The following is a 114,857-nucleotide window of genomic DNA, read 5'->3' as shown; positions in this document are numbered from 1 at the left end:
TAAGACATATAATGTCAATTGTTAGATTCGTAGAAATTGGAAACGTGTTGTTTTGAAACTTTTTAGATATATTCTACGTAATGGTGATTTTTCATTTTTTTTATTTTTTTTTATTTTTTTGATTAGCATTCTAATTATTGGTAAGAAAGATATGAAACCTCAACAGCACAGTTCAGCACAAACGTAGCACAGCTGACTAAACGTAATTTGAAATTAGTGTGGAAATATTTTGATTGGTGGCGATTTTCACTTGACTACCACCGCTGCTTTATTTCGTTTAATGTGTGCTCCGGTTGATAACACAAAAATTTTAATTGTGCAGTCCAGCGCAAACGTAGCACAATCCTTTTGAAACAATTTTGGAACGGCTTAGATATAATTTACGTAATGGCGATTTTCACTTGACGCCAACACACCATCGGCATCTATCTTTTGATTAGAGAATCGCAATAGCGCAATCCAGGACAAACGTATCACAATGGATTAATCGTAATTTGAAGTTAGTTTGGAAATATTTTAATTGGTGGTGATTTTCACTTGGCTATTAAGGTTAGCATCGCCACTTTTTTCTTTATTTATTCCAGTTGATAGCAGAAACGAAAATTTGGACAGCACAATCGAGTTCAAACGATTAAGACTACTTTCGATCATAATTGTTAGAGTGGCTATTTCCTCTGGACATACATGTATTTTGGTAGCATGTTGCTGGCGAAATAGGATGGCGCCAGAAATTTTGAAAGGAGATAGATGATATTGATTTTTTTTCATAACGTACTATTTTATTACTTCCGTTCTACAGCTTGTTACAAACCTCTGTATAATTCAATTTGAAGTTGCTGGATTTTATTATATTTATTTATTTTTTTAAAGATATGTATTTCTGGGAAAGTTTATGTTTATTTTGATGACGGGGCGCATCATCACAAAAACCGTATTGAACAATTCTTATATTTTTTCAGTAAGTTAGAACTTCGGGCTCAAAAGGTTTATATTTCTTTATTCTGGCACAAAAGGATGGAAGCTTCGGAGGGGCGCAATATATTACCCGCTGTAACACTTGGGAATACTTATTTTTATTTATTTAACAATCACCAAATACAGCTCAGAGGCCATTTTATACTGGATATCTAACAACAATAACAATGGAAAGGATTTGGAAAGGTATCGGCCAGGGCCTGTTTAGTAGGTACCATTCCGGCATTTGGCTGGAAGGACTGAGGAAAACCCCAGTCAGAATGGTTGGCAGCGGGAATCGAACCCGCGACCTCCAGAATACGAAGGCAACGCTCTACCAGTTGAGCTAGAACAGATTGACAGAAAAAAAATACTCCTGTCATCTTATGTTGTTAAAAAACAGAAAAAAATATTATTTTGCCTTGAAAGAGAGGAGGGGGCAACCAATTCTGGGTCTATTGCTGAGGCACGGAGTTAATATTTCATCATTTATGAGCAAAAGGGTAGAAGTTTCGGAGGGTTGCAAAATATTATCCACAATATATTGAGAACAGATTATTAGTCTGATATATTGACACAAAAGTACTTTTGTCGACTATGGAAAGAATTATATTTTCCCTTGAAGATGGCGCGCACCAATTTCTAGGTGGGATGTTTTATCAGGCATACATTAATTATTAGTTGCGTCATGGAATATAAATAAATTGGTTTCCTTATGATGTGTAATAATTGCATGAATAAAATCCCGAATATTGTTATAATAGCGTACAGGGATCGTTACAATCTTCCAAAGGTACCTAATTACTACTTGATGGTTTGTAATGTATTTTATTGTTTTCACTGTGAATGTTCAGTAAAGAATGAGTAATGATTTCTACAATTGTCACATTCCATTTCTGGCGAAACTCTACACACCATTGTAGTTTCGTAATATATGAAGAATGTATTTGCTGGAAAATAATCCATAGAACTATTACTGGGAGGTGTGACGTAAAGATCTTGATCAAATTCCATTCTTCTTCTTCTTCTTCAATGAAGCTGCAGGGATCCACAAATTGAATGAGGTAGTATCCTTTCCACTGGACAAGATACTCCTTTCTGCGACTTTGTTCTTGCACGCAATATTTTATTAAGGACATGGAAGGGGGAGGTACTGGTTGTAATTCTTCTCTGTAGAAAACACCACTGATGAGTTGATGATTTAATCCCCACCCCACCCCTTAGTCGATACACTGGTGGATTTCTCGCTATAATTGCTTTTACTTTAAATAATTCCAATGTCCAGTTCTCGACGTAGCCCTTGTCAAGGATACGTTTTATTTTACTAATACGTATAGTATCACCAATAGATAAATCCGTATCTTGCTTTGAAGTTTCTTGTCGTATAAGTTGTACTACACCTCCAGTAAATTGTTTTGAGAAACGTTTGCAGGTGCCATGTTAATACTGGAATGTCGACTTTCATTGTATGCTTTTACAAGCAAAGGTAATATTTTAATGTAGTTTTAAGTTTGAAATTGGGTAAAATATTTCCATATACGATGTTTCAACGTCTGATTAAATCTTTCTGCGATGCTGGCTTTAATATATGGATTATTTGTTGTAACATGTTGTACGTGGTATTTCCTGAGAAACTTTTGTACTGTCTTGTTGGTAAATTCAGTTTCTTGATCACTACGCAGACAACTGGTTTTTGTCCTGGAAAATAATTTCAAATGCATTTCCTACATCCTCGGCACTTTTTGATTTTAGTGGTACAGCCCATCCGTACCAACAAAACACATCAATCACTGTAAGTATCAGCGGTAGTTGTCATTGTAGTTTTGAATCATATTCCCATGATCATCAATATTGTTGTCAAAATAAAAATCTACGAAAATGACGACGTACAGGACGATGTAGCGTATAGGAAGTAGTTCATTTAACCGGAGTTTTATTTTTGCTAGAGCTATAGATTTTCCTGAGGCTTGCCATAATTTGTATGCAGTAGAAAATGATGCAGGATGTGCTGGATTATAAAAATTAATTTCAACTTTTTGTTCATGGTTTACCATTATGCAACGATACATTTTCTTTTTGTTGCACTCCTAAAACATCATCATCTCCGGAAGAAAACAATTCTGGTGCTAGTTTCGGTGTGATACTTCAGGTGGTGTTACGATTTACAATATAGTACCAATCAATTCTTGAGACGTGTTTGACGATGCAACGTGGTAGATAACAATTTCCAGCCTTGAGGATTTGTATGTTTCGGTCGAGTCACATCACAAAAATAAAATGTACAATATTGGATCCATGTAGTTTATTATCGCTGATGTACACTCATGTCCAAAATGATTGTCGCATATCTATTACAACCGTCACCAGGTTATAGAAATATTTTTTAGTGGACGCTCTGTATATTTCGTAAAGACAGTGATCATTTTTTCGATTTATACTTTATTCTGCGACGGAAATAAGTTCTTTCTTCGGTGGGAATTGCTTCTTTCCCACACAACTGGACAAAAAAAGTCTTTCATTGCTTTTTCATATATATATTTAAAATATTGCTTTTTGGTAAGAACATTTCAGTGAGTGACGAACCTTTTCAGTGTTTGTCCCTGACTTCTTATTATGCACAGTATATATTCTACTGTTATTTGGAACTGAATTAAGTGCTTTCTTTAATCGCTTATGGAAATGGAAATATTGCAGTAGTTTAGAGCAGATTAGACTAGAACAGGTATTCAAGTGACCAGAGTGACGCCAGTCACATTACTTTTGCAGTTCCTTATCTGTCTTTCTCACGCTCGAGTTATCGCATTGTCTCGTGCATCGTAGCCAGTGGACTAAAATTATTATAAATTCTTTTCCTTATTCTGTTTGCATGTGCATACAGGTGAGATAACAGTGATTTTTAGAATGAACTGCCAACACTTTTCAGTCGACCACTGCAGCTCGTATCTAGAACTTTTGAGCTCGAGGAATTTGACTCCAGGTTTAGAAGCCGTAAGCACGCACGTTGCGTCGGGAATCAAGTATGATTTTGTGTTAAGAGCCTGCCTTACTAAAAATAATACAAAATTTACCCTTTTTCTTTTGCTTGATTATTTATCAGTGAAAGGAGATTAATGAAATGCAAGTTACCACAATCATAGATAATGCTATTCCACAACAAAAAATATGAACCTGAAGAATGTTCAGTGTTGCCATCCATAGAAATTACAGTGTTGCCAGAAAAACATTTTCCCTAAAATCTAAGTTATGACAGCGAGTAGAGGAAATAACTCAATTGCATTTGATTACGTATCATTTTGTTTTGGTTTCTTGTGAACTACTTTTTAATTAGCATTATTATTTAGTTTTAATAACTGTATGTTAAAACTATTTTGTTTATTACAAACTAAATACAACTATTATTTAAAAAGTAGTTCACAGGAAACCAAAACAATATGATACATAACCAAATGCAATTGAGTTTGTTCCTCTACTCGCTGCCTTAACTTAGATTTTAGGGAAATTGTTTTTCTGGCAACACTGTAATTTGTATGGATGGCAACACTGAACATTCTCCAGGTTTATATTTTCTGTTGTAGAATAGCATTATCTATTATTGTGGTAACTTGCATTTCATTAATCTCCTTTCACTGATGAATAAACAAGCAAAAGAAAATTGTAAATTTGTATTATTTTTAGTAAGGCAGGCTCTTAAGGGGCATAAGGTATTAGCCAGTGAAGGACGTTTTCTTACGGCTAGCCCCAACCAGTGAAGTCCCAGGTTCATAAACCTTGTGCGCCAAAAAATTATAAACGCGCCCTCCAACATCAGCATTCCACTTCGGAAATTATTTCGCTGAAGATTCACGTCGACTCTTCAGAACTGTTTGGAGTAGCAACCAGAATACTACGTGGGATTACCCCGGCGATCTTTTCCCCCCAGTGCTAATCCCCCAAGTGCGTCAATGGTGTAAGAGAAGCATTTGCAGTGAAATCCGAATTATAATCTCATATATATCTATCTATCTATCTATCTATCTATCTATCTATCTATCTATCTATATATATATATATATATATATATATATATATATATATATATATATATATATATATATATATATATATAAAGGGCTACAGTGCATTAAAAAGACAAAGTGTTATTTTAGTGATGAAGATTATTATACATATTCTGTGTTAAGTGTTGTGTTCATTCCTATTCGCTTTTTTTTTATTTTATATATACCGTAATAGTATTCTAATAAATAAGTATAGTGTTATTTAATCCAGTGTGTTTTCGTTGTTTATGTGAGTGATGTTTGTGTGCGTTATGGTCTGGATGACCGTCTGATCGCCCGTGAGGTTTTCGGGACGAGACATCCGAACCTCTCGGCGCCTAATGCTCATCTCATCATTAGACCGACGAGCGATTTGGAAACAATTTATAACCCCTTCTTGGAGAGGTCCTTCATCGTCCTATCCAGGTAAGTTCTGGTCTAAGGAGAATAAATATTGGTAGGACAACGAACACTGAGTGGTTATAAATAAATGTGAACCCGAACAGCGACCCGACACCCGGTCGGTTACAAATAAATATCCGCCCGAACAGAGACCTCGAACACGAATTGGTTATATACTATAACTGTCTTCTTGTAAGAATATAATTTGATAATGATTTTGCAGGGTACTTTTAAAACTGATACTATGTGTATAATCAGGAAATGTATATTTGTGTTAAATTTCATAGGAAAAGAATTATAAATACGAAAATTAGAGTGAGTAAAACAAAATGTTGCTAAATGGACAAGAAAGTTTTATTTTCGTTTTATTGTTCTTATTTACTGCTCTTTTGACATGAAATTTTCCACACACACATGTCTTTGCCGATTATACACATACTAAAATTGTAAGAAATACCGGGCGAATTCGTTATTAAATAATATTCCTACAACAACATATTTATAGACATGCGACAATAATTTTGGACATGAGTGTACATTGCTCCTTTATGATCAGACGTAATTGAGTCATATTATTTTAAACGATGAAATATGTAGTAATTCTGCTTTCTTACAATACGTTTGTGGCATGGCGGCTGAGATTTCTTGCTTCATACTATCGCCAGGATTCAGAACCAGCATCAGTTTTTATCAATGTAATTGTAAGTGGTATTGGTTCTTCTTGTTTACGTATGACAAAGATATTTCTGTAATATTCCATTGTACTGATTGCATTTTTCTTCATTACTTGGGTACGACGTATTCAATATAGATTGCATATCATGCTCGAGATTGGATTCACGTTTTTCATTCATATTTGATGGGGCATGCGTTCGTTGAAATACTTTTGGTGGTACTGAAACCATTTTCTTGCTGTGTTCCATTATGTTCATCGTTTAAACAAAATACTGGATAACACACTACTACAGTAGGTGCAAGTACGTGTAAGAATCATCCTTGTTGTGCGGCTAAATGTTTCTTTTTCTTATCCAATGACTTTGTATTGTTCACGAGGTAGCAGAATCCGCGTGTTCTTCGGCGTTGTTCCTCTCAATGTAAGTGAAATAAATAAATACCGAAGATCAGTGAATTTGGCGTAGCCACTGTCAGAGCCTAGACCAGCTGCCATGTCCTTTCTTACTGAAACGTGAGCTCAAATGTCATCTCATCTGGACTGTCAGCAATCCGCTTAGAGAGATGTGACAATAATATTGGTCATTGTGGACATGTTATTTTTCATGTTCCTCCTCCGAAATCCACATGGCGACGAGGGCCAAAGTTGGATTTGACAATCGCCAGGAGTGTTACAATTGATCTTAGCGACCTCGAAAACTGAATTTGACACTAATATATGTCATTTTGGACGTATTTTTCACGACTCTACAGGCCACGTGACGATGGGACTATGGTTGAACTTGAACAGTGTCAGGAGTGTTATATTCATCTCAGCGACCCCGAAAATCATGAATTTAACACTAATAATATGGATTAATTTGGACATTTTTTCGCCTCTTAAATATCCATGATAATGAGGAACGACGTCCAGTATGTGGCCTGTTACTGTTCACCTCTTCGACCTGGAAACCTATGAAGTTGACAATAGTATCCGGCGTCCAGGGTATTTATAGGTATAATATCGCTTTATACATACGTTTCGACTCTACGTAATTTTGTCCTAATGCCGAAATTTAAAAAAAAAAAAGTCTTGTAGGCGATTAGATCTTGTGAAAACCTTTACGAAATTTGATGGTTCTAAATCACTCCTTTTAGGCCCGTATCCACAGAGTTTAGGAGGGCTGGGCCCCCGTACATTTTTGGGATGGCTATTTGCCTGACTCCTTTCTATGCGAAAAGCTGGTGACAAACAAATATATTAATGAGTTGAAATAACCGTTCTTTGCACAGGAGGTATAAGATTTATGCAATTGAAGATGCAGAAATCAGTGTCAAATGACATCTGGACTATCACTAATCAGCTTAGCGATCTCGAAAACTATGTATTCGCTACCAATATCAGTCATTTTGAACATGTTATATTTTACGCCCCTCCAACCTCTTATGGCGGAAAGGGCTAAAATTGGACTTGAATCAGGGTTTGCCCAAGTCAGCCCAGCCCGAGAAAACCAATTGTTTTTTTCGGGCTGGGTCCACCTGTGAAAACCTACTTTAAAATCCACCTGGGTTTTTGAGCTTTTTGTTAGTATATTATTGGTACAACTAAGGTGATCACATTGAAAGTGATTTTTATCAGATTTTGGACTGTAATGTAACTTCCAACATATCGATGTATATTTAAAAAATATATATAGTAAGGAGAGAGCAAAGTAGTAACCAATGACTTTTAAAAAGCACTTGGTGTTTATTTTTTTCCTTCCCAGAAGAGGAAATATAATGTAATTTTCAACGCATCGATGTATATTAAAAACTCTTTACATTAAAAATAAAAAGAAACAGGCTGAGGTTCCAAAAAAAAAAAAAAATCTCTTTCAAGGAAGTGAGATCTAAAAATGAAAGTGAAAATGACAAAATACAAAATACAAAAATAAAATAAGGAACTTATACAGGTGAAAAGTCAAGACAGGAATATTTAAACTAAACAAATAGTAAACAAGGTCCAGTCTTTTGACAGTAAGTCGGTCAGTCTTTTGACAGTCGATCCGTCAGTCAGAACAGCATAGTTAGTCGACCACTAGAATTGGAACCTGGTCAGGATGGATCTCAGCCTATGCAATCAAATTATCCTGTAAGTGCTTTCATTAATTATGCTAAAGAGGCGACACATAAGAAGTTCCGTGCATGAAGGTCTTCCTCTATGACAGGCTTAATTTGTTATCAATTATAATTCCTATAATTGTGTAACCTTCTTCAAATTCTATGTAACTTGTTCCAATAATAATTAAGATGCATCTGAAATAGTATTTGTTTATTTCTACCGAGGACACTAAAACCATTCAATAGAAAAAAATGAAATGAAATCTTACGTTCCACGATTATGCTGGTTAGGCTAAATGAGAAGGTGATTATGAGTAATGAATGAAATGATGGAATGAAGAAAGCGGGAGGAAACGGGAGAACCCCGAGGAAACCCACGCACACGGTGTTTGTCCACCACAAAGTTCACTTGGCGGGGGCCATTCAATAGAACTATGCACATCTAATATAACGAATAATAAGCAATATCCTATAATCATTATTCAAATTAGTAACAAATCTCTCTATTTTTAAAGTTACGAAACAAAGCTTTATTTAGTTACTCAATATTAGCACAAGTTATAAAGAGGGAAAATTAGATGCAGATACCTAATATGAAATCTAGTGTTCACAACCTGTGATTTTTTTTTTTCTTTGAATGTCTGTATAAGCAAGTAAATATTAAATATGTGCCACATCGTAATTTAAAACACGATGAAGATCTGCTGAAAATTTCTGTCTTGTAGTGGTAGGATTAACAGGATTTTCCTTGGGCGAATTAGATGCTTTCACGTTAAGGTATACAACAACATTCCACACATTACCTTTATAAAATTCTCAATGCAATGAATGAATGAACAAAACTTAGCTTGAGATAATTATAGAACAGATTAATGCATGGATTATGCTTATAGTATGGATTATTTGAAATAAATTATTCAAGGTTATATTTTAGAAAATACTTTCCATGAGTAGTGTGCTCGCCGACGCCGAGGGACATTATCCATCATACATTTGACGTGTTTAAGGCCATAGGTGCCGGTACTACCAGTAAATATATAAATACATTAGTAAAACTATTAATATTATTTCGTACCTTTCATGGTAACACTACTATTCTTCAGTAAAATTTGGCTTTCCAACAACAACAGTTCTGTCATTTGTTGCTACTCTTCAAATAAGCATTTTGTAGAATTAATACCGGCAATAGCATAAAAATTCTTGCCAAATTTAGGAAGCTTAATGCTCGGAGTTCAGAAGACCACGTAACACTTACTATTTCAAGTGCTGAATTCAAACTTCCGTACTGGTGGAAGTTTCGATGCACAGTAAAGAAAGTTGCATTTTCGAAAAAATAAATAAATAAATAAATAAAAATAAATAAATAAATAAATAAATAAACGTCATGAAGGAGGTGTTCATGAAATTCTCGCAATTGAACGCACAAAGTATCGGAAGTGAATACTTCAACAATAAAACTATTTACTTTACGCTGGAAGATATTTAAGACATTTTGAAACATTATAAAATATGAATTATATCTTGGTTAATTGTTTTAAATTAATTTTTGGAAAGAACCGTCTTGCAACAAGTGCACGGGAAGTTACCGCAATTGAACGCACAAAGTATTGGAAGTGAACTTCAATAATAAAACCATTTATTTTAAGCTGGACAATATTTCATAAGACATTTTGAAACATTTATTTTATAAAATATGAATTTTTTCTTTGTTTTAAATTAGTATATTTGGTACTCAAATTTGGCGAACGTCACTGACGGTCCTGGAATGACTCGATCTACATCTGTTCGTCTGCCTGTACCACACACACTACATGGTACAACTTTCGCTCTTTTAAGTTTAAATTTTCAGAGTACAACCACGAGACATTCTAAATTTCCTGCTGGGATTTTGGCGGCATACCAACATAAAATTTCAAAATGGCGGCCATAATTTTTTTTCAAAATAGCGGGTATCCAAGCTACAAGGTGCAATTTTCGGACTTTTAAGTTGAAATTTTGAGGGTAGAAGCACGAGACATTCTAAATTTGCTATATAATTTTCCTCGGTAATCCAATGTAAAATTTCAAAATGGCGGCCATTTTTTCAAAACAGCAATGAATAGAAAATTGTTGCAAGTTCTGAGAATGGCAATCTTGAAATATAAATCACATTTTAACACTTTTACCCCTAAAGACATTGAAATATTAAAAAAAAAATTAAACCCGAAAAAATCCATATGGGCCCAGGTGTTTTTCGCATCGGCAATGTTACTGTTCATCTCAACGACCCTGAAATCTATGAGTTTGATACTACGTAATACCGGTCATTGTGGATAAGTAATTTTTAACATCCTCTCAACTTCCCAGACGATGAGGGCTAAAGTTAGATTTGAACGGCATCGAGAATGTTATTATTTATCTCCTCGACCCTGAAAACTACAAAGTTGACACAAATATCCGGCGTCCCGGCTATTTATAATCTCCCTTTGTGCATACATTTTGACCTCCAGAATTTTCGCTTTGTGCCGCAAGTCGAAAGAAGGGCTTCGTACAGAATTAGATCTGGTGAAGATCTATTCGTGTACCAAATTTGGTAGCTTTAGGTCGCTCATCCTTAGGCGAAAGATTGATGGCAGACAGGCAGATACAAACACATTATTTTATTATACGTACTAATATGTATACAGTACAGTATATACTTGTATATATATATATGTTTGCAGAAATTTATCGGCGCGTATATGAGAGAGGTACCATACTAGTTGCTCATATGGATGCTGGTCGACCCTGCCGTGTACGAACAACTGTTATGGATGAACGTGTGTTAGAAGCTGTGGACAATGATCCAGATACGAATAAGAGGAAATTTAGCGGTGAAATGCATGTTAGTCACACAACTGTGTGGCATGTGTTATATGAAAATATAATCTGCATATTTAGAAAGTTGTCTGTTTGATAGAACAATGTTTAATTCAAAGTAAATCTACATGTTGAAAACGTCTACAATTTTGTAGAACAATGTTAAGATAAATTTACATATGCACACATTTAGAAAGTAGTTTATTTTATAGAACAACGTTTAGTTACATCTGAATGTTTTGCAACTTTACGTTTTGCACATATTTATACCATGTAATATAATTAAAATAGTGCACAGTCTTCTCCAGTTGTGGTTTTCCTTAAATCCTTCTCATTTAATTTCCGTCCGATATTGAGACCCCTTACTATCCGATATTGGGCAACCTTTTTCAGAACTGAGAAAAATGCGACTTTGTACCAAAGTGTATACGTATATATCTTTCTTTTAATATTTCGTTATTGCTTCGAAACTTTCAAATTATAATCTACAAAGATAACAGAACATTTAGAAGAGGCTATATCAATTAAATATCTGATGGTAAAGATTTTATTGCTTTTTTCAAACAGTATCCGATATTCGGCACCTTTCCTATACAGTACTGTACGTGCATTGTACTGTCTGGGTAAAGTTAAGTAAAATAATTCTGTATATAAGACTTACTAGACCTATATGGTTATAGACAGAATTTTTCTTGCAATATTTTTATGTAATAGAATTTGAAGAATGTCTTCAAAGTAAAACATCACTGGATAACTATGTAGACTACACATTGTTGATATGTAGGCTATATATAAATATAGGAAGAACTTAAGTTAGCTCCTTCCAAAAAAATGGTGACGCCCCCTGTCTTACTGTCCTGACTATAGCCAGGCTCCAAACCCAAGGGATGATTTTGAGATGGGGTAAGTGAATTTAAAGCCAGTTTCAACGCAATTTCTGATGTGACTTCCCTATATCTCTAGAGCCGCCACTGGTCCTTTTACTATTTGGCTAATTTGACATTCATTTCCTTTCTAGAAGTTGAAATTTTGTATTTTCCTTTTCTTTCTTCTTATAAAATTTATTAGACGTTTACTCTGTAATTAGTTTAGATGATTCGACAACTCCAACGTTTTACAAGTTGTTTAATATTCGGGGAACCATTGCGTTGAAATTAGTTGATATAAAGAAAGAGAATGAGTAATTTTTACGTTCAAAGAGTCTTTCATTAGTAAGTGATAATGAAAGTACTGACAACCTACAGAAGTAGATCAATACTATCATAATAAATTCATGTTTATTGCCCAGTGGAACTCTGGGTTTATTATTACTTTCCTTAAGTAGAACTGCATTTTCTAGAAGGTAAGTTGCAAATAAGTTTACGTTTCTCGTACAGTGTGCTGTCATTACGGATAGAGTGTGCCTTTTTTCTCCTTCATCAAGCTTATCGTCTATACATATCCATAAGTTAGGATCGAAATTATAAGGTATGGTGACCAGACATCACGTTTTTAGTGGGATTGTTCCCTATTTCAGAAAGTTGTCAGGTGTCCCGAGAGAAATACACACGAGATTCAAAATATGCCTTGTTTTAAAAAAATAAGCTTCTTGTTTTTGGTTCTTAGTTACATAGAATAATCACAAAGTGCCATTTTAAACATTTCTTGTGTGGACCTCCACAGTTTTTATTATTATTACTATAGGAAATGCTAATAGGTAATGTTAAAATTGACAGAGACGGATCTACCCTGAGGCCTGGGAGCCTACGCCTCCAAGTTTTTTGAATGACAGAAGTAATTGACACTATTATTTAATTATTTTTGAAAGCTTATAGTAAACTCATTATATACCTCATAGTCTGGGTTCTAGTTGACCCCCCTATTTTACCTTCTGGATCCGCCTCTGAAAATTGAACTTGAAATAAGAATAAATAAATAAAAATCTGGTTATTTTGTAAAGCTAGACTGTTTCCTCACTGGCATGTATTAAATATAAGGATATCCCTAGGCGGACTGTCAAAGCACACTGATCAATAATATTCAACTTTGCTTATTATTATTATTATTATTATTATTATTATTATTATTATTATTATTATTATTATTATTATTATTATTATTATTATTATTATTATTATTATTTTGTTGACATGAAACTGTGTTCTTTATAGTTTCCGAGCTATTGAAACGAATCTAAGCTTAATTTCCGTCCTGCATGCACCAATTCAAAAATAATTCCAATAACAGTATTAAACATTTGAAAAAAAAGTTTTCATTAAAAGAAAATTTCAGTCCTTCACTTAAGGAGCTTGTGTTACTATCCTAATTGCCTTAGATTCATGGTTAGTCCATCATTGTCTTTGTAATAATTTATATTTTCTAATGATACAACACTATGATATTTCAAGATCCATACATTTGAGGAAATCCGGGAAAATTCGAGAAATTTTCCAGAAAAGTATGTTGCTGAGCAATTTTCTCGCCCTTGGCGGGAGACCCCAATATAAGATACCTACATGAAATGTACCCAAAAATTATTACATGGTCAGGCCTATATTTTAAAAATCTTTCATTGAAATACAGTTAATATGCTTGTATATATGAAAATTTTCGAAATATGTTGTGAAATTTTGAAATACAAACAATGTACTTATGGCCCTCCCGTTGTGTCTACGATGTCCGAAAGTATTCCCAGTAAACAATATTCTATATACATCCTTGGCTTTCATCGATCTTAGTAACGTTCCTCCATTGCTAATACACAGAAAAATCCGTTCTCCGGACAGCGGTATATTGTACAGCGGGGGACACTTCTAAATGGTACAGCCATATGGAGATTTACGGCTAAGGTGTACCATTTAGAAGTGTCCCCCGCTGTACAAATATACGGATCCTCTTGCTTACTACAGAAATCAGTACGGAACATACGTTATCCATATGCTACATACGCACTGCACTGCCCTTAGATGTTACATTATGCCATTGCAGGATGTCTGATGTCTAATAGTCTTCCGTAGATCACATGCATATACTTATATTACATTCGTCAGCTATATATTTTATATACGTCCATGTGAGATCTTGACTGCCTATATTATTTCATACGGAAAGTAGGCCCTACGTACAGATGAAACACTAATACGGAAACAATTATAAAACATGAGTTTTCAGTTATACGTCTACTGTACGTTAAGTCCAAAAACTACAGGAATTACACATGTAACAAGTGGTGGATCTAGAAGGTAAAAACTGGGGGGGGGGGGAGGCAGCCAGAACCCAAACTGTGATAGGTATATATAAAGTTTCAAAAATATATAAATAAAAGCTAAAATTATTTTGTTACTGAAAAAACTGGGGGGCCTAGGTCCCCGGCCCTGACCTAGATCCGCCACTGTATATAACCTACCTTTTTAAGTACGCCACTTACAATTTTTTTCTCAGTGTATTATTTTATGAAACTGTTCACCATACTCATCTCCTAGAATTCCATGATTCACTGGAAAAAAAAGTCCAGATAGCTATGTAGGAAATGCAGTTTCAGAAACATGTTGTAATTTTATCTATACTTTTAATAACTATTCAGTAAAATTATCTTCCAATTTTTTGTAATTTTCAACCTATGTGTTGCCTTAAAAAAAAAAAAAAAAAGGCATGAACCCTTGAAACGCACTCAAGATTAAAGTCCAAGAAGACTAAGCGACGTATCGAAGTCCAGGTCTTGCACTTTGGACCTGAGATCAAATTGATCACATTTTAGTATGTAGAAGAAGACGGTCTAGCATAATTGATGTTCGGTCGTTCAGAGAACCTGTCTGTGACAGTGATCACTAGCTGGTAGCAGCGATAATTAAAGAGAGCCAGGCGAGAAAGGAAATATTCGACATCTTAAAACGGAGAGGTTTAATTTAAAGGAATTAGAAGAGAGCCAGGCGAGAAGGGAATACCAGATAGAACTATCGAATAGACTCGGTTTTAGAAGATTCGGAGTGCACTAGTGTTGAGGTTACTTGGATTGAAATTACTGATAGCATTAAAATTTCAGCAAAATGAAAATTGGAGCATGCGGAAATACATAGGAACAAACCATTTTCGACCAGGAATACACTAAGCTGGCAGAGAAAAGAAAATAGACAAAACTGCGTTGGCTACAAAATGTGAACGATATTACTACACAAAATTTCGTTGACATCAGAGGGAAACTTCCAAATCGTTTAGAAAAAAGAAACGCGGTTTTTTGAAACCTACGTAAAATTAATGAAGTTGAAGATAATGCTAAAAAACAAAAAGATTCGAGACATGTATAGTGGTATTAACGAATTTAAGAAAGATTATCAACCCCGTGCTTATACATTGAAGATAGCCGACGAAACAATTCTCACTGACACAAATATCATCTTGAATAGATGTAAACATTTCTCTGACTTTTGCTTAACAAACAACCAAAAACAATATTTGTGGCGAAAGGGAAATGTACACAGCAGAACCGTATATTCCAGAGCCTAGGCGGACGTAAGTAGAAATCGCTATAAAGAAATTAAAGAAACATAAATTTTCGGGTCTAGACAAAATTTCGATTGAGTTAATTTTACCAGCAGGGGAAAATTGTAGTACTAAATACGCAAACTCATTCTCCTTATCTGGAACAAGGAGGAATTGCCAGAAGAGTGGAAAGAATCAATCATTGTTCCAATTCATAAGAAAGGTGACAAAAGTAATTGTAATAATTATCGAGGCATTTCTTTTCTGTCAGTATCCTATAAAATCCTCTCTAACATTCTATTAGCAAGATTGATTCCATACGCAGATGTAATTATTGGATATTATTAGTGCGGATTTAAGGAAATTGACCAACTATTTACTAGGTATTTACCATTCGACAAATACTCAAAAAGAAGTGGGGATACAATACCCGGTATCGCAAATTATTTATTGATTTTAGAAAAGCCTACGACTCGGTTAGGAGGGAAATATTGTATGTACAACATTCTTACAGAATTTAGAATGCCGAGATAACTAGTTAGGTAAATTAAGATGTTTTTAAATGAATCCCAAAGTAACGTTCGAGTAGGAAAGTTCTTGTCTACAAGCCTTGACTTTGTGAATGGCCTGAAATAAGGAGATGCGTTGTCGTCATTATTAAATTTTATTCTGGAGTACGCTATAAAGAAAATCAAGGATAGCAATCAGAGACTAGAGCTGAATGGTATGCTGATGACGTAAATCTGATAGCGGATGATAGGAGAACATTAGAAAAAATGCATCAGAGGTCTTATTAAACGCTTACAGGGACATGGGTTTAGAAGTAAATGCAGAGAAAACAAAATACATCGAAATTCGCAGGGATCGTAACACTACAAATTATGGATGCGTCAAAATATCAAATACTACATTCCACAAAGTGAATAGGATCAATATTAACACAACAAAATCGTATCCACGAAAGAACTAATGTCGACTGAAAGTAAGGAATTCGTGTTATTATTCAATTCAAAATATTTTGTCGTTTAAAATCTGAAGCTTAAAATATATAAAACGATAATCATACCTGTTGTGCTGTATAGTTGCGAAACATTGTCGCTTACTCTGTGGGAAGAACACAGACTGAAAGTATTTGGGAATAAGACCCTGAGACACAAGAGGAACTGGTTTGGGGAACGACGGAAACTTCATAACGAGGAACTGCATAATTTATACCGCTTACCAAACATTGTTAGGGTCATCAAGTCTAAGAGGCTCAGGTAGGCAGCTTATATAGTCAGAATGGAAGAAAGTAGGAACGTTTTCAGTTTTTACTGGAAATGCAATCAAAAAATGTTCATGAGACAGACCTAGGTTTTATGGAGGATAATAGTAACCCAGTAAGATGGATCTTGCAGAAATATTCTACTTCCCAAGCTTACTATTCTTTTGCTCAATTTCATTATTCTCATTCCCGACTTTACCATCTTCCTCTCCAAATTTACCATTCTTCTCCCCAAATTTACCATTCTCCTCCCCAAGTTATTTACCATTCTTCTCCCCAAATTTACCATTCTTGTTCCCAAAGGAGCTGTTCCAAAAGTGCCCAATTTTTCTGTTTGCGTTGCGCGCAAGCAATTTGGTGTGGGAAGTTGTCGTGGCATAAGACCTTCACATATAAAAAAAAGTGGCCATAGTTCAGCAGGAACACGGCCAAAATTGGTCAACAATGCCCATAAGGCGCGCATGTTTTTGACATATTTTGTGTATATCTCCCAAAAGAGGGAGCGTGCTCCGTGAAGTTTCATGGAGGCGAGACTACACATTGAGCTCTACCAGCACTATGAGTTTCATCGCACTCGAACCTGCGGAATAGGGAAACAAATCGGGTCACACTCAAGGAACGTACTATCTCCGATGCTCAGACTGGCTTGATATGAAGCAAATCTCTCTGAAGACAATGCCGTAATTGTGTGTCGTATTTCCGCTGAGTGGCATTGGTATAGATGAAATAAGTAGAATTGAATGGTAGTTAGGATTTCGCACATTGTGCACCATATCTAAAAAAGGATGTCGCAGAAAAAATATCATTGTACTGGGTAATACGTGGTATTGAAACGAACAAAATGATTGATGTGTTACCTGAGCTGAAGTACAAGATTTCCCTTACTTCCAGTATCGCTCAGGCAGTTGAGGTGATTATTATGTATGATGCATTGTGTTATACGTAAGTATGCAGAGGGATTCAATTATAGATTTCCTCATCCTCTTACAGAAATGGTTCACATCGTCATCGCCCAAGAGCCTAGATTCGTCTTCTTGTGAATAAAATAAATCTTCCAAGAATGCAAATGTCTTTGGACGTGTTGCAATTGTTTTGCCCATTCCTAAGCGCCAAATAATGAGCATGACATGGGTAGAACATCCAGCTATCCGTGCTTCATTTGAACATTGACAATCCTATAATGCAATCGTTCCTTTTCCGAGCAAGATTGTATAAAACGAAAATGCAGTACTTTAACCCATTATTGTGCCTTGAGTGGATATATATGCACGAACAAGGTAAGGTGTTTGCCTTATATCAAGCCAGTCTGAGCATCGGAGATTGTACGTCCCCTGACTGTGATCAGCGGCGCAAATCTGTCTTCAACATTGGGGGGGGGGCGGGAGGACGGGTAAGACCGTTCCTATATTTTTTTAAAAAGAGATGTTCAAAATATTTGCAAAGTTCAGAAACAATGCTGTGGAGCATCAGGAGAGCAGAGTTGTCTTCAACATTGGGAGGCAGGCAGATTTGAGGCTTATTTCGGACATCAATTTCATCTCACTTGCCTGTATGGCAATCGGACACAAATCATTACATTTCTTCCCAAAAACCACATTTCAAACCGGATTATGGGGGGACAGTCCCCCAGTTCCAAGATTGGAGGGGACATGTCCCCCTCATCCCCCCAGGATTTGCGCCAGTGACTGTGACCCGATTTGTTTCCCTGTTCCGCAGGCTCGAGTGCGATGAAACTCATAGTGCTGGTAGAGCTCAATGTGTAGTCTCACCTTCATGAAACCTCCAGGGAGCGCGCTCCCTCTTTTGGGAGATATACCCAAAATATGTCAAAAACATGCGCGCCTTATGGGCATTTCCATTGTATTGTTGACCCATTTTTGGTCATGTACCCGCTGAACTATGGTCACCATTTTTTATATGTGAAGGTCTTATGCCACGACCACTTCCCACATCAAATTATGTGCGCACAACGCTAACGAGAAAATTCAGCAGGTTTGGAACATTAATTTCACCATTCTTCTCCCCAAATTTATCATTCTTCTCCCCAAATTTATTATTTTTATCCCAAAATTTTCCATTTAATTCCCCAAACTTCCATTCTCCACCAAACTTACCATTCTTCTCCCCAAATTTACTATTCTTATCCCCAAATTTACCATTCTATCCCCAAAACCACCATTCTCCTCCACCAAATTTACCATTCTCCTCCCCAAATTTACCATTTTTCTCTCCAAATTTACAATTTTTATCAAATTTACTATTTTCATCCCAAAATTTACCATTCTGCTCAAAATACCATTCTCCACCAAATTTAACATCCTGTTGTTCCCAAATTCACCTTTCACTTGTCTAAATTTACCATTCTCCAGTTTGATTGTACAATTTTCAATGAAAAATTATGTTATCCCCAAAATGTTATCATGGGTGCAACCTACGTCCTAAAACCCACTTGTTGGCACCCTCTGTATCTTTGACATAAATGTCTCATTTTTACAATTAATATCTTGATGTAGGGGAATACACCTAACGTTAGATGCAAAATTTAGTTTTCATTTTCAGAACGATATTAGATCATATTTATATGGTCTAGATCAGGGGTTCTCAACCTTTTTCACAATCGTACCACCAAAACATATTCATTATTGATACCACTCAAAGTCATATGTACCACCAAGCCTGGTCTAGATCATACTGATGGTTTAAATAGAATCTAAGGGCCTTATGCAGAGTCGTTTTGACGTATGATTAGCGTCGTGCTAAAGGACTGACTATTGCAATAAACATATGTTAGTCGAATTCTTTAGTATGGCACTAATCACGCTTCAGAACGACTCTGCATAAGGCCCTAAATGTTGATAATAATTAGTATAGAGTCCTGCACAATGAATGATCTTAGACAACGACAGATAAGTAGGTATTGTGAATTGTTTGAAGTAATATCACATTGCTGTTTACTACATAATATCAAGAACATGCGATACAAACGAAATATTGAATAATTACAAAAAATTGTTGCATCTGTAATCGTAGTTTATTACCGAAGTGAGCTATTTTTGCAGCACAAAATTATAATCCTTCATGGCAGAATCGGTATATTTTGATGTCCGATATAGTTAAAGTTCAGTGATATATTAACCATTGACAGCCTGACGTCTTTTTTTTTTCTAGGTTCACAATAACACAAATCAATCCATTATGGACAATACACTATATTACTGGAGAGTTTGTATCGCTGCATTATAATGTGTGTAAAACGCACTGAAAGCAAATAAGTGCTGAAAATTTAGACCAAAATAACAAGGGCATATAATAATAATTATTATTATTATATAAAGTAAATATTTCTATAATATTGGTTGGGTTTGAAGGACACGAGTGTGAAATGTAAGATTTTTTCAAGTCGTATAGATCAGCCTCCTGTATTAATATGTTGTTTTCCTTTTTTCTGCTGCCTACACATAAGGAAATAATGAATTTAGTGCCAGCAGTGGAATTACACACAGGCCGGAGAATGCCAATTCTTGGCCTTGGAACATTTCTCGTAAGTATTTTAAATATATAGGATGAATATTCAAGTTTTAAAATAAGTAAGCCCTACTCTTTATATATTGTATTGAAAAAAATTGAATATTGGTATATGAAATGAACAAATATCAGCCTATACCTTACACTAGTAGTGCAGTATATTTTTTTAACTTACACTGCTCCACAACGATTTTGCTGTTTGGAAACTATTAACGTTTTCTTAATGTTTTTGACCTGAGAAATCCAAAAATGTAGTTAGTTTTGCTCTATCACGTATAGTTTTCTTAAAATAGAGGGAAAGGGAAACAGCCGTACATTTCGGAAGAAGTACTGATTATAATTACAAATATGATATGAAATCTTTTGAGTTTTACGTCCCACGGTTATGCCGGAGTAGAATTGGGATCCGATAGAAGACTGACTAAGCAAAAAATTTCCTAGAATTCGTTATCATTTCCTGGAATTGGGAGGCAAGTTTCGACAAGCCTTTAGTTGCTATGTTCATATCCTTTTACGGCTAGTACAGAAGTTCGTGGGAAAATGTTGTTGTGAGAACAGTCTGTTGTTATGGTGATAGTCTTGGATGCCTTTATCGTCTTGGATGCTCATACTGTTGGACGGATCAGAGTCCTATCAGTTATCATGATCGAAGCTTCCCAATTGATTGATTGATTGTTTTTTGTCTTTTCGTTATGAATTTGAATCCCCCAAACCCCTCCACTCCCTCCTGCGAAGAACGTAAGGGAACGTTGTTACTATGCTCATACTCTTGGACGGCGAAGCTCCCCAATTGATTGATTGATTTTTGTTTTTCGTTATGTATTGAATAGCTAGATGCTCTTGGCCTTCATAGTCTTGGATGCTCATACTGTTGGACGGATCAGAGTCCTATCAGTTATCATGATCGAAGCTTCCCAATTGATTGATTGATTTTTGCTTTTCGTTATGTATTGAATAGCTAAATGCTCTTGGACGGATGAGAGTTCTATTAGTTATCATGATCGAAGCTTCCCAATTGATTGATTGATTTTTGTCTTTTCGTTATGGATTTGAACCCCCCAAACCCCTCCACTCCACTCCCTCCTGCGAAGAACGCAAGCGAACGTTGTTACTATGCTCATACTCTTGGACGGCTACCGGATCTTGATGAGAGTTTTTTCAGTTATCACGTTCGAAGCTTCCCAATTGATTGAATATCAAGTTCGAAGCTTCCCAATTGATTGATTGATTTTCGTCTTTTCGTTATACAGCTACTGCTAAATATTTTGATTTAATACATTTTAATAAAAGTAAAAGAAACGAAAAATCATCTCAGACGTTCCTTAGGTAGAATCACTTCGAGCAGGAAATCTTAATTTGTGAAAAGTTATGTACCAAATTCACCGTTTGATTATTATTATTATTATTATTATTATTATTATTATTATTATTATTATTATTATTATTATTATTATTATTATTATTATTATTAACATTATTATTATTATTATTATTATTATTATTATTATTATTATTATTATTATTATTATTATTATTATTATTATTATTATTATTATTAATTTGGGGGAGTAGATTCATTTGATATAAAGATTGTGTACACAAAAATCTACTTGGTTTAGGGAGCTGAGACCGCAGGAAATCTTAATTTTGTGAAAAGTTATGTACCAAATTCACCGTTTGAATATTATTATTATTATTATTATTATTATTATTATTATTATTATTATTATTATTATTATTATTATTATTATTATTAATTTGGGGAGTAGATTCGTTTGATATAAATCGACAAGTACATTTTTTTCAAATTCGAAATGAAACAGAAACATCCGAGTCTCATAGACAATACTAGTTCACTCAAGTTTTAGTCCTCAGACACTGTTTTAATGTTACATGTGGCATATATCAGTTGATTTTGAGTTTAACGTCCCGTTTGGCAGTGAGGCTATATGAGACGTGGCCCTACTGATTAACGTGGAATCCGAACCACATAAGCTCCCGACGGGAATCGAACCCGTGCCTCCCACGCGAAAGGACTGAGAATTGCTCATTCCTTAATGTCAGTTCAGAAAGAAGCAGAATACAGGGAGAGCTAATCTTTGATAAGTCTGATATCGCGGAATCTTTCTTTGAATTCATTTTTCCAATGCTGAAGCTTCTTGGTATGCATCCTGTACAAAGCAAGTGCCTTGTACTTGTTCCATACTTAACACAAATTGGTAAATGTATGAAGCCTTCGTTTTGTAACAGTTTCTCCCAGAGCTGCAACTTGTGTTCTAACGTTTTATTTACGTAATGTTTGCAGTAATTATGTTTTTTCCGTAAAGTTTCAAATTAAAATGTGACAAATATTTCTTAATATCATCTGCCATGAAAGAAACCTATTGTAACCACAAAGAATCTGTCAGTAAGTTTGTGCTTTGTTCTTTGATTTGAAGAAAATTGCTAATTCCATCTCTCAAGTTCTAGGAACTTTTCAGACCCGTGGAGCACAGGATACCCAGCACACTTCTCTGCGATAGGGAAACCTAGAATATTTATGCAAAATCTTCCAAGAAAACAGCAAATTGTCGCTGGTTTAAGCCATATGAAGTTGATTTAAGAACATTGTCTATGTGAACTATCTTTAAACGTATCACAAAGTGACCCAAAGTAGGTATACATACCTGCATTGATCAAGTATGACATTTTAATTTATTAAGATAATGAATTTATATGCTTCGGTCTATTCCGAGTTTAGGCATAAGTGAAAAGGAATTAAGAGCAAATAATGAAGAAACTAAGTCAATATATTGTATGTATGGGTTGCAATAAGTAAATGAAAATTCCATGAGCTGATCAGTACGGGGCTGTATATCTACTTTTGGGCCGTTATATATATATATATATATATATATATATATATATATATATATATATATATATATATATATATATATATACGAGTACTTCTTTCTTGTTTTTTGAAGGTGAACCGAGGGTCACAAACAAATGATTCAACGGCCACATGCAACTCACAAGTTTGAAATACTTGTTCTACAGTTACAGGTTAATTCTGTTACCGGAAAAATGGCAGATCATTTGTATTTGAAGTTTCATTGCGTTATTTTCAAATCACAAGTGTATTCTCAATTTTGAACTTCAAAGGACAATGCTTTTCAGACAACTGATGTAGATCTACCAAAATTTAGTTTTTATTAAGTAAGGAATATTTTAAGAAGATATTAGTAGAATAAATTATTAACATTCCAGTTCATTTCAAAGAAGAAAGAAAAATAAATCCTCTATAAGTCAATGGACAAAAAAGAAGATGACACACAACACGCAACATTATCCATCATTTCTCAAAATGGATTCAATTTCCATTATATGGACTGAAGTTGAGGATTTTGAAAGACTTTGAGGCTCAATATGAATCAATTATATACAGACTTGATGCCACAAAGAATAAAAACTATGTAGCGTACGTAAAATCGTAGGTTACATGCGTAAATCTTAGGGATAGGCGTGAGTCGAGTCAAATGTAATTTTCTCGAGTTGAGTTTCGAGTCGAGTTACTGTTTTCAGGTCGAGTTTCGAGTCGAGTTGAGTTTCATAAATGGCTCGCTCCTTCAGCTCATTTTAAGTCGTTTTGGAATCGTGGCCTTATTAGACTGGAAAAGGAAAGCCATGAAAAATATAAGCAATAATGTGAAATACTTTTAGTGTTTCTCACGACTTTTTTTTTTTTTATTATTAAATCCTATAACGACTCTATAGAAAAGCGTCGTCAACCTGGTCCGTCTGGTAAAATATAAGTTACGAAGCGATAATAACTTTTCTTTATGCAAGAATCAACTCAGATATTCAAAGATCATTAGCCTCACCTTTATTGCTTGATATGTCTTAAATATTCCTTTTTAAAACCGTGAAATACATAAATTCACTTGACTAGGTCAACACATAACATGTACATAGTCACAACTATCCCATAATAATCTCTTACATATATTAAAAACATTCTTCTTTTCTGTTAATTTAAAATGAACATTCTACTAAGTATATTACATATTTATGAGCACTTTTTGCCCACGGTACAGGTAAATATTATACAAACTAAAGTATTTCGTTATAGAAAATGTCGCCCGCCAAAGGGACTGAATATAAAAGTCATGAGTAGGCTTGGCTTTTATATTCAAGAACCACTGGTCTGATTAGATTAATGTTCGTACATTACATATGTTCTTTATATTTTGATCACACCTCGTATATATCTTCATTATTTTTTTGGTTAACCCTCATATATATATAAAATATTAGTTATTATCATTCACATAAATACATTTACAATAAATCTTTGATTTCATTAATATTTCTCTTTTATTACATTATTATTTATTCTTTATCATTAAAAACATCGTCGCTTAGAAATATAATTAACGAGGGTGAAACACAAATTATCAAGATTACTAGTTTCGATCATTATTACAAACGATGATGTGACAAATAATATTTATTCTTTTCGGGCGCATTGTATAACAAATAAGTTAGATGTTGCAATTGTAATGTATACATAGTAGCACTAAGATGTCCAAAATAAAGAAGAATTTCACTCAAGGTAGTCATTGAATAATTGATTTTATAGAATGGATCTTATTCTTAACATAATCTTTGACAATTAAACACAAATCAATCTGATATAAAGTAATTTTTTGCCTTTAACTAATTATAAATTGAATTATGATTCTTCACATTAATAAGAAAGAATAAAAATTAAACATAACCTACGTTTGAATAATCAAATGGAAGTAAATAAATTTATTTTACAGAAACAAAAGACACCTTTTTGTTATTAAATAAACACATTTTTCATTATTATTGTTATTTTTCATACTTATCTATTTGATCAAGAATGTTGGGTGCTACTAACTCTTTAACTAGATGCATTTCAAATATTTATAACCATCGTTTTCATTATTAATATTAACACAAACTTTAAAACGAAAATTCACAAGAATCTATAACCAACATGGGTTTAACCTAATTTCGTTAACGGTAATCATGTTACATTCGCACTGGCATATGAATCTAATAAAGTGCATTGTACCGCACAATCGTGGTTAGGTTCTACATTAGGTTGTACATGTCTTTCATCGTGATTTGAATTTGGATACGAAGTACCATCTCGTGAACAATGATTATGTCTATACATAGGATTGATAGCATCTCTAGGATTTCGACATGTATTTCTATTACTTTTGTGTCTACTTCGGTTGATTAGGTTAGGCGGATTCCTTACATAGCCTTGTCTATTTTGTTCATTTTGATTGCTAGAGTATACTCGTCTTAGGTTCGGTTCATTATTATTCACACTTCGGATATTCAAATTCCGAACAGGGACCAAATGATCTGTATTATTCTTATTTTTACCCATTCCTGATTGTGTTAGATTCATAGCATGGTATTGAGTTTCGTAGCATTGTACAAGCATTAATAAATGACTGAAACTCATACACTGTGTGGAAAATAAGATCTGCTGTAATTTAAATGGAAGCAAATTGCGAATCGATGCAATTATTCTTGATTCCGATTGCAAGGGATTAACAACCTTTAATTCATTATAGACATTTATAACAAACTCTACAATAGATTTGTGCAATCGAGGATTGAAATGTTGATTTCTAAGAGTGGCATCTCTGTTTGCCAGCAAAAAGTCATTTTCGTAATTCGCGATCAATGCCGCTTTAAATTCCTCATATGTACTAATGTGATCACGTATTGCCTTAAACCATAAGGAACAAGGTGGGAGTAATACATGGGGTATTAATTTCATGTATTGTGATCGGTCGATAGACATTATACTGCATTCGTCTTGGAACTTCTCTAAGAAAGAACTAGCATTTTCATTGCACTTACCACTAAATTTACTCATGGCTTTGATTTCGCTCATCTTGACACTTAGCTTTACCTTTCTTTTCTCACTCCTTGTTCTTGTGGTGTGATTGTTCCGGTCCGTAGCGTGCTGTGTCATTATACCATTTATATTTTGTTCATCAGTGATCTTCGGACAATTTTCCTCTAATATAATATCCTCCTCAGATTCCGGCGAAGGCGTATTTATATCCGGTGATTGGGGAAACTCGAAGCGATCACTGCCCAGATTATTGCGATAAATGGTGTCTCTAGCCTGTAACGTTTTAATTTCTTCCTGCATAGTAGCCAACTGGATCTTTTGATGTTTAACGGAAGATTCTATTAACGTTAAATCCTTTTTTACAGCACAGATTTCATGATTTTGATGATCGTGCTTTTCTTGACACTCATCGGCTAACCTTTTTAACTTCTCTTCAAACTGCGAGGATATGTCGTTCATCACCTGGACGATTGTTTGTTTCGTATCGTCTGATTTCAGTTCTATCCGTTCTATTCGTTTACTTAATTCTTCATACTGCTTGCTAGCTTCATGAAATTTCAGTTCTATCTTCTTTTCCATGGTCTGGTTAGCTTCATAGAACTTCTGTTCCATGTTTGTGTTAGATTCATTGAGCTTCTGTTCCATGGTTTGTTTTATCTCAGTCGTCATTTGCATAATTTGTCGCTGCACGGCTAACAAAAGTCGATCCTCAGATGACAAACTTGGTGTTGCACTAATTTCACCTGGATTACTGGTATTAGATTCCTGTTGCACTATTTCACTATCCATTTTTCGTTTGATGACCTTACCGCTTCGTAATACGGTTAAGTTCGTATTCATAAATGGTAATATCCAAGTAAATTCAGCCCTACTTTCCTTCTTCGGGAACTGAATTTTCAAAAATCCCGGGTTTGGTAAACCAAATTTTTATAACGACTCTATAGAAAAGCGTCGTCAACCTGGTCCGTCTGGTAAAATATAAGTTACGAAGCGATAATAACTTTTCTTTATGCAAGAATCAACTCAGATATTCAAAGATCATTAGCCTCACCTTTATTGCTTGATATGTCTTAAATATTCCTTTCTAAAACCGTGAAATACATAAATTCACTTGACTAGGTCAACACATAACATGTACATAGTCACAACTATCCCATAATAATCTCTTACATATATTAAAAACATTCTTCTTTTCTGTTAATTTAAAATGAACATTCTACTAAGTATATTACATATTTATGAGCACTTTTTGCCCACGGTACAGGTAAATATTATACAAACTAAAGTATTTCGTTATAATCCGTGCTGATAGAGAGAAAGGCAGAAGGACGACAGTAGTATGGGCGTGACTTGAGGACACTTTTTTGGCCCCTGGGTCCCTGCCTCAGGACCCATGGTCCCTGGCCCGGGATCAATGACCTAGGGGTACCTAGGACCACCCCCTCTAAATTTTGGCAGGGGTACCATGGCCCACCCTCTAAATTTTGGCAGGGGTACGTAGGACCACCCCCCTTAAATTTTGGAAATTGCCAAATCTAAAAATTTTGTATGGTAGCCTAGGACCATAATATGTACCTCTATCAGTATTGGGTGTCTATGTCGTTCTCTTTCATGGGTAAAAAATTGCCAAAAAGTCAAATTTCGGGGGTTTTTGACCTAATTTATCCCCTTTGATGAGGTATTATTACCCTATATGGTTATATGGACGTATACAGGGGTTCATTACCTATCATAAGACATGGGTATATTAATGTACCCCTTGAAAAATTTGGGAGGGGTACCTTGGCCCACCCCTTAAATTTTGGAAATTGCCCAATTTCAACATTGGGTATTATAGTATAGGACCCTAATATGTATTATGATAAATTTGGGTGGTCCACCTCGTTCCCTTTTAGGTGGAAATTGCCCAATTTAAACATTTGGTATAATAGTATAGGGCTCTAATATATATTATTATAAATTTGGGTGGTCCACCTCGTTCCTTTTAGGGGAACAAAATTACCAAATTTTACTGCAACCACGTGTTTGGTATTTTGGCTCATTTTATCACCTTGGATGAGGTCCTATTAACTTATATAGTTATATGGACGTATACAGATGTACATTTCCTATTATAAGACATAGGTACATTTGTGCACCCCTTTAAAATTTGGGAGGAGTACCATAGCCCACCCCTTAAAATTTGGAAATTTTTCAGTTTAAGCATTTGGTATTATACTACTGGACTCTAATATGTATCATGATAAATTTGGGTGGTTCACTTCGTTCCGTTTTAGGGGTACAAAATTGCCAAAATATAAACATAAGCAATATGATGTACCACGTGTTTGGTTTTTGATCCAATTTATCCTCTTGGGTGAGGACCTATTACCTTATATGGTTATATGATCATGTATAGAGGTCTATTCCCTATTATAAGACATAGGTACATTTGTGCATCCCTTGAAATTTTTGGGAATGGTACCTTGGCCCACCCCTTAAATTTTAGAAATTGCCCAACCACGTGTTTGGTCTTTTTGGCCTAATTTATTCTCTTGGATGATGTCCTATTACATTATATGGTTATATGGTTATATATAGGGGTCTATGCCCTATCATAAGACATTGGTACATTTGTGCACCCCTTTAAAATTTTGGGAGGGGCACCCTGGCCCACCCCTTAAATTTTGGAAATCGCCCAATTTAAACATTTGGTATAATAGTATAGAACCCTAATATAGATCACTATAATACCCCTATGCACTCCTCTTAAGCTTTTTGGTCTTGGTATTAGTTCGTGTAATTTATATCTTAAATAACACTGACGGTTTAGTTAAAATCATCTCAAAATATTTTAGCCAAAATTTTTCAGTGAGTGCAAAGAGGAAATTGTTTCACGGTTAACCGCCAAACGTTATCCGGTTTTTAACTATTCGATTAAAAAATTATCGGTTTTTAACTATTCGATTAACAAATAAATGGTTTTTAACTATTCGATTAAATTTTGAGTCCACTAATTTCTAGTTATTACAAAAGTTCAAGTGAAAATTTGAAACTAAATTTTGTCGAACTCAAATTTTTCGAATCAAAACTATTCAAACTGAAATTTTCGAATTAAAAACATCAAACTAAACTTTTCGAACAAAAAAGTTGAAATCAATATTTTCGAATTCAAATTTTCAAACAAAAGAAATCAAACTGAAATTTTCGAATTATAAACATCGAACCAAAATTTGAAATAAAACTTTTCGAATTCAACTTTTTAAACCAAACAATTTCACACTGAAATATTTAAAACTAGAAATTCTAAACTAAAATTTTCGAATCAAAACATTTCAAACCAGTTTTAGAACTAGAAAGTTGAAACTAAAATTTTCGAACAAAAAAATTGAAATAAAACTTTTCGAATTCAATTTTTTTCAAACCACACAATTTCACACTGAAATTTTTGAACTAGAAATTTTAAATTAAAATTTTCGAAAAATGAAATCAAAATTTTCGAAGCAAAACATTTCAGTCCAAATTTTTGAACTAGAAAGTTGAAACTAAAATTTTCGAATTCAATTTTTTTCAAACCACACAATTTCACACTGAAATTTTTGAACTAGAAATTTTAAATTAAAATTTTCGAAAAATGAAATCAAAATTTTCGAAGCAAAACATTTCAGTCCAAATTTTTGAACTATAAAGTTGAAACTAAAATTTTCGAATTCAAATTTTTTGAAACCAATCAGTTTCACACTGAAATTTTGAACTAGAAATTTTAAGCTAAAATTTTTCGAAAAATGGAATCAAAATTTTCGAACCAAAACATTTCAATCCAAATGTTAGAACTAGAAAGTGGAAACTAAAATTTTCGAATTAAAAGTTTCAACCTGTTTTCGAACTAAAAAATTTTTATAACGAAATTTTCAAATCAAATTTTTGGACCTAAAATTTTCAAACAAAAATTGTCGAACTGAAAGTTAAAGTTTCGAAGAAAAGAAATAATTCGAAATTTTCAAACAAACTTCTTGAAAATATTTAACCATAGCCGTTTACTGAATTTAAAATTTTAATTGTCTTGAAGAAATATTTGGGACTAAGTTTTGAGAGATGAACCGTTTGGTAAGCCATAGCCAGACCGAGACATTGATATTGCTTGAAATGAAGTTTAATCAAGCTTTATTTCATCAGACAGTATTAACTTACGATCCGTTTTAGTGCATTTTTGTTCCAGATCAACGGCCAGCCATAATCGGACTTTTTTTTTCCGTAACATCATGAAAGCACGCAAAGCTTCTTCTGGTCATAGCCGCTACGCTACATAAAAACCCGAATCTGTACCACAGAACAACCATAAACGCATATTTTTCAAGACCTTGAATCGAACCTGGGACCATTTTAAGAGAAGATTACTTACCACAGCGATTCTCCTCTGATGAGATCAAGAAACCTTAAAATCAATCATGCTTGGTACTCCTTAGAACAAAACAAAACAAAATGCTAAGATGTTCAACAGGTTGACATTAAACATCTACCGCTCTCTCTCTCCCTCTCCCTCTCCCTCTCTCCCTCTCTCCCTCTCCTGTAATGACAAAGTACAACTCAAGATAGGTTGAATGGTTGGATTTCGTAATGAAAACAAATGCGACTTCCTGTGGCAAGGTCGGTTAAGATGATTTCTGCAAGTGTCAGCATCAGCTGTACGATAACGTTTCATGGAAAGACTGACGAATGAAGTTTACGCACTGTTGTGAAACAGCGATCCTTAATAGTAGAACGGCACAACACTGGTATCGTATGTCAGGGAAGAAATCAAACTAAGAATATCTACATGCTTCATCACTAGCTATTGAAAACACGTTTTCAAGAAATCCTATTGCAGAATACGAAGCAAACTGAGCTTTGAATGATGTCGCAAAACAAATCTGCAAATGCTGCATTCTTTACCGGTGACAAAACTGAGTGATTACAAATGCAAAATCAAGATTTTTTAAAATTGAAAGTTGATTAGTTTACAGTATAATATTGTTTCAAGAGATTGGCTGGGTCGATTGATCTCATCAGAGGAGAATCGCTGTGGTAAGTAATCTTCTCTTAAAATGGTCCCAGGTTCGATTCAAGGTCTTGAAAAATATGCGTTTATGGTTGTTCTGTGGTACAGATTCGGGTTTTTACGTAGCGTAGCGGCTATGACCAGAAGAAGCTTTGCGTGCTTTCATGATGTTACGGAAAAAAAGTCCGATTATGGCTGGCCGTTGATCTGAAACAAAAATGCACTAAAACGGATCGTAAGTTAATACTGTCTGATGAAATAAAGCTTGATTAAACTTCATTTCAAGCAATATCAATGTCTCGGTCTGGCTATGGCTTACCAAACGGTTCATCTCTCAAAACTTAGTCCCAAATATTTCTTCAAGACAATTAAAATTTTAAATTCAGTAAACGGCTATGGTTAAATATTTTCAGGAAGTTTGTTTGAAAATTTCGAATTATTTCTTTTCTTCGAAACTTTAACTTTCAGTTCGACAATTTTTGTTTGAAAATTTTAGGTCCAAAAATTTGATTTGAAAATTTCGTTATAAAAATTTTTTAGTTCGAAAACAGGTTGAAACTTTTAATTCGAAAATTTTAGTTTCCACTTTCTAGTTCTAACATTTGGATTGAAATGTTTTGGTTCGAAAATTTTGATTCCATTTTTCGAAAAATTTTAGCTTAAAATTTCTAGTTCAAAATTTCAGTGTGAAACTGATTAGTTTCAAAAAATTTGAATTCGAAAATTTTAGTTTCAACTTTATAGTTCAAAAATTTGGACTGAAATGTTTTGCTTCGAAAATTTTGATTTCATTTTTCGAAAATTTTAATTTAAAATTTCTAGTTCAAAAATTTCAGTGTGAAATTGTGTGGTTTGAAAAAAATTGAATTCGAAAATTTTAGTTTCAACTTTCTAGTTCAAAAATTTGGACTGAAATGTTTTGCTTCGAAAATTTTGATTTCATTTTTCGAAAATTTTAATTTAAAATTTCTAGTTCAAAAATTTCAGTGTGAAATTGTGTGGTTTGAAAAAATTGAATTCGAAAAGTTTTATTTCAATTTTTTTGTTCGAAAATTTTAGTTTCAACTTTCTAGTTCTAAAACTGGTTTGAAATGTTTTGATTCGAAAATTTTAGTTTAGAATTTCTAGTTTAAAATATTTCAGTGTGAAATTGTTTGGTTTAAAAAGTTGAATTCGAAAAGTTTTATTTCAAATTTTGGTTCGATGTTTATAATTCGAAAATTTCAGTTTGATTTCTTTTGTTTGAAAATTTGAATTCGAAAATATTGATTTCAACTTTTTTGTTCGAAAAGTTTAGTTTGATGTTTTTAATTCGAAAATTTCAGTTTGAATATTTTTGATTTGAAAAATTTGAGTTCGACAAAATTTAGTTTCAAATTTTCACTTGAACTTTTGTAATAACTAGAAATTAGTGGACTCAAAATTTAATCGAATAGTTAAAAACCATTTATTTGTTAATCGAATAGTTAAAAACCGATAATTTTTTAATCGAATAGTTAAAAACCGGATAACGTTTGGCGGTTAACCGTGAAACAATTTCCTCTTTGCACTCACTGAAAAATTTTGGCTAAAATATTTTGAGATGATTTTAACTAAACCGTCAGTGTTATTTAAGATATAAATTACACGAACTAATACCAAGACCAAAAAGCTTAAGAGGAGTGCATAGGGGTATTATAGTGATCTATATTAGGGTTCTATACTATTATACCAAATGTTTAAATTGGGCGATTTCCAAAATTTAAGGGGTGGGCCAGGGTGCCCCTCCCAAAATTTTAAAGGGGTGCACAAATGTACCAATGTCTTATGATAGGGCATAGACCCCTATATATAACCATATAACCATATAATGTAATAGGACATCATCCAAGAGAATAAATTAGGCCAAAAGACCAAACACGTGGTTGGGCAATTTCTAAAATTTAAGGGGTGGGCCAAGGTACCATTCCCAAAAATTTCAAGGGATGCACAAATGTACCTATGTCTTATAATAGGGAATAGACCTCTATACATGATCATATAACCATATAAGGTAATAGGTCCTCATCCAAGAGGATAAATTGGATCAAAAACCAAACACGTGGTACATCATATTGCTTATGTTTATATTTTGGCAATTTTGTACCCCTAAAACGGAACGAAGTGAACCACCCAAATTTATCATGATACATATTAGAGTCCAGTAGTATAATACCAAATGCTTAAACTGAAAAATTTCCAAATTTTAAGGGGTGGGCTATGGTACTCCTCCCAAATTTTAAAGGGGTGCACAAATGTACCTATGTCTTATAATAGGAAATGTACATCTGTATACGTCCATATAACTATATAAGTTAATAGGACCTCATCCAAGGTGATAAAATGAGCCAAAATACCAAACACGTGGTTGCAGTAAAATTTGGTAATTTTGTTCCCCTAAAAGGAACGAGGTGGACCACCCAAATTTATAATAATATATATTAGAACCCTATACTATTATACCAAATGTTTAAATTGGGCAATTTCCAAAATTGAAGGGTGTGGGCCAAAGTACTCCACCCAAATTTTAAAGGGGTGCACAAATATACCCATATCTTATGAAAGATAATGAACCCCTGTATACGCCCATATAACTATATAAGGTAATAGGACCTCATCCAAGAGGATAAATTGGTCCAAAAGACCAAACACGTGGTACAACGTATTGCTTACGTTTATATTTTGGCAATTTTGTACTCCTAAAAGGGAACATGTTTTCCCCTGTTTCGTCCTATCATTTCTCATCCTTTCGCGGGGACGTTAAATTCAAAATTTCCAAGAATCAAACTCGGGACAATTACAAGGTATCCATGTTCACACCTGAAGCGGAACAAAATGGATCACAAAGTGCTTATCAAATTTAAGGAAATCATTTTAAATATGCCTCCATATAACGTAATAAGGCTCCAAAGGGAACGATAACTCCCAAAAAATAAATCATTGTACTCTATTATACAACGAAAATGTCTCGTGAAAGATAATAGGATAAGTTAAAAAACGTCCCCCCTCCCCCCAACTCCTGATGTAAATCAATGTGATCTTATGTGTCCTGAGTGATCCCTGCCCCTGAGTAAACATAAGTAAAAATTTCAATAGGTAATGCAATCCCGGGCCAAAACATCTCTAACTCATTCGTTATGGTCCATGTGGGTCCCAAAAGTGAAATAGGGTCACCCCGACGTCAAACAATCACATTAGCTCAAACCAAATACCTCTACTTCATTCGCACCAGTAAGGGACGTGGTGGCTCAGTGGTAGAGCGTTCACCTCTGCTGTATGGGGTCCTGGTTCAAAGTAATTTTGTGGTGGACAACATTATGCTCCATTTTTCTCCCACACTTTCATTCCTTTCTCATCGTCACCGTCTCCTTTAGCCTAATCGTGGGACGTAAACTAAAGATTTCATTTGCACCAGTGTTAGTCCATCTCATCAAAGGGATAACAATCCGAACCGCATGAGCTCCTGCCGGGAATCGAACCCTGGTCTCCCACGTTAAAGGCGCATACGCTAACCGGTTAGCCACAAAGGAACTCCAAAGTTTTCGAGTTTCATATTAATACTAATTTATACTATTACTGGGGTCTACTAATTCATAATGTAATAGGTCATCAAGAAAGAAATCAAACCTTGTTTTGGTAATTTTATACCCATAAAAGGAAACGAAACAAGCCATCATAAGCTCCAAGCTAAAAATCACAGTTCAGTGACGTCAAACGAACATATTAGCTCGAACCAACTACCTCTAATTCATTCATACCAGTAGAGGTGCGGTGGCTCAGTGGTAGAGCGTTCACTTCTGCTGTATGGACCTTTAGCCTAACCGGCATAAGCGTGGGACGTAAAACTAAAGATTTCATTTGCACCCGTGTTAGTCCATCTCATCAAAGATATAACAATCTCCAAATTTTATGCCATAAAAGGGAACGAAAGCATTCGTAAACCTGTATTATTTCATAACGTAATGAATCATCAAGACCATATTTTTAGTAATTTTAAAGAATCATCATGACCTCTGATCCAATACTCCCAATTCAATGACGTCATAGCAGGGCCAAGGTACCTCTGATTCATTTACACCAACGTGCGGCTCCTGAATAAGCATAAGCAAAATTTCAATAGGTGACGCAATGCCGGTGCCAAAGCATCCCTGATTCATTCGTTATGGTCCATGGAGACCCAAAATTGGATAATCGAGAGTTAGGCCAAGTCAGGCCCTTACTACTACGACCAAGCATAGAATATCTAGATCTTTGATAACGTCACAGGATGTAATTCCTCTCTGTAAAATAATCCATCCAGTGATTCCTTTGTTCCTATCTTCACTGACTGACAAAATATGACACGAATCGAGAAACTTTTCGGTACGAAAAAGAGATAAGTCGCAAATCGACAAGTACATTTTTTCAAATTCGAAATGAAACATAAACATCCGAGACTCATAGACAATACTAGTTCACTGAAGTTTTAGTCCTCAGACACTGTTTTAATGTCACATGTGGCATATATAAAAGCTTTAAATTGATATAGCAATTGCACGAACACGATGTATTTTCAAACTCAAGACAATACAGAAACATCCGAGATTTATGAGCATTACTAATTCACACACATCCGAGACTTATGAGCAATACTAGTTCGCCCAAGTTTTTGATGAGCAAGATGTCCACATTAGACAAAATTTACAGAAAATTCGGAATATTAAGGAATGTTGGTGATCTGACCTAGAACATACCTTTTCATTACAGTAAACAAAGAACAGGAATGAACATGAATTGTACCTCAAATGATGTGCACGGGTTCGATTTTAATCACAGTTCCCATGAAGTGAACTTTGTGGTGTACAAACATCGTGTGTGCGTGAGTAGAGTTTATGTTTCTAACTTCTTATTCAAAGATTCACAAGATAGGTTATTTCTTATTTAAATGCTTCTTTCACCATTCCTACTCTATCTTTGTTTTTAAATCACGTTCACATTTTATGTTTTATCTAATAACTACAGAGATATAAAAGTAGAAACAAAATGTACAAATGAAGGGGGATTGAAAGATTTATTATGAAGATCTAAAGCTGAAACCTCAAAATACTATTACTAGGGTAACTAGTATTGCCAACAAAACGAGAGAAACTTCTCGATACAAAAAGAGGCAAGTCTCAATTCGATAAGTACATTTTCAAATTCGAGATGATACAAAAACATAGGTACGTTCAAAAAAGTTTGTGATAACTTGATCCAAGATCCAATATATTTTAGAAAAAACGATATCGAAATTAGAAATTTGTACACGCAAGCCCATTATCAGCGATGATTTTTGATTTATATTACCCCTGTTAGCAGTGACTTTGGGGAATTGCTAGAGTTAGGAGGATATAGATATTTTTTTATCCGTAGTGTCACCACTTATCAAAACTTGTTGACCATTACGTGATGCAACTTTTTTTTTTCGCATTAAAGGTTCATCTGAAAATTTCAGATTTGTGCAATTTTTCGAAGTGTAAGTGGTCAGTTACAGTTACAGATTCGATTAACCGAATATAAGTCTAGGTACATCTTTAATAGTGTAATTCAAATTGTGGACCTGATGTCAACATGTGCAGAGCTATGTAAAAATGCATCATGTATTATATCACAGAATACTACATTACTAGATCTAACCACTTTCTCAGATTTGTTCAAAAAACGTAACACAAGACTATTGTAATTCGTCATCTGAATTACCTTTTCTTATTTGTCTTAAAAAGCAATACATCTTCGCGGATAATCATTTAGCGCCCATACAGCCAGTTGAGAAAATTCTTTAGTTGAGAAAATTTCTTTTCCTATTACAGTACCGACTTGACAAGTTATCAAATTATAACTATTCCAAAGATAACGTGAAAACAGATTAATTCATTTGTTCACGAATTAATGCGAAAAAGAAAATTTGTCAACTGAAGAATTCTTTTTCGTGTGTACAGGAAGATTATATGGCTATACGTAATAATGATGCTACTGTATCTCCAACAAATATAGATCAAAACTTATTGGCCATTACGTGATGCAACCTTTTTTCACTAGTGTAATTCAAATTGCGGACCTGATGTCGACATGTGCAGAGTTATATAAAAATGCATCATGTATTATATCGCAGAATATTACATTGCTACTCCTTCTGTATATAGGATAGGTCATTGTTTCTTTCTTTAGATATATGCTATCTTTTGTTGTTCAGCATTACGTCAGAACATCACGTTAACACTTCTCATTTTTGTTGATGAACGTCTTGGTTTAATATTTATCTTCACACGTATGTAGTTCATTCTTTTTTTTTTAAAGTAAACTTGCGATGTTTAAAGATGTTGATGATCAACATGTACAATAGATTTCAATCTTTTAACGAAGTCATTCGATTCATTTTAATGTTAGACATTCGTTTTGAAAGTAATTAATTTTCTAAGAAACGATTACATGTTACTCTTGTGCACATCACATCTTTGCAAATACTATCTAATGTAACCCACTAACATTTTGAATCAGGTCCAGTTGGAACAAAATTTTCTAAAAGGGAGCATGGACATGCCAATTTTTTGGTTGCTAATCATGGCTCACATGTTCGCCAAATATTAGTAATTTTAAGCATTACCAAATTAGCCTCCTGTCTCCTTGGTATTATCACAATGGAAAGTTCGCTGACAGTATTCGTAACTTTTTGTAAAAGAGTGATGAGTAATCACAATTTAATTTTTAACGGTCATGATGGATCAATGGTTGAGTCCCAATGGTAGATTGACAACAGTCAGCCCCAAATGTAGGGAGATGGGCAGTAGAAGTTAGGAAAGACCGAATTCAATCATATTTTAGTTCATTTGCAAGACTACCGTGATAATTTCAGGGGCGCTCGTCATCCCTGTGGATAAGGGCATGGGTAGAGTGATTACTTCTGATGCGAGTTCATGTTAATAGGGAATTGTGGTAAACAAAAAACTGTGAGCATTAGCTCTCCTGTTTACTTCTACTTTGCTCATTCCTGTATTTTTTATTTTTATGTTTGTTATTTTTCTAAAGCAATTATGCCAGGTTAGAACAACATGTATCTTTTCTTTCTAGTACGTGTATTGTTCTTCTACTCATAAATTCAATGGATTTCAGGATGCATGATGACTTAGTGATATAACGTTTATTCACATTGTCATTCTATCAACTATTATTTTTTCGTCATTCATTTGTCTTAATCATATGTCCTTTTACCGAGAAAGGGCATATTTGTGGGGGCGTATCTTTATTTCTCCGGGAGTCTTTACATGATGTACAAACCTATTACATTTTAGGTTTGAGGAGTATGGTGGCTCAGTGGTAAAGGATTTACAATCAGTACTTCGTTTTTCAAATGCTGAAGCTTCTTGGTATGTATCCTGCTGGAACTTAATGGCGATCCGTGCCTCAAATTTGTCATCATCACACCGTCAGTTAATTACTCTAAAAAAAAGAAAGATAACGAGTTCGGAATTTGCTAGATTCATGTTTCTCCAAGGCTGATGATGATGATGATGATGGTAATGTTAGGTGTTCAGTATAATTATAATAAGGGCATAAACACATCTCTTTTTGTTTCAGACAATTCTCATAGTTCGTGAAGAAAAAATTATTACTTTTAGATTTATTTGCCAACGAATGGAGAAACTTTTCGGTACGAAAAGACAAAAGTCGCAAATCGACAAGTACATTTTTTCAAATTCGAAATGAAACAGAAACAGACGCGTAGTATTGTCACTAATGTACCTTCAAAAAAACCATGTTATGCTAAAAGAAAATGGCAACGTTGATTTTCACTGAAGAGTGGAAATACGAAGAAATTCTGTTAGGTGGAACGTTAAACTAAAAATATTTCATCTCTCTCTCTCTCTCTCTCTCTCTTACGAAGGGCATGATGTCTCAATGATTGCGAAAACGATTACTTAACACAATATGATGTTCTTATTCCGTAGCAAATACGAAAACTCAATTTAGAGGTGCGTTCAAATCAGTTTAACGTACCACGACTATGCCCATTATGCTGAGGGAGATGGATGATTAAGACAAATGAATGAATGAATACTTAGTAGAATGAGAATGTATGAGTAGATCATGAAAACTCACGGACACGATGTTCGGAGATGAAACTAGGGGGCTGCATGCACTTTGTCACAGTGCACGACAATTAGTAATAAAAAATTATAAGCTTATTTGATCGGAGATCGAAGTAGGGACCGCATGCACTGGGTTGCGGAACAATGCTCTACTATACTAAGTATTCATCTGAAAGAATAAGTCATTGCTTTATCACTGAACCACACACAAACTTTCACATATTTCTTACGTTCGAAACGTAAGAAAATATTTCAGTTTAACGTACCACGATTATGCTCATTATGTTGAGGAAGACGAATGATTAAGACAAATGAATGAATGAATGAATACTTAGTAGAATGAGAATATATGAGTAGACCATGAAAACTCACGGACACTATGTTCGGAAGTCGACCACAGTGGGCGGCAATTAGTAATAAAAAATTATAAGCTTACTTGATCGGAGATCGAACTAGGGACCGCATGCACTGGGGTTTGCGGAACAATGCTCTACTATACTAAGTATTCATCTGAAAGAATACGTCGTTGCTTTATCACTGAGCCACACACACAAACTTTCACATATTTCTTACGTTCGAAACGTAAGAAAATATTTCAGTTTAACGTACCACGTTTATGCTCATCATACAGATAGACAGAGAGAAAGATATACACTTAGATATACTTACATTTATATTTCACAAGTATAGGGACAAATGTTTATGGGATGTCAAACAATCATTGCATGAGTAATATAGTTTAATCTTTCATTCCAGTGGGTAAAACTTAAAGATTTCCCATTAACCTTGTTGACTTTATTGTGGGACGTAAAACTCAAAGATTTCATTTCATTGTTCAAAGATTTCATTTCATTGTTCAAAGATTTCATTTCATTGTTCAAAGATTTCATTTACAGACAGAAAGACAGACAGACCTTGTTGGCTTTACTGTGAGACGTAAAACTCTTTATTGTTCAAAGATTTCATTTACAGACAGAACGACAGACAGGTATGCATCATATTATCAAACGGGTCCCAGGTTCAATATTCTGTTCCCGCCAGATGAACTTTATAATGAACAAACACCGTGTACGTGGATTTCCTCTGGGTTCTCCCGGAGCGTTCATCTGTAATGCATGAAGCACCGTGTTCAAATTCTACTCCAGACAAAGTGAACTTTGTAGTGGACAAACACCGTATGAATGGATTTCCTTGGGAGTTCTCCCGTTTCCACCCACTTTCTTCACTTCATCATTTCTCATCATCACTTTCCCCCTCCACTAGTCTAGTAGTCATAACTATAGGACTAAAACTCATAGATTTCATTTCTTTTTTTCTCTCGTTCCACAATTTTTTATTCTATCATCATTACTTAAAGGTGAAGTGAATCGATGTTCCAGGTGGGCTCACCCAAGCACATACTACACACACATATATATCATTTTAAGACATAATATGATTTAACATACAATTAAATGTACTGTACCTTTTATCAATCGTTTACCAGGGCTGTAGTTCAGTCTGTTACGAATCATCAAAACATTTGATAATGTTATCTTATCTGTTGCTCTTGAAACTAAACCATTTTAAGATGGAGTTCAATGTGCTAGCAAACAGAGAAAGAAAGAGACTAGCAAAACATTCACATATGTGTATGTTTTTTTTTTTTTTGGTTTGACGAGTATGATGGCTCAGTGATAGAGGATTTACATCCAGTATTTTGGGGGTCCCTGATTCGATCGCGGTTCACACCGTATGGACTTTCTGATAAATTCAAAAATCTACAAACACAACGTTCTTCATCGTAAACGTACGTTGTACTGTGATCGAAAAAAAGACGTCCGTACGGTTTCTTTTCAGATCAACCATTCTAAATGAAGTTTCTTAACTCCTAAAAGAGAAGTATCGGAATAACAACAACATTAGTATACTAATTTAAAAATCCTACCGTATTGGTCGATCACAAAATACAAATTTTATGTGAAAATAATAAAAGATTTCAATTTCACTATATTATTATTATTATTATTAAATGCACTAGAATTAGTACTACATTGATCAGTATAAATGAAAAGCATTTTCTGCTTCTTTATGAACAGAAGTCCACTTCATTGACACTCATCAACTTTAAAGTTCGTTTTCCGTCAAACTTGACTGTGTTTGTACACTATCCAATAAATCAGTCATAATTGAATCTATGAGTTTTTTGTTTATAGTCTGAAAACAAGCGGAATCAAATGTACAAGTTTTCTTTCCCATTCTGTTAAAATTTCACTTAAATCCAAATACAAGGTCTTTAGCAGCACGTTTCACTTATTCAAATGTTCCACTTTTCAGTACAATACACATTAATTTGGCTTTCATTAAATTAAGACCTTATGCACCATTTAATATGACAAGGAGGAGAAACAACCATGTTTCGTCTTGTTTATATATGTTCTATACACTTACGAATATGATATCAGTTCAGTAAATTCAAGATAGTGCATGTTACGTCCAAATAAATTAATCTTCATTCCTTTATATATTAAACATATATTTCCATTTTTCGAAATACGATGCTAATGCATATGGAAGTTATACATAATAGCACATACGTAAATTATTTGTATAAATACATATTGTTTTGATAACTTTAGAATATGTACATGTACTTTTTACAGTTATATACAAAGAAAAAGTATGTAATGGAACTTTATTCAAGTTTCACTTCAAATTGTAACATATTGAAAATTAAGTTCCTTATTGCAACTTTTACTGGCATTTTTATGTATATCATCATTCGGAGCACTACGTAATACTTGTATAACAGGGCACTTTTCCTGTATTTGTTTAATAAAAGCATATCCCTTCTTAAGGTAAAGAAATGGACAATTAGGAAACCATTTCGCATGTTCTATCCATGGAACATCGTTATCAGTCCAATCTTTTAATCCTCCAGCACAATAGAAGCATATAGTTTGGTCTCTTGTCTTCGTGTAAAAAAATCCAGCATCACTTAATTGATCCGGGCATTGTTTTGATGAAATAGGCCAGTGTTCGAATGTTCTTAAACGTAATTCCTTTGTACAATACTGATTATATTGAGGGGCAAAACATTTATATGCACCACTATATGGTAATTCTGGCATTTGTTGGAATGGTATCCTTTCAGTTACAGAATTTGGTCGCAGTTCCATTCTTAATCTTCCACTATTCGTATTTTTCTAATCGTCTACTTCAATGAAATCTTGCTTACGTTTCTATGTTCAATTATGTTGGAAATCTATGGAAGTCAATATTATAAAGTAACTTATGATTTACACAGCCATGTTATTTCAGCAGATGATCAACAGAGACTAATGACACTATGCATACAAATATCTGTGCACACATGCATGATGGAGGAAGGGATGACGAAGAGGAAATAATGTTTCATCTTGTTTATTCATGTACCATACACTTACGAAAGACCACGATCGTTTGGGATCCGGGTTCGATTCTCGATGAGAAAGCATTCTTTTTTTTTCTTCGCAGAAAATCTGGGAACTTCTATTCTTAGCATTACAAGATGGGTCTGGGGGGGCTGAGGTGGGGAATCTAGCTACCCAATACAAGACGACTAGAAAAAAATAAGACGAAAAGTTTTTTTAAAAAATAAAATCTAATCTATATGCGAGGCACTGACGTTCAGTGATAGAGTGCTCAACTCAAGTTGGATTCCTCCGTGCGAGGATTAATTCAACTCTAAATCGTGAAGTACTGGTCTCACGTTCGATTCCGTTAGTTAGTGTCTGATGAAGACAACGTTACGTTGTTGAAACTGTTACACTGGAATTTAGTTTTTAATAAACAAGTGTATATACTCTGGTCAGAAGTGTTTATTATTTCTTTAGTGAGTTCCAGAGTCGTGATGGATAGAGTCGATGAGAGAACTTTCAAAATAAAAGCATATTTAGTGTTCTAGTTCGATTCTTAGTGAAAGAGCATTAAATATTTCAAGACAATAAATTAATTATTTCGTTCCTTTCTGTCGTGAAACGATGTGCTATATACGTGAAATTCTTTTTTTTTATGCAAGGACTAATTCAACTCAATGGTCGTGAAGTACAGGTCTTGCGTTTGATTCTCAGGTCTTGCGTTTGATTCCCGTGTCCTGCTGGTTCGATCCTCCATGAGAAAACATTACACATTTTAAGACATGAAATTAATTCGATCCTTTCTGTCGTGAAAAACGAAGTGAAATTCTTTTTTTTTCATGCAAGGACTAGTTCAACTTTAAAATCATGAAGTACCAAATTCGATCCCAGCTCCCTACCAAAGTAGAATTTTGTGTAAAGTCTTTATTTCATAAGTTAGCGAAGCTACAATCAAGGTTAGTTGTCTGCTTCACTTTCACTCCCAAAATAATAATAATAATGTGATGCTGTATTTTTTAAATTTATTTTTATGGTTGTTATTTATGTTTTAATACCACTTTGGTCCGGGTTCGATTCTCGATGATAGAGAGAGAGAGAAAGAGAGAGAAAGGGAGCATTGAACACTTGAAAGCATTATAGTGCTTCGAAATGAAGAGCTTCGAACAATGTACATATCATATGCTACGCTAAAACCAATACATGAAATTCTTTTTTTTTTTTATGCAAGAATTAATTCAACTCTAAATCGTGAAGTACTGGTCTTGCGTTCAATTTCAATGAGAGAGCTTTCAAAATGAAAACATATTTAGTGTACAGGTTCGATTCTCGATGAGAAAGCACTGAATATTTTAAGACATTGAGTATGCTCTTCGCTATGCAAAATAGCTATTCAATACATAACGAAAAGACGAAAATCAATCAATCAATTGGGAAGCTTCGAACTTGATATTCAATCAATTGGGAAGCTTCGAACGTGATAACTGAAAGGACTCTCATCAAGATCCGGTAGCCGTCCAAGAGTATGAGCATAGTAACAACGTTCGCTTGCGTTCTTCGCAGGAGGGAGTGGAGTGGAGGGGTTTGGGGGTTCAAATCCATAACGAAAAGACAAAAATCAATCAATCAATTGGGAAGCTTCGATCATGATAACTAATAGAACTCTCATCCGTCCAAGAGCATTTAGCTATTCAATACATAACGAAAAGCAAAAATCAATCAATCAATTGGGAAGCTTCGATCATGATAACTGATAGGACTCTGATCCGTCCAACAGTATGAGCATCCAAGACTATGAAGGCCAAGAGCATCTAGCTATTCAATACATAACGAAAAACAAAAATAAATCAATCCAATTGGGGAGCTTCGCCGTCCAAGAGTATGAGCATAGTAACAACGTTCCCTTACGTTCTTCGCAGGAGGGAGTGGAGGGGTTTGGGGGATTCAAATTCATAACGAAAAGACAAAAAACAATCAATCAATCAATTGGGAAGCTTCGATCATGATAACTGATAGGACTCTGATCCGTCCAACAGTATGAGCATCCAAGACGATAAAGGCATCCAAGACTATCACCATAACAACAGACTGTTCTCACAACAACATTTTCCCACGAACTTCTGTACTAGCCGTAAAAGGATATGAACATAGCAACTAAAGGCTTGTCGAAACTTGCCTCCCAATTCCAGGAAATGATAACGAATTCTAGGAAATTTTTTGCTTAGTCAGTCTTCTATCGGATCCCAATTCTACTGCCGGTTAGGGTAAAGGAGACGGAGACGGTGATGATGAGTAATGAATGAAATGGTGGAATGAAGAAAGTGGGAGGAAACGGGAGAACCCCGAGGAAACCCACGCACACGGTGTTTATTCACCACAAAGTTTACTTGGCGGGGGCTGGGATCGAACCCGGGACCCCAAGCACCAGAGGTGAACGCTCTACCACTGAGCCAACGCGGCCCCAATTACAAATATAAAAAGATGCTTTCGATGCCATTTCCTTCTGATTATCTTTGAATTTGTATCTGTACTTATTCTGCTAACATTGAAAAAAATAGGCACAGCATCTGGTAGCACTGAATGATAGCACAACACGTTAATGTTGCGAACGGAATAAGTGCTGTGCAGGGGAGCTCCACACGCAATGCGCAAATCCATTTTAAATTTTTGCTTTGCACATGACGTCACGATAGGAGCAAGTGAGTACGTACTGATAAGAGCGCTTTTAAATACAGTAAAAGCTCTTTATTCGCGGGGTATATGTTCCATAAATACGCCGCAATACAGAAACCGTGAATACGGAATGGTAATTTATATAAGATTATAGGGGATACGTTCCTAGGTGACAAAATAAATTTAAAAAAATACATATATAAAAAATCAATTTACTGTAATTGAAGTTTTTGAACATATTGATTAATTATTATCTTCAGGCTTAGGCAATGGTTTGATGAATTTTGTAATTTTTTTCTTGCTTGGCAGTTTTAAAAAGCTCCTTCAATTCAGACTGATATTCAGCAGTGGCATTAGCAATTTGCCTCTTAAAAATAAGACTTCGTTCCATAGACGGATCAATTTTCATAAAGAAATCACAAAGCTCATTTGTCATTCTTAAACCTTCACTAAGATTTTTCAAATTAAATGTCACGTTTCCAGTGCTTGTTGAAGTCTCTTCTTCAATGGGCTGTGAATTTAACATTTCCTCCAAGTCGGTTTCAGTCAAATCTGCATCTCGCGATTCAAGCAATTCCTGAATGTCACTTGATTCTATCTGTTCGAACCCATCTCGTCCTATTCCATTCGCAATTTCGGCTATGTTTGCAGTCAAAGTTTGAATTTGCACACATTCTTCGTCATTTTCCGCAGTCAGAGCAGGCCACAGTTTTTTTTCCAGCATGACCTCAATGTGTGTGGCTTCAGTTCTTCCAATGATTCTTTTATGTTTACGATGTATTTTGCTATGTCAAATTTCTTTCAGCACTCCATAACATTCATATCAGGATTACATTCCATATTATCCAATACGATTTTGAAGGTTCGTCTAATGTAATAGAGCTTAAATGCCTGGATTATTCCTTGGTCCATAGGTTGAAGCAAAGCCGTCGTGTTGGGAGGTAAAAATGTCACTTTTATATTTGGATGCATAGTTTCAAGTCCGCGAGGATGACCTGGTGCATTGTCCAAAACTAGAACTGCTTTAAAGTCTAAATTCTGTTTTTTTTAAAAGTAAGTTTCAACTTCAGAAACAAAACAATTTCGGAACCAGTCACAAAAAATAGCGCTTGTAACCCACGCTTTCTTATTAGCACGCCAAAACACTGGCAGGTCGTCCTTGTTTTGATTTTTTAAAACCCGAGGATTTAACGATCTGTAAAGCATCAGTGGTTTAATGACACAATCTCCAGATGCATTAGAACATAGCAGCAGTGTAACTCTATCCTTTGCTGCCTTAAATCCAGGAGCAGATTTTTCGCTTTTAGAAATGAATGTTTTGTTTGGCATTCTCTTCCAAAACAGTGCAGTTTCGTCTGCATTAAATACTTGCTCAGGTTTGTATCCTCCATCAGCCACTAAGTTTGCAAATTCTTCTGGATATCGTTCTGCTGCAGCAGTGTCTGCAGACGCAGCTTCTCCAACGATTTTAATGTTATGCAATGATTGTCTCACCTTAAATTTATTGAACCAACCTTCCGATGCTTGAAATCCTCCATCTGTACATTCACCACTACAACTACCATCAGGTTCTTTAAAATGAGCGTAAAGACGCTTTGCCTTCTCTCGGACCATTGGACCACTCAGGGGCACCCTTTTTTGGTTGCGGTCTTCGATCCATAATGACAACGCCACTTCCATTTTTTCTATTGCTGGATCACGAACAATTTTCTCTGACAGTGAAGTTGAAGCTACAGACGACCTTATTTTATCTTCGGATTTTTTTTATTCATCGTACAGTTGATTTGTTGACATTGAGTGAGCGTGATATGGATGCAAACGACTCTCCAAGGCGTAAACGATCAAGCATTTCTATTTTCACTTTAACCCTTTAACGCATGACATGAATTGTACCTTAGTTTCCATAAAACATGTGTCTTTCTTGACCAATATTCAATTTCAATTGTATAGGTATATTTGGTATGTTTAAGACATTCCTATTCATATTTTCTCATTAATTTAATGTTTCTTTGATTGAGTTCTTTATTTATAATTTATTTTTTTTATTTCAAGGCGTTATTATTATAATATATACTACAACATGAAAATGTATTGTTTTGACTATCCCTAGCAAGTATTGTGTCAAGTTACAGAGAAAAAAATAAATATTTTTGTCTAATGTAATTATCAGGACGAAGTTCTTATGTCCAGCAACTTACAATTCCTAAAATATATTTTTAAACAGTTTCAAAGTATTTACATTGATGGCAATTCTTTTTAATATTTGTAGTCTTCACAAACAACTAATGCTACTGAATGTTCACTACACACACATTTTTTATACTTTATGCAAACTTTGGAAGACTTTGTCTTTGTTTGTTTGACATTTCTGACACCTCTTCCTCTTCTTACTTGCCGTTGTTGGTTGAAAACCATTTTGCCATCGAAGATGACTCCAATCCTTTTCATAGCAACCAAAACATGTTTTTCAAATGTAGGTGTATTCTATCTGATCATGACGCATAGTATGACAAGTTCGTCACAAAAGTCTGTAAGAAATCTTCTCTTATACGTCAAGTTCTTGTAGTAATTTGGGTGTAGTGCAGCAAATAAAATGTAGGCGTTCAGAGCTCCAAAATCTAACATATTGAACCAAATAACCATAGGCAGTCTACTAGTTTATTGTTTGACAGTGTAGGTATTGACCATTTTGTCCATATTATCGACCCCTGATATTTTTCGGGTTTATAGCAGAGAATTATCATTGGAAGAGTCAATCGGAGAATCATGGGGCATTGTGCTTAGTACAGTAACGCACCTGTTCTTCTTAGGTACGTAGCCTGTGAGTGTAATGTTATTGTTGAATGTGAAAATAGATGACCGCACTTTTCGATCCTTGTTAGGTTTCAAAATTGGTGATATATTAGGTTTGTTTTGGCGAAGTATTCAAACAACTTAAATCCCTTATTCAACAATTCCTGTGCTAATTCAATATCTGTAAAGAAATTGTCCATTGTTATGTTTAATCCAGAATTGGCAAACTGATTACACAAGTTGTTCACTACTGATGTTCCCACTTTCTTTTTTCTCCAGGGTTGCGTGCTGTGCATATCTATAGCATAAGACGTTGCGGAATCACAAGCCCACAATATCTTGATACTATATTTCCCTGGTTAGTTTGGCATGTATTGTAAGAACTTACAGCGGCCACGAAAAGAGACTAATTTAACTGTTCGTCCACAGTAACGTACTCATTAGAATTGAAAAGTTATCGGCAGTTTGGAATGAACTTTTCCAACACAAATCTGATAGCAGCTACTTTGTCATTCTACTCATGAGTAATTCGTGTTTGTCATCACACTTTAACATTCTGCCAATGTCTTCAAGTTTTTTGACAACCATTGGAGCTCAATACATAGGATTTGACAGAGAATCCAGAAACAGCTCAAGGACTGCCACATCACAGCTATGTTCTTTACCTGATAAAAAGTAACATTCCAAAAAATGCAAACAATTCTTCCTTCGTTACTCCTTTCCATTGCCGCTTCTTTTCTTTTGCAACGCGGCGACTATCAATGTTGGTACTCATTCTTATTTCTTGGACGATTTCGGGCGAAAAAGCAATTCGAAAGCTTCTCTTTGTGTGTTGATTTTGGCACGCGATGTTGAACCCGGCTTTTTTTTTCTAAAAATGTTGTGGGTTCTTGTTTATGAAGGACTGGGTAGCGCATTACTCCATGCAGTTCCTGTGTTGTCTGCAATCTTTACGGTTGTGAACAATACCAGAATCTTCATCTCCTGAGGTTTCTTTAGATATTACACTACTATCACAGATTTCAACACTTTCATCACTGTGGTATTCCATATCTTCTCCCGCATCATCTAACACATAACTCTCCACTGTCTAACGCACAGTAACTTTCATCAAGAATAGCTTGAATATCTTTCTCCTCTAAATATGCCATTGCCTTACACTTCAATTTGATTCGCCGACCTTGTTACTTTCACCGTTACGACACAAGTTACAGATTTATCCACCAGATACCGGCAAAAACAACTACACAATATATCAGTACAAATTATTCTGTGTTGAGAGATGTTTATAGTTGCCAAGGAAAGAGTTAAAAAAAAGGAAATACTTCATAAAACATATGTAGAATGTATTGCAGATTGTAAATATTGCGTAAAATAGCTGAAAGTTTATTTTGCAATGAACAAAGGGTGATGAAACCTTTAAAATACATTGTTATAGTAAAGAACTAATCTAATACTACTATAAAGATTAGTATTAGTATTATATACTAATACTAATATATAATAGTAATCTAATACTAAAATCTACCGCGGGTCAGAAATGACCCATGTTATGTATACTACGTATATAAATATATATAATAAAATGTAAAAAATAAATACAAAACCAAAAACTTAAATACATTATTTTTACGTAGTAAACAAACCAATAGAAGATATCACGGAGAAAAACTACTGTGCAACAAATATTGCAGACAAAAATCTATACATAAATTACTGCTGGGTCATTTTTGACCCATGTTCTGCGTTCTAGGGTTAAGCGGTAACACAGATTTTTTTTCGTGTCGAAACTCGTTTCTCATTTTTTAAAGTTGACATTACTGTATAAATTAGGAAAACAGCGGTAGAGACGTGTTACTCGATCACAATTTTTGTAACGAATGGAAAGACGAAACAATAAAACACGCAAAGCGGCTCTTACCAGAGGACGGAACGTCTAATAATGTGGCGGCATTTAAAAATATATTTTATACATTGAATAATAAGGTTGCTTTCATTCTGTATGTTTACATTCTCAAAAACACCGATCGCGGCGAAGGCGGCTTATGTCAAAGTCCGAACCAATACAGCGGCGATATCATTTAACAACATACTTTAGGCAAAGTTGTAATAAGGTCTATTTTACATTTTATTAGTCCATTTGACGGTGTTTACAAAGGATACTGGGTTGGATACCTATTGGAATCCTTTTTATTATTACGTATGTATGTACGTACTGATTAGATCCGCGAATAAAGAAATCTTTAGCCGCGAATATAGGAATTGGGTCGCATTTTTTTAATCCGCGAATAGTGAAAACGCGAATGAAGGAAGCGCGAATAAGGAGCTTTTACTGTACAAGCGGAAAGATTCGGTTTCGCAATTCATGGCTTATCAAAATGTTGATTCTTTGCATTCATTGCTGAATTTTAATTTCTGCTTGTTTGGATATTAGGTGTTTAGTGTCTTAATATTTTAGTTTTCTGATTTTTTCAATTGTTGTACATGCGTGTGTGTGCTACGTACAGTGTTTAAGATAAATTTAAATAAAAGTTTTATTATTATTATTATTATTATTATTATTATTATTATTATTATTATTATTGTTATTATTATTATTATTATTTTGTTTTGTATTATTTCGCATTGTGTTGTGAGTATTCACTACACACAAAGTAAACATAATATCTGCCTACGAAGTCACCGGGTGTCATACGTAGCCTACAGTAGAAAAACTAAGGGTATAAACGTAGTGCATCATGCCTAAGGGTAATAACATAGTGTATCATTCCTTTCCAAAAGGTCATCTTTTACAGAAACTAACTAAATAAACAAATATAAATAAAAATAAAAAAATTCTCAAGTATTGAAGGAAAGACCTCTTCATTGTTTCAACTTTAACTGTATGTTCCCAACATTTGAAAGTAGATGATTACGAACGTGATTTGCGAGCAGTACTGCTTACCTCTGGTGCACGGGGTCTCTGGTTCGATCCCCGACCGAGTAAGTGTGGTAGACAACATTGTGCCAGTGAATTTTCTTGGGGTACCCCAATTTATTTACACTTTCGCATTCCACCAATTCTTCCATCATCATTCACTTGCTTTAATCATCGCCTCCTTTAGCCTAAAGGGCATAAAACTCTTGGGGTCGTAGGACGTTAAACTATTTCATTCATTCATTTTTTTCTGAATGATCCATTTGACACATTAAATGCCAGATGTAGAAATGGTAAAAAGAACTGCCATATGCCTATGACACACATCAAGTTCAAGAGAGAATTTTACGAGATCTTTATATTTGCTGTGAAGGAATGCGAGTAGGAATTTCACATCTCTTGCGTTTTCACAAAGGTTTCCTAACAACAATTCGCTCTTTGGTCTTTGAGCGCACTAAGTAAGGCAAGGTAGTTTGGGGAACTTTTTCTCACAAATACGAGGACTTTGTCGTTTTTATGACCATCCAACGCCAACTAAGTTCAAACATTGTTTGCGGCTCCTACCTATGGGGAAAAATATAAATGAAATACTTCTTTCAAATGAAGTTGTTGTAGCACAAGAAGATGGTGCAGATTTTTTGACATCAAAATTACTAGAAGGTGTTCTACCCGATATAACTCAACCCTTAGCAATGATTGAAGGCAAAACTGAAATTGACTATATCGTTTATTTCAGATGAAAGAATAACTATCAGTTATTGAACAAGAGACAGATTGTTCAGTAGAAGAGTTTCGAATTCTTCCTGGATACATAACTTATCGGGGAAGACAATATGATACTGATCGTGTAAATAAGTGAAAAATATCCAGATGTAAATGATCAAGTAATCACGCTATTTGTGAGTTATTCGCATGGAATACATGAATAAGAGTAATAAAATTCAGAAATCAACGCGTGCCCAAAGTAGAAAATCTTGACAGTTACAAATGAAGCATAGTTAAAAATGAAGCCCACAGCAGTCAACTAAGTAAGAAAAAATATGTAGAAATTATTATTTATTAATTCTTTTGCAAACGCCATGCATTGTCTTACCTGTGGTTGCGCGCCAGCGTTGCTAGACTCACAGCTCGGAATTATTCCAAAACCTGATCGAAATTATGCTAGATTCGGTCAAATTATGCTAGATCCTCATAATTACTAATTCAGAAGTTTTTAAAGAAAAGAAATCTTAAGTTTAGATGCGATGATGTACCTTAAAATACGCAGAGCGCAAAAATACGAGGATAGAACTCAATACTTTACGCACCAAATCTTTGTAACGCAACTAAACTAGTGCAATTATTGCCAGACTCACAGCTTTTGGCTTCTAAGAAGAATAAAGAAAGAAAAATATGTCGTATAAATGAATGCAAAGTGTTTGTTTATATATTTTGAAAAAAAAAATGACATCACAGTCAAAGGATGAGAAAATCCTGGGTGGAGCTACCAAAAAATGCATCTCTGGGGTGGACTGGGTCAAAAACATGCCGAAAGGCCTTTGAGTCACCTGCATTTGTGTGCTATACATATGTTTCACCAAGAAGCTACCATTTGCAATAAAACTCATTTTCAGAAACACAAAATAGTTTTTATTCCCACACCCTTTCTCTAAAGGTATCGGTAAAGGGATAACTTCACGCCGTTTCGAACCTGCTTCGAACAATACGGCTAGGATTGTATGATTAGCGATTGTATGAATCAATGGGACAGGATAGGCCTACCTTTCTGCCGTTCTTTTTCTTCCCATTACTAACTTCTTTCTCATCTCCAGGTTTTGCGACTTTTTGATAAACTTGCTGACATTATGCTAGATTTGGGCAGGATGCTAAAAGCAAGATGCTAAATGCTAAAGACATACCTTATGTTCCAGTGTGCTACAACTAGTATAACGCGGCACACTGCTGTGCACACAAAGTGATGACGCAAATTTTACCATTTATTTACAATATTTGTCGATTTTCTTTCTTTTATTATTATTATTAACGATTCTTCCACTGATCAGCTGTCTGTGTACAATTAAGCAGACACAAATATCACATTGAGGAAATGAGTATAATTATCTACTTTAATAGTAATAGAAAGGCTTATTTTCTTGTATTTTCTACCGGAAACAACTGCATCCGGTCTAGAAAACTAGGACTAACAACAAAGGGACCCGATGTGCTGACCACACACCACCCCAAAGTCGTAAGTGCCACAAGTCCTCTTCTACGCCTTAGCACCCTAAGGGCTGTTGCGTTCAGAGAGAGAGAGAGAGAGAGATAACTTAAATCCCTTGCACTCCATGCTTTAATAAGTGTTAACATATGTTTTTAAATTACATAAATGGTCATTTCGTTTTCTGTTTATTATTATTATTATTATTATTATTATTATTATTATTATTATTATTATTATTATTATTATTATTATTATTTCTTCGTATTATACATTTCTTAACACGTTGACTACCATTTGTATGGAATTCCATATACACGGCTCTCCTGTGCAGCGCGGCGTGTATGATTTTTCATATACAAACAATATATTCCAAGTCTGTTGTGTTCGTTCTATGGGTGTGTATGTAATTAGATACATATGGCGTAGAAGTCAAAATTTAATGTCCACGCCACGTATATGCAAAATCGTACACAAAGACATTTATGAACAAATACATTTATGGGGCTAAAACAAAAGCGAATACAAAGAATTATTGACGGATTGTTGTCTGTGGTGCACAGGTGATAACGGTGACAGTTCTAATTTTAAACAGAGTTTTAATTAAGCGCGAATTTAACTTACAGTGTACAGTGGGGAAGGCTCACGAGTTCGCTAGGATTGTTACAATATCGAACCCCGTGAAATGCACTCCAAACCTGTCCGCAAGCCCCCAGCAATGTTCAACAGATATTGTGTTCTAATGTTCATTTCAATGCAGAGCTATGTACCCTATACGCCCGTCAATACTCGCCCTCAAACGAAGATGCTGACTATTCATGATTTGCAGTATGAAATTCTCTCTCACCCTGTGTACTGTCCTGACATGTCTCTCAGCGATTACATTTTTTGGTATCTCAATTACTTCTTAGTAGGATAGCTTTACCTAGAGACCACTGATTAATCTGGTATTGCATTTTTCACTTTTTTACCTTTGGAATTGACAATAGTCGGTTGGAACATTTTAATCGCATCTGCCTAATATTAACAACGTTTCTTCGGTAATTTCGTAACTTTGTATTATTTCTTTGTTATTGATTAGCTTGGTTAGGTTATTTAAACACTTTTTTCTTTGCACCGACGTGTCACCTATACCTTAACGTTGGATGAAAATACACTAGCTCTCACCGGGAATCAAATCCAGAACCAATGCATTTGAACAAGGCACATTTAAAAGGATGTTTCGATCTTGTTAGGAAAATTGAGATTAGGTGTATAATTTAAAAATATATTTAAGAAAAAGCACAGAACAAACCCACTGAACTTTCTCGCTCGAATTTCTTAAACTGACTCGTCTCAGTCTGCAGCTATTACTGAAACTTTTATTTGGAAAATGCGAATAAAATAATGTGTTTTGGAAAACTTTGTTAGAAGAAACTTTATGCTGAAAATTAAAGTACCCATTGGTCATGTTTCCGTTAGAAATAACTTATGCCATATATTAGAATTATTAAGGAAATAATTGTATGTGAACTATGAGCAAAAGCGTCTGAATAATTCTAAGAAAATCGTCAAAAAAGTCACCCCCAAGAATAAACTATTCCTTGTGTGGATCTTTTCAGGACAAACGAGCTATGCTATGTTGTTAGTTTTCATAAAACATTTATTTATGAAATATGAACAAAATCGCCTGAGTCGTTCCTGAGAAAATCGCAGGATAAAACCTACTTTCAAAAGTAATATACCACTTCTAGATTTTCAGGATGATGCAATTATACCATATCGTTCGATTATTTATTTAGCATTTATTTATGAAATATGAACAACAATCATCTGAGTTATTTTGGCGAAGATCATCGGATAAAACTTATTCCCAACGGTAAGCTATTCTATCTGTAATATGGAAGATAAACCACTTATGCTACATTGTAATTTGTAAATTATTAGGAAGTCTGGACCAAGTAACTCGAGTGATTTTTAAGCAAATCGTCAGAAAAAAATTTCACCGTCAAAGAAAACTACCTCTTTTGTATTTTTCTTTTCGGGACAAGGAAGTTATACCATATTCTAAGGTTACTACTGAAATATCTATTACTGAAATTACAACAAATTCGTCTATGTTATTACTGAGAAAATTGTCATAAAAAATCACTCTTTGAGAAAACCACTCCTTTTGGACGTTTTCGGGACAAACAAGTTATACAATATGTTAGCTTATTAATGAAACATTTCTTTACGAAATATGAATAAAATTGCCTGTGGCGCTAATGGAAAAATTGTCGGGGAAAAGCTCACCCTGAGAGTAAACTATTCCTTCTGAATGTTTATATGACGAACGAGTTATGCCATATTGTTAGGTTATTAATGATACGTGATCTTTTAATGATATGAAATGTGATTGAGAAAATTGTGCGAAAAGAAAAAAATGAAATGAAATTTTTGAGTTTTACGTCCCACGGTTATGCTAAAGGAGACGGTGATAATGAGTAATGAATGAAATGGTGGAATGAAGAAAGTGGGAGAAAACGGGAGAACCCCGAGAAAACCCACGCACACGGTGTTTGTCCACCACAAAGTTCACTTGGCGGGAGCAGGGTTTGAACCCGAGACCTCTAGCACCAGAGGTGAACGCTCTACCACTGAGCCACCGCGGCCCGTGCGAAAAGAATACATCCCATACAGTGAATTACATCTTATGTGTTTTTTCAGAGTAATGGTTCATGCTACGATGGAAGGATGTTAATAAAATATATATTTATAAAAAATAAACAAAATCGTTACAGCTATTTTCTTTAGAAAATTTCGTTATTTTAAATTTTCATCCTTCAGTAAATTACCCTTATTTTAGGTGTCGGAGGAAAATTCGAAACGATAGAATGTTATAAAAACCTCATGTCTAGAATTCGGTCCAGATATGTTGAACATTATGGCTTCTATTTGAGTGCATCTAAAAGCGTGACAAACCGACAGACGAACAGATGGACACACATCGAAAATTCATTTTTTCGATATGTAGTTCCTATGAAACTTGAATTCATTGAAATCTCGAATTCAATTTTTATCACTATCACCACACTTTCTTTTTTCGTCACTCGAATATAAAAACGAATAGACCTACACCGGCACGTGATAATCTGTAATCCCCAAAATTTAATGAGTTACGTTTAATGTGTTGTCATCCTAGGAAAAAAGCTTATGCTTGTTTATTATATCATTTTAATATCATTTTTTACGCTACTGTAAAATTTAGAAGCATGGTATAACTACCGTTCATATACATTTATCTTTTGGAAGCATTCGTGTTCCTCGCATCTAGACCTGTATAGTTTAGTTTTGTTCAAAGAAAGCATTCTTTATTCCTTACACAGACATACGATTGCATTTCTTGCACTTGTGGATATAAAGAACGAAGAAAGTGAATACTCTAAAAATAAAAAAAGACACGAATATAAGAACAATAATTTGACATCAGCTTTTTCTTTTTTTTTCATGACAACAAGCTTTTCTACTTATTTTGCTCTAACATGCGAAGACTGAAAAGGATGCAGGTCGTGCATGTTTTTATGTTCCTGACTTACACAAACGCGAAGTGAGTTGAAGTTCGTCTGCTCTGCAAAAACGCCGAGGGGAGGAGTAAGCATACAAGACAATAAACTGAAAATCGCTGTTACCGATAGTACTCTAATCATGAATAAATACTTCATTAAAGAAATATATCAATGGTGTTTCCTTATTGTGTTGTTTCGGTTCTTATTAACATGAAAATTATACACTTCCTATAATGTTTTGTAAAATAAGATAGAATGGGATGGGATGGGATTCGATCTGGCGTCAAAACAGTATAAAAACTACTAGTCCACCACTTTACCCACCTAACCACTGAAACTACTTTTTGGTTGCTTTCTTTTTCTTAACAAATAAATGCTCATAGCCATGGTGTGTGTCACTTCCAACCTCAAGACAAGAGTTTTCTTTTTGTTTCTATATTTTCATTCGATATCTTGGTTACAGAGGCTAATTTATATTTAGCAGACAATCGAGACACTAGGTTTAAACCAATAAATGCAATATTTTACTCCACTTTCCAGTACCTTGATCGAACTTTCCTACGAAATTCTGAAGTTCCCTCAGCAATCCTGCTCTGCTACTGCAAAAAGTCCCTCGAATCCATGATTGCCAGTACACACAAAACCGAGCATAATTTTGTTTTTTGCTTATATTTTTATTATTTTATTATACTTCTCGGGAATTTTTCCTTAGATGGATTGCTTTCTATTATCTCCAGTTACTAATAACTTAATTGTATCCATAAACGTAAGGAAAATGGAATAAATGCGAAAAATCGTGAGTTACAATATACACGCATTTTTGAGCATGTGTGTACATAATAGGTTTTAGTTTACTAAATGATCATTTCAGGTTCTGCCATCGTTAGAAGGCAAAGTAAGCCTGTAAAATGTACACAAATCCAGAACACTACAAGCAATGACAGAGCAATGTCGATATCTTTTTATGGAGTTTTATTCTCATTGTTACCCAGCAAGAAAATAAAGTTTAAGAGGGAGAAGGAGTGCGCCACAGCGGCCGGAAGATTGGTGTTCAATTTAACATAGGATCTCAACCATTTTTTAGGCAAATCATGGTTTCATTTCGTTCTTTCGCAAAAATGTCTCAATAGCTCACTCAATATGATGCATCTCATTTTAAAGGTGCAATTTGAACGCTGTGCGTGATATTTTCTTCTTATAAATACAGATAATTATAATCCAAATTCCCATAAGAAAATGATCAAAATTAGAGGGAAAAGTCTTCTGTTTTTTTACAGTAAGGAAAAGAGCTAAAAACTTCGGACTTTTTTGAGAATGGAGTACTACCTTTGTATTTGTGCGCTACTGTACTATTTTTTCGCTGTTTCCAATGACATTCATTACACAATCGATGAGAAATTATATCCTTCATTATTGAATCTACAGAAATCAGAAATCAGATTTTTTCGTGTTCACGTACTTGGCCGTCTAACTGCTAGATGGCACTATAGTCATTCCTCATCCCACTTTCCTTCTCAGCGGGAGCCAGTCCTTTTGAAAACCTATTTTGAACTTCTTAACAGGGGCGGGAGAAAGGAAGTCGTTGTGAAGAACGGGAACTTCAAACACGAGGAATAGCAAAATTTATGACCTCTTTAGTTGATGGTTTCTATTTCAGCAGTACAGTGTATTTGTAGATGGTTTCTATGAGAAGTAATTTGTGTTGGTAGCGATAAAGTCAACCTTTCGACAGAGATTTGTGAAGGAGAAGCCGAACCAAATTCTTCGTTTATCTATTCCAAGAAAGAAATGAAAACTTCCTGCAGGACTGAGAATATACATACAAGAGAAAAAATAAAATACATTATTATAATCTTATTATAATAATCGAGTAGATTAATCCCCGAAATATTCTTTGTTTACCTGTCAAAAATCAAGAATAATATAAAGCTCTTTCATCAGCTTCCATCGTACAACATACTAAACACAAACATTATATATATATATATATATATATATATATATATATATATATATATAGTGGCGGATCCAGGATATGATCAAGGGAGGAGCTAAAACCATAGTTTGTCTCTTTATCCAGAGTAAACAGGATTGAAGCCCATTTTATCCAGTGTATACCTGAACGTCAAGGGGGGTTTAGCCTCTATAGCCACCTTTGGGTCCGCGCCTGTATGTGTATACTGTTTACAGTGCCGGATTTACGTATAAGCTAAACAAGCTATAGCTTAGGGCCCTGCTCTCTTGGGGCCGAAAAATCTAAAGAAAAACTGGATATACATTTCTAAAATATAAGAAAATTAAAAAATAAAATAAAATGTATATATACGTAGCAACAATGCTTCCTGCTGTGTAGCCTACGTTCATGTTATTAATGGGGCTCCTTCTGCTAGTCTGCTTCCTAAATTATCTCTAGTTTGTTCATTTCTGTATGTAGGGTGCCTATGTTCATCTGGACACATAAAGGACCCCATTACCTTAAACAGCTTGGGGCCCCACGAAACCTAAATCCGACTCTGACTATCTATTTATGCATGTTTGCTCCCTCTCTTTTCGAAGCAGTGTTTCTTTGATATTGCTTCAGATTCCGGCAGGTTTTACCAAGGAGGGAAGAGTCCTTATTCATTCCAGGCATTCAAACTAGGGACTGGACTACTTGCTTCCAACATTCTGTCCCCCATGTTTCCCGGTCTGAATCAATTGCCTAAAGCCCATAAAACATTCAAATTCAAATGTAAATGTTGTTCATCAGTGTCGACACGAAAATATTTCTCAATCAATGGTAGGGGTGTTTGGTATCCTCAATCTGTCTCCCTCTTATTAGCGGAGAAATACTCTATATTCGGTAGTAATTTTTATTTTTTTTTTTAAAAAAAAAAGTGCTGTTTAATGTATCGCATAGGAAACTAAATTTTTATATACCCTAGTAGTATAGAAACGCATCATACGGTACCTTACAAAATAAACATCCTATGCTAAGGATGCAAACATTAACAATAATAATAGAAAAACATACTAATAAACATTTTAAAGACATTCTTTCATTAATCAAGTCGCACTTAAAAGTAGAAAACAATTTTGGTTATGCATGACTAAAAAACAAAAAAAAAAAAAAAAAAAAAAAAAGGATGCGCTCTAATATAGGCTTACATACAGTTACTTTATAAATTCTTAAAATGACGCGCCCCATTCTTTTTATTTAGGCTTGCATAAATAAGATTATTTTTACATTTTTAGTGCGAATTGATTAACAAAAGAATGTCTTTAAAAGGTGTTTTATCATTTTTTTTATTCGTTGGACACATTTTCCAAATCCTAAAGTGATATGCAACCAGGGAAATAAGGGCTGGTTAAAGGCTAGTATTTATTTTAGGATAAAATAGTTGAAAATAAAAACATAATAAAATTTGCTTTTAAAATAAATAGATATATTGCAAAGTATGAAAGTAAAAATGAAATATTGTATTGTCGCCGGACTTACGTCGCTCTGTGACAGTTCTTAGTTCTATGACGTCAGGAAATAAGTTCAATGTATACGAACACTTATTCAATGTTTGAAACAAACACCTGTTACGTCCTTGTACACTCATCTCCAAAATGATTGTCGCATATCTATAACTGTCTTCATGTAAGAATATAATGTAATACTGAATTTGCTGGGTACTTTTAATACTGATACTATGTGTATAATCGGGAAATGTATATATGGTAAATTTCATAGGAAAATATTTATAAATACGAAAAATAGAATGAGTAAATCATAATGTTCCTAAATGGACACGAAAGTTTTATTTTCGTTTTATTGTTCTTATTTACTCCTCTTTTGACATGAAACTTGCATACATGTCTCTGCCGATTGTACACGTACTAACATTATAAGAAATACCGGGTGAATTCGTTATCAAATTATATTGCTACAACAACATATTTATAGACATGCGACAATAATTTTGGACATGAGTGTACCTTCCTGAAGAAGGTGACACATCTTTTAATTCTATTGTTAATGAAGTGGTCTATTTCCCCAAATAAAAACCAATACCAAGCAGAGCATATGCTCCCTCCTGTCCTTCTAAGCCGATACCCAAGGCTAAATGTAACATTGCGTACCTTTCCTGTTGTAATAGGAAAAATTCAGGATGGTCAGATACTGGTATCGATCCCAGGACCATTCGAATGTGAAGGCGAGACAGAGGGTAAATCTGGTGATCATATTTTGAAAAGAAAATAAAGAAATGGATTCCACTAAAAAAGAGTCACATTGCCAATACATTTCAGATCTTTGTCTGGGTTTTCTGCCTTTCAATTCCAAGTTTTTTTTTTTTAACCACGAAGGCCCAAAATAAATTAGAATATCGACTCTCCTGTTTTTTTTTTTTTTTTAAATATTTGCATGGTTCTTCATTTTATATCAGACTCTTCCTGCACTATTCCCGCGTTATTTACCATAGGTAGAATCCTTTGAGAAAGAGACAGGCGACAAGTACTTTAGTTCTCTATGGGATGTTTGTGACCGTTGTAGATATTTGAAAATGAAATCTTTGAGTTTTACGTCCCACGGTTATGCCGGTTAGGCTAAAGGAGACGGTGATAATGAGAGATGAGTGAAAAGGTGGAATGAAGAAAGTGGGAGGAAACGGGAGAACCCCGAGAAAACCCACGAGCACGGTGTTTGTCCACCACAAAGTTCACTTGGCGGGGGCTGGGATCGAACCCGGGACCCCAAGCACCAGAGGTGAACGCTCTACCACTGAGCCACCGCGCCCCCCGTTGTAGATATTTGAGTGGCTGACGGCTGATATCATGTTGGTCCCTCTTACAATATCTCTGTATTTATTTTTTCTTCAGTTCTGTTTCTCTTTTAGCCAAAAGAAAGGAATTTCACTCTTCTGTCTCATTTACAGCCGTGATCATCCCCTCCTGCGCTGTCCAACTTTGACCACATGCAGGGGGAAACGAAGGAAAAGGAGGGGTGTCATTTGCTTTGACGGCATTTCAGCAACAACCCCATCTGTTGCCAAAATAAGGAAACACTTTGCACTGCGATATCTTCGATTTGTCAAGGTCACTTGACTCCTTCCGACTCTTAATTCATTACCAGCTGAAAATTATTAAATATTAACACATCCTTTCTCTTTATTGTTCCATACTCTATACAGAATGTTCACGCTAAATTAAATATCTTCTTAAATACTAACCTGAAAATGTTGGAAGACTACAGAACAACGTTAGGGAAAAAGTATGAAATAATATGAAACATGAAAAGTGGATTCTGATTTCATATATCATAAAGTCAATCTTGGAAACGTAAATGAGCCTCCTTTTGCCGTAGACTTTCCCGCATTGCAGGCCTGTTAGTTACGCGACGCCACTAGTCGTGCGCAGTTGGAACTGTACCCAAGCGCGGAAACTATTTTATTAGTGGCATTAGCGTTAGTTTTTCTCAATGATATGTTGATAAGCGTTCAGATAGCCTCCTTCAGCCGCACAGGACACAAGTTTATGGTCCAACTGTTTTCGTACCTTACATAGCACGTCTACCGTCACAAGATTGACTGCTGACGGGAGGCATTTTTGCCGATCCTAAATGTTTCAGTATTCGCGCGCTACCCTAACCAGCTGTTTTAAGAGCTTTATGTAAAGAATACAGAAAAATTTGGCCAAGTCTTTAATTTGTGCATGTGATGTCGAGAACAGAACCCAACCAACCCTTGCGGGGCTTCTAACCCATTCCTACTACTACTACTACTACTATCACTATATTGTTACTACTACTATTACAACTACTTCTACTACTTCTACCACTATGATTACTACTACTACTACTTTTACTACTACTATTACAACAACAACTACTACTATTACTACTTTTACTACTACTACTACTTTTAGTATGGATCAGTTTAATAAAACTGCACGCTCATTTTAATGAAAATAGTGTTATGAAAGTTAAAAAAATCGGTAAATCACTTTTTTGAGTATTATTTTCAATCTTATTTTAATGAAAAACTATTACGAAAATTTTAAAAAAATAAAAAAATCCTTGGGCTAGGTTTGAACCCACGCGAAAAACGTGCGATTTGCATTACTAGCCTGCTCATTAGCATGCTCGGCTACGAGGACCGAAAGCATTTAGCTTTTACTTTCTGCTATATGTATGTCATGACTCTTGATGTCCTATCTGTATCTGCCAATAAGATAAGAGAATACCTGAAACGTTTGGAATCCGCAAATATGCTGACAAGAGTTGGCGAATCGACTGGTGGCTGGCACTGACATCTTCCGGCAAATAAATGAAGCTTTATCAAACCCTCTTTCGAATTGTAGGTGTATCATTCAAATAAGGTTAGCAGGTTTCAAGCTATACTTTTAATTCTGGAAAGACTTTAGAAATACCCTGTATTTAAATATATTATTAATATTATCTTATTTCTTGATTGTAAATTGTGATAACCATAAATGTCAGTAGCATTGTCTTCGCATGTTGTTGTAGACCCTAGCTCTTAAACGAGTGATTTCTTTTTAAATGTTTAACAGCATAAGATATTTAGGTTGATGTGGTCTCAAGAGTTTTAAATTCTCTTTAATGTTCAGAAAGGCAACCCAGCTGCTGCATTAATTACCGGAATAGTCAATATTAACTGACACAGTTTCTAAGTTTCTGGGAAAGCTCTCTCTGGATTTAATAATCTTCGTGATATAACAACCTACATATTAATATATACACGGTGAATTATTTATCTTCAAACACCTTTGTAACTTTTAAACTAATACATAGAAAACGTTTAACTTTTGCAGAATACAAATACCAGCAGGGAGGCATTGTTTGACATACCATGCAATACAACGAGATCAACAATGTTGTCAACCGAACATAAAGTTGTACTTTATTTTCAAAATAACATTACGTCACATTATTACATGCTTCAGATTTACATATTAAACGAAACCTTATAATAGTGCACTAATTATTCAGCGACATAAACTACGAAGACTACAGTATCACATGCATCAAAACTTTGGAGATTTCTAGAAAAGTAATAACGCAAGTGAGATGGACGGGGCAATGCACACCCGAAGTACCTTAAACCTATTATACATAATTAAATATTCCACCAAATATTGTATCAAATGTTTCAGCAAGGCGGAATTTAAACGCGTACAATACAAAGTCGTATGTAACTTTTGGAGGTGGTTACAACATTTGGTACAATTGTTCTAAAATAAAACATGTTCTATTCCTATCTAACATTGCGTCAAAGAAAAAAAGGAAAAATCACTGTGTAGTGGCACTAAACGTGGACACGGGGATTAATGGAAATGCTTATTGATGCCTACAAGCAGCATCCTGTTTTGTATAACTGTAGGAAAAAAATTGTGGCTGAAGTTCGGGTGGCAAGACCAGACTACAGGTTGGTGAGCGTTCTCATTTCACATATATGGTTCATACTTCCAATTGCTCATTTATTTTAAGATTTACAATTTAAAGAGCTTACTTATAAATTACTAACTCAAGCGATTACCACGTTGCATTCGATGCCTAACAATAAATATAACAATTGAAAACTTATTTGACCAATTGACTATCAAAGATAAGTTTGATACCTTTGATGGAAAACTATGACCATGTACAACTGGCTTTAGTGTCGAATACCATGGTCATGATATAATGTATTTTATTTTGAATAAATAGGAAGAAAGTTACGGATTGAAAATTTGAAATTATTTTCAAAGGGCTTTATTTTATGAAAAGCACTGGAATAAATATTACATCCAATCATAGATGGATTTCAAGAGAAGAAAAGATCACAACGCAGTACGGTTGGCATGAGCAGAACATTGCTATGGTGCTTAAAATGGCGTATTTGTGGGAACTTCTAAAATGATTATTTTCCTTTGATTATGTAACATCATAGGAATAGTTGTAATTACAGTTTATCCTAATTACATAATTTTAAGCAGTGTTGAAACTTTTACAATATTTATCATATCTCAGGGACAGTTTGACATATCGAATTGCTGTAAGTTAAGCGCAAAATAGAACTGACTGGTTGTTTTTTGTTTCTGTATCGATGATATTTTGAGTATTTTAAACCAATTCGTATTTTAATTCGTATTTTGTGTCATCAACATCGAGGTTATGAATAACAGAACCTACTATTAATTTTTCCAATCAGGACCACGGATTGAATTTTGTGAAGTTGGCGAATGCACAGATCATCGTCACGCATGATCAACCTTCACACCACCACACTAGCTCGCCTTTAAAAGAATTCAATTAAAGGATTCAGTACAGTTTATAAATATTTTATAGAAAAGTAATACGAGGGCTGTCCAGAAAGTACCAGACGTTTTGGTCTATCGCGGCAGTGGGCGGGGCTAGAGTCGCCATCTTGGCGTCAGAACGTTGATGCACTCAGTACACAGCAAAAAATGAGCTGTTGAAATAGCACAAAATGACTACCACTTTAGCGTGTTACTTGTGTGTTAATTCAGCACCAAGACATTGCCTGCCGAGCATATCAGAAATAACTAGTTACTACCTGAGAGAATTTGCATTGGTATTTATCGTTTAATATAAGCAAAGTTTTACGAAATATCTTTGGCACTTCTGCTAAGTAACGAATAATATTCTATGTTTTCAGTAATCGGTCACAATAATATTGTTGTAAGCCTGTGAATCGTCTGACAACAATTACACAGACAACAGTCCTGCTATCTTCTGTCCATACGTGCTAAGACACAAGAATAACAAATAAAGAAAACAGATGAAAGCACAGCTATCTGTGTAACTGTTGTCAGATGATTCATAAGTTTATAACAATATTATTGTGACCGATCACAGAAAACATAGAACATTATTCGTTACTTGGCGTAAGTGCCAAAGATATTTTGCAAAGCTTTGCTCATGTTAAACGATAAATACCAATGCAAATTCTCTCAGGTAGTAACTAGATATTAATGATATGCTCGGAAAGCGATGTCTTGCTGCTGAGTTAACACACAAATAACACGCTAAAGTGGTAGTCATTTTGCGTTGTTTCAACACATCATTTTTTACAGTTTACGCATGCAGCTGTGGAAGCATGAGGACTGTGACAGTCTTACTGTGCTTAGGTGACGTGTTACAATGTGCGCTGCAATAGAAAATTCCTCTTGTTGTGAGGTGCGTTTTGTGATTAGAGTTTTGTTGCCAAGAAACCACAAGCCAATTGAGATCCATAGCCAACTGTGTGAAGTGTACGGACATGGAATAATGAGAGAAGGTCGAGTGAGGCAATGGTGCATTGATTTTAAAAGTTACCATTAAAATGTTCACGATGAGGACTGCAGTGGAAGGCCCAGCCTTGTGTCTGATGAACTGGTGAGGCAAATAGATGACAAAATTCGTGCAAATCGTCGTTTCATGATTGTGGAACTTGCTAAACATTTCCCTGAAATTTCACAGAGTTTGGTGCAACGCTTTGGTATTGACGCCAAACTGCATGCCGGTGTAAGCCAGTGGTTGAAATCGCAGGCGGCAGATGTTCACCGCAACGGTATTGATAAACTTGACGGTATGATAAGTGCTTTAATTTGCATGGTGATTATGTGGGAAAATAGCTTAAGGGTGTACCTTTCAAATGCATATAATACAATTTGATTTATTCTGTTACTTTTTTTTTTATTATTTCAATACGTCTTTTACACTCTGAACAATGCTCGTAGATGCCCCATATACATATTACATAAAATTAGTTACTCCGTTCTCAATACATTTATTTGCTAAAGTATTTACTTTGGCAATATATTGAGTTACGTTGGTCTAATTTATTTATTCTGTACTTATGTTGAAAATTTTGACTACGTCAAGGATATCCGGTAGCTATTTTGTGAATACAACCATTAACAATAGGAAGTGGGAACAAGGAATTATCGGATGTTATCTTGGGCTTACAATAGACGAAAATTGGGTAGCATTGGAATATACTTCTTATATATTTTTCTTTTAGTTATAAAAAAAAATCGAATGAATCATAAATCAAAAATAAATCGAGTAACCTGTGACGGGCTCGAACCTAGGAGTGAGCTCCCTCCAGGGCCGCTTTTCCGCTTAAGCACGCTAGGCACGTGCCCAGGGTGCAAGAGATTTGGGGGCACAAAACATTGCAGGGCGAAAAAAAGAAAAAAAATATTAAAATACTCTGGTGCAGAAAACATAATTTCCGTTCCGGTTGAGCTACCTGGTTACAAATTAGGTCTCGGCGGCTAATGTAAATGTGGTACGTATAATGTTACTTTTGTTAATTGAAAATTGATACTTGATTTATATTACTTGATAAATAAGAATACTTATGAGAGTTGTCTGAGGATAACTGGGGGGCGAAAACAAACTATTAACCGTACTAATATTAGGAAAATACGTATTTTCTGCTATTAGGAGACAAAAGCCGAGACTGGAAATGATTCTCTGTGCACTCTGTAATTATAATAATTTACAAGAAACCTATAAATGCAACCTTCGTCCATTTGAATATATATATATACAGGGTGTTTTAAAAAAGAACAACTCCCCAGTTTTAGGGTATAAATTTAATTGGGAAATGAATGAAAACTTACATCAATGAGTACATATCATGAAAGAGAATTCCTTCAAGATTTGTTTAATGATGGTAGACTTCAACGTGGGATCCATTGTGGTCCTGCACACGTCGAAACGATATTCCACTTCTCGCCACTTCTCGCCACAAAGACTTTAGCCAATGACGGATAGTTTTTGCTGTAGGTGGTTCACCACCATACTGACGTCTAAAATTACGCTGCACTTTTATAACTGACTCAGTTTTCACAAGCCAAATAACACACTGCGCTTTCTGTTGCGGAGTACACATTGTTGCTGAGTTGCTCTGCACTGCACGCCTGCCTGCACTGAACAGAGGAAAAAAACAGCACTGGTGCCGTCTCAAGATCAAGCAGACCTGCCAACTGCAGGGGAGCCAAAATTGGAGAGTTGATGAATCAAACACCACAAACTAGAATAGTGTATGCCACTTTGTACAGGTTCTAGGACACATTAAAACTAAAGAGTTCTTTACAAACGCACTGTATATATATATATATATATATATATATATATATATATATATATATATATATATATATATATATATATATATATATATATATATATATATATATAGGGTGTTTCAGATAAAACGTCCAGTGCTTATAAATTCGAAACGGCTGAGAATAAAAAGATGAAACAAAAACTGAGATAGGAAAATGTCATAGGGCGCATCACATAGTGTTGTTGTGGTAACCCTCAGGGCCCTCCTTCAAGGGGGCTCAGGGGCCAACTTCAAATTTTCAAATAGGAACATGTATTGAATTATACCTCATTCAATAGTACTTGAAAAACGAAACAACTTTTGTAGGAAACAATTTTCGATTTGGGCCACCGTTTTTAAATGGCCGCAAAAAGTGGGTCCTATATCAGATAAAACGTCCAGTGCTTATAAATCCGAAACGGCTGAGAATAAAAAGATGAAACAAAAACTGAGATAGGAAAATGTCATAGGGAACATCACATGGTGTTGTTGTGGACACCCCCAGGGCCCTCCTTCAAGGGGGCCCAGGGGCCAACTTCAAATTTTCAAATGGGAACACCTATTGAATCATACCTCATTCAATAGTACTTGAAAAACGAAACAACTTTTGTAGGAAACTATTTTCGATTTGGGCTACCGTTTTCAAAATGGCCGCAAAAAGTGGGTCTATATCAGATAAAACGTCCAGTACTTATAGGCCTAAATCAGAAACGGCTGAGAATAGAGAGATGAAACAAAAACTGAGATAGAAACGATGATAAAGCATATCAAGTGGTGTTGTTGTGGTGACCCTCACGAAACTCCGTGAAGGGGGCCCAGGTGCCAACTTCAAACTGATACAGGACTTTTTGCGGCCATTTTGAAAACGGTGCCCCAAATCGAAAATAGTTTCCTACAAAAGTTGTTTCGTATTTCAAGGACTATTGAATGAGGTATGACTCAATACATGTTCCCATTTGAAAATTTGAAGTTGGCCCCTGGGCCCCCTTGAAGGAGGGCCCTGGGGTCACCACAACAACACTATGTGATGCGTCCTATGACATTTTCCTATCTCAGTTTTTGTTTCGTCTTTTTATTCTCAGCCGTTTCGGATTTATAAGCACTGGACGTTTTATCTGAAACACCCTATATATATATATATATATATATATATATATATATATATATATATATATATATATATATATATATATATATATATATATATATATATATATATATATATATATATATATATATATATACTTTTGATGAATTCAGTGTATTATTATTAAAAGCGCACACCCAATAAATTTCAATCTCCTGTACATGCATGTGATTATCCTGTCATTTGCTTATTTAGCAGCAATTATCAGCGTGGTTGATAATGGAAAGACTCTCCAAAGTGCAAAAACATAGAAAGGGAAAATAATAAGAGAGTTAAGGAAAAGTCCCTCCCGAACCAAAACTGAAGGAGGGGAGGTGCTCAGGAAATAGTAGGGGAGCGAAACAATTTGAAGTGCATAGGGCACCGGGGATTTTAAAAACGGCTCTGGGTCCCTCGTGGTTATATGCTTAACGTCTTGGGTTTGATTCCAGGCGGGAGCTCATTTGGTTTAAATCCTACGTTAAGCTGTAGATCCAAGTTTCATATATCCTCGCTGCTGAAAGGAACGCTAAACTTCAATCCCTCATCATCCATGCTGAGCCCGGGAACTTTCGATAGCTGTTACCGCGTTCTCTTAATCTCTCTTGGTTTGTCAAAGATAAACAATGTGTTAAACATGTATTGTATGTAATGTAAAACGAGAAAGTGAAATAATTTCTGTGCAATTTCTTCCGCAGGCAACTGACGAGGTGCTGGAGAACGCCATTGACGTTGCTTTGGAGATTGGATATCGCCATTTCGACACAGCTTACTTCTATCAGAATGAGGAGATCATTGGACGAGTGTTACGACGTTGGCTGGATGAAGGCAAAGTTCAAAGAGAGGAACTGTTTATTGTTACAAAAGTAAGCAGGTACTAATTTAATAAACCTTTGCGTGTCAAAGGTAAATCTCCCGCTAGAGATATGGAGCCTTATGCAGAGTCGTTTTGGCATATGATTAGCGTCATACTAAAAGCCTGACTACTGCAGGCAACATGTTAGTCGAACGCTTTAGTATTGCACTAATCACGCGTCAGAACGACTCTGCATAAGGCGCAATATGACCAGATTCTCTTAAAAGTTCACGATCACTACGCGCATTGATTCATTTAAAATGCGTTCTGTAACTTCACTAGTTGTTAGTATTTTTAACGTGTTTCTACCTATGCATAAATATTACAAAACTCAAGAAATAAGTTATTATTAACTACCCTAAAATATTCTACGAAGCCTATGTTGCATTCAACTTTTGGTATAGTCTTTTGTCTCCCCTTTTTATGCGGATATATTTCCACTTCAAGAGCAAAACGTTAAAAACATTAATACCCATTTCTTTGGAAGTTATTAGATAAAGTGATTACACGAATAAAATTTCAATTCTTCTATAATTATAATTTTAGGGTTTAAATAGCTACCTATGTTGCATACAAACGGGACTTGGCGACTCACCTCTGTTGCGACTGGTCCCTGGTTTGATCCTGGGTGATGTGAGTTTTTGTAGCATGTCCATAAATGTTTTCGAAATTTTTGTTCTAGTATCCGGTTCGGTTCTTCATGGCACTGATCATAATTGCGAGGGCTGATCAATAAAGACTGAGACTGATTATTGTACTGCAGTTTCCTTTGTTGCCGAATGCCGGCACGTTTGATGTTTAAAGAATTTTGTTTCTTGTATACTCTTACTAGCTGGCAGTATTGTCGTATCGATAGGTTGGAAGTAATCCATTATGTTTTAAACGCTGTTTCTATTTCGCATCACAACGTGCTGTGTATATGTATATAATGGAGGTTACACGAGAACAATATGGAACAATAACATTTTTTTTTCGCTCGAATCACACGAAAAGCTCAAGCAAGCTTACGGTGAAAGTCCATTACCTCTAGCAACAGTATTTTGATGGTTCAAAGAATTTAAAGAAGGACGAGTTTCATGCGTTCAGCAAGATGGACCTGGTGTTTCGGCCTCTGCTGTGATAGAAAGAAACATCAATACTACTGCTGTGATTGTCCGTGAGGATCGAAGTATAACATTACGTAAAGTAAGTAAAATGTTAAGAAATTTATATGGTAGTGTTTTTTCAATAATGCACGATCACCTCCATGTGTCCCGTGTTTGTTCCCGTTGGATACCACGACTTTTGACTCCAGAACAAGTTTGCTTGAGCTTTTCGTATGTTTTAGAAGCTGTATGGTTCAAGCGAAAACAAAATGTTATTGCTCCATACTGTTCTTCTCGTGTAACCTCCATTTTATGCATATACACAGCAAGTTGTGAGGCGAAATGGAAGCAGTGTCTAAAACGCAGCGGATTACTCCCAACCTAGCAATACGACAATGATGCCACCTAGTGAGAGTATACATGAAACACAACTCTTTCAACTATCAAACGTGCCGGCATCCGGCAACAAAAGAACCGAGGTACAATAATCAGTCTGTCTTTATTGATCAGCCCTCGTAGTAAGGGTAACAAACGTGTGGCTTTAATGATTTAATTTCATTTTGTTTTGCATATTAAATTTGTTTTGCTTCGCATCTTGCGGTTGAAATTCGTATTATGTCAAAAATTTCTTGAAAGTTACACATTAAAATCTAATGTGCAACCTATACGAAACTCTTCACTCTGATTCACCACACTTGCATACCTTTTTTCGATTAGAAAAATAATGGGAAAAACAGACATTGGTATTTTGTCCAATATGTTTTATATTTATTCACGTTCTCCTCCATTTCTATCTTAACAACACCGATTGGTGGCCTAAAACAGAATGAACTTAATAGGCACTACATTTTTGTAGGTTGTGTTAATTTCAAACTCCTAGGTTTATAAAATATTATATACTTACAAGGAGACTTACGGAAGTGTCACTCACTGATCTGAATGAAACTTTTCATACTTGAACATCGAAAAATAATAGACACGTACTTTTTTGTTTCAGTAATGGTGAAGAGTTAAGGGTAGAAACCTCCCTTTGAACTTTAGGGGTGGCCTCGAAGCATAGATAGAAAACAATAATTTAATACAGATAAAACAATACTGCCAGGGGGTTTTAGGACACAGCCGATTCAGAATCTGACAGCAATATTACAAAATTCAAAATGGCGGATCCAATATGGTGATTACAATTACAAAATGTCTTCTAGTTTGAAATTCTCTGCAGTTAGGCAACAACAATTTTAGTTGGCTGGGGTTATTACGAGAAACTTGCAGACCGATTTGAAACCCATTTCTGTTGATTTGAAAGTGAAACCCCTTTATTTTAACGGGATGCTTGATTAAAGTGAGTGCCCAACCCTCCCTATTCGGAACAAAGCTATGCCAGAACTTCATACATCCTCAATTGTTATAGTTATGAATTTATTGAGAAAAATCTTCACAGTAATGATATTTCGTAAAAAAAAAAAATAAATAAATAAATAAATAAATAAATAAATAAAATAAAATAAAAAATAAAGTTTCTAATGCATAAATATTGTTTACACCAAACAGAAGCGTCATTTAGGGGGGCAGGAGGGTGCAATTACTCCCCCTAAGATTTGAGGAATGCATATACTTTAATCGATTGTTTACTAATATACTAGTACAAAACGTGAAAGTCTTACGTCGGTGGTGCTCTTGCCCCCCTCAAGCGAAGCCTGAATTGACGCCCCTGACACCAAACTCACCTGTTTACAGCAATAACTGTGACAAATTGGAAAATTCAGCACAATCTTCTTTGAAATAACTGTTTTTGTATCACGTATATCTAATAAGATTTGCAAATATGGGAGAAGAAAACTGGTTATAAATCAGTGATTTGGATCTAAATTATATTACGGAGATGTAAATGTACGTTATAATTGTAGAGGACAATAACTAACTAACTCTATGGCCTATGGAACCCGGAGGTTCAGTGCCGCGTTCACAAAAGCTCTCCACTCACTTCTATCCTTAGCTAATTGGATCCAGTTTCTACTTTGTATTCCTATCTCTGCGAGATCCATCTTAATATTATCCTCCCATCTGCGCCTAGGTCTTCCTAATGGTCGTTTTCCTATGGGTCTACCAGTCAAGACTTTGAAAGCGTTTCTACTTTCTTCCATTCTAGCTACATGACCTGCCCACCTAAGCCTCCTAGACTTGACGACCCTAACAATGTTGGGTAAACCGTATAAACTATGTAGTTCCTCGTTATGAAGCTTCCGCCATTCCCCATTCTCGTTCCTCTTGGGTCCGAATATTCTTCTCAGGATCCTGTTCTCAAATACTTTCAGTCTATGTTCTTCCCTCAGAGTAAGCGACCATGTTTCGCAACCATACAGAACAACAGGCATGATTATCGTTTTATATATTTTAAGCTTCAAATTCCTCGACAGAATTCGCGACGACAAGAGATTTTGAACCGAATAGTAACACGAATTCCCTGCTTTTAGTCGACATTTAATTTCTTCGTGGATATGATTTTCGTCTGTTAATATTGATCCTAAATATTTGAAAGTATCCACTTTATCAAAAGTATTATTTAATATTTTAACGCCTCCACAATTTGCCGTATTACGGTCCCGACGCACTTCCATGTATTTAGTTTTCTCTGCATTTACTTCTAAACCCATGTCCCTGCAAGCGTTTAATAATATCTCTGCATTTATTTCTACTGTTCTCCTATCATCCCCTATTAAATTTACATCATCAGCATATGCCATAACCTGGTGAATGCCGTTCAACTCTAGGCCCTGGTTGCTATCTTTGATTTTCCTTATGGCGTATTCCAGCACAAAGTTAAATAATAATGGCGACAACGCATCTCCTTGTTTCAGGCCATTTTCGACGTGAAAGCTCGTGGACAAAAATTTTCCTACCCGGACTTTACTTTGGGATTCACTTAAACATATCTTAATTAATCTAATTAGCTTTCTCGGTATTCCAAGCTCTGTAAGAACGTTGTATAATGTTTCTCTCCTAACCGAGTCGTACGCCTTTCTAAAATCAATAAATAGTTGATGTACCGGGGTATTGTATTCCCACTTCTTTTCGAGTATTTGGCGAATGGTAAATATTTGGTCGATAGTTGATCGATTTCGTCTAAATCCACACTGATAATCTCCAATAATTTCATCTGCGTATGGGGTCAATCTTGCTAACAGAATATTTGAAAGGATTTTATAGGATGTTGACAGAAGAGAAATGCCTCGATAATTATTACAGTCAGTTTTGTCGCCTTTCTTGTGAATTGGAACAATGATTGACTCTTTCCACTCTTGTGGCAATTCTTCGTTGTTCCAGATAAGGAGAATATCAGTAGAGGACAATATCAGTAAAATATCTCAAGAAGTTTTCCCATGTCCTAAAGACGAACACACCAACAGGCTGAAACTGAACCCTATTATATCGGTTGTTCCTGCAGGAATGGTTTCTAAATTGAAGTACTCTTTATTCTTAAAATATATTGAGGAGTTGATGAATTGTAGCCACTCCACGAATCTAATAAGCAAATGGACTTTGCATTAGACGCTGGGAGAAAAATCTCTTGAAACCATGATCTCACAAGACTTGGTGTTAGTTTCCCGAATTAGAAGGTTTCACAAGGATAGTTTCAGATTTAAAGAGGTTGTTTTAGAGTATAGGGCCAAATGTTCCATTCTTTCCCTGCAAAATAATTAACAATGGTGGTAACAAACTACCAATTTCAAAAACTAAAGGCTGTATGGTGCAGCTATGAATCATAGATTTATTGACTGTGCCAAACTTTCTACTGTTTGTACCCCTGTAAACGCTACAGTGAGAGGTGCAGAGACGAACTTTAATCAAGCATCCCATTAAAATAAATATAGAAAGGGATTACAAATCGATCAGCAACCTTCTCGTAGTAACTCCTGCAAACTATAGTTGTTCTTGGCTAACTGCAGAGAATTTCAAACCAGAAGACATTTTGTAATTGTAATTACTATATTGGATCTGGCTGTAATTTTGAATTTTTTTTAAATTTTGACGTCAGATTCTGCATCAGTTGTCCTAAAACCCCCTGGCAGTACGAGGTTGTTGTCTTCTAAATTAAATGATTGTTTTCGGTCTATGCTTAGAGACCCCTAACGTTCAACGAGTAGATTCCACCCTTAAATCTTCACCATTGTCGAAAAAAAAAAGTGTCGATTATTTTTCGATGTTCTACAAGTATGCAAAGTTTCATTCAAATCGGTGAGTGACACTTCCGTAAGTCTCCTTGGTAGCCGTTTTCTTTCAATACAGTTTAAGAAATCTTGCTTTGTAGAGACATATTCTAAAGAACTTAAAGCCTGATAAACAGTGTTTTCAATAAACAACTGAAGAGTTCTATTGTGACTATACAGTTAGCATACACGCCTTTGATCTGGAAGATCCGCGTTTGATTCCCGGTGGTAGCTTGTGTGTTCTCACGTTAATCTGCAGGTCTACGTCACATTGGATCGCTGATGAAAGGGATGTTAATTTCCAATCCAAATAGTAAACAATTGAAGTAATGCTTTGCCGTCCTTGATGAACATGCACAACGCGTTCGAGCCTTTACTTGCCACGTTGCTGACGAAGTGTGACACAACCTTCTGTTTTCTGTGCCTCCAGATCTAAGCGTTTAAAAGTCGGACACATTTTTACTTGTTTCGCAGCGAACAACACGCTTTTTAAATCTTCAGTGCATTGAAACTAGTAACACCCTACAGGTAACCACGTTAGAACGTAGAGATAGTTGACATTTACGCGAGAAACACTATAGATCCTTTGCGATTATGAATTTTTTCTCGTAATTTCTTTTGTTACACATACGTACATCTATTTTGAATTAAAGTTTCACCAGATATTTGGTACCGTAAGATGTTGCTTTGCACATCAGGGGTAACTTTGCACAAAATATGACAGAGAGTAAATTTGCACAGTCCTCTGTCGACAAAACCATGAACAGTAAAGAGGAAGGTTCAGCTGCCACCGTAGGATAGTACATCTAACTGTATTTGGGCTATAATGTTGGTGGTTAACATCAGTTCTAATTACCAGGAGGGTTCATTGTTGTAAAGGTATGAAAAGCAGTCACTGCAAAGGCCGCCAAAATTTGAAATATATCTGACACACAATCATAGTCATACGTCTTGCAAGGAAAATCAGAAAAATAAACACACTGCTGAACAAGACTGCACTTATTTAATATATATATATATATATATATATATATATATATATATATATATATATATATATATAACACATTTACACGTGACGTTTCGATCTTCTAGCCAAGGTCATGAGTGTACGTCTGATGAGGATCTTGGCTAGAAGATCGAAGCGTCAAGTGTAAATGTGTTTTTTCATATTAAATAAGAGCAGTTTTGTCCCGCAGTGTGTTTATTTAAAATATATATATATATATATATATATATATATATATATATATATATATATATATATATATATATATATATATATATATATATATATATATATATATATATATATATATATATATATATATATATATATATATATATATATATATATATATATATATATATATTTTACGTACAAGATTTTCCGTCAAAGTTGTCAGTTTTGTAGAATACTACTGTGTATAATGGGACTTTGATGCAATAGTTGAAATTAAAATGTGAAACGTTTTAAAGTCATAAAAATGGTAAAACTGGGAGAAGGCGGTTTCAGCCTCTACTCGGGGTTACTTTGCATAGGTCCAAAATACTGCTTAGATAGGAAATTATTACTACTGGAACCTCCTGCATTCTAAATTTAGGTAAATTTCCTATTTAGGAAGATTTCGGGATGAATTTCCTGCTAGAAAATAAATTATGGACAGTGGCTGATCCAGAAAAGTAGTTAGAGAGAGGCTTCACTCACAAAGACTTAATTTTTTCTTAGAAATCACTAGACTTTTCGGGGCGCTTGCAGCTTATACGCATAGGAATGACTAACATTAGATTTTTTTAATAAAAAGAAATCATGCAATTTGGGTGGGCTTCAGCCTGAAAGTCCCAAACCCCGTAAATCTTTCACTGATTACGTTTGGGATGATATCCCTGGACATAAGGAATAACCAAGGCAAATCAGTTCACGGGGATTTTTTTTCTGTTCCTAAGTTAGCATTTTTGTGGGACATATCCTAACTATTAGAATGCGGTTCCTGTGCTAGTACCGGAAAATATATAATTTTCTTTACAAATATCGATAATTAAAACTAAGTACTGATACCGATACCATCATTCTAATATCAATATAGACTGCATGCGTGAAGACTGCATGCAGTTTTGTGTAGAAAGTGAAATGTATAAATACTGAAGGGAAAACATTGCACAGAAACATGTTCGTATGTTGAACACTTTTTGTATGTTGTGCAAAGTAGGTCTATATATTTCAATAGTTATGGTCATATTGAATGAATGTTTACTAATGAGCTTGCACTAATGGTTCCCTTATATATATATATCTTGCTATTATACAGTATGTTTAAAACACAGTTCTAAATCATTACATTAGTAAGTTACATGCGATTTTCTTTAAAATTGTTTAAATCTTGTGCAAAGTAGATCTTACGGTACTTCCCCACTCCCTAAGTCGGAAGTGATGCGTACCTTCATTTGTGTTTACTTGATTTTTGTACTGTATTTAGTAGTATAAATATGTAAAATAGATTTCTGAATTATTTAACCCATTAAATTTCTAACGTTATGTTTCAGTTTTCTTTTGTTACAGAGATTTTAATAACTACAGCAACCCAAAAGCATAAAAAGCATAATAGCAATTTAGACATATGGTTGGTTGTGGTTGTCTAACGGTCCGAAATAAACCAATTTTAAAAGCATAATAAAGCATAATTTTAGAAAATAAAACATAATTTAAAATATATAGCATAATTGTTGGAAACTTTGATTTAACTGCAAGGTTAACATATAGGCTACTATATTAATAGTTTTAAAACCAATATTTTACAATGCAAAATCATTGACAACATAACAATGCAACAATGAAAAGCTTATTTTTATTTCTGTAAATTTTTGTGTAATCCTTTGATGTGGAGAAAAGACAAAAATGAATAGTACTCAAGAACTCCACACTATATTGTTATGTGTACCTCTTGAACTTGAGCACTTTCTGTACTTTTGGTGACATCTTTTACTTTCCTTTTCTGTATGTATGCAACTCTAAAAGTGATAGAAAAAACTGAATCGAGTAAAGCATATCTCTTTACAGTGCATTAAGTAGAAAGTTCATTAAATATGAAACAAATTGCTTGCATAAAGTATTAATAAATAGATCAAGATATTTAGATTATTTAATGTATAGTAAATGTTATACATTATATGCGATTAATGTAAAACAGTGATTAAAATTAACAATAAAGCATAAAAAAGCATAATTTAGAAAAAGCTAAAGCATAATTAAACAAAAAATAAAGCATAATGTGGGTTGCTCTATTAATAACGTTTCTCCCCTTTTGATGACTCGTTCCAGCTACCAATGATAGCGAACCGACCAAGCTGTGTTGAAAAGTACCTTCGTCGTTCACTGGAGGCTCTTCAGCTTGATTACGTGGACTTGTATCTATGTCATCATCCTATTGCTTATCACGAGAGTGAAAAACTTGTTCCATTTGATGAGGATGGCAAACCTATGATAGACTACGATAGTGATATAATTGCGACATGGAAGGTGAGTTTGGGTTTCAAGATATTTTCCAAGAAACTCTCTATGTTTAAACATTAAAATAACAACCATCATAGAAGTTTTAGAAAGAATTCTTTTATAAAATGCATTAAAAAGAGGAATGAATATATTCGGTGAAATAAAATAAAAAAAATAGGACTAACGTATGATTAAAAAGATTGGATGCTCTTTATAAGATTGGTAGTTTAGAAACGTTGCTTAAGAGGCCACATCACGGCGAAATTAAAATACCGCTAATTTTACAGTAATTATGTGATATCTTCAAAATAGATAAAAAATAATCGAAATGTGGAACAAGAGCACTCTAGACAATATCATTTTAAATGAGCTACGACTCACTTATCTGCTTTCGTTTTCCAGTCATTTAGAAAATCGGCATTTATTTTCGCATTTCTACATATCTGCAAACGGAAAGCTATTAGGTGACTCGTGATAACGGTACTTCATGCAAAATAATATTGTCTAGGGTGCTCTTGTTCCACATTTCGATTATCTTTTATCTATTTGAAGATATCACATAATTACTGTAAAATTATTTGTATTTTAAGTTCGCAGTGATTAGGCCTCTTAAACATTAAATTGCACCCACACCTTTTGGTATTACTCCTTTTTCTTCATTTTGCTCCTTCAAAACATTATCCTGTTTAGTGCATCTTATAAAATCTTCGTTTTTAAAAGAACTTTTATAGTTGTTTATATAATTTTTAAAGTCTTTATTCAATATCATGAAAATAGTTTCTAAATTTTCCGTTACAGGTACCACATAAAGGTCTCGAACTAACACTGATCCACCCTACCATATTATTATTATTATGTATTCTGCCTTTTCGGCAGGTCCTGGGACTAATGAGGATTTTTTTTTTCAATTTTAGATTTGAGCCTGGAAATGTTTCTTCCACTTTTCTCGATCTTCAGCTTCCTCTTTTAACTCCCAATATTTTCTCCTATCTTTCAAATCATCGATCAACTGTGTTCTTCTTCCTTCTATTCATCGCTTTCCTTTCATCTTTCCTTCTATGGCGGTGTGAAGAAGACAATTTCTTCGCAAGATGTGTTCAATCCAATTGGCCTTTCTACGAAGGATGGTGGCTAGAAGTGTCCTCCTCTCTCCTATCCGTTTTAAAACGTCTTCGTTTGTTGCTCTCTCTGTCGATTTTATCTTCTACATTTTCCTCCAACTCCACATTTCGAAGCTCTCTAAACATTTCTTCTCTAACTTCCGTAATGGCCAAGTCTCTTAACCATACACTCCAATGCTCCATATACAGCACTTGACCAGCTTCTTCTTAAGTCCAATATTGAGCCTGCTAGTTAAGAGTGACCTTTTCTTGTTGAATGCTTCTTTAGCTATGGCAATTGTTGCCCTGATCTCTTTGGTGCAGTAAGCGCCTCTCGTCAAAACACTTCCCAGACACTTGAAATTATCGACCTCTTCAAGTTGTCTTTGTTCTACTCTGATCTGTAAGGGCGTGATTCCACGGGATATTCTCATGCCTTTCGACTTTTTGATGTTAATTTCCATTCCATACAGTTTTCCAGTGTCAACTATATTGTCAATCATCTCCTGTAGTCCTCCTTCGGTTTTAGCTATTGTAATCGTATCATCTGCATACCTGATCTTGCTAATGATCTGCCCTCCAATCTTGAATCTCAAATTCCCATTAATGCTTCTTTCATTAAACATTCACTGTAAATGGGGGCGCGGTGGCTCAGGGGTCCCGGGTTCGATCCCAGCCCCCGCCAAGTGAACTTTGTGGTGGACAAACACCGTGCTCGTGGGTTTTCTCGGGGTTCTCCCGTTTCCTCCCACTTTCTTCATTCCACCATTTCACTCATCTCTCATAATCACCGTCTCCTTTAGCCTAACCGGCATAACTGTGGGACGTAAAACTCAAAGATTTCATTTCATTTCATTCACTGTAAATGTTGAATAATTAGGGCGTCAAACTACATTCTCGTCTGACTCCTCTCCCAATCTGCACACTATTGGTTTCTCCTTCATTCAAGCGCAACTTCACTCGTTGTCCTATGTACAGCTTTTGAATGAGTCGTCGATCTATCCAACTGACTCTGATTTTTTTAAGTATTTTCTGAAGTTTCGTCCAATTGACTCGGTCAGAAGCTATTCACCAGTCGATGAAGCACAAACACAACTCTTCCTCTACATCAAGAATTCTTTCTGACTTAGTTCTCATCAATCTAAAAACATCTCTGGTGCCTTCTCCTTTCCAGAATCCAAATTGATCTTCTTCTAACCTCTCATCTATCTTACATTCAGTCACCTGTTCAGTATGCGTGCAATGATCTTTCCAGTATGGGAAATCAGGCTAATGGTTCTGTGATCGCTGCTCTTCTTTGCTTGCTTTTCCTTAGGCAATGCAATCATTGTATTATCAAGAAAATCCTTTGGCCATTCTCCACTCAGGCAGATCTTGTTAATAAGTGAAGTCAGTACTTTCATTGCGTTGTCCCCTAATCCCTTGAGCAAATCTACTGGTATGTTATCGTATCCAGTGGTCTTTCTCCTTCGCATGCCTTTGATTGTTTGTAGTACTTCACTTTTCAAAATACTGGGTCTTTTTTCATCATCATCCACCTCTTCTTCTTCTTCGATCGCAATACCTTTGGGGCGGTTCTTCTGGTCATACAGATCTTTTATGTATTCCTCCCAAATTCTAAGGATTCTTTGATAGTCAGTGCTTACATTACCTTGTTGGTCTTCGATGCCGAACGATTGTATACTTTTGTTAGCTTTCCGTCCTAATTCTTGTGCTTTCAGGCACATCACATCATATCTGCCGTGCCGCTGAAGTTCCATTATTTGTTCACATATTTGCTCAATGTACTTTTCTTCGGCTTTGTCCGTTTCTCTTCTCAATTCATTATTCAGACTTCTGTATTCCTTGATGTCCGTGTTTTTCACCCTTCTGCGTTCCTCTATCTTCTTAAGCATTGCTTCAGTTATCAATGGTTTTCTCGGTGCTCTTTCCGTCCTGCCAATGTTATTGTGGGGTGTGTCATGTAGATCCTGTTTAACTTTTCCCCAACTATTCTCTATATTGTCAACCATATCTCCCATTGCACAGAATTTTTCATCAATCTCTTCTTTCACATCATCGTCGTAATTTCTTAGTCGCTCCAAGTTCCATTTCCGATTTCTCCTCCCATTTTTCTTGATGGACTTTAACCAGGTTTGCACTTCCGCCCACAGGAGATTGTGATCTGAATCAATGTCCGCCCCTGGCAGTGTCTTCACGTCTCGTACACTATTTCTGAAACGTTGCTTCACAAGAATGTAATCGATTTGGTATCGTTTCTTATCTCCTGGACTTTTCCACGTGTACAGCTTGGTTTTTCTTTTCTTAAACCACGTTTCATCACCACCATATCATGTTCCTATAGCAATTGATAACCATTTGACCTTGTTCGTTTCTTCTACCTAGTCCAAATGATCCCTTTACCTTATTCTAAGTTCCTTCTTCTACCACGCTGTTGAAGTCTCTCATTACTATGGCGTTGACCTTATCTCTTCCTTCCTGATGCAATATGTCACTAATATGATCATATATTACTTCTACTTCATTGTCATCATGGTCGGTTGTTGGCATATATACTTGTATTATCACAATATTCACTGGTTTTGCATGTAGTTTTACAAACATCAAGCGGTCACTGCAGCATTCCACTTTGGTTACACTTCATGCTACTTCGTTCTTCATTGCTATCGCGACACCATTCTCGGCCTTGTCACTGCCCGAATAGTATATTCTGTAATTTCCCAGTACTATCTCATATTTCCCTGGCCATTTCACTTCACTCAAGTGCACTATGTCCACTTTACATTTGTCCATTTTCACTTTCAAATTTTCAAGTTTTCCCTCACGTCGTAGACTTCGTATATTCTAGGTTCCCATACTGAAATGAAAGTTATTATTTTCTTCTCTGATGATTCTTTCCTAAGTAGTCCCCACTCGGAGATCCGAACGGGGGACTATTTTACCTCCGGAATTTTTCACCTCAGAAAGAACCATCATATTTATTTATGAGAACAATATTAAATTAACTGACGTTAACTACACACATATAAGCAAGCTACACACACTTAAAATATTTTAAGTAATTTTACTGTAAAACGATATGCTATTACGAAAATTATGTAAGTATATTGTATTGTCATCGGTTTACGTTATGTGTCAAAATTTCATTGCACTAGCTAGTACTTTTACATGAAATTTTAGCTGCAAGATTTGACTCTTGGATCTATCCGTATGATAAATTTTCCACGAAAGTATTGAAAAATGCTGCGGAAGCGTTTTGTAGTTTAATACTACTCTATTGTAATGTCATCATTCTAACCTTTGGCCTTTTCTTGTTTAACACAATACTTCTTCCTTAATGGTTAATGATATATTAGTATGAGCAAACTACATACGAACACCAAAGAAGAACTATAAACATGGCAACCTCTTGGTCAGTATAGAAAGTTGTGTTTATTCAAATAGGTGTTTCGCAATTATATATTTCATGTGAACGGAGTATGTGAAAATTTGTAACTGTTTTAAGCATCCAACGTACTGTTATTTTAGAAAGTATTTTCTCTGCTTGCCTCTTAGTTGCATGTGATGAGTGAAAAGAGTATTTTTCGTCAGTACCCGGTCAGACGTAAAACCCCGGAGAAGTTGAAGCTATATATTACGTCCTATTAGTTGTTAACAACAACGTCTCTTTCGCTTAAAAAATTATATGAATCAACGACTATTTATACCCTAGTAGCAGAGACAAATTGCAAACAACTTGCTGTAAGCTTGAATTGCAAGTCGACCAAGCTTGCATCAAGCTTGATTGGAAAACGTACAAGCATGCCGCAAACTGGATTGCATAACGAAGTTACATGGGCAACCTTGCATTCAGTGTTCCAATTTAAGCTTAACGCAAGCGTTTTACAAGGCAAGTCAAGTCAATAGCCAATGAACGGGCAGTGATGCTATGACGCTCTGCGAAGGGTCTAAAGCATCGCTTGCAAGTACAATAAAAGGCAGATTGAATGAAAGCATGCGTTTGAAGCGCAAGCCTAGAAAGCCAAAAGCCAAGCACGCGGCAACTGGCCCAAAGCTTTCTTGCTACTAATGTAAAGAACGAGAATATTTTCAGAGGGTTTCCTAGTTTCCATGTGTAGGCCTATATTTCCATTAACTACTAGATCACAAATTATACGCGAACCCAACATTTTATTTGACTAAACATCGTGCGACGGATGACATGGTATATATATTTCTTGAGATTATCATTGAGACTGATATCATTAAATTTCAGGCGATGGAGATGCAAGTGTATGCTGGTCGAGCTCTTCACATTGGTGTTTCTAACTATAACGCCACTCAACTGGAGAGGATCGTAAAGGCTTCACGCATCCGTCCAGCTGTCAATCAAATAGAAGCTCACCTGTACTTTCAAAACAAGGAACTCATGGCTTTCTGTAGGGGAATGGGTATTCCAGTTACAGGATATTCCCCATTCGCATCACCATCTCTAAATGTGTACAAGGCCAGCATTGGGGAGGAGATCAAGTAGGTATTTCTATAGATTTGATTGTTTCTTGGTTTGTTTGAAAGAGGCGATATTAGCTCTGGTGGGGCCTAGGGCAAAAGAGTCCCGTGGAGCCATTCGACAGTTGCATGATATAATATCAAAAGTAAAAGAAAGTGTTGAAGAGAGAATATTACCCGTCAAGTATCGACAAACAAATATAGCATTAATCTCTGTTTTTGCTTAGAGAACTGCTCAACACAAGCGATATCTCGTGTATAATCAAAACTAATGGAATAGTACTTGCTTTTTAAACAACGTTTGTTAAGATATTGCTTTCGCTTGCCAAGAGTTTTATAAATTCATTTTGAATTATATTTTAAAAATAGTTATCATTATCTCCTTTGTTCGTCACTTGACGTAAAGATGCAACAAATCTATAGCTATTTATTTGACTAAAATATCTGTTAAAATCGTCGTTCACATTTTCTCTCTGATTCCTGAATGCCAACTTGTGTGGAACTAAAAGTAGCTAATAGTCTCTAAAATACATCAAGTGTCCATAAATTATCTTTACAAGTTTAGACTTTAATAACTTTAAAACTGTTCTAGATAATAACAAATGGTTTTCAACATGTGGCAGATAATTCATAGAATTCTTTTATTTTCCAGGTGATGTAGATTTGGCGAAATTTGTGTATACCACAGGAGAAAGCTAAGTATAGCCTGGTTCATAGAGACGAAGTTCAATACCCAAGTGCAGTTGAAACTTTAGGGCACAGTATGCAAGGGAACCGCCGTCCCGACCAATTCGGACTTGGTATATGCCATTTATGGAAACATGTAGTATTTGCCATAGACAGGGGCGGGACCTCTATCTGTTTCAGACATCAACGTGGACAAAGTACGGCACGCGTTTGCAAGGAGTGCGACAAAATCAGTGCATACGGCGCCAAAGAGTTTGAAATGCTGCGATCAACAGTGCAGAATTTTTTTATGCTTACAAGGTACAGCTGCTTCAGGCACTAAAGTCTACGCATAAACCTTAGCGTGAACAGTTTGCAGTGAATATGCTAACCGAGACTGACGCAAACAATGGCATTTTGGAAAAGATTTGTTTCTCCGATGAATCACATTTTCACGTATTCGCCAAACTGAATCGTCATAATGATAGTATATGGGTATCAGAGCATCCTCATGTTACATGTGAAATGGAAAGAGACAGTCCCAAGGTCAATGTGTGGTTCGGACTTATGCACAATTGTATAATTTCATTGGTCCATTCTTTTTCACCGAGTCTTACCTTCAGCAGTGATGTTTACCTGGATGTGTTAAAAGAATTTGCTGTGCCACCATCGGAACATCTGCAACCTGGCGTCATATTCCAGCAGTATGGTTCACTACCCCACTAGTTCCTAAATGTCCGTCAATTTCCGGACGAAAAGTTTCAGGATAGGTGGATTGGATGAGGAGGCCCGATTCCGTGGCCGCCACGATCACCTGACTTCACACACTGGTCTTCTTGTTATGGAGTTTTGTAAAGGATCAGACCAAGATTACAGACCTACAGGACTTGAATACACGCAGTCATAAATCTTTTGAACATGTCACCGTAGAGTTCCTCGATCGTACATAGAAGAAATTGAATATCGACTGGACTTCGTCCGTGCCACTAAAGGTGTACGCATTAATGTGTATGAGGAGATAAATTTGTATGAATTATCTTGTTAAATGTTGAAAACCGTTTGTTATTATCTAGAATAATTTCAAATTTATTAAAATATAATGTTGTAAAGATAATTTTGGACATATGGTACACGTTGTTCTGCTCAAACTTGGATCTGGAATAGACATTTGCTACTTGATCACACTTCAGTCGTTTTCGAAATCAAACCATTTCAACATACTCTTTGTGAGAGTTGCTGTTTCTATGTAACTTTACATATTTACTCGCATGTTTGACTTATGTATTCCTTGAACTGAAATTATTTTTTTAATCAAAACAGCAAATGACTCGCAGTATACCTAATTATAGAATTTCTAAATTGGTAATTAACTAGTTTCTATCACGTATTTCGCTATTAGTCAAAATTCTCATATAGTAAAATTTACTAAAATGCCGTCCACCTTCATTTACGGGAAAATCTACTGCGTTTACACCAAGGACATGATGCGCGGGATGGAATACTTTTATTATCAATGTATCGGGACGTGTAACTGTCATCAGGACGTTGCATATTATAGATGTCAAGTCTGTACCCGTAAATAGCATCCTGTGTGGACGCTCGTACCTAGATGACACAACACTTGAGAACTTTAACATATTTCTCCTAGCGCAGACTCGGGATATGTGACAACGAAACCCCACTACTAAGACGAGGAGGCAACAAGTATATCTGTACCATCAAAAACTTATTACTAATACGAAGATTACCTGAAAGAAAAGAAAACAGTTCAAAGGAACAAGCTAAAGTAAAGATAAAGTAACCATCTTTCTATCAGCATAGAAAGAGGATATCTGTTGCGAAGTCGTACGAATGGTCTAGTATTGCCAATACAGCGTGCACAGAACAAACGATACAGTCAACATTGACGAGTTAGGTGGTTATCTGATGTCATTATCTTTCATTGCATACACACAAATACATCGTACTATCTTCGGACCAATGGAAATTATATCAAAGAATGCTAGATTTAATTCAGTAATAGTACCATAGATTCCATGGTGCTGATGTAGTTTTGGGGCTTCCCATTTTGGAAGGTTCACATATTTATATCAAATCTATTCCCCCCAAAGAACCTTTTTAAAATTCAGTTGCCAGTCAATTCGTCGCTTTCGAATAACAGATCATTCATTTGAAGTCCTGTTTACACAGTCGACTGAGTCAAGTGAATCGACCACAAGTGAAAAAGCTCTTTTACAGAACGACCATGCCTGTTCATCCCTCTGTCGGCAGATATCAGAGCAGAAATGATCAGATATGTCGACATATTTTTTTTTTGTTTTGTTTTGGAAAGATTCAGCGTCCCAAGAATAGTCTTACTATCCTCCATTATCTCTCTATTCAAACCGGAAGAGGTAGAGATCAATCGTTCCCAATTTCAACGTTGGTAGGCATAGAACAAAAACTATAATGTGGCAGCTACAAGTACTTTTATTTTTGAAGCTATTCAACGGCTCATGAAAAAAAAAAAAAAAAACACATATCCAATCGCATTACTCTACAAAAATCGAAAGTGCGTTCCTCGCTGGTTCAACGGTTAGCTCCTATGCCTTTGGTGCATGTTATCCCTTGTTCGATTCTGCATAGAAGAGTACAACAGAATTTCACAATCATTCACTTTGATTAACTATCCGTCTCTTTAAGCCTAAAGGGCGTAACGGTGGGACGTCAAAACAAAGAAAAACTTCTCTAATCTTTAGAATATGCGTCATTCGTTTCCCAAATATGTTACATTGAAAGTAGCCATAATTTGATGTTAGAATCTAATAATCATATACCATAAACTTAGAAAGAGCTGTTGGTATTAAAATTGTAACCTCACCACAGGTTTCACTTCACCCAGGTTTGCTAACTAAGTACGCGGGAACTATTGTGCTCGATGATTAATATGATCGTATTTTGTAGGGTATTATGGTGCACTCCAAAAGTAGAGCGTTAGAGAGTAATTATTATCCTCCTTCCTTTATATTTGTTAGTTGAAGAACTACTCATTCTTCAGCGCTATTAGTTTTTCTTTTTGTGACAATAAAATGGAATTGCTATAATAATATCTGAACTAAATAAATTTTCATTCGTATTTTTAGTCTTTTAACACTATAATAGATTAAAAGAATCACGTTTCAGGAACAATACAAAACAATGGTATCTTTTTATCATTCTTCCCCTTCTTAATTTCTGTTACAACGCAGAGACAAGTAGTAAAGATCAGAGAGAATTCTCATCTGACAATCAGTGGATATTTCTGTATGTTGCCGCGATTATTGCTGATGAACATATAATCAAAACATAACTTAAGAAAATTCAACGGATTCAAAATATGACTTGGAAATATCCCTCTTGATTACAGCACCAGCACCGTCTAACATTTAGTTGGTGCATTTTTGGAATCAGTGTAATTTTGTTTCATCCATGTGTCATACGGAATATAAAATTTTCTCATATTTTTTCGTTTGGTTTGCTGTTAATTAGTTATATTTTATGCGTACGACAAGAACCCGAAGAAAATATTAATTTCAATTGATGTCAACTGCGTTCCAAGCCAGTTTCAAGTTTCATTTTTCATGTTTTAAAAATAAATAAGATATTTCCTTTCGGAATTTATTATCTGAGTTCGGCCTTGATATCTTCAGATGAAATCTTTACTTAGTTTTTAAGGTAGATACATGATTATTGCAAAAATAGTATTTATGCATATATTATAAAATATCAAAGTATAATATGTAGGCTATCGAGAAATGCAATAGTATTTTAAGCATTTTATCCTATATAAAATGCGGTAAACACGTTAAGATTTTCAATGTACATCAGTGCTGACAATAATGGTTCTCCGGAAAGAAACGCCACAAACACCTGCTTGTGAAGCATATCAAAGTTTTTTTCTTTAAAGGATAGTATATGTTTGTGGTACAGTACTTCGGAAACTGGAGACAAGCAATGCGAGGAAAGTGAAACCACTATCATATTTATAGTTTATATTTTATGTTAAAAAGAAAATTACAAAAATAACCGAATCTGTCTAATTTTGCCATATTTAAAATAAGGATAAAATGCATCAAATCACCTGGATTATAGCACTTTTGCCTATCACAGTAAAAATATTACGGTACAGCCACCAGCAAAAGTATCTCCCCCTAAGTGCTCTACTTCCATTACTTATGGTCCAGATCATTTGCAGTTGTGAGAAGGCCTGGACAGATACAATCCGTCTTATACGAAACTTTTCTCGCCACTGACAGCAGTTGGTAGCTCTGATCCAGATGTTCATGCAGGTAAAATTGTAAAGTAGGTTACCAACGAAAGTTCAGTTCTGTTCTTCATTGTAAGATGAATCTCTATGTGGACCTTTCTTATTGGGAGGGGTACACCGACTCACCCCTTAATATTTGGGAATTGTAAAAAGCAAAAATTTGGTAAATATTGTCTAGGATGCATTGTGAATTTGGGTGGTCCATCTCATTCCCTTTCATGCGTAATTTATTGCCAAATATTAGTACGGTTACGTGTTCGGTTATTAACCTATTGTTCTTTTCTTGATGAGACCTTATTACCTTATGTGGTTATATGGATGGGTATAGCGGTCCTGGACATGGGTAAATTGATACTATCATCTTAAATTTTTGGGAGTAGTACTTAGTACCATCCCTTTAATTTAGGAATTTTCAAAAAATGAAATTATGTAAATGTTCTTTAGGACCCATATATACATGTCTGTACATTCATTTCATTGGACTCCTTTCATCCTCGCCTATGGTCAAAAAATACCAAAATATAAACGTATGGAACACGTTGTACCACGTAGAAAGTGTTCGATACGTGTTATTGACCAAATTTATCTTCTTTGATGAGGTTTAACATGTTATGTGGATATATGGTTGTGCACAAGGGTGTATTTCCTTTTATAAGACAAGCATACTTCTATGATATTTTCTTAAAGTTTAGGTGGTGTACATAGGACCACTCCTAATATTCGATAAACCTTCTCTAGACTCCATTGTAAATTTAGTGGTTCTGTTTATTCCTTTCTATGGTTAAACAATTGCAAAAAATTCAAAATTTTTAGGTTATTGATCTAATTTATCTTATGAAACCTAACTACAGCATATGATTATATGGTTAAGTACATCGTCTATTCTATTTTTCATAGGACTTAGGTCTCTTAAATTTTGGTGGGGGAGCATCTTTTAAATTTAAGAATGGTGATAAAACAAAATTTGGTTAATGTTCTAGTATGAAGTGCGAAGTTTGAATGTTGTGCTTAACGTTCAGTAAGATAAATGGTAACATAATCCAAATTTGTGTATGATGACAGATCATCTTAAACTTAGTAACTACTCATAGTCTAAGGCAGGGATGCAAATAAGCAACACAATTTTACTAGCCCAAGAAAAAAAGCTACTAGCATTTACATCCCACAATAGAAATCATTTACTCACCTTTGGAATAAATAATAGTGCTATTTAAAACTCGCCTGCACCGATGAACCACTCGCCCCGAGCGAGTGGGCGAGTGGTTATTTGCATCCTTGGTCTAAGGTTATTGATGCAACACTTTAGAACTTTCATCTTGATTGATATGAAGCAATAATTTGAACTTTAGTCACAACTCATAGTCTGAGATCATTGGTGTAATATTATCTTACCTGAAATTTGGTTGGTTGATTTTACCTGTAGCTTTAAATTTTGGACTTGAAATCTGATAAGTAACCTATTGATTAATTCCACACTTTGAATCTTAGAATTGTAGTTATGGCTTTTAGAGTAAGGTGAAAGTTTTAACACACGATACCTGATAAATCGATTGATATGCAACAACACTTTTAACTTTAGTTACAACTCGCTGTCTAAGGTCATTTCTCTTGGTGCAATCTGATTGGTTCATCGCTGAAAAGTTATTCTTGATGCAATCTGATTGGCTGATTACTGTTTTAGATGCAATCTGATTGGTTGATCACGGTAAAGTTATTCTTATTGCAATCTGATTGGATGATCACTTTCTAACCTTCCCTGCATACCTTTTTAGAAGTTTCGCTTAACATTTTCCGATCAGTCTAAATATTTATTTGAAAATCTGTAATTTTAGAAAATCTTGGTTTGAAAAGTTTTAGTTCAAAAATTTTGGTTTAAATTTTTAGTTTAAAAGTTTTTTGTTTATAAATTTAGTTAGAAAAAATGGTTTTAAATTTTTTTGCCTGAAAATGTTGGTTTTATAACCTTTAGTTTAAACATATTCGTTCAATGTCTTTGTGCACTCACTGATAAATGTGTTCAAGGCACCGAAAATCATTTATTTGTTTTCTCAATCGAATAGTTAAAAACCGGATAAAATTTGATGGTTAATCGTGAAACTTGAAGTTATTCTTGGTGCATTTTAGTTTGAAAATTTTTAGTTTCAAAATTGTTTGTTTGAGTTTATTACGTTTCTTCTTTAGCAACCTTGATGATCGAATTCTGAATTCCTAGGATTCAATGCTGTGTTAGCACGACCGAGGTGTCACCTTGAATCACAATTTATCGTTGTCGACTGTACAATGATGTCATGTATTGTGTGTAGAAATTTCCTTTTTGGTATATTGTAGAAAAGATTAAACTTGGTTGTATTTTTTTTCCTTTTAGGGAGAGTCCTGATTTTCGGGAGGACCCGGTTGTTTTGGAAATAGCTAATGAGCATGAAAAAACACCACCGCAAATCGTCCTTCGGTTCTTTATTCAAAAAGGAATTATTGTTATTCCAAAGAGTGCTTACGAAGAAAGGATAAGGGAAAATTTTCAGGTATGATGTTTACATACAATAGATTACTTTTGTTAACATTAAAAATTTATAACGAAAGCATACTAGGCAGTTTAGTTGTATATGAGGTTGGATCAGTAAGTAATGATAACAATTTAGTAGAAGAAAGTGCAATGGGTAACACATCAAGGATATACACAAAGTAATGGCTCACATTAAAGCTGCTTTCCAACATAGCCACCAAGTCTTTCAACACATTTCTTCCATCGTGGCACAAGTTTGAAAATGCTTGTTCATAGGAATCCGTCTTTTGGAAGTATTGGGAGTAAATGCGAAATTTCAGTTTCTCATATACCACATCATATACCGTATCATACAAAATGTTGAACTTGTTCAAAAAAACTTCAAGGATGAATTCCTTCTTCAATGGATATGACACTGTATTTGTTTAATGTTGTTACTGGGTGCCAAGTATATGACGACCAAGATTCACTGGGGCCTCTTTAAATAATTTAGATCACCCGGAAAGGTGGGTATGATCCATGCACCCCTTTCCATGCACACTCCATTCTCCTGTGTATTTCACTCGAGGTTTTCCTTTAGCGTACAATGAACAAAATACATCTATCTTCCCTTCACTTGTCTGTAACACAAATGTCATATTTACTTAGTAGTTCACGCTTTTGACACTATAGGTACATCTGATCATATAACTGCCGACTTCAATCGTGTCTTTCAACTTTTATCTCCAAGGTCAGTATAATATTTTGTAGATTTTTTTTTTGCATTAGCCCTACTTATTGATTCGTCCTTGTGTTATATTGAAATATACTTTATTTAGTCTATATCCAAGTCACATTCAATTATTTTTCGATCACCTTACATAAAGAAATAAGTTTCATTTCTGAGTGTACTAATAAGTGAACCCAGAACTTAACATTTCCACCAATGGATAAGACAATGAATTTTAGTGGAAGTGTGTGAGTGTAAAAAGTGTAATGTTAACACTTTCAACTCTTGTCATACACTCAAAGGTTAATAATTTACGAAAGCTGGTTGCGCTTTCATGGAAAAACCGCTAATTCAAGTTAATTCAAGTACTGTAACAGACTAGCAAGAGAAGACTAGTGGATTGATAGGACTATAGATCAAGAATTAGAATTATTTCGAATGAGATTCAACTTACTAGCAGGATAACGGGTTACGGGCAGGATAACGGGTTGTTCCATCTTTTAAATATAGAAAGTATACATACGTATCGGATAGTATGGTTAATGTCTTATGATGTTGGTATTTTCGTCTCATAAATGAAAAAGTTAATTTCTAATAAAAATTTCAAAACTATTTTATTGTAGATAAATAACATGATGTAATGTGACTATCCGAAAATAAATGTATAATGAGCTCATTTAATAATTTGGAACACATCAAAATAACAACTAAATCCCTTACATAAATTCTGCACCCAATTTTCTGTATTCAAGCGAAAAAATAATGAAGTATAAAGAATTATATACGTACCAGAGTCCGTACAGTGACGTAACTAGGGTGGGGTAAACGAGACTTGTACCCTGGGTGTCAGATTGCGAGGGTTCAAAATTTGGGAAATATTTGGGGGAGCGTTTTGGTTTGATTGGTCAGGGAGGCGCTAAGGCGAGTTCTTGCCCCGGGCGGCAATTAGCCTAGTTACTTCACTGAGTCCGTAGGCAAATGTTAGTTCCAGTTCTTTTCTTTCCATATACAGTAGAACAATATGTCCTCCAATAGTTTGTTCCAATTATTTAGTTTCCACATAAATTAGTTGCTTTAGAATTCACTGTAATGTATTGTACTTGCATTCCACATATTTAGATTATCCAAACACGTTTTCTTTACACACATACGTATAACGTTTAAGAATAACATGAGAATATACCCCTGTAATATTATAACTGCAAAATTATAATAGTAATAACAAAAATTAGGTGTAACACGCCTTACCTTTGGAACGTAACTGAAGAGCAAGTGCGTTGCAAAATTCCTAGAGAGCAGCACCTTCTGCATAAAGAGTCAAATGCAAAGATGGCGTATTTTTTTATAATAAATAAATCACATAATCTAGTCTAAATCTTTATGTTGCCCTCTAGAATCTATGTAAGTAGATTCAATTCAATTCACTTGAACTGAACAATTGAGTGAAATACTCATCATTTCCTGGTTGTGGTTAGCCATTTTACTGTAATAGTTAATTTTAATCCTGGCTGTACAATGTTTACATTGACAGAAAAGATTTGATGAAAAAGTAAATTGCAAACCGAAAATGGCGTCGACGCATGAAGATGTTATCAGGTACCCATCAATCCTCTGCAATACAACAACAAATAACAATTCGATGTAATTATAACTACATTAAAATTTTGTCATAGGCTCAGTTATACCATGAAAATGCACTTACCATGTATTTCTCTGAACTAAGCCAAGACTTTGGCCCGGCACATCGTAATCGCCTCCCAAACATATAATGGTTCGGGAAATCAACCAGAAGAAAACCAAGATTCAAGAAGTAATGTGAGGGGTAACATCAGGATAAGTTTTGTGTGATCAAAATGCTACGTAATAAAATAGAACCATTGACATAATATTATACCGCATACCTGAACATTAGTTTTTAAAGAATAATCTTAATAACCTTAAAATTTAAACAGTTTCACTTATAACTTTATTTCGTTATTATTATATTTCGATGGTTGGGCGCCAGAAGGGCGTAACTGTCGAATTTTAAAATTTGGAAGTAATGCTATGAGGACATGTATAATGGATTCAATTTTCTTGTGCCAAGACGCCTTAATGAAAATCTCTATCCTTGGAACGTTATTCGAAAATGATATAAAGGTATAACTGAGTTATTAGCATTTGGTTCTGTGCCAGAGAGGCACATATCACTTAAGCCTCTAAACTAATAAAATTGCAGTTACGCCTTTTCGGCGCTCTTTTATAACTTATGTAATGAGACTTTATGTTTTAATAGCAATAATATAGAAGTAGTATATCAAATCACAAATCCACATCTAGCATTGTAAACAACATTAATATTTCTTTCCTTTTTAGTTTTGACTTTAAATACATTTACATCGCGTCCTGCCGAAGTACGTACGTGGCGAATACCATCATTAATACATATATCTGACATATTCTCCATTATTTTAAAATTTATTCATTATTAACTCTCTTCTTTATATATATATGCCCTATTCAAATATCCATGTTTCAGAATCCTGTGGTACTTCCGCAACATTTTTGTAGAGGCAGTTGGAGAGTACTTCAAACTATATAACCGTAGCCAAACTCTCTCTATAAAAATTGCTTTGTGAGTACCTTAGGATTCTGAAACGTGTATTTTTGGATAGCGCACATATTAGTTCCTCAGTGAAGTCTTGACCCGACTACAGTAGCTTCCATAGTTTTGGAGCTATAGACCTTTAAATTTCATTTTTTCATATTTTCGGCAGCCTATAACTTCGAAAGGAAGCATTTGTGCACCTTGGTTGGTCTATACTTTTTGTCTTATCTTGGTGCAGGAATCACCTCTCAAACGTTGCCGGTGTTGTTTTGAAACACCCTGTATATGTACAAGATGGATAATTTATTTGGAACGGGGGCGCGGTGGCTCAGTGGTAGGGCGCTCACCTCCGATGATTGGGGTCCCTGGTTCGATCCAGCTCGCCCCGTGTGGACTTTGTGGTGGACAAACACCGTGCTCGTGAGTTTTCTCGGGATTCCCCCGTTTCCTCCCACTTTCTTCATTCCACCATTTCACTCATCTCTCATCATCACCGTCTCCTTTAGCCTAACCGGCATAATAGTGGGACGTAAAACTTAAAGATTTCATTTGATTTCATTTATTTGGAACATCCGTAATAACGGAGAAACCAGAACAGTGTTGCCATGTCATCCCAGTATAGTTATATTTTTTCTAATGGAACTACTTCAGATTATTACATATTTCAAATCAACTTGTTGAACGAAAACTTAAAACACCACATTTACTATTCAGTGTTGCAAACTAAGGATGTTATAATATCACAAAAATCCAAAGTTTGGAAGCCTCTATCACATATATAGCACAACGGAGAGGACAAGACAATGCACATCAGAAGTATGTTAGCATTGGATACTATGGTCATGATATGACTTACTTTGAATGAATAATATGACTTGTTTTGTAATGACTTTTGTTTTGTTTTGTTCTGTTCTGTTAAATGTGTTGGGGTTTCACAATCCAACTCTCGTCCTGATCTTTGTACTTGTCCCAGCTCCAAAAATGAAAATGAATAATGAAATAAAGAAGGAAGAGAAGATTGCATTGATGATTGCCCGCTTCGGTTCAAAATTTCAGGTGTCGAAACCGAAGAGGCGCGTCTGAGCAATCATTATCAATAAATTTCATCGCAGCTACCCAATATTTATTTATTTTTTTAATGTAAACATTCTATTATTTTAAAAATAAAATGAGCTAACACTAAAAATACCTTTAACAGGTGTTTGATTTTGAATTAACGAAGGACCAGATGAGAGCCCTCAGCTCATTGGACAGGGGAGCAGTATGTAGAGTTTTTGATCATTCAGTGTTACCAGGGTAAGAAATATATGTATGTTTCTGCATGCTTTTAATGACGATTTACTATTTGTTCGTATGGAATGATTTAGCAATTTTCGATTTTGATGTAAATTTTCACTTTGTTTACCAAAAGTCTTCTTTGTCTATGATAGAAATTTCCATTTCTGCTAGATACAGCAACCTACAGTCTTTTGTACTTGATCTAGAGTTTGTGTCACTGATGTGTGATTGTTTTAATAATATGTCTAGTCTAAGTGTTTTTGGTTTCCTTAGTGTACAAATATTCATAGATTACATTCTTAAGATTCTTTGTACAGAGGTTAATTTATTTATATTGAGCCGAGGTCAATATACAATTGTACCGTATATGCGCAACCCATCACAATGAGATTGCCACGAGGCGTCTTCGAAAGGTGGAGGGAAACGTCAAAATCACTATTGCATACTATAGACTCAAGTTCTGATCGAAATATACCAACGTGAAATCCCAGCATTGTACGAACAAACCATAAACCTCGTTGAATTGTACGAAGACAAGATATCGAGCCACAAATTAAAACATAGTTGAAATTCGATTGCCGTATGGAACAGGAAACTGGAATTCTGGTAATTTCCCTCTGTGATATTCCTGTCAAGAGTCCAGATGCCAGCCCAAAGACAAGATATCGAGCCACATAGGAAAACATAGTTGGAATTCGATCGCCGTATGGAACAGGAAACTGGAATTCTGGTAATTTCCCTCTGTGATATTCCTGTCAAGAGTCCAGATGCCAGCCCAAAGACAAGATATCGAGCCACATAGGAAAACATAGTTGGAATTCGATCGCCGTATGGAACAGGAAACTGGAATTCTGGTAATTTCCCTCTGTGATATTCCTGTCAAGAGTCCAGATGCCAGCCCAAAGACAAGATATCGAGCCACATAGGAAAACATAGTTGGAATTCGATCGCCGTATGGAACAGGAAACTGGAATTCTGGTAATTTCCCTCTGTGATATTCCTGTCAAGAGTCCAGATGCCAGCCCAAAGACAAGATATCGAGCCACATAGGAAAACATAGTTGGAATTCGATCGCCGTATGGAACAGGAAACTGGAATTCTGGTAATTTCCCTCTGTGATATTCCTGTCAAGAGTCCAGATGCCAGCCCAAAGACAAGATATCGAGCCACATAGGAAAACATAGTTGGAATTCGATCGCCGTATGGAACAGGAAACTGGAATTCTGGTAATTTCCCTCTGTGATATTCCTGTCAAGAGTCCAGATGCCAGCCCAAAGACAAGATATCGAGCCACATAGGAAAACATAGTTGGAATTCGATCGCCGTATGGAACAGGAAACTGGAATTCTGGTAATTTCCCTCTGTGATATTCCTGTCAAGAGTCCAGATGCCAGCCCAAAGACAAGATATCGAGCCACATAGGAAAACATAGTTGGAATTCGATCGCCGTATGGAACAGGAAACTGGAATTCTGGTAATTTCCCTCTGTGATATTCCTGTCAAGAGTCCAGATGCCAGCCCAAAGAACTATTATGCTTTCGGACTCCTCAAGCGTTCCCTGTTCCGTCGTTCAGCCTGCACTATCTCCGGCCAATGGAAATCCTCTAAAGGGAAATGCGATGCAATACACATAAAGCTATTTAAATGTTAGTATGCTGCGGGTCGTTTTACATACAAAGAATAGCTTCTACAACTGATTCGTTTTCTTCCAGTATTTTTGTAGGAACGGAGTTAGTCTCTTTCTAGGATGAAATTTACATTTCAAGCATTCTTTCAGTAGCTTCAAGCATTTCTTTCATGTACTAGAATGAATGACATAGTGCAATTATAAGAATATTTTTGGATATAATCAGCCCTGGTTCCGAATCAAACTTGTAATTTTATCTTTAAATTACAGCAAACGTGAGAAAGATCCAACTTTTCTGAAGTACTTGTTCATCTTGAATCAATCTCTGCCAGTGAGGTAAACTAATCCATGAAATGGGAATGTGAGATAAATTAACGCCTGAAAAACAGGATCTGTTACTATACCACTTGGCAATTACTTAGGAACAGGCAAACATTAACCCATAAATTTTGTTCACCCGATTTCGTGTTTGTGTATTTCTATAAATATACCAGTGCAAGGAACTAGGGAACTATTGCATAATCAGTGGAGACAATCGTGCTCTTGAAACGTTGTCATCAGGAAAAGGTTGTGACACTGACTGAGTATGTGGTAATCACGAGATAGAGTCAAATATGTCAGTGTCAGTGCAGTGCAAAGTGAATAGTCTGTCATATGAAGAGAATAGTTTGTTGGAAGATGATAGGAAGGGTTTATTTAAGTGATTATGATTGTGGAAGAGCCGTTGATCAGCTTAAGTGGGTCAACAGTTGCACGCTTGATGGGCTATCTGAGGGTGTCATTCCTCGACTTCGGAAAGCTGCTGTTACAAGATGAACAACTTGCCGTATGAATGATGGTGGTCGTGGAAGGTAGAGAACAGTACGACAGGATCGGTACACGTGACTATTGGCAAAAAGGAATCTATTTGCCACCTTAGCAGAAATTGTTCACATATTCCTCTATGTATCTGGTGTCCATATGCTTCTCAGAATCCTTTCACGACTACTGCATAATGTTAAGTTGTATATCCGGAAACTAGTTTAATTTATTCTATTTTTTATCGTCTACCGTAGTGCCATATTACAGTGGCATAGGAAATATCTTAATTTGTACTAAGGGAGATGATCCATTGTGATGCTCTGAGGCGCATCGCGGTTCTGTGCTATAAATAGTTCTGAATATCGTACGGTGCAGAGAGGGCGGGGAGTGTAATACTATCAACAGCACATATGTGAATGTGGGACTTCCTGCCGTTATGGTATGGAACCATAATGAAAAATGGATGCACATCTATTCCACATGTTCGACGTAGGATTCATTACTGGAGAACAATATTCTATCAAGAATTGGGAGGATATGTTCCTCTTTTTCGTGGTTCTCTAGGTTCTGAGCTTTCTTATATTAATGACATCGCTCTCGCATGTTGAGCTGCCAAAGTTACAGAGATATTTATGAGTGAGGACATGAATTGTATGGATTACCCTGCACATTCCGCAAATCTTAATCCCATCGAACATACATGAAGTTCTATTTTAGAACATATTGTGCACAAACATTCACCACCAGCATCTTTCAGGTCTCGAAACTCCAATGGGTTAATGGGTGAATATATCTAAAGCTCTCCTGAACTGATGTGGTCATAACTCTTTGAAGTCACAGAGAGTTTCACTTCCTATCATATTACTCTTTGTGAAGTAATACTAGTTATACTAAAAATATTTATGCTTCACGCAGGTTCCTATTAATGGCTACAACAGGAAATTTCAACTCTACACGGTTGTTTCCCCAGAACACCAGATATCTTGTATAGCTAACACTAGTCCAAATGATAAGTCATGATACTAATTATTGATACAAGTTATTACTTCTTCTTAAAGAGCATGCTACATTTTCAACAGCGTTTTGTGCTCACTCACTATTTTCAATTCCCACCACTTTGCATCTTGCTTTTTTGGTGTGTCACGTCCCGAATCTACATGACGCGGAATCCAGGCATCTTTTGACAATATCTGTACCAATATACTGATATTGATACACATCTCTTGATATACATGTATGTTTATTGAAAAAATACGACTCCTTTTAGTACAATGATATTCTTCTAAATTCGAACTAGTGATCAATATTAGTTTCAGAAAGAATATTCGCATAAGAGAAAACATAATCTGGTAACTTTATTGTTTAGACAATATCTCTTTATATACTTATAATAAGTTCACAAAATCCTCCAATAAGACGATAGCTATGGGAGGGTCAGGGACTAAGATCCTTCGAAAATTTACAGTTTTTGTCAAAATTGTTTGAACAAATTCAAAGCTATATTGCCATTAACCAATTATATCCAAATTTATAATTTATAATTTGGGCAGTTCAGACAAAAGATATGGTTTAGAAGGACCTTCAATTTTCTTATTTCCTCGTGTCTACCAGTATCATGCTGACTGATACCTGCTATTAATGAATCTGGTTTCTTTATACACGTTTAATCGAAAGAGTTAATTTTCAGTGGCATGAGGAAGAACGAACAAGAAGGTCGGATATTGGCTAAAACAATGCCTTGTTTTTCAAATTTTGGAGTCGCTTAACTTAGTGTATAGTATAATAACATAAGACTTAAAATATCGTAGCTACAATTTAAAACATAATCGAATATAAATAAAATAAAGAGTTTGTTTGTGTACGTATCTGTCTGTCTGTCTGTGTGTCTGTGTGCGGAACGGGGACCAGACGAGTGGACCGAGAGTTACCAAATTTGGGTCACGGGTACCTTAGGCTAGGCCTCAGACCAAGACGAAGCGTTATTTTTTTTTCAAAATTTCAAACCAGATTGGTCTCAGGAAGGGGGGCGTTTACCGGGAGCAGCTTGGGGACCAGTCAAGTTGACCGAGAGTTACCAAATGTTGGTTATGGATACCTTAATCCAGGCTCCAGACCAAGGCAAAGTTTTTTTTTTTTAATTCGAAACATAGGGGTCTCAGGGCTTTTACCTGGGCATGTGAAAATAGTAGAAAATGACCGCTATTAGTGTCGAATTTATAGTTTTCGCGGTCGCTGAGATCAATGGTGAAACTCTGATCGCATTAACTTCCAAATTCACCGTATTCCGTTGCGGGCCGGGGGTCACCGGCGGGGATACCGAGACATGTAAAAGTAATCCAAAATGACCGATATTAGTGTCAAATCCATAGTTTAAGCGGTCGCTGAGATCAATGGTGACACTTCTATTAGCGATGATTTGCAAATTCAGCTACCATTGTATGCGAGCCGGGGGTCAGTGGGGGATACCGAGAATGTAAAAATAGCTCAAAATGACCAATATTAGTGTCAAACCCATAGTTTTCGCTGTCGCTGAAATCAATAGTGATACTCCCACAGGTGTTAACTTCCAAATACAACCCCCATGCAAAAAATGGATATATTCAGCTAGCTATAAATAAAATATAAATTTTAAATTTAATGGTAAATATTACATCGCGATTATTATGAATAACTAATAATCTAATAATTATAAATGGGTAATAATAATCTCGGGCAAGTATTCAAGCATTGCATTTTCTCCACAAAGTAATTTACACAAGCTATGAAGAAAATTTGAAAAAAAGTATAAAATTATCTTGAAACCAATACTAAATGTGACAGAATCTACAAAAACAATCGATAAAATGCAAAACAAAGGTACTATTTGTAGTAAAAATGTAACGAAGGATCTAATCTTAGCTGGTGATCAATCCAGACCATTACAATCTTCCTGAGAAGCAAAATTGATATTCTTTTGTAAAATGGAAAATATATGTTCTCCATTTTATCAGAAAATATTTATTTTCTGGGCAACTAATCAAAGAGTAAAAATAAAGTTTAGTACGCAACTAATATAATCTCTTTTTTAACTACAGGACACGATATTATGAATATTAATTTAAGCAGTCGTGTAAATTGAAATCCTTCATACTTAAGTTTAGTTTTTTCTCTGGAAAATTGTTTAACTTTGTAATATAGAGAAATTCTCCGTAATAATACGAATTAATTTTAGTCTATTAAGCAATACGATCTTTAAAGGTACTATAATTACCACGAATGGATAAACATAATACATATTTATTGAAAGGGGAGAAGTAATGAGTACGAATCATTATCTAATGTAATTGCTGAATAGCAAATGCTCGTCCTGCTTTTTTATTGTTCCTGTCACTTCTGTCAGAAATTACTTATTAACTTAGGAATTATTTGTTTCTTCTTAGTCATACTAGTAATATTTTAAAGCCTATGAAGCGAAAGCAAAGTACCATTTAATCTCTCCGTTGAAGAAAAAGAAAAAAATATCTTGGATGGTGTATGGTCAATGCTTCTATACGAGGAATTATTTATTAAGTCTTACATTGGTTTGATATTACTTGATCCATATTGCGTTATTGAACACTTGAACCCTCTTCCACCCTTAGGATATGCATTTCAATGAAGCGCAATGATAAAAATTCTTAATGGCTCCTCTTTGCACCTCCATCCCTACCTACCTTTTCTCATCCTCCTGAACTCGGACTTAAACGGCACTAGAATTGTCACTATTGATCTCAGCTATCACGAGAACTACGGATTGGATACTAATATTAGTTGTTCTTGATTATTTTTACATACCAACCAGTTTTACCTTCACCCCTCACTCGATGCAGGAAAAAGATGAATTTGGACTGGAAGGTATCACGACTATATGCATACAAACTTTCTGATGAGATGACTCAGCCATGGGACTGAAGCTTCCCTAGCGATCATATGCGACTACTATGTCATTGCATGTTCTGAAAGTCCTTACAAAGTTTAACCAAGTCAGCACGCATTACTTGGCGTGTTCAGTCAGAAGTCGGTGAATGTAAACCTTTCTTTATATCAAATTGCTGTTTGATTTACTTTTGCATATAACTTCGGAACTTCTTGGAATTCCAACAATCCATCGAACTGATGTGAATTATTCAAATAGAAGATTCCATCCACCGAAAATGAGTAATATTAGGATTCTCATTGAATATTTATGGAATACATTAAGGATTTCTCATTGGCTTTCTTAACTCTTTCTTCCACCACGAAAGGAACACCTTCCTGCAAAATAATGTTGATATTAAAATTTTCAAAAGTCGCTTAAATAACTCCTAAGAGAATAGATATTTAGAATATCAGCCGATGTATTCAGAGAACAAGACATGTGCTCGAATGTTAAATCTATCTCTGTAACCTTTATATAATCCAATTAATCCTAGGATGAAGAGTTTTTGCAGTTGGATTCATATTTCACTTAATTATTTTCACAATATCGAAGAAAGTTTTCAGATATAAATACAATAGAAAAAATAATTACACCTATAAAAACTATAATTTCTAGTGGAAATATAGTGTTATTACATAAGAATCATCGTACAGCTTCCGTAAATAATGATGACAGGATATTCCTTAATAGGGATACGGACAAAATCTCGCGGCCGAAACATCGCCGCCCAAAATCTCGCCGGCCAAAACCTCGCGGGACAAAATCTCGCCGGGCCAAAACCTCGCCGCCCAAAACCTCGCGGGACAAAATCTCGCCGGGCCGAAAAATCGCGTGGCCAAAACCTCGCCGCCCAAATCTTGCGTGGCCAAAACCTCGCGTTGCCAAAACTTCGCCACCCAAAATCTCGCCGGGCCAAAACCTCGCCACCCAAAGCATCGCGTGGCCAAAACCTTGCCGCGAATCAAACTTTTCTTTAAAATTTACCCAATGAGTTTCTTAATATGCAATTCCACATTACAAATAATAATAATAATAATAATAATAAATAGAAGAAAAAAAGATGAAGAAGAAGAAGAAGAAAAAGAAGAAGATACAAAACATCGTGTGCGTGGGCTTTCTCGGGTTATTCCCGTTTCCTCCCACTTTCTTTATTCTATCATTTCCTTCATCCTGGTCATCTACGTCTCCTTTAACCTACAGGACATAATCAAGGGACGTCGTAAAAACTCATATATTATTTCATACTTTCATAAATATTATTAGATTTTTGTTAAAATTTTAAGTTTTTGGATGTTCCAAAGTTCACGAAACTAACCCCGTTAGTTGTCATTCATTGCCTTATGCAGACTTTCTTTCCCTATAACTAGTTTAAAAACATCCTGTCGCCCTACCTTCACATTGAAATCCTCTAATACAGAAATAGAATTTTCATATGGTATCGCGGAACTTGGTCAAATACCCGGTGATACTACTTCTGAAACAGCGTCTTTTATACCGTCATCCTTATCATATGTTGGAACATTTACATTTTCGTCAGGCGAGATTTTGGGTATGGCGATATTTTGGGGCGCGAGGTTTTGGAAGACGAGGTTTTGGCAAGGCGAGGATTTGGGTGGCGAGGTTTTGGCCAGGCGAAGTTTTGGCCCCGCGACGTTTTTGGCGGCGAGGTTTTGGCCAGGCGAGATTTTGTCCCGCGATGTTTTGGCCAGGCGAGGTTTCGGCCCGGCGAGATTTTGGGCCGCGAGGTTTTGGGAGGCGAGGTTTTGGGAGGCGAGGTTTTGGCCAGGCGAGGTTTTGGTCCGCGAGGTTGTCGCCGCGAGGTTTTGTACCCAAACCTCCTTAATAGCTTACGAAGTTCTTATAGCAAGGATTAACTAATACGTACCAGTGGTATGAAAAATTGAATTGGCTAATAGCAGGTAGTAAACTTATTAAACTATTATAGAAATCTTCCGTAGAATACGGACTAAGTAATTTCCTACACTTTTTACAAGTTTATAGAATGACACGTCAATAAAGAAAACTCCTTTATTAAATACATTCTCTAACTGACTAATTTTAAAAGGGAATGTAATTGATTTTTAGTGTACTTGATTTATTCGAATCGTAATTCGTTTATTTAAAATCCAGAGCCGGTTTAAAAACGAATTAAACAGGATAACCTAAAATAAAATCTGTTTTGAGATTTTTTAATAATATAAAGTTGCATCTCAAACGAACGACTGTATACATATTTAACTTTAAAATCTGAAAATCCTTAGCTGTGTGAATGTCACTTGCAGTAAAAGTAGTCAATGCTATAACAATAAATGGCCTTAGCTTTGCAGATGAAAAATTACCGTTTAAAATTTCATACAATCCAACTCATCAAGTTCAGATCCTAATCTTGTCTGTTTCAAATTTCGGAAGTACTCCATATACATCACCTTGAACAATCGGAGAAGGACGTGTCGAAAATATCAGGTATACTTAACATTTTCTTCATCTTCGTCGATAAATAATGACACTTTAAATTTAGGAAGATTAGATGTAATACAGATTAAACACGGATTTAAGATGAATATATTCAAAACCGATTAAAATTTTCTAAGTTTTCATTTAGATCATGAGATCTTTCACTGTTATTCATGTTATCGCGACTGGAGTCATTGATATTAGCGGAATAAGAGAACAATGTATGCAGTCGATGCCTTGCTTAGTTATCGATTTTCATACCAGTTTAGCTTAAGAATTACTGTAGCAAGACCACTTAGGACCTTTGTCAATTGTAGATAGATAGTCCTTTAATAGGTATTATCAATTTGAATAGAGAGGTTATGGTTCAGATTTGACCAATGTGATTTTAGAATGATCACATTGGACAAAATTACTTCTATTATCGTTCCTGTGACTTTTATTATATTAATGTTAAAAAGATCTCTACTTCGATTATAATTGTCTCGATCACGGTTGTTCCCTCTGTTTCGAAAAGTTGATATATCATTACTGTAATTGGTACGGGTATGTAACGTCCCTCTTTGGTCGTTACATAATTCCCCAAAGAGAAATATTCTCTGGTTCTTGTCCACTTTGAAGGACTAAAAATGGACAACAATCGGGCGAGCCTCGCTCAGACGTCTGCATAAGCATTTCTTTCTTCTGCTGTGCGATGGCGTGGATGCTATTTATACGTAATGGTTTTTATAGTAATATATTTGTTTTCTTTGCTATATAAGGAATAGTATATTATTATTATTTTCAATTATAATAGTCACTTTACAATATTGTATTGTCTATAAATTAATACCATTTAGTTAATTTTCCTTTATTTATACCTAGTTGTTTCGAATCGGCCAATCAGAGGCATAGAAAGATTAACCGGCGCGGAAACGTACTTCCGGAGTGTACTGAAAAGTATGGCGAGCAACCTGTTGGGTCTTATTAGTAGTTGTTGGTATTAATATAACCCATCACACTGAGATTAATAGTGTTTACTATGATTTTTCACAGTTTATCATATAATGGGACGCTTCATTTTATGTAAGCGTAAGTTCAATGTACTGAACGTAAAAAAATCAGAACTATCGTAATGCTTATTAACCTACTAATGCGTCATATGAAAAAATGTGGATTCTTTCTTGTTCAAACCTTGGAACTAAAGGGACTTTGCCAGGTAAAATCGTTTACTTTAATTGTTAAGGAATGGAATCTTCTTCATTGGTAGGATTTATCTAAACCTATACTGAATTATAAACATTTTGGTAACTAGTTAATCTATGGAAAGTAAGTCACATGTCTACGCATTCTGCGCTAGTAAAATAGAAGTCATTTTATTTATGTGTTAGGAGTTATTAAGTACAAGCATGGACGTACGCAGGAGGTGGGTCCTGGGAATCCGGACCCCTTCCAAAAATTTCGACTTTTGTATAAATTTAGCCTAATTTTAGGGGCAATTTTAAGAATTTTAATATAAAATATCCTCATATTGAGTCTGGATCCCCCGAAATAAATTCCTGCGTACGCTACTGAGTACAAGTGATTATTTATCGTGAATAGTTAACGATAGGGCGTAGGCCAACTGAGTGTCGTAACTAGTAATTCGTATATCAGCAATGAAAACTATGTCTTCTAATAATTGTCTTTTCTGTGGGTACTTCGAAGGTGCCATGTCGTTCTAAAGTAAATAAGCTCTGTTCCAGTTAAGCTCCATCTCGCACCAGCATAGTAATATGCGCTATATTGTCTTTCTCATGTTATATGTATCAAACACTTTCTAGTGTATGTCTAAATCATCTTGTCTCTATATAATGAATGTCGCCACTAGTAATCATATATTCCTGTCTTCGTTAATTGAATGCAAACCATGTCTGACAAAGTATACGAAATTATTTTTCGTAAATGTTTGTTTATGATCTTGCACACTCAATGTCTTTATGTGATTCTAAGATCTGTAGAGTATACGTATTGTTACTTAATGAATACCGCTCAGGTCAGGCACGTCGGAGACGGTGGGCTTCTCTAGTTGTATGTATCTATAGTATAATATAATATAGATTCTATACTATAATATTTGGGTTTGTTAGATGTTATATTACGAAACGTTTATGTTTAGCTGGCTGTATATAGCATTTCCAATGAGTATTTCCGCTATTAAATATGATGTTACTGCCGCTACTGTAAACAAAATTACAGAGGTCACAATTTATTAGCAGCTAGGCCTCCTTTTGTAGTAGTTGGTTGCAGTTAGGCTTATAAGAGTGAAAATGTTACGTAATTTGGGGAGGGGCTGTCAACTCAGCCGGTCATATTGAAGTTTCTATATGTTTGTAAAGTACCACACAGCCCATTGTATGTCTGGTGAAATTATACTATATGCAGTCAGTCCGATATTGGCCTAGTGCATGAGTGATTTATTGCATTATCAAGTATTCTGAATATGATTGTATTTTATTGCGACTTATTGTAATATGCTATATTAATTTTGTTTCTCCTTATATTTCAGCCAATTACAGATTAATTTTTCATTTTCGTTAATATAATGATTTTGTTACCGATATTGAGTAAACTTATGTCACTATTAATGTAATTCCTTATATTTGTATTTCAGATCAGAAACACATCCAGAGTTCCCGTACAATGATTTTTACTAGAGGGTGAGATTGCGTTTCTTTTCGTGAAGGACCACAATCACGAAAGTTTTCAGTTGCATCTTTAAAAATGTAGCTAATTACATCAAGAATAGCAGACATATAAAATACAAGCTTTTGTGTTACCATTAATACTGATTGTTCAATGATAAAAATAAATTGCTTCTGAGTAAATAAGTTATTTTAATGGTTTAGTGATCGCACCCAAACCTATTCAAAATATGACTTTGGATAAAAGTCTTTAAAACTTATTTTCGAATAAAAGTTCAGTATGGTAATTCATGTTTGACATATTAAGTACACCTGAAAGAAATGTTGATCATAACGACACATCTTTTTGCAGAAACATTCCATCTCTGATCATGTTTTTTTCTTAAAACTTAATAAGTTCAGAAGCGTTTTCTTTCGTATATTGCAAACATTATATGAAACAGAAACTAAAACATGCTAATTCAATTGACAACATTTGTGCTATTACTTCTACTTTATTTTATCTCTTATGAAATTTTACACTAGCTATTACAGGAAAAGTACCTCTTGTGAAACAAGTTCTAGCATATGTATTTTAAGTAGCCACGTCAGAGAATATTCTTGGTTGGTTTATTTGGTCTCTCAGCACCGAGGTTAATAGATAACACCCTATAGCTTAACGTGAGATCCGAACTGTTGAGTGTAGTATAATAGTTTTAGTTCGGTAAGTGTTTTGAGAATCAGGCACATACCATGTTGTCTAAGTTGGTCTATAAAAATCTAGCTAGTTAAGAAAGAAATAGTCTTACTTAGCTTTATGAAACAGTGGATCTGGGAAGATGTGGATAGATTGACATACCAAATGGCACGCGGATAAGCTCTAGAGTTTTTAACTCACAATTTTAATCATTTTTTACTATTTACAATTTCTTATTTACATAATGTAACACTAAGTTAGAATAATCACAATATGTCCGGTGCTAATATTAACATTTACTTTGCACAATCCTTAATTTTTTACAGATGAATTCAGACTTATGTCTGTACCACTCTACTTTCAACATGTGCTATATCTACATTATATTTTTAAATACAATACAAATTTACTTTATAACAAACTTAGAGAACTTAGCTTTGCCCCCAAGATAATACCACGTGACATTACGTCACGTTCGGGTGATTCAACTTTGATGTTAATCAAACCTCACCCGAGAAGATGTGGTCTTGACACCTACGTAATGGTAAAAGCTGTCACATTACAATTAAACCTATGTCAAAAAGTCTGTGTTGTTCAGGTGCGACTAAATTCAAATAGATTATGGTAGTTGCCGAAAAATGGTGATCAAGTAGATTAGGTATGTAATCAGTTTATGATACTAATAGAGATTGCTTAATTTTAAAAAGCTTATATGTAAGTAGCCAACATTTCATTAGTTTGTCAATATTTATAACGGAATAACACGAACCACATTAGTTCCATCGAAAGTCGAACCCGGGTCTTTCACTGCGTGCGCTAATCATATTGCTATGAGAGAGCTCCAGAGCCTTTACACTACTTAGTTAAAAAAATTGTGGTGGAAAATTCCTAAAGTAGCAGCAGAGCATCACTATGCTAAACTGGAATTCATCGATGAATTTTGAGATTACCGTTAAAGAAAAATGGCACAAACAGGTCTGGGTTCAACCCTTTTTCCCTACTGGTTCCGAGAAGCATCCCACCATATTACCACCAAAATGCAAAATAAAAACATTTTTCTTCAATTTTCAAAATGTTTCACATAGTGGAGGGGGAGATGAAGCACTTCAAAATTAAGTGAAACTCTCCATACAGCACGAACCTCTCTCTGATATTTGTCTCATAATTTGATCATTAAGGGCCTTCCTAAAAATAATATTCTGAACTATATTTACTTCATATACCTAATTTCCCCAATGATTAGGAAAAACAAAACAGTCACGTCAAGACATGTTGAATAGCAATAAACACTTCCTCTTTTACTGTTTATATTTGTGAGAAAAACTTGACTTTTGTCCATACAATGAGAATGAATAATCTAAGTATATGTTTGAAATGTACTAAAAATTTTAAAGTTTTTTCTAGGGATATGAAGAAAGCATGTTAGCAAATCTTACTCTTGCAGTAATTTCAAAATCTCATAGATTTTTCCTCAAAAAGTTGCAATGAAGAACCACTTTTGTATACTCTACTAAATTTAAATGAAAAATGATTTATAAAAAGTTACAGCGACTATAATTAATACATAAACATGAATATGTTTAATACTTTGACGCAGGTAACGAAGATTTGCTGAATTAGTATTACAATAATATTTTATTGAATCATTTGAAAAGCTGCTGGCCTTTACTAATTTCCACAATATAGATGCTCTTCTGTTTATGCACAATGGATGCTATATAGGGAAAAATTGAAACGTTAAACCTTCGTTGATTACGCACATTATAACTAACCTGTGAAACTTGAAATTGGGTGAACATAGACAATATATATAGAGTCTATGTTCAAGCATAACTTCAACCAATTTTGATTATTCTTTTCTTATGTGAAAGGGCACACTTTTCCGGTGGTTTCATACGATTTTCATTAGAATGATAATCTTTAGAGCTAAATCACAAAACTTGTCAATGGCTGACAGTGTGAATCATTAAGTCTTTTGTCTATGATAACTCAAGGCTTCGACAAAGGTTCAGTGATTTTGATTATTCTTTTTTTTGTTTGAAAGAGCATTTCTTCATTGTAGTCTTACGTAAACTTTAAAAGGATCTAACGATAATCATTGGAACTAGATCATGAAAGTTCTTAATGGTTATAAGTATTTATCAATATGTATGTTCTGTATGATCACTCACAATTTCAACAAATATGCACCGATGTTGACAATTATTTTATATTTTGATGTGTGGACATGTAAATCACATTCTGTTGCAGAAGCAATTTACTGATCATGTCTGCTATACGATTAACAGATTACTTCACGTATACTAAAATTATTAATATACTTCATTGAACTAAAAAGATTTAGATGTTTTGCACCAAATTAGTTATTAACTTGAGCTCTTTACATTGTCTTTATCCGGAGAACTCAAAAATTACTAACGTATAGATTTCTGTTTCAAGAGGTGGAGAGGTGGTGGGAGCAAGATTCCCGGAAATTTATGCAGAAGTAGTGGTTGTTTGAATAGAAATGTATATATTGATGCCCTGCAGTGTTTACTTCTGGCACAATACGAAGACTACACGTTTGAGTGCTAACATCAACAATCTGTGTTTTGTGCGAACGAATAGATTTCACAGCAGATGAAAACGTGGAGGATGAAAACCATTTAATGCGGCGCTTGACCTCAACGACAAAAAAGCTTTTAGTAATAATAAGTTCACGGATTCCTTGAACGTCCGACAGTCACGAGACCAAGTCCGATGTGCTGCTTTACAATTGTCACATTTAGGCGGGGCCTTACGTTGCCACAAAATATTACATCAGAACAATTTCTTCAGTTGACAAAGACATAGCATGACGTAGTTGAGTGACCGAAATGCTGGCATTTAAAACAGCGAAAAGAGAGAGGAATGTATGGTTTTACCTTTAAGCGATATACAGTAAGATTTGAAGGTAAGTTTGAGATACCAAACGTAATGATATATTCGTTTGCCAGTTGTAGCTCACCACACTTGGGGAAAAGGATTCGCTTAATGTCTACAACATAATGCTTCAGCCATTCATCCTTGATCTGGGCTTCCGATAAGCTTTGAAGGTCAAAACAAATGATCACGCCTTTAGTTATACTCAGTTTTGGATGTGTATCAGCTTGTATTGGGATTTTGCTCAATGTGGTGCATTTGAGCAATAACTTTGATTGTTTGTCATTGACACTTTGTACAAACTACAATCAGTTTCTTCTTTTGTTTCTTTAATAAGCAAATATCGTGGAACAATTTCCACGATCTTTCCCTCGTTCACTTTATCTGATTTGTTATTTGTATCTCTATCTTTTAAGGGAGTTTGATGCTGTGTCATGTGAAAATAACCATAATCTTTTCAACTTCCCCTCCATCGTTCTTGAGGATCGAGGCAGACAGGTACACCCTACCACAGCTCTTGTCAGGAAGCTGAACAATGACTCCAACCCAATATGCAAGGAACCAAGGCTACTTCTATTCTCGAATGAGGTACTTTTAAGGAGAGTACCGTTCCACCGGTTCATAGAAGAGACCAAACTTCTTGGAGGTCCAAAATACCGCATTCCTAGCTTACCCTTTCTGGACATCACTCCATCCAGTACGCCAACAAGTTTAACTCGACCGTCACAAGACTTCAGGTCAATGAAAATCAGATCCAAAAATCATTACCAGGTCAAAATAATTTTAAAATTTTAAATCTGGGCCCGCAAAGCATGTTGGAGTCCATAAACTTTTGCAAAGCCACATAAGAAAATCAGGCCGGGTTCATCCAAGCCATCACATTGTACAGTAACATCATTTTCCAACGGCAGATTTGTGATATAGACAATCATCAGTAGCAGAAATTTTACGGGAAGGTAGTGAGCTCTCAACCTTGAGGACCAGTGGCTCTTGCAGTTCGGAATAACTGGGCAGTCGCTACATTCTTGATGCCAGGCAGCTGTATACAGGTGTTATTCGTCAAATTTATTACAAATTCAGAAATACATATTATATTTTATGAACCGGTTTACTCGTTAATATACACTGTGAAATAGTTCGGCTAATCCATATGTTTGTCAGGATTTATTAGAAGCATTTAAGATTGTATCCATAATGAAACAGAAGAGCGTAAAAAAAGTATATTCGATAGTTAAACTCAAATCAGAAAATTTCGTCTGCATTCGTCCAATTGGTAGAATATATTTCCAGCATAGCAATCAAAATCAGACTGTAGAATCACTATTTTAAAGTCAATTCGGCAAATGAACGTATACTTCACTATTAAAAATCTCTAGAAGATAAAGAAATATTTACTAATTTGTGGCGTAGAATATTTATCGAAATATAAAAGTACTGAACATCAAATCGTTTTGTTGTACTAGAGACGGAAATATTAAAATTTATTAAGTATGCGGATTCTTTGGGCGTTGAAATTGACTTCAATCGACATCGATGTATTGCCCCTAAACCTCAAGTTGACAATGCTGATTTGTAAGTTCATCAGATGCTGGAGTCTTTTATGCAAAGGAGTTTATATCAGTGTTAGATATAATACTTACCTTATCCAAGTTAAATCTGCAGAAGCGCATAGAAATAATGAAACCTATTTTCTCAATTTTCAGTACACTCATGAAGAGAGAAAATAAAATGAGCCATGTTGAAGGGGCAGTTTCTTTATATCCAGCAGATTTAAAGTATGATACTTTGTAGTGTTATTAGAGTTAGAAATACTCAGTGATAAGTGCGTGAGTAAAATACACAGTATCATTATCAGATATAATGAGTAAATCACTATCTGTACCTGAAAGCATGAAGAACAGCAATACCACTTACCAGTACTTAAGCACTAAATACATATTGGACATACTACATTACATACTTGGTTAATTACATCATCAACCCTTATAGAACAAAATACAATCAACCGTTCGTTGCAGACCTCCGAAAGATTTACAAAACTGGTTTTAACTAATTTTCGCCAAAATTGCACTTATACGCACTTCATGCTCTCAGGTTCAGATATTATGAGAAATGTGTCTACTATACTGGCAAACAGTATATCTCACCTTGCTCTTGCTGCCTCTGCCTCAGTGTCAGTTATGTGTAACAAAAGAGCATTCAGGAAATTACAGCAGGTTAAAAATGCATACGTTCGACAAAGACGGGCGAATAATTATAATTCCCTTTGATACAATGTACCGAAAAGGATATTATAAATAGAGTCTTGATAAAAGTCAGATTGTTCATTGATGGATACTCCTTAAGCAACGCCGTGTCCAGATAGTTTCAGCATGAATTTTTGCTTACTATGAGACACCAAAAAAGTATACAGTGACTCACATTAATATTCGGACACTTGTATTTTGTTAAAAGCAGGAAGGATTATGAAATAAATGAGAGCCGTGAGAGTTAAAAAATGGGGTATTTAGATATTCATATACTTACAGAAAGAAAAGAAGTACAAATATGGTGTCTTGAACGAAAGAAGCAGAAAAAACTTACAGATACTGATGACACTGTGTATTTGCAACGCCACTTTAATATTCGGACACCTAGTACATAGATGTTTTGTGTGTGTTGTTTCTTGCTCACAAACGCTTCCCTAGTACTTAGTGGGAAACCCACGACGTTTCATGACTTCCTGCAAACGGTTGGACATGCTTCCAACAAGTTTGTTGGTAGAATGGGGCGATATGTCATCCCATGCTGCACGAAGAGCCCTTTTCAAATCGTCTCGTGATGTTACTTGTACCCGTTTGATCTGACGCTGTAACTCATCCAAGATATGCTCTCTAGGGTTAAGGTCGAGAGCGCAGTGGTGTTTCAAGCACTTTCGGACAATTATACAGCAACCATTCGCGCACCAAATGCGCTTTATGCTTCGCGTCATTATCCGGGTAAAATTTAAACATCCCCATATTTCCTAATTTTTCAGCACTTTGGTGGAGATTTTGCCGGAGAATATTCAAATAAACCTCCTTTTGCATAATCCCTTCAACAAACACCAGTTCTTACACTCCCGATGCAAAAATACACCCCCATATCATCACACTTCCTCCTCCATGCTTTACGGTAGGTTGAAAATTTGCAGGATCTAACTCTGTATTTGGCTTCTGACAAACAATTACCTTCCTATCGGACTCATGGAGATTGAATTTTGATTCGTCCGTGAATAACACGCCATTCCATCAAGTTGCGGGCTTCTCAATATGAACTTTGGTGAACTTAACTCTTCTATCTTTGTTAATTTTACTAATAAAAGGCTTTTTTCTAGCTATTTTCTCATTAAACCGTTCACTTCAAAACACTCGCCGCACAGTTTCAGAATGCACCGTCTTCTCTGTGTCTTCATACAGCTCTACGGTTCATTTCGGCGTAATTATTCTGGAATGTGTCTTCACTTTCTGAATCAAGTTGCTTTTCTCTCCATCATTCAGTTTCACAGGTCGACCTTTTTGAGGCACTGACTCTATTCAATAATCTCTATTAAATCTTTGTACAATGTCAAAACGGTT

The 114,857-nt window shown here is 35.2% G+C and overlaps 1 protein-coding gene across 1 annotated transcript; it reads left to right on the top strand.

The window, feature by feature from the left end:
- The first annotated feature begins 10,890 nt into the window (after nucleotides 1-10,890).
- Nucleotides 10,891-107,825, top strand: LOC145665181 (1,5-anhydro-D-fructose reductase-like). Its single transcript, XM_081732465.1, has 7 exons — nucleotides 10,891-11,004; nucleotides 69,649-69,816; nucleotides 78,416-78,613; nucleotides 83,942-84,195; nucleotides 91,491-91,647; nucleotides 96,123-96,220; nucleotides 107,654-107,825. The coding sequence occupies exons 1-7, from the start codon at nucleotides 10,891-10,893 to the stop codon at nucleotides 107,694-107,696; spliced, it is 1,032 nt and encodes a 343-aa protein (XP_081588591.1). The 3' UTR covers nucleotides 107,697-107,825.
- Nucleotides 107,826-114,857: the final 7,032 nt, after the last annotated feature.

This window comes from Thermobia domestica, chromosome 11 (genome assembly GCF_964235325.1).
Source record: "Thermobia domestica chromosome 11, izTheDome1.hap1.1, whole genome shotgun sequence".
In the NCBI taxonomy this organism is placed as follows: Eukaryota; Metazoa; Arthropoda; class Insecta; order Zygentoma; family Lepismatidae; genus Thermobia; species Thermobia domestica.
The sequence above is the reverse complement of the archived record's forward strand: the minus strand, read 5'-3'. Positions and strand labels throughout refer to the sequence as shown.

Excerpts from the sequence above, each read along its gene's own strand:
- LOC145665181 (XM_081732465.1), top strand. The coding sequence starts at position 10,891 with ATGGATGCTGGTCGACCCTGCCGTGTACGAACAACTGTTATGGATGAA. Across the intron at positions 69,817-78,415 it reads AACTGTTTATTGTTACAAAA|CTACCAATGATAGCGAACCG; the intron begins GTAAGCAGGTAC and ends GACTCGTTCCAG. Across the intron at positions 78,614-83,941 it reads ATATAATTGCGACATGGAAG|GCGATGGAGATGCAAGTGTA; the intron begins GTGAGTTTGGGT and ends ATTAAATTTCAG.